The sequence below is a fragment of the Coregonus lavaretus genome (genome assembly GCF_964263955.1).
Source record: "Coregonus lavaretus genome assembly, chromosome: 1".
Lineage (NCBI taxonomy): Eukaryota > Metazoa > Chordata > Actinopteri > Salmoniformes > Salmonidae > Coregonus > Coregonus lavaretus.
In genome coordinates, this window is record NC_139988.1 from 77,880,445 (window position 1) to 78,024,298 (window position 143,854).

At 43.8% G+C, this 143,854-nt stretch overlaps 3 protein-coding genes and 1 long non-coding RNA gene across 9 annotated transcripts; 2 read left to right on the plus strand and 2 right to left on the minus strand.

Moving 5' to 3' along the window:
• Nucleotides 1–1,652: 1,652 nt before the first annotated feature.
• LOC311132132 lies at nucleotides 1,653–4,107 on the minus strand. 2 transcript variants are annotated; one of them, XR_014613490.1, is made up of 5 exons: nucleotides 4,057–4,107; nucleotides 3,852–3,933; nucleotides 3,044–3,139; nucleotides 1,959–1,994; nucleotides 1,653–1,855 (listed from the first exon to the last, which is right to left on the minus strand). It is a non-coding gene; the product is annotated as an uncharacterized lncRNA (long non-coding RNA). The 2 variants fall into 2 exon arrangements; XR_014613491.1 differs by having other exon boundaries at nucleotides 3,852–4,067.
• Nucleotides 4,108–5,583: 1,476 nt separating this feature from the next.
• On the plus strand, nucleotides 5,584–52,460 carry sema4gb (sema domain, immunoglobulin domain (Ig), transmembrane domain (TM) and short cytoplasmic domain, (semaphorin) 4Gb). 5 transcript variants are annotated; one of them, XM_084164096.1, is made up of 17 exons: nucleotides 5,586–5,816; nucleotides 15,384–15,530; nucleotides 16,868–17,144; nucleotides 34,189–34,337; nucleotides 34,844–34,906; nucleotides 35,173–35,271; nucleotides 35,430–35,523; nucleotides 35,664–35,777; nucleotides 37,139–37,293; nucleotides 39,209–39,384; nucleotides 41,436–41,574; nucleotides 41,851–42,073; nucleotides 42,219–42,334; nucleotides 42,445–42,599; nucleotides 43,167–43,228; nucleotides 43,704–45,848; nucleotides 49,996–52,460. In XM_084164096.1, exons 3-16 carry the CDS (start codon nucleotides 17,012–17,014, stop codon nucleotides 44,726–44,728), a joined length of 2,703 nt encoding a protein of 900 aa, XP_084020222.1. In that variant the 5' UTR covers nucleotides 5,586–5,816; nucleotides 15,384–15,530; nucleotides 16,868–17,011; the 3' UTR covers nucleotides 44,729–45,848; nucleotides 49,996–52,460. The 5 variants fall into 5 exon arrangements, with proteins under 5 accessions (XP_084020225.1, XP_084020222.1, XP_084020223.1 ...); XM_084164097.1 differs by having other exon boundaries at nucleotides 15,384–15,519; XM_084164099.1 differs by lacking the exon at nucleotides 15,384–15,530 and having other exon boundaries at nucleotides 5,584–5,816; nucleotides 43,707–45,848.
• Nucleotides 52,461–52,627: 167 nt separating this feature from the next.
• Nucleotides 52,628–54,062, minus strand: mrpl43 (mitochondrial ribosomal protein L43). The gene is made up of 3 exons (XM_084165114.1): nucleotides 53,822–54,062; nucleotides 53,516–53,622; nucleotides 52,628–53,149 (listed from the first exon to the last, which is right to left on the minus strand). The coding sequence occupies exons 1-3, from the start codon at nucleotides 53,950–53,952 to the stop codon at nucleotides 52,911–52,913; spliced, it is 477 nt and encodes a 158-aa protein (XP_084021240.1). The 5' UTR covers nucleotides 53,953–54,062; the 3' UTR covers nucleotides 52,628–52,910.
• A 206-nt stretch (nucleotides 54,063–54,268) lies between these two features.
• twnk (twinkle mtDNA helicase) lies at nucleotides 54,269–65,978 on the plus strand. The gene is made up of 5 exons (XM_084164675.1): nucleotides 54,269–54,338; nucleotides 58,571–59,961; nucleotides 60,199–60,439; nucleotides 60,533–60,782; nucleotides 64,382–65,978. Exons 2-5 carry the CDS (start codon nucleotides 58,596–58,598, stop codon nucleotides 64,754–64,756), a joined length of 2,232 nt encoding a protein of 743 aa, XP_084020801.1. The 5' UTR covers nucleotides 54,269–54,338; nucleotides 58,571–58,595; the 3' UTR covers nucleotides 64,757–65,978.
• The last annotated feature ends 77,876 nt before the right edge of the window (nucleotides 65,979–143,854 follow it).

The window sequence follows — 143,854 nt, forward strand, 5'->3', positions numbered from 1 at the left end:
ACTCATTTCTGGAGCATTGATGTGTGTAGTAGCTATGACCAGGGATGGTCAACATTTTCTAAATACAATTACAAAATACAAATACGAAATACCATAAAGATCAATGTTTCAAAATAAACGACAAAATACTTTTTCAAAATACTTTAAATTTGTAATGTATTTAATTAAAATAAATGTGGCAAGTAGCCGCCTGAACAGCAACAATATTCTCAGTAATGGTTACAGACACTTTTTACTTGCTATGGCTGTGATATGTTGTTAATCTACTTTAGTTGAGCAAGTTACTCTGGATAAGAGTGTCTGCTAAATGACCAAAATGTAAATGTTTTTGTGAAAGTTAACATACAAGAAATTATGCAAAATTGAACTGCGAAGCACACTGGGTATTATTATTGGCCTTGTTTGGGGGTGGAGATTATTAGAATAATACTCAGCATGTATTGTAATTGTTCATTTTTACATTTTTATTTACATTTTAGTCATTTAGCAGATGTTCTTATCCAGAGCGACTTATGCTAATGTACATTCATCTTAAGATAGCTAAGTGAGACAACAACATATCACAATCGTATCAAGTACATTTTCCCTCAACAAAGTATTTATCAACATTTTTACATATGCATTTATATTTCATTCATTTAGCAGACGCTCTTGTCACACCATAGTGGTATCAGACTTATGATACCAATGCAGGGTGAAAGGGGGGCCACAAAATGTGAACCGCTATAAAAAAGAAAATGGTATAGAAAAGTATTTTGAAAAAATAAATCACAGTATTTTGAAAATGCTAAATACTAAATACATTGGAGTGTAGTTCAGCCCAGTGTAATTCAAATTACAAAAATACTCAGAATTTCAAATACTGCCCATCTCTGGCTATGACAAGGGTTGTAGTGCCACCTAGAGTTGCTTGAAATTGTGTTTGTGTGTGTGTGTGTTTGTTTGCTTGTTATGTTTGCTTCATTCTTTCCTTTATGCAGACAGTGGTGGAAAACGTACCCAACTGTCATACTTGAGTAAAAGTAAAGATACCTTCATAGAAAATGACTCAAGTAAAAGTGAAAGTCACCTAGTAAAATACTGCTAGAGTAAAAGTCTAAAAGTATTTGGTTGTAAATATACTTAAGTATCAAAAGTAAATGTAATTTCTAAAATATAGTTAAGTATTAAAAGTAAAAGAAGAAGTATGAATCATTTCAAATTCTTTAAATTAAGCAAACCAGATGGCACAATTGTCTTGTTTTTTAAAATTTACGGATAGCCAGGGGCACACTCCAACACTCAGACATCATTTACAAACGAAGCATTTATGTTTAGTGAGTCCATCAGATGAGAGGCAGTAGGGATGACCAGGGATGTTATCCTGATAAGTGTGTGAATTGGACCACTTTCTGTCCAGCTAAGCATTCAAAATGTAACGAGTACTTTTGGGTGTCAGGGAAAATGTATTGAGTAAAATGTACATTATTTTTTTTAGGAATGTAGTGAAGTAAAAGTAAAAGTAGTCAAACATATAAATAGTAAAGTAAAGTACAGATACCACAAAAAAAATACTTAAGAAGTACATTAAAGTATTTTTACTTAAGTACTTTACACCACTGTATGCAGATTAAAATATATGTACAATAATGGGACAAGTGTACTGACAATAAGAATGAAGCAACTTCGTTATAACTCAGATGTATCTGCTAAGGGGGCCAGACAATCCATGGCATAGTGTTTATGAACTGATACGCAAAACGAAGCCGGTTTCAAAACTTAGAATTTTTCAATTTAAATTATTATATAAAATTCTTGCTACCAATATAATGTTATTTATATGGGGGTTACAATCTTCCCAGCTCTGCAGATTTGGCTGCGAAGAGACAGAATCATTAGATCATTTGTTTTGGTACTGTCCATTTGTAGCTTGTTTTTGGTCACAGGTCCAGGAATGGCTGAAGGATTGCAATATTTACCTGGAGCTAACCGTGCAGATAGCACTACTGGGTGATCTGAAAAGTCATAGTCAATGGATCAATAATATAATAATACTTTTAGCAAAAAATTTTATTGTCTATTTACAATCTGTAGAAACAATGAGAATAGAAGTGTTCTGAACTTTTGTGAAACATCACAGTACAGTTGAAAAAGATATGGCAAATAGAAATCCAATATGGATGGTGTTAAGAGATAGATGGGAGGTGTTGAATGGAGCTGAAAGATGGGACTAATAACAACAAACAACAACTAATAACAACAAGGTAACTAATGTAAAGCATACTGTTTTCATAATAAGTATATAGGTTATAGGTTGAAAGCTTTTGTGAAAGAGCACAGTTAGAAAGATATGGCATATAGAAGCAAACCGGATGGACATCATGAAAATGATCAGAGAGGTTGAGGGTAGAGGAAGTTCAGGAGTAAAAACAAACAACATAGAATTATTGTAAAATTGACTGTGTCCATAAAATGTATATAGTATGTATAAGCTGGAAGTAGAGACCTAAGCGTTGTTGTTCACTAGTTTACTCCAATTAGGGAAGGGGTGGTGGGGTTGGAAAGTAATAAAGGGAAATATATTTTTTAAAAGGATATGTATGTATGTGTATATGTATATATTTGCAAGAAAAAAAAACATATGGGGGATTGGAAGTGATGCAATTACATTGATGGAAGTTACAATCTATTTGCAATATTAAAGCTGATCTACCCCTGTTGCAATATCTTACCGATGTCAAATAAACATAATGTTTCTTTCCTTTTCTCTGTTGTCCTTGATAGGTGATGGGTTGCTGTTTGTAGCTGCCAGGCAAGAAGAACTGAGTCCATAGATGTCTATCTGAGCAACTACCATCTATGGAATTCAGTTCTCATGGCCAAACGCTCATTTGCAGCATCAGGTAGGCTTGTTGTTTTCCAAAATTACATTGTATTAGTAGACCAGAAAGTAGTACACCAGAAAGGCCAGAAGCAAATGTTTTCATAATGAATTGTTGTTTTATTTGGTAGACATCTTAATAAGAAATGACATAGCACTGACAACATTTAAAACCATACATACCTCTATCTTTGACAGCACATCTTGGTGCTTATGCCCTGTGAGAGTCCATTGAAAGTACAGCGCTAGGGCTGGTTCAAAACCCTCCAAAATCCCCAGCTGGAATGACAGTGAAATGTCCATTAACTGGAAAAAGAGTAGCCACGGTATTTCATGATAGATTTGCAGAGAAAACATTTTACATTTTAGTCATTTAGCAGACACTCTTATCCAGAGCGCCTTACAGTTAGTGAGTGCATACATTTTAAAAAAATATCCACAACCCTGGCGTTGCAAGCGCCATGCTCTACCAACTGAGCTACCCACATGAGAATGAATGAGTCAGGGTTATCTCTAGGCCACTCTCTGAGTCATGGCATACAGACATGTGTGATCAGACAGTCTGTGTGAGTCAGATGAGGCCCAGGGTGGGCACTTGAGTGTGTAGGCCCTACATGGAATAAGACACGTACAACACATACCGTAGGTAGGCTATAGCCTGTTGTGATATGCATGTTGTGGACCAGTGTAAAGTGAATAATTGATCTTTGTCTTTCATTGAGTCTGATTTAAGTCACAACTGTTTAATCTCTCTCTCTCTCTCTCTCTCTCTCTCTCTCTCTCTCTCTCTCTCTCTCTCTCTCTTTCTCTCTAGCAGTACAAGTATGGGGATAAACCACAATAAATGATCAAAACGATCCACTTTACTAAGGTTTTATTTCACTGAATAAAATTAGATAGAGATCAGTCACAAGCAACTGTTAGGGAGACTAGTACAACAATCTTGAACAGCATTGCCATAATAATACAATAGAGAGAATCACTAACTTACCCCTTTACATTTCTCACTGACATTGAAGTTACACTGGTCCCCGGTTGACATTGTCACTGTTACCATGTTGTACAACAGATCCCTGTTGAATGAAAAAGCCTACTTTCATCCAAAGAAAACTATGTTCTGTCTTCAGTTTGACTTCGATTATTGCAAGGCTTTCTGATACATACTAGCATTAGTGTAGGACGAGCTCTCTACATACCCTCTGTGCCATATCTGTCTCTGTGTCTGTCTTTCTACATGTTGAGCCAAGCAGTCACTTCCAATTATGAAGGGAAGGGGTGGGAGGGAGCCTCTGAATCAATACAAATATACAAAGCAGTTCTGAGAATAGAGAAACAGCTGACTGGCTGCCCGGCCCTTGGTTCCCATAAAAATACAAAGGGGATTGCTTGGAGGAGGAACTAGGAATTCCCCCAGTTGAGATTAAACTGTAACATAGTCCAGAGAGATGGGAACTAAAGATGGACTATGGACTGGAGGAAGAAAAACTTGGGATACAATGAGATGTTTTCAGATCATGTCACCCTGTAACCTTTGTGGGTTTTTAAAAAAAATAATTTATTTTTTTGTATGTTTTATTGGATTGGATAGAGATAAAGAGGTAGAGATGAAAGGAAGGGGGGAGAGCCATGCTTGCAGCTGTACACAGTACATGTGATTCTAGAGGCAGCAGCTTAGACCGCTAGATCACCCCAGGGCCCATGCCATTGTTTGGCTTTTTTTATTAGGAGTGTTTTATTGTATTGTTGTAGGCTATAAAATGCTACTGTATGTCTCAGTATGAGGTGAATCCCTGAAAAGGGAGCTATTTGGGCTTTTCTGTCTCTATCTGGGTCTTGTGTGACATTCATTTACTTCCTGAAAACCTATCTATTTTACTTGTATAGCCTCCAAAAACAGGTAATTGCCTCTGGGATCTTAAGTCTCACGCTTATCAGAGTAGGAGAGCTGATTTATTATTTTGCGGTTTGATCAGAATGAATAAGATTTCATGGATGGGGACCTGATCCTAGATCTACATTTTAGCAGATGCTCTTATCCAGAGCGACTTACAGTTAGTGAGTGCATACATTTTTCATACTGGCCCCCCGTGGGAAACGAACCCACAACCCTGGCGTTGCAAGCGCCATGCTCTACCAACTGAGCTACAGGGGACCTGATCTACACTCTTACTCTGAGAGCTTGATACATAGGAGAAACACTCTTTTCACACCACTTCGATTCAGCTACAACCGGAAGTGACTTTTTCGTAGACTTTTCTCTCCAAACTTGCTACGAAAATCTCTTCCAGTCATAGCTGCATCGAAGTGGCGTGAAAAGAGTGTCCCTGATACATACAGTCCCTCTCACTTCAACTCCCATGGTCCCCCAATAGGTGGCGCTCAGTCGATATGTGTGCATCTTTATCATGATAAAGAAATGAATGAAACATGTAAACTGTGAAAACATGACTAAGAGCACCTGATGCAATTTCCAGCATAACCTGTGTAAAATCTATTTAACCTGTCAGAAATCAATCACACACACACATGAATTTATATGAGGGATAATAACATTTATTATATGGATTTGAATATAGTTTAATCGAAGGAGGCTATTATAATTATATATGCTGTAGGCTTTCCAAATCAGGCACACACATTAAGTTTGACCAATTAGTTGCATGTTATCATGTCAGAAGTAGCAAGGATATGAGCATAGAGAGAATTGTTTACAATGGCAAAAGGGGTTTCAAATTCTGATTTGAAACCATTTGCGCATGTTTTGAGAGAGAGAGAGAGAGTGCGAGCGACACCGGTGTACGGTCTAGAATACACATGTGCATGCAGAATACGCTGGTTTTGACAGAGCAGAGGCTGGCATCTGCGCGCGGGACTACGCACCACTCTACCACGCGGGGACTCAACAAATAATTATTATTCAGAAGAGAATTCCCTAGTTTCGTAGAACATTTGCAAGGTAAGATTAACAACATTGTAACTACAGTAGGCTTACTGTACTGTACAATACTCTACCGTAGTCTACTGCTCTATATTGTATTTCGTTCAGTTTACCTATTCAGCCTTGAATGGGGTGTGAGAGGTATGAGACAAATTACAGGCAGGTGAAGGTGACTGAGAATGCGCTCTGCGAGGTGTTCTTTAAAATGCTGCAGTGTTCGTCAGACAGGTTACATTGTGGAAATGTGTATTGCATCGGTGGTGTACTCGGCTAGGATAATTTATTTTAGACGGAGCACATCGCACGGTTATTATTAATATCTGAAAATGTGTGATAACATGGGACAACACCTGCGCGCGTGGAAGAATCGTCAGAAGTTATGTTGGAATGTGTACATTGGGGCGCTGGAATGCACATTAAGCATATGGTTTTGTCTGATCTCGGTAATAATACAAAAAATGTAGCCTACAAAATTGCTATGATATTGAGAACCAGCCTGGTCTCATAGACTAGACCTAACATAGTCAATGTAAATCCGGGACACTCAAATTAGTATGATATGTTATGTTTGATATGGTTACATAAGACAGAAGGTTAATGCCCAAATCAAACAAAAAGCATATTTTTGATGCTCGTGAACGAGCATGTACACGCTGGAATTAGAATGCACGGTAGTGAATGAGCGAAAACAGATGGACTGCGAGCATCAACTTCAAATTAGAAAGCATGCAAACAACAAATGCTGAGCCTTTATATTCATGCATAATGGTCCAAATAATGAAAGATACTGTAGTTTTTAGTTCCACAAAGTGGGTGTGGAAGAGGTGAAAAAAGTGTTGCTATCTATAAATAAGGACAAAACACCTGGTACCGTCAACCTGGATGGTAAATTGCTGAGGTTGGTAACAGAATACATTGTGACTCCTGTTTGCCACATAATTTTCATGTACATTTTAGTCATTTAGCAGACTCTCTATCATCAATTGAAGCCTAGAAGAGGGTGTGTGCCCTCAGACATGGAGGGAGGCAAAGGTCATTCCGCTACCCAAGAATAGCAGGTCACCTTTTAATGGTTCAAACAGCCGACCAATCAGCTTGTTACAAGTGCTTAGCAAACTTATGGGAAAAATGGTGTTTGATCAAATACAAAGTTATTTTACAGAAAACTAATTAACAGACTTTCAGCATGCTTAGAGGGAAGGGAACTCAACATGCTCGGCACAGACACAAATGACTGATGATGGCTGAAAGAAATTGATAGTGAGAAGATTGTGGGAGCTGTTTTGTTAGACTTCAGTGCAGCTTTTGATGTACAGTGGGGGAAACAAATATTTAGTCAGCCACCAATTGTGCAAGTTCTCCCACTTAAAAAGATGAGAGAGGCCTGTAATTTTCATCATAGGTACACGTTAACTATGACAGACAAAATGAGAAAAAAAATCCAGAAAATCACATTGTAGGATTTTTAATGAATTTATTTGCAAATTATGGTGGAAAATAAGTATTTGGTCACATACAAACAAGCAAGATTTCTGGCTCTCACAGACCTGTAACTTCTTCTTTAAGAGGCTCCTCTGTCCTCCACTCGTTACCTGTATTAATGGTACCTGTTTGAACTTGTTATCAGTATAAAATACACCTGTCCAAAACCTCAAACAGTCACACTCCAAACTCCACTATGGCCAAGACCAAAGAGCTGTCAAAGGACACCAGAAACAAAATTGTAGACCTGCACCAGGCTGGGAAGACTGAATCTGCAATAGGTAAGCAGCTTGGTTTGAAGAAATCAACTGTGGGAGCAATTATTAGGAAATGGAAGACATACAAGACCACTGATAATCTCCCTCGATCTGGGGCTCCACGCAAGATCTCACCCTGTGGGGTCAAAATGATCACAAGAACGGTGAGCAAAAATCCCAGAACCACACAGGGGGACCTAGTGAATGACCTGCAGAGAGCTGGGACCAAAGTAACAAAGCCTACCATCAGTAACACACTACGCCGCCAGGGACTCAAATCCTGCAGTGCCAGACATGTCCCCCTTCTTAAGCCAGTACATGTCCAGGCCCGTCTGAAGTTTGCTAGAGTGCATTTGGATGATCCAGAAGAGGATTGGGAGAATGTCATATGGTCAGATGAAACCAAAATATAACTTTTTGGTAAAAACTAAACTCGTCGTGTTTGGATGACAAAGAATGCTGAGTTGCATCCAAAGAACACCATACCTAATGTGAAGCATGGGGGTGGAAACATCATGCTTTGGGGCTGTTTTTCTGCAAAGGGACCAGGACGACTGATCCATGTAAAGGAAAGAATGAATGGGGCCATGTATCGTGAGATTTTGAGTGAAAACCTCCTTCCATCAGCAAGGGCATTGAAGATGAAACGTGGCTGGGTCTTTCAGCATGACAATGATCCCAAACACACCGCCCGGGCAACGAAGGAGTGGCTTCGTAAGAAGCATTTCAAGGTCCTGGAGTGGCCTAGCCAGTCTCCAGATCTCAACCCCATAGAAAATCTATGGAGGGAGTTGAATGTTGCCCAGCGACAGCCCCAAAACATCACTGCTCTAGAGGAGATCTGCATGGAGGAATGGGCCAAAATACCAGCAACAGTGTGTGAAAACCTTGTGAAGACTTACAGAAAACGTTTGACCTGTGTCATTGCCAACAAAGGGTATATAACAAAGTATTGAGAAACTTTTGTTATTGACCAAATACTTATTTTCCACCATAATTTGCAAATAAATTCATAAAAAATCCTACAATGTGATTTTCTGGAATTTTTTTCTCATTTTGTCTGTCATAGTTGACGTGTACCTATGATGAAAATTACAGGCCTCTCTCATCTTTTTAAGTGGGAGAACTTGCACAATTGGTGGCTGACTAAATACTTTTTTCCCCCACTGTAATTGATTATAACCTATTACTGAAAAAAACGTAGGTGTTATGGATTTGCATTCTCTGCCTTATTATGGATTGAGAGTTACCTATCTAATAGAACAGAGGGTTTTCATTAATGGAAGCCTCTCGCATGCAAATTCAGTTGAGTGTGGTGTACCGCAGGGCAGCCGGCTAGGGCCATTATTGTTTTCACAAATGACCTTCCACTGACCTTAAATTAAGCCTGTGTGTCTATGCACGCTGACGACTCAACAGTATACACGTCGGCTGTAACAGTAAAATAAATAACTGAGACACTTAACATAGAGCTCCAGTCAGTTTTAGAATGGGTAACTAGCAATGGGCTGGTGCTAAATATAAAAAAAAAACGAAAAGCATACTTTTTGGGACAAATCACTCGCTCAATGCTAAACCTTATTTAGATCTATTATTGAATAATGTGGGTATTGAGCAAGTTCAGGAGACTAAATTACTGGTTGAAACCGTAGATAGCAAGCTGTCATGGTCAAAACATATAGACTTAATGGTTGCTAAAATGGGAAGAGGTCTGTACATGATAGGACCAGTTGACCAGTCAGTTGACTAGGTTTGTCGCACCTGGACTACTGCCCAGCTGTATGGTCATGTGCGGCAAAGAAGGACATAGGTAAATTGCAGTTGGTCCAGAACAAAGCAGCACGTACAGTATCACACTTTGATGTACACGGAGGGAAAGTGTCAGTAACATGCATGTCAGTCTCTCCTGGCTCAAAGTGGAGGAGAGATTGACTGCATCACTATTGGTCTTTGTGCGAGGGATTGATGTGTTGAAGGTACCGAACTGTCTGTTCAAGCAGTTGGCACACAGTTCGGACACTCATCGGTACAAAACAAGACATGCAACCAGAGGTCTCTTCCCCAGGTCCAGAACAGAGGCTGGGAAATGCACAGTATTAAATAGAGCCATGACTACATGGAACTCTCTGCCACCCCAGGTAACTCAAGCTAGCAATAAAACCAGCAAAGCACCCCCACAGCATGATGCTGCCACCCCCGTGCATCACGGTTGGGATAGTGTTCTTCGGCTTGCAAGCGCCCCCCTTTTTCCTCCTAACATAACAATGGTCATTATGGCCAAACAGTTCTATTTTTGTTTCATCAGACCAGAGGACATTTCTCCAAAAATACGATCTTTGTCCCCATGTGCAGTTGCAAACCGTAGTCTGGCTTTTTTATGGCGGTTTTGGAGCAGTGGCTTCTTCCTTGCTGAGAGGCCTTTCAGGTTATGTCAATATAGGACTCGTTTTACTGTGGATATAGATACTTTTGTACCTGTTTCCTCCAGCATCTTCACAAGGTCCTTTGCTGTTGTTCAGGGATTGATTTGCACTTTTCGCACCAAAGTACATTCATCTCTAGGAGACAGAACGCTTCTCCTTCCTGAGCGGTATGATGGCTGCGTGGTCCCATGGTGTTTATACTTGCGTACTATTGTTTGTACAGATGAACGTGGTACCTTCAGGCGTTTGGAAATTGCTCCCAAGGATGAACTAGACTTGTGGAGGTCTACAATGTATTTTCTGAGGTCTTGGCTGATTTCTTTTGATTTCCCCATGATGTCAAGCAAAGAGGCACTGAGTTTGAAGGCAGGCCTTGAAATACATCCACAGGTACACCTGCAATTGACTCAAATGATGTCAATTAGCCTATCAGAAGCTTCTAAAGCCATGACATCATTTTCTGGAATTTTCCAAGCTGTTTAAAGGCACAGTCAACTTAGTGTATGTAAACTTCTGACCCACTGGAATTGTGATACAGTTAATTATAAGTGAAATAATCTGTCTGTAAACAATTGCTGGAAAAATTACTTGTGTCATGCACAAAGTAGATGTCCTAACCGACTTGCCAAAACTATAGTTAGCTAAAAAGAAATTAGTGGAGTGTTTGAAAAACAAGTTTTAATGACTCCAACCTAAGTGTATGTAAACTTCCGACTTCAACTGTATATCTTGTATTGTAATTTGCACTGTACTATGTATTAGACCTAGATATTGTGTGGATGTACTGATACAGTGAGGGAAAAAAGTATTTGATCCCCTACTGATTTTGATGGTACATGGCCCCATCCATCGTCCCTTTGATGCGGTGAAGTTGTCCTGTCCCCTTAGCAGAAAAACACCCCCAAAGCATAATGTTTCCACCTCCATGTTTGACGGTGGGGATGGTGTTCTTGGGGTCATATGCAGCATTCCTCCTCCTCCAAACATGGCGAGTTGAGTTGATGCCAAAGAGCTCCATTTTGGTCTCATCTGACAACAACACTTTCACCCAGTTCTCCTCTGAATCATTCAGATGTTCATTGGCAAACTTCAGACGGCCCTGTATATGTGCTTTCTTGAGCAGGGGGACCTTGCGGGCACTCCAGGATTTCAGTCCTTCACGGCGTAGTGTGTTACCAATTATTTTCTTGGTGACTATGGTCCCAGCTGCCTTGAGATCATTGACAAGATCCTCCCGTGTAGTTCTGGGCTGATTCCTCACCGTTCTCATGATCATTGCAACTCCACGAGGTGAGATCTTGCATGGAGCCCCAGGCCGAGGGAGATTGACAGTTTGTGTTTCTTCCATTTGCGAATAATCGCAACTGTTGTCACCTTCTCACCAAGCTGCTTGGCGATGGTCTTGTAGCCCATTCCAGCCTTGTGTAGGTCTACAATCTTGTCCCTGACATCCTTGGAGAGCTCTTTGGTCTTGGCCATGGTGGAGAGTTTGGAATCTGATTGATTGCTTCTGTGGACAGGTGTCTTTTATACAGGTAATAAACTGAGATTAGGAGCACTCCCTTTAAGAGTGTGCTCCTAATCTCAGCTCATTACCTGTATAAAAGACACCTGGGAGCCAGAAATCTTTCTGATTGAGAGGGGGTCAAATACTTATTTCCCTCATTAAAATGCAAATCAATTTATAATATTTTTGAAATGCGTTTTTCTGGATTTTGTTGTTGTTATTCTGTCTCTCACTGTTCAAATAAACCTACCATTAAAATCATAGACTGATCATTTCTTTGTCAGTGGGCAAACTTACAAAATCAGCAGGGGATCAAATACTTTTTTCCCTCACTGTATGTAGGCTGTGTGACGTTTTAAATTGATGTGTTTCAGTCCTTGACTAATAATGTTCTGTACTATGTATTATGTTATGTTTCATGTGGACCCCAGGAAGAGTAGCTGATGCTTTTGCAGCGGCTAATGGCGATCCTAATAAATACCAATACCAAGTCTATTTTTCTTGCATCTACGCAAAGTAATGCTGGTAAAGTGAGCAGATAAATTGCCAGAAAATAGACTGTGCATTGTTACGTCTGGAATTGTGACATGTATAGTTAAAAAGTGTGAAACTCGAGGAACTCCGTTCAAGAGAGAATACTGTTATGTAGAAAGAACAAGAGTAGCTAAATTCTTCATAAACTGCTAGTGTGTATTAGCTACAACTCTCCTCACCTTCATGAGCTAACATTACAGGAGGCCGGTACGTTGGCTCCCGTAGGATATATAAGGGGAGTCAAAAGGAACGCACAACAATAATTCACAAGGGCTACATCGCGAACAGAACAAATACAACTGTTTATTATCGATTCTCATGACAATTAAGTTGGCATACGCTACGCAGTGTATGTGAGTTGACGCTCTCTACTCTTGCACTCAAATTTTGAAGTTGTTGACGGCGTGTGGTTTCAGCTTAAGGCAAAATCGAAAGGAGGGTGGTTGGTCGGGATGAATTGGTGGTCGTATAACGTGAACGTCTAGCAACCCAAAGGTTGCGTGTTCGAATCTCATCACGAACAACTTTAGTGTTTTAGATAATTAGCTACTTTTCAACTACTTACTTTTTAGTTACTTTGAAATTACTAAGCATGTTAGCTAACCCTTCCCCTAACCTTAACACTTTACCCTAACCCTAAACCCAACCCCTAGCCTAGCTAACATTAGCTACAAATTGGAACTCGTAATATATCATATGTTTAGCAAATGCGTAACATATTGTACATTTTAGCAAATTCGTAAAATATCATACGGATTGTAATTCAGAACATATCAGACGAAATGGATGATGGACATCCACAAATTAATGCACATCATACTTAAGTAACATACTAAGTATCATACTAAATGGAGTGTCTCGGATCTACATACAGATTTATATGAAATGCTCTGAGACCAGGTTGTGAGAACATATAGCATTCAAGTTTATAGGGAACATTTTCCTGGCCATAGGCTACATTGCTGGGGGGGTGGGGGGATGGTTTAAATAACATCAACATCATGGGTGTAAGGGTTGGTGTGAGGTGTGACCCTGGTGCGGTGCAGGATAGACAGTAGGCAAGGATGGTGAAACAAGGATCTTTACTTGTGGTCCAAAAACCAGGATACAAAACAACGGACTATACACGAAAACAAATGAGGAGCACATAGGTCTCCAAAAAACAGGCTGACAGCAAACAATACGAAATACTAACTCTGACTGGAAAAACACAATGACACAGGGAGAACACTTCTCGAGTACCTGTAACTCTGTCACTGTGATGAGGTGTGAATGAAGGAGTCAGGCGCAGGAGGTAAAACACCAAAGTCCAGAGTTTATTCCGTTTACATAAATAAAACGCACCAAGCGTCAAAACGAAACTATCACAAGGGAAATATTCCACCATGGCAATAACAAATGGAAGAGTAGCTCAACCGAGCTACTTGCTCTCACAAAGAAACAATCACTCACAAAGACAAGGGGAACAGAGGGAACACTTATACACATACTAATTAGGGGAATGAGCACCAGGTGTGTGTGATTGACAAGACAAGACATGACAGGTGGAGTGATGAGAATGGGATCGGCAGTAGCTAGTAAGCCGGTGACGACGAACACCGAAACCTGCACGAACAAGGAGGGGAGGCAGCCTCGGCGGAAGTCGTGACAGTCACGTGATCCGACATTGATACGTACTGCTTGACATCAAGGAACTAGCAGAGAAAACTGAGCAAGGGAACACAGGGAAGTGAGGGCATAAATACACAGGTGAATCAGATAGCCACAGGTGACACCAATATGCAGATAATTAGTCCCGACTGTGAGTGAGGAGGTGCCTAAGGTTGTCGGAGGATGACACCTAGTGGGTCGCTCCGGAACTGCGACCCACTCCTGTAACACATGGGCATCCAGTGCCATCCTCTTCATGTTTGTGTATCACCAACCAATTGTTCAGTACTTTGCCATCAGTGTTAAAATGAAAGAGCGTAGCTACTTTTCCATCGCTAAGAAGGAAATGAATGCCCTAACATGGATTGGCATTTTCTTTCTTTTTTTCCGTATCTCTATCTATGTGACAGCATTGTTAATATGCCTCTAATTACTATGTTGTGGTAATGTTGTGACAATGTTGTGCCAATGTAGTTTGTTATTGGGTGCAATGTGTCAGATAAGGCTAAATACATTGGCTCAACATTCTCACAACATAGTAATAGAGGCATATTAACAATGCTGTCACATGTTAAATTGTCATCCGGTTCAAAGGATATGCTTGATACCCAAATAAGATTGACATAGACATCTCAATAATTCTGTATACAGTTCTTTAGACTTATCCAGAATAGAATGACAGATTATTGGAAACACAATCCCATTTTCATGCTACTTTGCCTTGCTGTCTCCGAGTGGATATGGTCTCTGCTTAGAGCAGGGTGATTTCATTCATCCATCCTCATTCATTTGATTAATCTCTTCAATTATAGGTATTTATTTCATGCTTGCCAAACAAGTATCCGACAGCAGTAAAGGCAGAACTCTTTCCCCCCTGCTATGTGGGACAGAAAAAGTAGGTCTAAACCAATCACTTGAAAGACTTAAAGGTGCAATATGCAGAAATTGCTCCACCATTTCCTGGTAGCTAAAATTATATTATTGTGCCTAATTTCAGTTTATGTGAGAAAACAAGCAGTCATTGTGTAGAGATTCATAGTACCATCTAAACCGCTCTGAAATATATTGACCATAACCAAAAACATTGTATTTTCAACTGTTTGAAGCTGGTGTACAAAACCGAAAGTAAATTCAAAAACGAAACGTAAGAAGGGGAAGTATGGAAATAGCGCACATAGAACAGATCTACCGCTTCTTAGACTTGCTTTCAATTAGAATTTTGGTGAGATTTTCTTCTCATAGCTAAAGTAAAGCGAGGAAGAGAAGAGACAATTGGAGCGTATCACTTGGCCATCTGTAGAAATGTCAGACTGGATCAAATCTCGCATATTATTATGTCTTGCCTGACAGATGGTCATATCCAGAGAGACTATAACTCCATTTTATATCTTTGCACATTCTGTAGGCCATCAATCAATATAACTGGGCTTTCTGAACAGGGAGGCAACTGAGGTCAGTTTGTCAGAAACTGGTCAGAAACGCTCAGGGGAAGTAGCCTACAGCAGTAGTGCTGAAAAAGTAACACTCAACCCAGTACTTCTTCTGTCCCAGATAAAACCCTTAAAAATAGTTTCATTCCATGTCAACAATGAATACATGTAATATATTTGAGCTAAAAATAGACGTGAAAATATGTTTTGGCCAGATTTGAACTGTTTTCCAAAGCGTTTCAGGGGACATCCTGCTCGTGCTGTTTTGTTCGACCCTTTTGTTCGTGTGTGTTATGATCCAGGTGTGATACAGCTCAGGCAGATGTCTTTACCTTTCCATATGCAGTTTCCATGTTGTCGTCACGGTGACAACAGATAGGCAGTCATCGCCGGGCCACCTTCCACAAACAACACTATCAACACAATAGTGGCAGATGGGTGAGACCCTGGTGTGTTTACACTGTAGGCTGTGTGTGTGTGTGTGTGTGTGTGTGCGTGTGCAGTAGTGCTTCTCAACTCTGATCCTCAGATATCCCCAAGGTTGCTCATTTGTGTTCCAGCCTAGCACCAGGACACCTCATTCAACTCCTCAACTAATCATCAAGCCTGTTTGAATTAGGTATACCTTGGAGGTAGCCTACCTACAAAAGGACTGGAGTTGAGAAACACACAGACATACAACAGACTCAACCTTCCAGAAAGAGTTGCCTCCCTCTCTCTTTTCTCTCTCCGTGTGGGATCCTATAGAGAGGTTTGAGTGCCCTTTCAACTACTACAGAGTTCATTAGCCACATCATGTCTTCTACTGTGAAACATTATCAGAGATGCAGCCGGGGAGATCAAGGCTATGGGAATTATCCTGTGTCACTGTGCGGAGGAGAGGAGAACAGGATTCATGGCAGAGGCATTTAAAAATATATATTATTATTTTTACCCCTTTTTCTCCCCAATTGGTAGTTACAGTCTTGTCCCATCGCTGCAACTCCCGTACGGACACGGGAGAGGCGAAGGTCGAGAGCTGTGCGTCCTCCGAAACACAACCCAACCAAGCCGCACTGCTTCTTGACACAATGCCCGCTTAACCCGGAAGCCAGCCGTACACCTGGCGACCGTGTCAGCGTGCACTGTGCCCGGCCCGCCACAGGAGTCACTAGTGCACGATGGGACAAGAATATCCCTGCCAGCCAAACCCTCCCCTAACCTGGACGACGCTGGGCCAATTGTGTGCTGCCCCATGGGTCTCCCGGTCGCGGCGGGCTGCGACAGAGCCTGGACTTGAACCAGGATCTCTAGTGGCACAGCTAGCACTGCGATGCAGTGCCTTAGACCACTGCGCCACTCGGGAGGGCAGAGGCCTCTGATCAGTGACAGAGCGCGTGAGTGCGGGACACCAGGCGGAGACTGTGCTGATGGCATCGGGCCTAATCACTAGATTAGTCATCAGATAGCCTACCCCGCCTAGCCTAGCCCCCTGACGCACACTGCTAATTAGGAAGTGGAGAAGTGGAGAAGTGGAGCGATGTGCCAGAATATTAGAGAAAACAACAATACTTCTTCATCATCAACTTTTTTAATTGGTATTTTATGTAACACGTCTTGTACTAATTGTTCCTAAGCTAATGTGGGGTGACGCAGTGTGATTATGCACAAATTCAACCTGGCCCAGGAAATCAACACACACACACGTACACACACACTCATCTAAACAATGGCATCTATAGTTGCAAGTTGCACTACATCCTTATGGATCTCTATGAGGGATAACATCTGTTTTTCTTCTGTGTAGAGTGAGCCTTCCTACAGACCGAGGATGACCTAGAAGCCACCACTGCTGAGCCCAACAGAGCAGGATATCATTCTTGTGTGTGTAAGCAACAAGGTGTGTGACAGAAAACAGGGCTCCACCAGCACCCGGGTCAGCCTGTCAAACATGGAGGGCCACGTCACACTGCTGCCCCCCCTGCTGCTGCTGCTCCTCTGTAGCCTGTCAGGGGTGTGGGGGTTCTCCTTCGGCCCCGTCCTTGACATGGACGTCACCCCCAGGACCACAGTGTTCTCCCAAGGTAAGATCAGACCAAGGCTCCAGCTCTGATGTACACTCTTAGAAAAAGGGTTCTAAAAGGGTTCTTCGGCTGTCCCCATAGGAAAACCTTTTTTTGGCTCCAGGTTGAACCCCTTTTGGTTCCAGGTAAAACACTTTTGGGTTCAATGTAGAACCCTCTACAGAAAGGGTTCTATATGGAACCTAAAGGGGTTCTACCTGGAACCAAAATGGTTCTACCAGGAACAAAAGAGGGTTCTTCAAAGGGTTATCATATGGGGTCAGCCGAGGATCCCTTTTAGGTTCTTTATTTCTAAGAGTTTATACTAGTTTGACCCAGAAGGTTGTCCTGTCAACGAGACTGCACCTGACCTAGGGAAAACTCTGGGACCTAGCTATAGGCTGAGGCCTAGGAATTTTTCCTGGTCAGATCACATGGCCTGGAAAAACTCCTGGCTCTACTTATAGGACATCTACTGTATACTAGTATCACACTTGGTGTCCTGATTCAATACAACTGACTTTAAACAAGTGGCACAGTTTTGGAATTGGCCCTAAAGACAGCCAGCCCCTACTTCCAGGGAGTTATTAATCATCTCTCTCAAGTCAAGTCCTAGTTCACTTAGTTCACTGTGCAGCTCTAATGAAACACTAGAGAATAGACAGAAGATCCCATAGAATATGACCCCTCTATGGTGGAGCCCTGACCAGTGCCTGTGTAGAAAATGAAATAGTACTGAATAGGGGATTTTACAAAGAAGGGGTGAGGGTACATCATTTACACGCATCAGCATCTCTTTCCCTCCCATATCAGCTCAGCCTCTCTTTCTCTATCCACTGCAGCAGAATCTATCCACTGATCAACCAGCAGAATCTATCCACTGATCACCCAGCAAGCTACTGTAGCAAAGGGATTACCCAGCCCTGGCAGGCTCTTCAGGTGACTATTCTGTACCTGGCTGCTCTCTCCTCTCCACTCCTCTCTACTCCTGTCTCGAGAGGAGGAATATTATTAACAGAGGAGGGGAGTGAAGAGAGCCGGGTGTATCGACTGCCTGGACTGTGATGCAGTCACAAAACCAGGCTATTACAGTGGAAAGAGATGGTTAGAGATAAGATTGACAGGACTTTTAGGGGGGTTAAAGGGGACATAAAACCACCCAAAAGAATGGGTTGAATATTTCTTCCCTCTACCCATTCAGGGAAATGGATTCCAGATAATTTGATATGTAAGTCTTAGTAAGTTCCTATGGTCTTAGTAAGAATCATGTTATTTTGTTCAGAAAGCCTCTATTGCTAATTTGGTACACTATTTTATTATAGACGTGTGTGGTACAGAGTCGGTTTATCACATTTTTCTATTTTTCTCCTTGTCCTTGTAGAAGGAAACCCGTGACCTACATTCAGACTCCCATGGGCTGTGTGTGTGTGTGTGCGTGTGCGTGTGTGTGTGTGTGTGTGTGTGTGTGTGTGTGTGTGTGTGTGTGTGTGTGCGTGCTTGTGTGCATGCATGTATGATCTCAAATCTGCACATGCATGCACCCCCAGTCACTTTACCTTAGGCGAAACATGCCCCAGTGCAGAATGAAGTGTAGAGTGTAGAGAGTAGCACCTCATAGAGAAAAATGGCCGTAATGTGTATGAAAAGGGGGACTATTTTATGTGGGTGGTGCTGGTGGTGGTACTGTATGACCACCATTGGTAGTCTGAGAGCACAGCTATATTCATCTCTGTGGGTGGGGTGAGAGGGCGATCATTAATTTGCTTTGTTTTACAGTTGGTCTGTAGGAGTAGGTGTACATTGACTCGCAATAAAACGGAGCAAGGATTTATAAGCTCGCTAAGAAATGGCATATCTGACATACTGTAATTTAAAAAATGTGTATGCGTGCATGTTTGTGTGTGTGTGTGTGTGTGTGTGTGTGTGTGTGTGTGTGTGTGTGTGTGTGTGAGTGTGTCTCTCTGTGGTTAGATGAATGCTTGACTCTGGTCTGAACTCAAGGGAGGAACCTAAGGGATTGTCTCCCACTCTCTCTGCTGGTGCCAACCAGACCTGAAATAATGGAACCATGCATGCAATATTGATGCATGTGTAAGATCTGTCTACTGTTGCTATGAGGAGAGAGTGCAGCGGAGGTCTTGATAGTAGTGGATTTCTATGTATTATTTAGTCATTGGTTTAGAATATTGCAGTTTCTTCAGTTGAAAAGGGGAGATTTTATGTAGACTAGCATACCACTCCTGAGGCATGTAGCTATGTTCAGGGCTTGCGATTGTAAGGTTAATAATTGGCAATAATGACCTGTAATTCACATATATTTAGTCAAGTCAGTTGTTGTGTCTAGGTGAACAGAAAAAAGGACAGGTTACTCAGTAAATCACTAATGAGTTGACATGGGCTCAATCTGAAAACAAGTGTTTTGTCTCTCTAAGCCCCTAGAGTCTATCTCTCTGCCTTTCGTTCTTCTTGTTGGATGCAGCATCTCACAATTTGTTCTCACCAGTCAGTGTTTGCAGAAAATGGCTTCTTTTAATGTGACACTCCTCTGGTGACAATAGAGAGGAATTGGACATCTAAACCCTGGTGAGTTATCCAGTGATGCTCTGATCGATTTCTTTCTCTGGTGTTCCCTGGGCTTGGTGGTTGTGACAGGATCTTAGCAGAGACAGACTCTGCCTAGATACCTGAACTAGCACCAGGATAGGAGTTGTATACTGTATGCACTAACTGTAAGAGTCTTTGCTACCATCATAAGATAATATATCTGCTTTTTGTTATTGCTGTGCGAGCACTGCTTTCATTGTAATATCATCTTTCAAAACACTCATGGTAAAAAAAAATGTATTCGGAAAAACACAGTCAGGCTGATAAAGATAAATAGAAAGGGTTACATTGTGACAGACAACCACGAGAGCTGCATAAGGCCAAAACCACAGTACTGCCAAACATCACAAGTATGATGGTAAATATGACAGACCACTCGTGATAGAGAGAACACACTTGTTTATGTTGACAGTGTGTGGGCTGTTCTATCCTGATGATTCATTTAAGGAAATGAAGCCACTAGTGGTGAGGCAGCTATGCCGATCCTTGGTTGAAATAATCGATTTTTAGATATTTTTAGATAGAGAAAATAGGATACAGGAAATGTACTCTTGATCATTTAATTTTGTCAAACTTCATTTTAAAAGAAGTCAGTACTTTATAGTCTTGCTTCTCAAGATGTACATTTGGGTGAAATGTAGTCCAATCATGTTCTATTCAGAAATCTATGACTGTTATGACCAGAAGGCTAGCACTCCTACGGTTTGCCTTGTCTGATATTGGTAGACCATTGGCTTATATAATAACATTGATCAACTTAGCAACAGCTGACAGTTCTCACCAGTTTCAACAGTGGTTAAGTCATGTGTTGTCCCCCCAGCACATGTACCCATGTGTGTGTGTGTGTCATGTGCCTGTCTTAGTCAGCCAGAGAGGATCAGGCGTGCGCATTGAGTCACAAGGGCAATCACACACAGAACAGCTCTATCCTCCCTCAATCCACACAGACACACACTGGATTTACTGTGCTTTTGGACGGACCCCAAGGAGAGGAAAACAGACAGACACACACACACACAACACAACACAAACACAAACACATCCTTTGCTCTTCTATCCATGAAAGCACCTGTAGGGACATAAACTCTTCACATACATAAACATACATAAACACAAATGCACCCTCAGACCTCTTCTGATGCTGAGAAAGCTGTCCCTACTTTTGCTCTGTGAGCCAGGTGAAATAGTATAGGTGCAAAGTGTGTGTGTTCAGTGTACACACAAGGTGCATTCAACGTGCGGCACTAGGGACAGGGGTTAGAGGTCACAGCGACAGCCACCATCAGATCCTCCTATCATCGCTGCACGACAATGGTAAATAGAAGAAACCGCCCCATCGGCTCAGACTCAGCTGGCATGCTCCGTCGCTTTGTTGACTCTCCTCATCGATTTGTTAATGGAGCACAAGGTGCAGCTTGTACTGTGGGTTTAGAACAGGGACCGTAAGCCAGTATATGTCTCTCTCTTTCTCTTTTTCTCTTTCTATCTCTCTCTCTCTCTCTCTCTCTCTCTCTCTCTCTCTCTCTCTCTCTCTCTCTCTCTCTCTCTCTCTCTCTCTCTCTCTCTCTCTCTCTCTCTCTCTCTCTCTCTCTCTCTCTCTCTCTCTCTCTCTCTCTCTCTCTCTCTCTCTCTCTCTCTCTCTCTCTCTCTCTCTCCTTTCCTTCTCTCCGTCTTTCCCTCTCTCCCTGTCTCTCTCTCTTGGTCTCTGTCTATCCTGTACTCTCTGTCTGCCTAATAGATTCTTGTTTTTTCCGTAGTTGGGAGGAAGCTGGGCTGTCCTAATACTTATGTATATATAATCGTATTCTTCTGTATTGAGAAAAATGTACCTACTATGACTGTGATATATGTTTGTCTCACCTAGCTATCTTAAGATGAATGCACTTACCGTAAGTCGCTTTGGATAAAAGTGTCTGCTAAATGACTAAAATGTAAATGTATAACCGACAATTATGAGCAATAACTGAACAAAAAAAGAAAATCGTCATAATCGTTTTAATACATTCATTGTAAGATTCAACTTTATTTTCAAGTAGATTTACCCAATATAAGTTTTTCATTTTAACATGAAGAGGGTAATAATTTTACGATCAAAAAGGCACGGTCAGAAGGAGAAGCTTAAATTCCAAATGTTCCATGGAGTCAAAAACATTTGTTTTTGAGACAGGGGTGTCACCAAAGCTGTGTTGTATTCATTAGGTATGTCATAGCTCATTTTCATTATCATACATTACAAGCTCCCAAAATAAAAAATTACAATGAAAATGTGCATGACAATTCATTCTTACCCAAAATTCAATAATCGTCACATCCCTACTTATGTGCTTGTTTGGCCTTAGAACGTTGCCTTCGGAGCAGCTCATAGGTCAGGCTTCTGACAGACATCAAGGACACTTCGCCCCAACTGCCTTGGGCGGCGGCCATTTTGCGTCATCCAGATCATCGTCATCATGGTCGGCCTATTTTAAAAATGAAGAATCCAAGGCTATTCTTGTGCACACACTTGGATTAGTCATAGAAGAAATGAAAAATTTGATTTGTTTTTACATTGCCACGGGCTGTCATTGTGTTAGCATAACTGTGCAAAATAAAATAATCTTGGGCAAAACATAATGTTATTGTGGGGTTAAAGTTGGGTTTTGAGAAAGGGAGAGTGATAGAGAGTGTGAGTGTGTGTTTGTGTCTGTCTGTCTGTCTGTCTGCCTGTGTCTGTCTGTGTATCTTTGTGTGTGTGCGCACGTATGCTTGTCTGTGTGTGTTGTTCTGTTTGTATGTGCCCTGCTGTGTCGTGACTGCCCCACCCCCACCTTCCTGCATAACCTCCAGTATGTCCTGACCTTTGAGTTGGTCAGTGGATAAGAGATGCTCATGGCTCACTCATGGCTCAGCCTGTCTCTCTGCCTGCCTGTCTGACTATCTCTCTGCCTGCCTGGTGCCCTCCTGACTCAGTCTGGTTGTATGGAGGGTTACTGGAAGATAGTCATGGGTGCTACTTGTACTATCACTATTGTATCCCTGAGAGACTGTTTGTGTGGGGAGGAGGTTTTCAAACAGGTTTGACAGCATAATGAAGTGACTTTACCAGTGACAAGTGACAACATGTAGTATTTGTTGTAGTAACTGGCAATCCCAATTTGTTGTCATTTTAGCCATTGCGGTCTGCGAGGGTGGTTGAATTATGCGAATTGTGCACCTGTCCTCAGAAATGTATTGAAGGATATTCTCTACTTCTTTTGTCAGAAACTACAGTAATGCATTTGATAACATTATTAACCTTATTAGAAGAACCCAATAAATCTGACTGGCAGGATTGTGTGTATTATAAGGATTGTCACAGTGTGGTCTCACCTTAGTGTGTTTTATTGAAACAATTTTTCAATCCTTATAGAATATCAAAGAGTCAAAACATGATTTAAATGAACCACATGGGCTATAAAAATAAAGATAAGATAAATCAAATCAAATTTGATTGGTCACATATACATATTTTGCAGATGTTATCACAGTTGCAGCAAAATGCTTATGTTTCCAGCTCCAGCAGTGCAGTAATACCTAACAATACACACAAATCGAAATAAAGAAATATCAGAACGAGCAATGTCCAAGTTTGAAAAAAATAAAATTATATATATATATATATATATATATATACAGTGGGGGAAAAAAGTATTTAGTCAGCCACCAATTGTGCAAGTTCTCCCACTTAAAAAGATGAGAGAGGCCTGTAATTTTCATCATAGGTACACGTCAACTATGACAGACAAATTGAGAATTTTTTTCTCCAGAAAATCACATTGTAGGATTTTTAATGAATTTATTTGCAAATTATGGTGGAAAATAAGTATTTGGTCACCTACAAACAAGCAAGATTTCTGGCTCTCACAGACCTGTAACTTCTTCTTTAAGAGGCTCCTCTGTCCTCCACTCGTTACCTGTATTAATGGCACCTGTTTGAACCTGTTATCAGTATAAAAGACACCTGTCCACAACCTCAAACAGTCACACTCCAAACTCCACTATGGCCAAGACCAAAGAGCTGTCAAAGGACACCAGAAACAAAATTGTTGACCTGCACCAGGCTGGGAAGACTGAATCTGCAATAGGTAAGCAGCTTGGTTTGAAGAAATCAACTGTGGGAGCAATTATTAGGAAATGGAAGACATACCATTTGATAATCTCCCTCGATCTGGGGCTCCACGCAAGACCTCACCCCGTGGGGTCAAAATGATCACAAGAACAGTGAGCAAAAATCCCAGAACCACACAGGGGGACCTAGTGAATGACCTGCAGAGAGCTGGGACCAAAGTAACAAAGCCTACCATCAGAAACACACTACGCCGCCAGGGACTCAAATCCTGCAGTGCCAGACGTGTCCCCCTGCTTAAGCCAGTACATGTCCAGGCCCATCTGAAGTTTGCTAGAGTGCATTTGGATGATCCAGAAGAGGATTGGGAGAATGTCATATGGTCAGATGAAACCAAAATATAACTTTTTGGTAAAAACTCAACTCGTCGTGTTTGGATGAAAAAGAATGCTGAGTTGCATCCAAAGAACACCATACCTACTGTGAAGCATGGGGGTGGAAACATCATGCTTTGGGGGTGTTTTTCTGCAAAGGGACCAGGACGACTGATCCGTGTAAAGGAAAGAATGAATGGGGACATGTATCGTGAGATTTTGAGTGAAAACCTCCTTCCATCAGCAAGGGCATTGAAGATGAAACGTGGCTGGGTCTTTCAGCATGACAATGATCCCAAACACACCTCCCGGGCAACGAAGGAGTGGCTTCGTAAGAAGCATTTCAAGGTCCTGGAGTGGCCTAGCCAGTCTCCAGATCTCAACCCCATAGAAAATCTTTGGAGGGAGTTGAAAGTCCGTGTTGCCCAGCGACAGCCCCAAAAGATCACTGTTCTAGAGGAGATCTGCATGGAGGAATGGGCCAAAATACCAGCAACAGTGTGTGAAAACCTTGTGAAGACTTACATAAAACGTTTGACCTGTGTCATTGCCAACAAAGGGTATATAACAAAGTATTGAGAAACTTTTGTTATTGACCAAATACTTATTTTCCACCATAATTTGCAAATAAATTCATAAAAAATCCTACAATGTGATTTTCTGGATTTTTTTTCTCATTTTGTCTGTCATAGTTGACGTGTACCTATGATGAAAATTACAGGCCTCTCTCATCTTTTTAAGTGGGAGAACTTGCACAATTGGTGGCTGACTAAATACTTTTTTCCCCCACTGTATATATATATATATATATATATGTGTGTGTATATATATGTATATACAGTGCCTTGCAAAAGTATTCATCCCCCTTGGCGTTTTTCCTATTTTGTTGCATTACAAGCTGTAATTTAAATGGATTTTTATTTGGATTTCATGTAATGGACATACACAAAATTGTCCAAATTGGTGAAGTGAAATGAAAAAAATAACTGTTTTTTTTTATAATGGAAAAGTGATGCGTGCATATTTATTCACCCCCTTTGCTATGAAGCCCCTAAATAAGATCTGGTGCAACCAATTACCTTCAGAAGTCACATAATTAGTTAAATAAAGTCCACCTGTGTGCAATCTAAGTGTCACATGATCTGTCACATGATCTCAGTATATATACACCTGTTCTGAAAGGCCCCAGAGTCTGCAACACCACTAAGCAATGGGCACCACCAAGCAAGCGGCACCATGAAGACCAAGGAGCTCTCCAAACAGGTCAGGGACAAAGTTGTGGAGAAGTACAGATCAGGGTTGGGTTATAAACAAATATCCGAAACTTTGAACATCCCACGGAGCACCATTAAATCCATTATTTAAAAAATTGAAAGAATATGGCACCACAACAAACCTGCCAAGAGAGGGCCGCCCACCAAAACTCACGGACCAGGCAAGGAGGGCATTAATCAGAGAGGCAACAAAGAGACCAAAGATAACCCTGAAGGAGCTGTAAAGCTCCACAGCTGAGATTGGAGTATCTGTCCATAATACCACTTTAAGCCGTACACTCCACAGAGCTGGGCTTTACCGAAGAGTGGCCAGAAAAAAGTAAGCAAATATGTTTGTTGTTTACCAAAAGGCATGTTGGAGACTCCCCAAACATATGGAAGAAGGTACTCTGGTCAGATGATACTAAAATTTAGCTTTTTGGCCATCAAGGAAAACGCTATGTCTGGCACAAACCCAACACCTCTCATCACCCGAGACCACCATCCCCACAGTGAAGCATGTTGGTGGCAGCATCATGCTGTGGGAATGTTTTTAATCGTCAGGGACTGGGAAACTGGTCAGAATTGAAGGAATGATGGATGGCGCTAAATATAGGGAAATTCTCTAGGGAAACCTGTTTCAGTCTTCCAGAGATTTGAGACTGGGACGGAGGTTCACCTTCCAGCAGGACAATGACCCTAAGCATACTGCTAAAGCAACACTTGAGTGGTTTAAGGGGAAACATTTAAATGTATTGGAATGGCCTAGTCAAAGCCCAGACCTCAATCCAATGGAGAATCTGTGTTATGACTTAAAGATTGCTGTACACCAGCGGAACCCATCCAACTTATAATATAAATAATAATATGCCATTTAGCAGATGCTTTTATCCAAAGTGAATTACAGTCATGCATGCATATATTTTTACGTATGGGTGGTCCCAGGGATCGAACCCACTACCCTGGCGTTACAAGCGCCATGTTCTACCAATTGAGCTACAGAGGACCACACTTGAAGCACTTGAAGGAGCTGGAGCAGTTTTGCCTTGAAGAATGGGCAAAAATCCCAGTTGCTAGATGTGCCAAGCTTATAAAGACATACCCCAAGAGACTTGCAGCTGTAATTGCTGCAAAAGGTGGCTCTACAAAGTATTGACTTTGGGGGGGTGAATAGTTATGCACGCTCAAGTTTTCTGTTTTTTTGTCTTATTTCTTGTTTGTTTAACAATAAAAAATATTTTGCATCTTCAAAGTGGTAGGCATGTTGTGTAAATCAAATGATACAAAACATTTTAATTCCAGGTTGTAAGGCAACACAATAGGAAAAATGCCAAGGGGGTGAATACTTTTGCAAGCCACTATAATGGTATGTATAGACAGTATGTGAGCCTTGACTAGAATACAGTATATACAGTGCATTCAGAAAGTATTCAGACCCCTTGACTTTTTCCACATTTTGTTACGTTACAGCCTTATTCTGAATTTGATTAAATTGTTTTTTCCCCCCTCATCAATCTACACACAACACCCCATAATGACAAAGCAAAAACATGTTTATTTTTTGTGTGCAAATGTATAAAAAAAATGTAATACTGAAATATCACATTTACATAAGTATTCAGACTCTTTACTCAGTACTTTGTTGAAGCACCTTTGGCAGCGATTACAGCCTTGAGTCTTATTGGGTATGACGCTACAAGCTTGGCACACCTGTATTTGGGGAGTTTCTCCCATTCTTCTCTGCAGATCCTCTCAAGCTCTGTCAGGTTGGATGGGGAGCATCGCTGCACAGCTATTTTCAGGTCTCTCCAGAGATGTTCGATCGGGTTCAAGTCCAGGGTCTGGATGGGCCACTCAAGGACATTCAGAGACTTGTCCCGAAGCCACTCCTGCGTTGTCTTGGCTGTGTGCTTAGGGTCGTTCTCCTGTTGGAAGGTGAACCTTTGCCCCAGTCTGAGGTCCTGAGTACTCTGGAGCAGGTTTTCATCAAGGATCTCTATGTACTTTGCTCCGTTCATCTTTCCCTCAATCCTGACTAGTCTCCCAGTCCCTGCCGCTGAAAAACATCCCCACAGCATGATGCTGCCACCACCATGCTTCACCGTAGGGATGGTACCAGGTTTCCTCCAGACGTGATGCTTGGCATTCAGGCCAAAGAGTTCAATCTTGGTTTCATCAGACCAGAGAATCTTGTTTCTCATGGACTGAGAGTCCTTCAGGTGCCTTTTGGCAAACTCCAAGCTGGCTGTCATGTGCCTTTTACTGAGGAGTGGCTTCCATCTGGCCACTCTACCATAAAGGCCTGATTGGTGGAGTGCTGCAGAGATGGTTGTCCTTCTGGATAGTTCTCCCAGCTCCACAGAGGAACTCTGGAGCTCCGTCAGAGTGACCATTGGATTCTTGGTCACCTCCCTGACCAAGGCCCTTCTCCCCCGATTGCTCAGTTTGGCTGGGCGGCCAGCTCTAGGAAGAGTCTTGGTGGTTCCAAACTTCTTCCATTTAAGAATAATGGAGGCCACTGTGTTCTTGGGGACTTTCAATGCTGCAGGAATGTTTTGGTACCCTTCCCCAGATCTGTGCCATGACACAATCCTGTCTTGGAGCTCTACGGACAATTCCTTCGACCTCATGGCTTAGTTTTTGCTCTGACATGCACTGTCAACTGTGGGACCTTATATAGACAGGTGTGTGCCTTTCCAAATCATGTCCAATCAAGTTGTAGAAACATGTCAAGGATGATCAATGGAAACAGGATGCACCTGAGCTCAATTTCGAGTCTCATAGCAAAGGGTCTGAATACTTATGTAAATAAGGTTTTTATTTTGATTTTTGTTTTATACATTTGCAAAGATTTCAAAAAACCTGCTTTCTCTTTGTCATTATGGGATATTGTGTGTACAGTCGTGGTCAAAAGTTTTGAGAATGACACAAATATTAATTTTCACAAAGTCTGCTGCCTCAGTTTTTATGATGGCAATTTGCATATACTCCAGAATGTTATGAAGAATGATCAGATTAATTGCAATTAATTGCAAAGTCCCTCTTTGCCATGAAAATGAACTTAATCCCCCAAAAACATTTCCACTGCATTTCAGCCCTGCCACAAAAGGATCAGCTGACATCATGTCAGTGATTCTCTCGTTAACACAGGTGAGAGTGTTGGCGAGGACAAGGCTGGAGATCACTCTGTCATGCTGATTGAGTTAGAATAACAGACTGGAAGCTTTAAAAGGAGGGTGGTGCTTGAAATCATTGTTCTTACTCTGTTAACCATGGTTACCTGCAAGGAAACACGTGCCGTCATCATTGCTTTGCACAAAAAGGGCTTCACAGGCAAGGATATTGCTGCTAGTAAGATCAACCATTTATCGGATTATCAAGAATTTCAAGGAGAGAGGTTCAATTGTTGTGAAGAAGGCTTCAGGGCGCCCAAGAAAGTCCAGCATGCGCCCGGACCGTCTCCTAAAGTTGATTCAGCTGCGGGATCGGGGCACCACCAGTGCAGAGCTTGCTCAGGAATGGCAGCAGGCAGGTGTGAGTGCATCTGCACGCACAGTGAGGTGAAGACTTTTGGAGGATGGCCTGGTGTCAAGAAGGGCAGCGAGGAAGCCACTTCTCTCCAGGAAAAACATTAGGGACAGACTGATATTCTCCAAAAGGTACAGGGATTGGACTGCTGAGGACTGGGGTAAAGTCATTTTCTCTGATGAATCCCCTTTCCGATTGTTTGGGGCATCCGGAAAACACCTTGTCCGGAGAAGACAAGGTGAGCGCTACCATCAGTCCTGTGTCATGCCAACAGTAAAGCATCCTGAGACCATTCATGTGTGGGGTTGCTTCTCAGCCAAGGGAGTGGGCTCACTCACAATTTTGCCTAAGAACACAGCCATGAATAAAGAATGGTACCAACACATCCTCCGAGAGTAACTTCTCCCAACCATCCAAGGTTGGTGACGAACAATGCCTTTTCCAGCATGATGGAGCACCTTGTCATAAGGCAAAAGTGATAACTAAGTGGCTTGGGGAACAAAACATCAACATTTTGGGTCCATGGCCAGGAAACTCCCCAGACCTTAATCCCATTGAGAACTTGTGGTCAATCCTCAAGAGGCGGGTGGACAAACAAAAACCCACAAATTCTGACAAACTCCAAGCATTGATTATGCAAGAATGGGCTGCCATCAGTCAGGATGTGGCCCAGAAGTTAATTGACAGCATGCGTTGGGCTGACCGCGCCACCCTCTGGAGAGCCCTGCGGTTGCGGATGGTGCAATTGCCGTACCAGGCAGTGATACATCCCAACAGGATGCTCTCAATGATGCATCTGTAGAAGTTCATGAGGGTCTTCGGGACCAAGCTGAATTTCTTCAGCCTCCTGAGGTTGAGGAGGCGCTGTTGCGCCTTCTTCACCACACTGTATGAGCGAATGGACCATTTCAGGTTGTCAGTGATGAGCACACCGAGGAACTTGAAGCTTTTCACCCTCTCCACTGCGGCCCGATTGATGTGGATGGGGGCGTGCTCTCGCTGCTGTCTCCTGAAGTCTAAGATCAGCTCCTTCGATTTGTTGACGTTGAGGGAGAGGTTATTTACCTGGCACCACTCTGCCAGGGCCCTCACCTCCTCCCTGTAGGCTGTCTCGGGGTTGTTGGTAATCAGGCCTACCACTGTTGTGTCGTCAGCAAACTTGATGACAGGAGGGGGCTGAGCACGCACCCTTGTGAGGCCCCGTGTTGAGGATCAGCATGGCGGAGTTGTTGTTGCCTACCTTAGCCACCTGGGTCAGCCTGTCAGGAAGTCCAGGACCCAGTTGCACAGAGCGGGGTTCAGACCCAGGGCCCCGAGCTTAGTGATGGGGGGGGGGGGGGGGGGGGGGGGGGGATATATTGGGAGGTAATGCGGTCGGCATTTGATGGTGAGATATTCCAGATTGGGAGAACAAAAGGACTTGAGTTCCTGTACGTTACCACAATCACACAACGAGTAGTTCTTTCTTCCGTAAAACAGAGTATGTTACAGTGCCTGATGTCTCTCTGGAAAGAGATCCTCGCCCTGAGATCGGCTACTTTATTGTCCAGGGACTGAATGTTAACGAGTAATATACTTGGAAGCGGTGGATGTTATGCACGCCTCCTGAGTCTGACTAGGAGCCATGGCCGCGGGAAGATGTTTTGGGTTGTGGGTGCTGTCGCCAATTTTTTTGTATTTTTTATTTCGATTTATCAGGGGGTGCTGCAGCACTCCTAGCACCCTTACTACCTAGCCCACTTCCTCTTCTCCGGCGGCGTCTTGGAGCAGCCCCTGGGATGAATGGAACTGCCTCAGGGAGTTCAAACAAATGATCAAATTCAGGGAAATCGAATTTGTGGTCGAAATGCTGGTAAGTGATCGATGATCAAATATACCTGTTATTTTCGTTGGATAGGAGCTAGAAACAGGGCGACCATGTCTGTCGTCGCCATCATATATAAGCTCCCAGTAATTCATTGGGTAAACCACCAATATTTCGGAATCACAGTGCCTTCTTCAGGGTAATATCATGAATGCTTTTTTAACCACAAGGGAGCATCGATCGATGAGTCTTCCTTTTGCTGAACAATTTAATTTATAGCACCTGCTCAAAACCATTGCATGTTTCTAAGTTGTAAGTCTTAATATCGTGGGGTAGTAGAAGTGATGCTTGTGTTTGAGATGGGGTATTGGGGGAGGGCATTTTAAGGGCATTCAGCAGGAGATGTGCCCCAGTGCTGTCAAATCATATAAGCGTACAAATGCCACAATTAGGGCAGTGTGTGTGTGTGTTTGTGTGTGTGTGTGTGCATGTGCTATTGGGGGAGGGGGTGCACAAGAAGGGTTCATTAGGGTTATCTCAATCACTGCATATTGTACAGCGTCTGAGCTTCATATCCCTTGAACAAATACAGCAGACAAACAACACAAGGTTACACATTTCTTTCATTCCTTTGTGTTTTGACCTTAATTCATGGAAACGGGTCAAACTAAATATTTTATCAGTAGTCTGGAACCTCTGATATGGGGGCAAGCTGCTCTGTTTCTATGAAGTGGTGAAAAATAAGTCATTGTTTTCATCTAGGCTGCTGTATTTAAGATGTGATCTTATTTAGTGCTGTAAAAAAAAGTGAGGAATATGGGATAGACCTCCGAGTGGCGCAGTGGTCTAAGGCCACTAGAGATCCTGGTTCGAATCCAGGCTCTGTCGTAGCCGGCCACGACCGGGAGACCCATGGGGCAGCGCACAATTGGCCCAGCGTCGTCCAGGGTAGGGGAGGGAATGGCCGGCAGGGATGTAGCTCAGTTGGTAGAGCATGGCGTTTGCAACGGCAGGGTTGTGGGTTTGATTCCCACGGGGGGCCAGTATGAAAAAATAGAGATTAAGAATGAGATAGAGGCGGACAGAGATGGTGAGAATAAGTGGGAGGGGTGGACAGAAGGAGGGAGGAACAATGGAAAATGCACTGAGGAATATGAGTCAGCATGGCGTAGATGGGTATAATAATTTAGCACACATCCTCCTCTTTTCTCTCTTCCTCCTTCCTCTATCCTCCTCCCCCTCTTTTTCCTTTCCTCCTCCTTCTCCACCTCTGTTCCTCTTCTCCTCTCCTCTTCCTCCCCCCTTTACTTTGGTGAATTGATGGGAGTATGTCCCAGGCTGCTCGCAGTAATAAGATAACTCATATTCATGATGTCCCGCCTATTGATTTACTGGGGACGGATGCACGCTTGTCACAGTCAATCTGGTGCACTTCTCATTTACTTCTGATAGATACAGTGCATTCAGAAAGTATTCAGACCTGTTGACTTTTTCCAAATTTTGTTACGTTACAGCCTTATTCTAAAATTGATTAAATAAAACATTTTCCTCATCAATCTACACACAATACCCTATAATGACAAAGTGAAAACAGGTTTTTAGAAATCTTTGCAAATGTATTACAAATAAAAAACAGAAATACCTTATTTACATAATTATTTAGAACCTTTGCTATGAGACTCGAAATTGAGCTCAGGTGCATCCTGTTTCCATTGATCATCCTTGAGATGTTTCTACAACTTAATTGGACATGATTTGGAAAGGCACACACCTGTCTATATAAGGTTCCACTGTTGACAGTGCATGTCAAAGCAAAAACCAAGCCATGAGGTTGAAGGAATTGTCCGTAGAGCTCCGAGACAGGATTGTGTCCAGGCACAGATCTGGGGAAGGGTACCAAAACATTTCTGCAGCATTGAAGGTCCCCAAGAACGCAGTGTCCTCCATCATTCTTAAATGGAAAAAGTTTGGAACCACCAAGACTTTTCCTAGAGCTGGCCGCCCGGCCAAACTGAGTCATCGGGGGAGAAGGGAGGTGACCAAGAACCCGAAGGTCACTCTGACAGAGCTCCAGAGTTCCTCTGTAGAGATGGGAGAACCTTCCAGAAGGACAACCATCTCTGCAGCACTCCACCAATCTTTATGGTAGAATGGCCAGACGGAAGCTACTCCTTAGTAAAAGGCACATGACAGAACGATTGGAGTTTGCCAAAAGGCACCTGAAGGACTCTCAGACCATGAGAAACAAGATTCTCTGGTCTGATGAAACCAATATTGAACTCTTTGGCCTGAATGCCAAGCGTCACGTCTTGAGGAAACCTCGCACCATCCCTACGGTGAAGCATGGTGGTGGCAGTGTCATGCTGTGGGGATGTTTTTCAGCGACAGGGACTGGGAGACTAGTCAGGATCGAGGGAAAGATTAATAGAGCAGTACAGAAAGAAAGATCCTTGATGAAAACCTGCTCCAGAGCGCTCAGGACCTCAGACTGGGACGAAGGTTCACCTTCCAACAGGACAACGACCCTAAGCACACAGCCAAGACAACGCAGGAGTGGCTTCGGGACAAGTTTCTGAATGTCCTTGAGTGGCCCAGCCCGAGCCCGGACTTGAACTCAATCGAACATCTCTGGAGAGACCTGAAAATAGCTGTGCAGCGACGCTCCCCATCCAACCAGACAGAGCTTGAGAGGATCTGCAGTGAAGGTGTGCCAAGCTGGTAGCGTCCTACCCAAGAAGCTTTGAGGCTGTAATCGCTACCAAAGGTGCTTCAACAAAGTACTGAGTAAATGGTCTGAATACTTATGTAAATGTACTATTTCATTAATTTTTTTATTTTACTGTTTTTCTTTGTCATCATGGGGTATTGTGTGTAGATTGATGAGGGGGGGAAAAAAAACTATTTAATCAATTTCAGAATAAGGCTGTGTCGTAAACAAAATGTGGAAAAAGTCAAGAGGTCTGAATACTTTCCGAATGCACTGTAGTTAAGCTACCGGAAAAAATTATGAATCGGTCGAAAACACAACCTGCTATAGGGGCACCGAGACCATTGGAAAGAGGAAGTATGTGCATAGTTGAACATTCCAACTATATAACTTTAAGTACAACTTTAAGTACAGACAGTTTCATTCTATGAGGCAAGACTTACAGCATACCTAAGACTGGAATTCCACCAGACCCAACATAGTAATATTTGGGGGATGTTTTGTCATTGCGCTATATTTTCTTATTCTGAAAAGTGGAAGCATCAAATTGTGGGTTTAGTACTTGGCAGTAGTAATAGTAATTCTAGTTTTTTTCAGTACCAACACCATTCTGTGACTTTATTTGACCATGGGAAAACTGTAGAAATACCACAATGCAGGTTCAGTTAAATCGACCCCAAAGACTCAGTAAGTTTGTGTGTTTGTTTTCAGGCCTGTTGGGTTGCCAGCGTTTCAGCAGTCCATCTCAGAACTACAGCACACTTCTACTGGAGGAGGACAATGGGGTGCTGTACGTGGGGGCCAGGGGGGCTCTCTATGCCCTGGACACCACCAACATCTCCACGCCTGGCAACCTCACGGTGAGTGCAAGGATGCTATCTTGCTTAAGTTTAGATCGGCAATTAAATTGTATTGGATTTGTAACTGGTTAGCTGGTACAGCACATCATATCACATGACCGTTATGTTGCAATTTGCAAAACTAACCCTCTTTCACAAATCTTTTTCTCTTTCACAACTTTTAAAGAGGACAGGCTAATAATAGCCTTAAGGGGATTTAGTAAATCCTATTGTACGTTAATTTTTTTATGTGTGGGCATTGGATTAAATGCATGGGGCAAGTTTACTCACGGGCCAACAGAATAGATTAAAACACAATATAGTTGATGGGAGTAACTTAATTATTAAAATGGAGTATTCACTGGAGTATTAAAATTGAGAATTCACTGGAGTATTAAAATGGGAGTATTCACTGGAGTATTGAAATTGAGTATTCACTGGAGTATTTAAATGTTGGCATGTTACACTGCCCATCCTCCCACTACCTCTTTGGGTGACATGAGAGGTCATTCTACTCCCCCTTACAGATTGACTGGGAAGCTTCGGCCGAGCAGAAGAAGCAGTGTCTCAACAAAGGAAAAAACAATCAGGTGCAACCCATTGCGTGTAGCTCACACTGCTCAACACACACATATCTCTCTCTCTCTGTGTCTGTATCTCTGTATCTCTCTCTCTCTTTCTCTCTCTCTCCTTATTAGATTGCCCAATCTAGTATAACAATGATGTGATGTTGTTATTATAATGTAATAATGTAGTCCTTATCAAGCAGGAGTCAAGTGAATGTGTTAACCTATGTCTTCAGGACTAGGTTGATGCTATATCGATGTATAACCGTCCTGTTTTGTCTCTCCTACAGACAGAGTGTTACAATCACATCCGCTTCCTACAGAGGTACAATGAGACTCACCTGTACGTCTGTGGCACACACGCCTTCAGGCCCCTCTGTGCTTACATAGTAAGAGCTGTTCTGTTGCTGGGAACTTCCCGGTTTACATTCTGTCTTCCAACGCACTTCCCATTAGCATGCTGTGTTATCTGCTTTGTTATGGTGATGGTGTGATTTATATTCCCATAGTGTAGTTATTGACCCTCTCTCTTCTTCTCCTCTATCAGGATGTGGAGCGCTTCAGTTTCTCCTCTGGCTTCGAGGAGGGCAGGGACCGGTGTCCCTATGACCCAGCCAAGGGCTACACCGGCCTCCTTGTTGGTAAGAACCTTAATCTACCCCCTGGGGTGCACTATTTTTCCCTAACCAAGCAGTAAGAATGGATTGAGAGACACTCTTCTATTCCTTATTCTGTGTTCTCGCTCTCTGATCCCTCCATATCTCTCTCTGTGGTCTGTCAGATGGTGAGATGTTCTCAGCCTCCCAGTATGAGTTCCGCAGCTCTCCGGACGTTCGTCGGAACTTCCCCTTCCCCACTCTGAGGACAGAGGAGGCCCCGACCAGGTGGCTGCTGGGTAAGGACCGATTATGACCCATGCCTTATCTTATACACATTGGTCACATTTTGTGGCTTGATCCCTACGGCTATGCAATTTTGGAATACCAATACCAAAACTGTCATTTTGATTCATAATACTACAACTATACGGTACTAAGCAGACCTGAGGGTATTTTCAAATACACAGCCGAAAAACAACAACTTAAAATAGACATGGTTGTAAATAGATGCCAATTTCCAAATACATTCTGGCAATATTCAACTACTTGTGAAAATAATTCAAGAAACTTTGTCTAAATACACTATATATACAAAGGTATGTGGACACCCCTTCCAATTAGTGAATTCAGCTATTTCAGCCACACCCGTTGCTGACAGGTGTATAAAATAGAGCACACAGCCACGCAATCTCCATAGAAACATATTAGTAGAATGGCCTTACTAAAGAGCTCAGTGACTTTCAACGTGGAACCGTCATAGGATGCCACCTTTCCAACAAGTCAGTTTGTTAAATTTCTGCCCTCCTACAGCTGCCCTGGTCAACTGTAACTGCTGTTATTGTGAAGTGGAAACGTCTAGGAGCAACAATGGCTCAGCCGCGAAGTGGTAGGCCACACAAGCTCACAGAATGGAACCGGCGAGTGCTGAAGCGCGTAGCGCGTAAAAATCATCTGTCCTCGGTTGCAACACTCACTACAGTTTGGGGAAGGCCCTTTCCTGTTTCAGCATCACAATGCCCCCGTGCACAAAAAAAGGTCCATACAGAAATGGTTTGTCGAGATTGTGTGGAAGACCATGACTGGCCTGCACAGAGCCCTGACCTCAAACCCATCAAACACCTTTGGGATGAATTGGAACGCTGACTGCAAGCCAGGCCTAATCGCCCAACATCAGTGCCCGACCTCACTATTGCTCTTGTGGCTGAATGGAAGCAAGTCCCCGCAGCAATGTTCCAACATCTAGTGGAAAGCCTTCCCAGAAGAGTGGAGGCTGTTATATCAGCAAAGAGGGGGACCAACTACATATTAATGCCCATAATTATGAAATGAGATGTTCGACGAGCAGGTGTCCACATACTTTTGGTCATGTACTGTAATTGTTTCTAAATGTATTTTAAAAGTAATTCAAATACAGTAAATAGTATTCAAACCAGGTCAGGTACTAAGTACTGGTTGAAAACATAGGCAATTTAATATTCATTCCTTCATAATACAAGATCTGCCTTCACCTTAGCATTCTTGAATTTATATACTGTGGTCATCCTTGCTTTCAGCCTACATTATCTGACAATAACATTAATCTCTCCATAGTATGTGCTTTGTCAGGAGTTGTACAGAATATACACAGAATGATGATGTTTTGCTATTGTATGAGCAGAGGCGGACTTTGTGGGCTCAGTGCTGCTGAAGGAGAGTGTCAACAGCTTGGTGGGTGATGACGACAAGATCTATTTCTTCTTCACCGAGAGGAGCCAGGAGCAGATGGCCTACCCCAGCCAGACCAGGGTGGCACGGGTGGCCCGCGTCTGCAAGGTAGGCCTGGAGGGGGACATGTGTTATGTCATTAGGGGTTGCCCAAGTGCAGGGAGAAATCGGAGGACGAGCTCAATGTCTGGAATGGAATAAATGAAACGTATCAAACACAAGGAAACCAGCCATTACTATGAGCCCGTCCTCCGATTTCGCCCTCCACCAGCCTCCACTAGACTTTTCTTGTACACAGGCTTTCTCCCAGAAGAGCTTCCCTTCTCATCAAAACTCCAGGCCAAACCTGGAGGGTTGGCAACCTTATATTGGATTAATTTACTGTACTTCTTGTTTTCAGTTCTGTAGCGTGCTTTTTCTTGTAGTTGTCTGTGTTTTTCATTCACGTTGTGCTCTCACCCACTGAGTGAACTTCAGGTTGATTATTGTCCTCCTCGCGTCTTCTGAGGGGCTTCACAGTGGGCCACTGTTTCCAGGCAGGGTAGAAGCCCACCCAACCCCCACTGCAATGGTAGACACTGTCTTTCTCTCCCCACTTTCTCTCTCTCTCTCTCTCTCTCCCTCTCGCTCTCGCTCTCTCTCCTCTCGCTCCCTCCTCCCACTCTCTCCCTCCTACCTAATTTTACTGGAGATCAGCGTCTCTCTGTCAGACACTGTGCCCAGAAACCACTCCTGGAGATACAGAAAACAGTTGTTTCACTCCTCCACCTCCACCTCCTCTTCTCTCTTTGGCTGTGCCTGGTGTAACTGTAATCTCCATATTTCATGCTTGCAGTCCGGCTCTTTAAAAAATGCAGCTTTCTGGGAATGGGGTCAAGTCTGCTGCCTGTGCCCACTTTGTGGTAATGGTGGTGGTGGAGGGGTAGAATGTGATGGATCCAGTCATAACTGGGCCACAACAGCCCATGCAGATGTCAATCTGGGGGGCGGGGGGGCACAGACTCGCCCCAGTGGCACAGTGGCAGTCATCCATGATGATGACAGTTGCAGCGGCAACAGATCCGCAGACACAGCAGGCATATCCTTAGGGTGCTATGCTGGGCGGGGGTCCTTGTGTCTGTTAACAGATATTATGAAGTGACAACATGATTAGCCACAGAGCGTGTGCATTACAATTCACCTGACAGGCTGTCAGCAACATCACCACAACCAACATCATCACAACCCAAATATCTTTAGTCTTCTATACCGGCTGCTTGTACCTAATTTTGAATGGCGGCCATCTTGCCTCTCTGTCCAGAGCTGGTTGCCAGCTCTCACCAGGGGTCTAATTCACTAGGGAGAAGATTAACCTTCAGTGCTGGTGTATTTCTCTGCTTAATCTTCTCTTTTTGTATTGAGAACAAAGCTATTGTTCTCGATGAAACAGCCCTTTTTATGTATGAGTGCTGTTTTGTGTTTGTTTTGGTTACTTTGTTTACTGTGACTACAGTATTTTGCGGCAGATACAGTACTGAGGCTGGTTAGAGAGATGATAGAGGTCTATGAAAGACAGAAATGAAGAGCGATGAGTGTATTAAATCCCTGCCATACAAAGAGAGGAGAAGTCTCTGCTCTAAATGAGGTGTGCTAAATCACCCTATTCAGGCTTCTTCTCAGTGACATCACCTCCGAGCGCCTCCTCCTCTGCTGCTGCTGCCCGAAATGCAATTAGATTAAATGTGTTCAAGTAGGCATACTGTGAGCCTCAACTGAACATTCTCATTCAATGGTACTCAGAACTGCTTCTAGTGTGTGTGGAGGGGTTGTGAGTAAGTGCGTGTGTGTGCGTGCAGGGGGGTGCGTGTGGGTCTGTGTGTCTGTCTCCGTGTGTGTATACAGTATGTGTATGAGTTTGTAGTAAACCTGTGGGTGTGTGTGTGTGTGTATGTGTGTATGTGTGTGTGTGGTACTGTATGAGTGTGTATCTGTGTGTGTGACTGATGACCGGTCCATCTCTCCCTTTCTCCGCCCTCCCTTCCAGGGTGACTGGGGCGGCCAGAGGACCTTGCAGAGGAAGTGGACATCCTTCCTGAAGGCTAGACTGGTGTGCTCCGTTCCTGACTATGAGCTCCACCTGAACGTGCTGCGTAGCGTCTTCGTCCTGGAGGGCCCAGACGTACACAGCACCGTCTTCTACGGGATCTTTGGCCTGGAATGGTAAGAGAATGGAGCAATGGGAGTTGTTGTCTACCATACCACTACTGGCTAATTGTCAACTGGCTCTATATTGTTGTGTGGTCATGCACTCACCACTTTGTATGCAGAGATTTGTGGTCTGTTGACTAGTGTAAGTAAATAGTAGTTTGTTGTGGTTATTGGAGTGTAGATGGTAGGCTGATAGTTAATGATGGGGAATGAGAGAGGCTGACATTGGGGCTGCAGGCTGCAGTAGGAGCATATCAATGACCCTGTCAGGCAAAGATAGAGTAGCAGGCAGCAGTGGTGTGTGTGTGTGTGTGTGTGTGTGTGTGTGTGTGTGTGTGTGTGGTCGTGTTTAACTCTACTTGTGGGGACCAGAAGTCCAAGAAAAAGTTGACCAACTGGGGACATTTTGTTGGTCCCCACAAGGTCAAATGCTATTTCTAGGGGGTTTAGGGTTAAGGTTAGAATTAGTGTTAGGGTTAGAATTAGGTTTAGGGTTAGGGTTATGAGATAGGGTTAGTGTTAGGGTTAGGGTTAGGAGCTAGGGTTGGGTTTAGGGTTAGGGTTAAGATTAGGTTTCTGGGTTAAGGTTAGGGTTAGGGTACGGGTACGGATTAGGTTTGGGGTTAGGGGTTAGGGAAAATAGGATTTTGAATGGGACTGAATTGTATGTCCCCACAAGGTTAGCTGCGCAAGACTGTGTGTGTGTGTGTGTGTGTGTGTGTGTGTGTGTGTGTGTGTGTGTGTGTGTGTGTGTATGTGTGTGCTATGTGCTCATATGGAAAATCAAGCGGTCACCGCGGTTCTGAGAATCCGATGGAGGGTAAAAACAGAAAAATATAGAATTCTCTCTCTCTCTCTCTCTCTCTCTCTCTCTCTCTCTCTCTCTCTCTCTCTCTCTCTCTCTCTCTCTCTCTCTCTCTCTCTCTCTCTCTCTCTCTATCTCTATCTCTCTCTCACTTACTGTCTCTCTCTCACTTACTCTGTCTCTCTCTCCCTTACTCTGTCTCTCTGTCTCTCTCTCTCTCTCTCTCTCTCTCTCTCTCTCTCTCTCTCTCTCTCTCACTCTGTCTCTCTCTCTCTCTCTCTCACCCTCCCCCATTTATGTAAAGCTAAAGTGCACCTTTGTGAGTTACACCCATCACCATGTGTGTGACCTGAGTGAGTAAGCGTGAGTAAGCCCTTGGGCAACAATGTATTACTCTGGGCAGATACCAGAAGAAGTCCAATGTCATTTTCTTCACTGGGTTGGTTGTGCGGGCTAAGGAGGACACACAATAGGCTTTATAGTGACTCACACAGGTTAATCATACCTGCAGGCTAGGAGCATTTGACAGTTATTTCACCTGATTCCTATCCACTAGCACACTTTGTGGCCATACACAGGACAAAACTACTCTTTCTTTCCTAGGTACTCCCCAACAGAGCCATGTCATGTGGCTTAGCGAGTGTGTCCCAAATTACACCTTACCTTGACCAGACTATTTGTCTCTAGTGGAAATAGGGTACTATAGGAAATAGGGTATCATTTTAAATACAGTCATCCAGTCAGTCTTTCACCCAAGCGTGTAGTCACAGGTAGTAAGAATTATGCCAACACAGTTGCGAGTACATAACTCAACTGCACATTGATTACGAATAAAGCATAAGCTTACTCCTGCTATAAGACAAGAGCTTACCCCTGTCAGTGACTCCCCATATCCCTGTTGAAGACAAAGGAAGGATAGAACTGTTACCCAAAACCAAACCCCCACTCTCCTTCCCACCAGTGGTAGAAAAAGTACCAAATTGTCATACTTGAGTAAAAGTAAAGATCCTTTATTTTTACTTAAGTACTTTACACCACTGCTTCCCACCCACCACAGCTTTCAGTGAATTATCTACTAAAACCTAACCAAGTCTATTGACATTTTCCCTCTCGGTGAGCGGATCACTGATATGTCTGAAATTTGTTCTGGGTGGCCGGTGGCAGTTACTTTCAAGAACAAGCTTCAATGTTTTATATAACGTTGAATTATTAATCTCTGACTTTTCTTCTGTGTCTTGGGGCATTTTTTCTCTCCCAGGAAAAATATCAAGGTGTCTGCGGTGTGCCAGTACTCCTTCACAGATATTCAGAGGGCCTTCGAGGGGCCTTACATGGAGGTGCAGGATTCCAAATGGAGGGAATATAGAGGGAAGGTTCCAGTACCAAGACCTGGCTCGGTAAACCTCTAGGAATACCCCTCAATCACCTCTCCCTCCCCTTTCCCCTGTTTCTTACCACCTTGGATCAATCTCAATACTCTCTACACAGTGTCCTCCTTTCCTCGTCTTCTTTCCTTCATCTAAAGACTGAATAGGTGAAAGCAGTACTTAGACTTGGCCGTCACCTGACTAGTTCTTTAATATGCTGGTGTAGAAGAGGAAGCCCCTTAATGCTTCTGATCTGTATTGACTGCTCTCTCTTTCCCTCTCTCTCACTGCCCTCCCTCCCTCCAGTGTATCACAAACATACACCGGTCCCAGGGCATCAACTCGTCCCGTGACCTCCCAGACAAGGTTTTGACCTTTGCGAGGCGCCACCCCCTGATGTCCACACAGGTCCACCCCATAGGAGGGCGCCCCCTAATTTTCAAGAGAAGTGTCAATTACGTCAAGATGGCCGTGCACCGGGTGGCAGCCCTGGACGGACACGTCTACACCGTGCTCTTCTTGGGAACTGGTGAGTCTGGCTAGGTATATAATGCATAATACATATGTTTTCTTGGAAGAATTTCATATGAATGTTATATGAGAGTTATATCAATGTTATATGAACATTATATAAACGTTGGATGAACATTATATGTCTGTGTTTTTCCTTGCAGATGAGGGCTGGCTGCACAGGGCTGTGGAGGTCGGAGGTCAAATGCACATCATAGAGGAGCTGCAGCTGTTTGAGGAACCTCAGCCTGTAGACAGCGTGGTCATCTCCCAGGCACAGGTACTATAAATTGCTCATACATGCTAATAACACGTTTTAAAGCATTGTAACTGCCAGTTGTAGGTACATTGTTACCAAATAGTCATGAAACATGAGCTCTCCTCCAACAGGGAAGTGTCTATGTGGGCTCCAACTCTGCAGTGCTCCAGGTCCCCTTGTCCTCCTGCCAGCGCTACACGTCCTGTTTCGACTGTGTGTTTGCCCGGGACCCCTTCTGTGGCTGGGACGGGGTGCTGTGTGTGGAAATTTCCTCATGCACAAACAGGTGAGGGCAGGCACAAACACGCGCACACACACACACACACACACACGCACACACGCTAGTGGGATACTAGTGAGTGAGCCTGGGGACTGTTTTGTGTCTGGGCTGATCTACTCTGCATGAGTGAGCGTCAGACATTTTAATCTCCATTACTGCTGCAGACGCATCAGACTCTTCTGTGGTTTTCCTGTGGATTTGTTTATGTGCTTTGAGCACCGCATTAGTTTAAGAGAGAGTTTCATTACAATTCAAAGAAACCTTGCAGATCAACTGCTATCATATTTTAATAGGCTATGCTCTGAACATTCGATTTTGTTGTTTACATTCTTTTATTGACTTTAGCTGAACACACCATGAGGTACTTCTACTAAATGGGTGGATTGTTTGATTACATAAATACACAACCCAATGTCCTATTTTCTGTGTACTTCAATGAGTAATATGAAATTACTCTTGTTCAAATGTTATACCGTTTCTCTATGGCTAGTTTGTCTGTGTGTACAGTATGTGTGGGTGCCTACTGCCCTGAAAGCATAAATGAGAACTGACATTCTTCTGGCTCCTATTCAGCTCCAATCTCACCCAGGATATACAGAAAGGGAACAGAGGCTGTGACAACAGCACAGGAGCTGGTATGTACTGAACACACACACACACACACCACGTGTGTGCCCGTCGCTCTCAAACATAGGCACCGTACATTCACACGAACACGCACTCACACACACACAAGTTCTATTTTAAGGGATATCACGGCATTAATATATTCCGACATGTGGCTCTTTTGCCCACAAACCCAAACCATTTAAAGGCCATTAAGGGATTTCATTAGGTGTGCAGAGCTGTTACTACTCCCCCAGGCTGCTCCACTCACTTTAATCAGGTCCTCCTACATTAAATTAGAGGGCAGATAATCGAGCTGTCTGCATTGCAGGGTTCTGTCTGCTTACAGAAGCTTACTACGAATAAAGATGAGAAGTGATGCTGAAAGGTTAAGATGTCCTGTTACTCACCTCTGCGTTGATAATATGACCTGCCGTTTCTTTACATCTGTTTCTGTATTCATCTCTCTCTCTCTCTCTCTCTCTCTCTCTCTCTCTCTCTCAGTAGTCCACCGCAGGCGTACGGTGATGTCTGGGGACGACGTCCTCCTCCAGTGCGAGCTGCACTCCAACTTGGCCACGCCGCACTGGACACTGGATGGCCATGAGCTCCAGGGCTATGACCTCGACTCAGGCCACCGCGTGGGCACCGACGGTCTGCTCCTCATAGGCGCCCGGGCCGACCAGAGTGGAGACTACCGCTGCTACGCCGTGGAGAATGACATGTGGGTGCCAGTGAGGCTGTACACGGTGAGGGTGCACCCTGACTTGCCCTTCCCTGTGGGGCCAACAGTCATGACGAACACTTTATCAACCACCGCCACTACCGCCCCACCAAGCCCTTCTCTTCCCCCCAGCGGTCCCACCGAGCAGCCCCTGCCCTCCCCGCCTGCTCCCCTCCCCTCTGGACCCGAGTTCCAGACCTACAGGCACATGGAGGCCATGTATATCTCCCTGGTGGCTGTACTGGGTGGGCTGTGCCTGGTGTTGACCATAGTGCTGCTCTACGTCAGCTTCTGCACCCGAGGGCCCAACCAGGGCCGCAAGTACTCCCAGGAGGGGCTGCCCGAGTCGGGGGCCGCAGCCGAGAGAAAGAGGAGCTCCCACTCCCATCTGGAGCTCAAGACCATGTCCATCCACTGCAATGGCAGGCAGGACAGCAAGCGCGGACACCGCTCCCTGTCGGTATCCAACGTGGACGACATGGGCGACGGCTTCCTTCAGATTGTGCCCGGGGGAGGGTCTCCGGGGAAGTTGCTGCCCCCTCCTGCCCCGCCTCTCCCAATGCCGCCACCCCTGCCCTCCGCGGAGTACGCATCGTCAGAGTACGCCAACGGGATGTCAGCGACGTTACCCAGTGTCCTTCGCAAGATGAACGGCAACAGCTACGTGCTGCTGAGGCAGACGGCAGACCCCGAGGGGAGCACGTCTCCCCTCTACCACTCGTTCACCGAAGAGCTCAACCGCATCCTAGAGAAGAGGAAGCACACACAAATGGACCCCCAGCTGCCAGACGAGAGCTCCGTCTAGCCCCCCACCTCACTTTCCCATTGATCTGTTTATTGGTTTAACCCAACAACCCCAGTGCGCCCCCAAGAGGCAGGGAGGTCTAACTTTTGTAATATACTGCTGCTGTTTACCCAGTGTCAAAGCAACCTGTGAGAGTATCCATACCTAAAACCCAATGTGCAGCTTCCTGTGACTCGAGACAAGTGGCCCACGTAATTTCACTACTGAACATTGGAGTAAAGAGGACTTTCTGACTTTTACCAAACTGGAGCAGTCATTGATATAGTCATGGTAACCATTTTGGACACACATTGTACTATTACATGGACCCTTTGATGGACTTTCAAGGACTTAAGGTCACATACATGATACATACACAAGTTAGTTACAATCCTACCTCAGATCCTTACCCTTTTGGGGAAGTAGGGTCAGTGCTGGTCTGGTCAGCTGACACACAGCGAGCACTGTGGTGCATTGTGGGACACGGGACAATGAGAGCCCAGGTCATATGACTAATGACCATGAAGTGAGATGGTGATGGATGTAAGAGTGTGAGGAACTATCAAAGCCTGTATGAACATTATAGACCATCGTCAAAACTATTGAATTCAGAGAACAATGGATACTGTAGTTTAGTGCCATACACGTCTATGATGGCTCTTAAAGACCCAGGACTACAGAACCTCATAAGAGAGCAAATATGGTTGGACAAATAATACATTTCAGTCATAATTTAATACCACACACTTATCTTCGTTTTCTTTTGTTCTTATGTAAATAGCAATAATATCGCTGTGGCAGCCATCAGTAGCAACCTGTTGAAATAATGCCCGTTGAAATGGTTGCGGCGAAACCAAATTGAAATGGAACTTTTTAGCATCTTTGTGTTGTTAGCGTCGGACTGTGTCAAAGGGGTAAAAAAATCAGCATGGATAGACGGCAGGTTTAATCTAAGCTTGGCCAGGATGAAGACTATCATTAAAGAATGACGACATCATTACGAAGAATGAAGACATCAAGACACTAGTCATCATTAATGACTAATCTCTGGTCAGATTGATCAGAGAAACTGAGTGATGATGATGATGATAGATCTGATTGTCAAAGATGTGTGAGCCCAACAGGAGACCAGAAGGCAAAGGTAAGACTGAGAGAAAGCTGTGTCCTGCAGGTGTTGTTGAAATACTTCACAATTACTATGAACATGTACATTGTCACTATGTCATTTGAACCTTTTTTCAAAGTCAAAGTCCACCACCACCACCACCACCACCACCACCAAATAGCTTCTGTCAAATTTGGTGCAACAAAAAGAAAACATCAGCTTTAATTTTCCTCTCCATAAAAGATGAAGGGCAGAGAGGTAGACATATTGATGTACAAAGTTTAGCAGTTTAGCAGATGTTATAGCGGGTGCAGCGAAATACTTGTGTTACTAGCTCCTAACAGTGCAGTACAAATGTCAAAAAAGTACACATAATAATCGAAAACTAGAAACGAGAAATCACGAATGTCAGAACAAATCCAGATAACAACCGAAATAACAGTGTATCAGTAATCCAAATGCAATCTATTTGTATATACGGTGCCTTCAGAAACTATTCATACCCCTTGACTTATTCCACATTTTGTGTTACAGCCTGAATTCAAAATTGATTAAATCGATTTTTTTCTCACCAATATACACAATACCTCATAATGACAAAGTGAAAACATGTTTTTTGAAATTTTTGCAAATGTATTGAAAATGAAATACAGAAATATCTTATTTACATAAGTATTCACACCCCTGAGTCAATACATGTTATAATCACATTTGGCAGCGATTACAGCTGTGAGTCTTTCTGGGTAAGTCTCTAAGAACTTTGCACACCTGGATTGTACAATATTTGTCCATGATTCTTTTTACAATTCTTCAACCTCTGTCAAATTGGTTGTTGATCATTGCTAGACAGCCATAGATTAGACTTGCCATAGATTTTTCAAGATCATTTAAGTCAAAACTGTAACTAGGCCACTCAGGAACATTCAATCTCGTCTTGGTAAGCAACTCCTGTGTATATTTGGCCTTGTGTTTTAGGTTATTTTCCTGCTGAAAGGTGAATTTGTCTCCCAGTGTCTGTTGGAAAGCAGACTGAACCAGGTTATCCTCTAGGCTTTTGCCTGTGCTTAGCTCTATTCCGTTTATTTTTATCCTAAAAACTCCGTAGTCCTTGCCGATGATAAGCATATCCATAACATGATGCAGCCACCACCATGCTTGAAAATATGAAGAGTGGTACTTAGTGATGTGTTGTGTTGGATTTGCCCCAAACATAACGCTTTGTATTCAGGCTTCCTTCTTTTCACTCTGTCATTTAGGTTAGTATTGTGGAGTAACTACAATGTTGTTGATCCATCCTCAATTTTATCCTATCACTCTGTAACTGTTTTAAAGTAACCATTGGCTTCATGGTGAAATCCCTGAGTGGTTTCCTTCCTCTCCGGCAACTGAGTTAGGAAGGACGCCTGTATCTTTGTAGTGACTGGGTATATTGATAAACCATCCAAAGTCTAATGAATAACTTCACCATGCTCAAAGGGATATTCAATGTCTGCTTTATTTATCTACCAATAGGTCACTTCTTTGAGAGGCATTGGAGAACCTCTCTGGTCTTGGTGGTTGGATCTGTGTTTGAAATTCACTGCTCGACTGTGGGGTACAGAGATGAGGTAGTCATTAAAAAATGATGTTAAACACTATTATTGCACACAGAGTGAGTCTTGCCATAACAAAGGGGTTGAATACTTATTGACTCAAGACATTTCAGCTTTTCATTTTTAATGAATTTCTAAAAATTTCTAAAAACATAATTACACTTTGACATTATGGGTTATTGTGTGTAGGTCAGTGACACAAAATCTCAATATAATCCATTTTAAATTCAGGCTGTAACACATCAAAATGTGGAAAAATTCAAGGAGTGTGAATACTTTCTGAAGGCTCTGTACACCAGAAATATATACTAAGAATGATATATACAGTAGTAGATGTATTAAAATGAGTTATGTGAAGAATACAGTATATGGATACACAGTGTAAAAAACAGTATAAAAGAAACAGGTTGTTTGTGGTCCTCTGTAGCTCAACTGGTAGAGCACGGCGCTTGTAACGCCAAGGTAGTGGGTTCGATCCCCGGGACCACCCATACACAAAAAAAATAAAAAATTACGCACGCATGACTGTAAGTCGCTTTGGATAAAAGCGTCTGCTAAATGGCATATTATATTATATTATATAAACAGTCCAGTCCAGATTCCAGCCCAGGTTGTTGTTGGTGCTGTGTGTCCTTTGCTGTCACAAGCTGGTGGCTACATGCCAGACGAGCTATAGGACCTTCGCACAAAAAAAGACCTGCATTACTGTTACCTAACCCGCAACGCTCTCTCAATGTTTACGTGACATCAGTGTCAACGCAAAAACAACATATGACGCTAGAGACGACCGGGGACCTACTCCACTACTTCATTTCCTTGAGAGTCCACTCTGACCAAAGCAAGTAGTGGCTGTGTCTGAAATGGCATCCTTCTCTATATAGTGCACTACTTTTAGTGCACTATAGGGATATAAAAAGGCTCTGGCCAAAAGCAGTGCACTATATAGGGAATATGGTGCCGTACGGTGGAATATGCATCCAGCATAGGAACAAGATGACTGAAACGTATCTCACGGCAGCCAGTCAGTCGGTACTCTCTAAACCTGTCAAGGCTTGCCGTGTTAAATAGAGGCCTCTCCTCACCACAGTAAAGTGTTGAATCAGCTCTTGCCCGGCTGCTTCCCTGGTGGCTCGCAGCACAGCGCGCCGATTTGTGTATCTGTCACTGCGTTGCTGACAGTAACAGCGGCGCTTGGCATCGCTCATGGGCTGGACTCCATAGAGACACCAAGTGAAGGCTTGTTGTCCTTTTTTTGTGGAATCTATCGAACGCGGCCGAGCGGCACAGGGAAACATTTGACCTGTGTGTCCTGGTCAGTGATGAAGTGAGCTGATAGAGTAGGAGAGGGAGGGAGTGTGATATGTGTGTCTGTATTTGTGTGTGGGAAGGGGGCTGGCAGAAGCTGCTTTGCACCACCAGCAGGTTTCCTCCTTCTCCTCTTTACCCTCTCTCCCCATACCTTTATTCCCTCCCTCTCTTTCTCTCTATCGGTATATCCTCCCTTTTCCATTCCCTGTCCCCTCCACGCTACAGTATCATAATCCCGTCCTGCCCTCTTCTTCTCTCATTCCCCCTCTCCCCTAGGGCAGGGTTTCCCACACTTGGTCCTGGGTTCCCCACCTGGGTGCACATTTTGGTTTTTGACCTAGCATTACACAACTGATTCAAATAACCAACTCATCATCAAGCTCTGATAATTTGAATCAGCTGTGTAGTGCTAGGGCAAAAACCAAAACGTGCACCCAGGGGGGGCCCAGGACCGAGTTTGGGAAACCCTGCCCTAGAGGACCCTGCTGAGTTCACAAACCTCCATGATAGCACCCCAATCAATTAAGCCTGGCCTTTAAACAGTGTCCGTGACCTTGTCTTTGGAAAGGGGCTACTGCAGTGTTCCTCAATCCTGTTCCCTAGGCCTGAAAGGACCCACAGGGTGTGCATGTTTTTGTTCTCGCCCAGCACTAATGAAAACACCCTATTCAACTAATCAAGGGCTTGGCAATGATTTATGTTGAATCAGGTGTTTTAGTGCTGGGCTATAACAGAGATGTGCCATCTCCCCATTGGTCATTATAATAGCCGAGCAGAACCTGGTTGATTAGAATATTTATGCACTATGACGTGTTTCATTACACATGCAGTTTTCACAAGGTTTCTCGGTAGAAGTGTAAGAAACGCAATGTCACATGACCATTATATTAATGTTGTACTAAAGCTTGTCTACAGCAGGGGTTAAGCAAGCCTGATGAATGTGTTTTGCTTATCTTATTATCTTTTCATGTAAAATAAATAATTATGTATCGAAAGTACAATCATACAAATGAGGGTAGTTGAGCATGTTCATTCAGCCTATGAATAGAACATTTAAAGTTGAAAGAACAAACTGGACATTTATGACAAACTGGGCATTTAAACTGTAGGGCATGTCATTTCTCATTAGAGGTGATTCACTGATGCTGTCACGTTATGTTTAAAGTTTTAACAGAGAGAAGTTCATTTTAAACAAAAAAAAAACAGACATACTGTATATGTAGAGTGTATTACTGCCGTATTAAGTCTTTATGTCTGCTGTTTTATATTGAATCTGTCTTTAGATATGCAAGGAGCCAGATCACGTTGATCTCAGAAGAGATGGAGAAGCTGGATGGAAGAAGGAGTGTGTGAGGAACCCTGATGATCTGAGCCAGTGACTGCTCAGAAGGACAATCAGCATGTGCAATCTCCAAGGGCAGGGAACTAGGATACGGTTATGGATATTGTAGTGTACTTACTACTTATGGTCAAATGGCAAACATGCTGGCTGCTACACTCAAATACGCACCTCCAGTATATACTGTATGCCACCATAAACATTGTGGAACACTCATTTCAACAAACATACTCGCTCACGTCATACTGTACAGACATGACAACATCCAAATGGAGGTTTAGACATTAAAGGCCCTGTGCAGCCATTTTTATCTCAATATCAAATCATTTCTAGGTAACAATGAAGTACCTTACTGTGATTGTTTTCAGTCAAAATGGTCAAAAATAAACAAAATTGCTTCTTAGCAAAGGGCAATTTCTCAAGAAAGAATTTTGCTATGACTGTCTGGGAGTGGTCTAAGTTGGGAGGGGAAAATTGAAAACTAGCTGTTATTGGCAGAGAGGTTTGGAACTCTTTCTTATTGGTCTATTAACTATGATGTCACCAGGCAGGCCAAAACTCCATCCCACCAAAATAGGCTGAAATCTCAGGCGGGCTTTTCAAACAGCTCTTACACTAAAACGGAATTATCTTCAATTTCACAATATCACAGTATTATTCCAACCTCATAGTGTGGAAATACATTATTTATAAAACACAGGAAAATCACATTTTTGACTGCACTGGGCCTTTAACTCCACATCACCTACAGAATACATTTGAGTGAACAATTACTAAATGATTCATTTGCATTATACCTCTTGCGAGGACTTTTCTGGCTCTGTACATAAGGAGATTCAGTATACCCTTGTAAAGTGTTACATCAATGTGTTACATCCATGTTATGTGTTGTTTTCTGGTTCGATGTAGATATGACTACTACTTCACAATCTACTTAGTATTTTATCAGCCCTGTAGTCGGCCATGTCATGTGTAATTATTTGGGCATCAGAGCACTTGAGGAGAAATGATTATATTTATGACAAAAGTAATGTCACATATTTATTTTTCTCATATGTTATTGTCACTGTTTTGTGCAACTACCCGTAAAGGATAAAAAACACTATTTTGCATCAAAGTCAGATCGACTGGGAATAATCCTGTGTGTCAACGCCCAAGGGGGAAGTCAGTACAGTACAGCATTATGCAAAACATGTTGAAACTGAGTGCTTTTTTCCCTCCCTATTTCAGTATGTTTTATTTGGTTTTGGAACCTAATGAACACGACCCTGTATTCTCCACAGACTGCTCAAAATATCATAGTGAGTAACTCACACATATGATTATGACAGGGTACGGGGGTACAGCACAGGCTGAAAGACTGGTGGGGAAAAAAGGCAAGTCTGAGTGCCGCGACTTGGGCTGTAACTAAGCAACAGCAATCTTTATTTAGAGCTTTTACACCCGTAGTGTCGGTCAAGCCCTGACAGGTCTCATTGGGGAAACAAAATGTGATGTGAGAACTCTACTTTGGTCAGTCTCTGCTGCCTGTAATCGGTGTGATAAATAATTAGCTATGTTAATACTAGTGGCAACCCTACTCCAATCAATATAAAAACCAGCAGTCTGTTCAGTAGATGTTCTTAGAATAACAGACTATGTTGATTATATATCATTTTCCCCAACATAAATAACTTCGCTAGTATGAAGTTAAGTGGATTCTATTAAGGTTAACAGCATCTCCTGTTTTAAATCCACCCTACATTCTGACAGGTAACCGTAAAAAACGTAACAGAATGGCGGCACAATTTTACATTTGAGTTGTTGAAACTATGAATCTATAATGCTGACTACACAGCCGGAAAACATAATGCCATTCTCATTGGTCACCAAACAAATTGCTAACACATGACCACATGACCGTAGTACTAATCGCTCTGCAGTCACAGGTGCACTTCCTCTTCCCCTCCACACTCATGACTCACGCACCCTTCGCATTTTACACAATCAACCTTTGGATTATACTATTTCCTTTCCTGTGACGTGCCTGTAACCCATCCATCAAGTTCAACCAGAAATCCTATCTGACCACATCTTTTACAGCACCACCCACTCTGAAGCTATGTTGTTATCGGCAGACAGTCAACACTGAGTTCATACAAGACATGCTTACAGTAAAGTCGTTGGTGACATTCACTGCTCACTGTTCTCTTAATGATGGGCAGCTGATAGAGATGTTCAAGAGCCATATATGGTTCTGGGTCGTTCCACACTGTTCAGATGGTTTTGGTGATTGGCAGACATTTTGTTGTGAGAGTTGAGATTCTGTCTGAACTGTGGTGTAAGTAATGGCAACTTAAAACACTGCTGTTGATGTAAATGAGTACATTTGCTACATACCATAAAAAATAAACATATCTCTACAATGTGTCTGGATTGTCTGTCGCAGTCATTTGTAATTATTTTGCTTTATCTTACAGAGAATTCAGTCGACTGATTCAAACGCTTGAACAGTTCAAATGATCATCCACATAAATATCCAGCCTCACAGGTTCTTAAATTACCCCTTCCAAATGAGCACAAATTAGTCACTTGAGTCAAAAACATTGACCACTTTATTCTATTCGTAAAGCGCAGCTGCAGTGAGCAGTTTGAAATACTGGTTTGGACACACAAACTGTTCTGTATGCGCTCCACTAATACCAGTTGACAAGCCTCTGACACAACTGTGCAAAATTCATTCAAATGAGATGGGCAGATATGCTATAACAGATATCTGGTGATTCAGGTGTTTCAGAAACACAATAGCTTATCTGCCATGGAGTTGCTCTGGACAGTTCTGTGGAGAGTGGACAACAACAGACAAAAATACTGTCCATATTATGAGGTTTCACAAAGTCTTTCGTTGGCCTGCTGTTTCTGGGGTCCGATTGGTCCAATGGACGGGGGTCGGTTGGTGAAGGGATGCCATTGGCCCTGGATGCTGGGGCTGTCTGTGTGAATGGGCTTGCGGATACGGATGATATCTAGGCCAGACTGGTTGGTCAGTTTGGTTATTAGCTCTGCGATCTGTTGAGACGTCTTGCTTGTGATGGCTTCCTCCTTCACATTGCCGTTTACTGCAGGAAAACACAAGGGAATTTAACGATTCCTCGAGATGTTTTGATAAAACATGATCTGCATAACGTGAATATCCAAACTGCAATAATCACAAACAATGTAATGTCAAAATGAATACAAAATTATACACTACGGCATTGGTTTTCACTGCGCGATGATCCTGGATCATACTCACTGACAGAGAACATCATGAGCAACGGTTTGGCTCTAGCGTCACCTACCGTAAATTTTGTTTAATGCATCCACAAAAATGTGACGAGCTCATATTACTGTAGCAGTGAATTATGATATGGTGGAACAATATTTAATACATCGACTTGAACAACACATTTCTCCATTCAAAACATAATGCAATTCACACTTACAGTATTCTGCAACAATTTTAGGGATCCTGCAGGACTGAGGAGAAACGTAGACAACGGTTCCAGGGTTCTTTATGGCAAAATCCACCACTCCTTCTTCGATGAATTCCCTAAGAAAGGATTAGTTGATAATCATGTATTTTTTAGTCATTTAGCAGATGCTCTTATCCAGAGCGACTTACAGTTAATGCGTTCATCTTAAGATAGCTAGGTGGGACAACCACATATCACAGGCATAGAAAGCACACTGGATAATAAATGGTAGCTAACCACATTGGCCCATAGGCTAGATAGCTTTATGACACTAACCTGGCTCCCAGAGAGCTCTGTCCATTCTTGGAGAAGATGAGGGAAATGCGCTTCAGTTGACAGACATATCGACCCACCCCGTTTTGCAGAACACTTTGTAGGAACCGACTCGGGGTGCCTCTAGATGTCATTTTGCAATATAGATCATCTATAGAAATGTAAATGTTTTATGTTTAATTTCCATGGACTGGGTATCTAAAGGACAATTTGACGGGCATGAAGAACATGCAGTCCGTCAAGTGAAAAGTCCGGACGGAAACACAAACACAGGAATCAATACATGTTCAATTCATTTATACATGTTGTGATACATTTGAGTTGAATTTTCAATGAAAAAATAATCAAATATTAATATAAATTGATTTATCAATCACAAACGTACAATCAAAGTGTTCTCTTTGTATGATTTGTGTATGCGATACAGTACAGGATTGATGGCTATGTTTCACACGGACGTATTTTTATAACGCAACAAAAGCCCGCAAAAGTGTGCATGCGAGAAGAAATGTAAGAAAAGGTTGGTGTTTATCGTTAACATTTTAGTTTAGTTTGTAAGCATGAATGCGGGGATGCATATCACTATAAGGTTAACGCTACCGAAACCTCGTTTTTGTCCACTTCTGCGTCCCTTTTTTTGAACTCTTAAATCACGTGTCAAACTCGTTCCATGGAGAGCCGAGTGTCTGCGGTATGTCGCTACTCCCTTGTACTTGATTGATTAATTAAGGTAACTGATTAGTTACGAACTCCCCTCACCTGGTTGTCTTGAGTTTGACACCCCTGTAAACATTTAGTGAGCATGATTTTACCACAGCCACTAAGTCGTAAACCACGCCTATTTATACAATTTATCTTATTAACATGTGATTTTAACTTAACCACACTGCTAACCTTAAATGAAGACCAGAAAGCTACTCTTTTTTTTCATGAATGTTTTATGATATAGCCAGTGGAAACCGGTAGTTAGCTGGTTAACAACAACCAGCATCTAGTGCAGGGGTAGGCAACCTTGGTGTGCCACATGTTATTGTTTTAACCGACCTGGAAGACCAGGTGTGTTAAATTTAGGCAGTCATTGAACTGATAAATTGTCTCAGTTGGTCAGGTGTGGTGCCTAGTTGAAACAAAATCCTGCACGGAACTCCAGGAACAGAGTTGCCTATACCTGATCTAGTGGTTAATGTACAGCATGGTTCCCCAATTGGCGGCCCGCAAGTGATTTTATTTGGCCCCTCAAGTTTTCTGGGCAAAATAAATAACATTACATTTACATTTTAGTCATTTAGCAGACGCTCTTATCCAGAGCGACTTACAGTTAGTGAGTGCATACATCATTTTTTATTTTTCATACCCCCATGGGAATCGAACCCACAACCCTGGCGTTGCAAACGCCATGCTCTACCAACTGAGCTACATCCCTGCCGGCCATTCCCTCCCCTACCCTGTGCCAATTGTGCGCCGCCCCATGGGTCTCCCGGTCACGGCCGGCTACGACAGAGCCTGGATTCGAACCAGGATCTCTAGTGGCACAGCTAGCACTGCGATGCAGTGCCTTAGACCACTGCGCCACTCGGTCTAAGGCAACATAAAATACTAAAATCCCCAGGAAATCAGATCAAAAATATTTTCATTTAGGAAATCTGTTACCAAGTATTTCCAGCATAAATAGAGAGACATAGCTATGGAATCGAAAACCAATGTAATCAAGGTTTGAAATGATTGTATTTTTGTCAAATACTAGCTAACTATATTTGTTTGGGCTTCTTGTGGTCAATTTGCATGGTACACATTTTTTATAATTATTGTCTGGCCAGGGTTTCCATTAGGAAAATGTGGCGCCGGACAACGTGACCTGGACGATTTAGATTTACCAGCAATTTGAGATACACTAAATATACAAAAGTATGTGGACACACCTTCAAATTAGTGGATTTGGCTATTTCAGCCACACCCGTTGCTGACAGGTGTATGAAATCGAGCACACAGCCATGCAATCTCCATAGACAAACATTGTCAGTAGAATGGCCTTACTGAAGAGCTCAGTGACTTTCAACAAGGCACCGTCATAGGATGCCACCATTCCAACAAGTCAGTTTGTCAAATTTCTGTCCTGCTAGAGCTGCCCCAGTCAACTGTAAGTGCTGTTATAGTTAAGTGGAAATATCTAGGAGCAACAACGTCTCAACCGCAAAGTGGTAGGCCACACAAGCTCACAGAACGGGACTGCTGAAGTGGACAGGCTAACATGCTTTTCAAACAGTTGGAGACAAACAGAGGGGTGTGTTCATAACAATTCAATTTATTATTATTATTATTATTATTATTATTATTATTAATTCAACTGTTCAACTTTGTTAGCTAGCAAATAGATCCAAGTTGGCTAAACTTGAAATATAAAGATTAGCTGGCTAATCACTAGCACGTGGGCTTGAGAGATGGTTGATGAGACCCGTGTTAATTTTCTATAGCCTAATTAATGCCTGCTACAAGAAGTTAGTCATTATTAGTGAATGTGCATTATGCATGGTTCTAGTTAAATTTGTAACAAAAAATGGCATTTTCATAGACATACTTGAAAGCCAAATCAGTGATTATATATATATATATATATATATATATATATATATATATATATACAGTGGGGGAAAAAGTATTTAGTCAGCCACCAATTGTGCAAGTTCTCCCACTTAAAAAGATGAGAGAGGCCTGTAATTTTCATCATAGGTACATGTCAACTATGACAGACAAATTGAGATTTTTTTTTCCAGAAAATCACATTGTAGGATTTTTAATGAATTTATTTGCAAATTATGGTGGAAAATAAGTATTTGGTCACCTACTAACAAGCAAGATTTCTGGCTCTCACAGACCTGTAACTTCTTCTTTAAGAGGCTCCTCTGTCCTCCACTCGTTACCTGTATTAATGGCACCTGTTTGAACTTGTTATCAGTATAAAAGACACCTGTCCACAACCTCAAACAGTCACACTCCAAACTCCACTATGGCCAAGACCAAAGAGCTGTCAAAGGACACAAGAAACAAAATTGTAGACCTGCACCAGGCTGGGAAGACTGAATCTGCAATAGGTAAGCAGCTTGGTTTGAAGAAATCAACTGTGGGAGCAATTATTAGGAAATGGAAGACATACAAGACCACTGATAATCTCCCTTGATCTGGGGCTCCACGCAAGATCTCACCCCGTGGGGTCAAAATGATCACAAGAACGGTGAGCAAAAATCCCAGAACCACACGGGGGGACCTAGTGAATGACCTGCAGAGAGCTGGGACCAAAGTAACAAAGCCTACCATCAGTAACACACTACGCCGCCAGGGACTCAAATCCTGCAGTGACAGACGTGTCCCCCTGCTTAAGCCAGTACATGTCCAGGCCCGTCTGAAGTTTGCTAGAGTGCATTTGGATGATCCAGAAGAGGATTGGGAGAATGTCATATGGTCAGATGAAACCAAAATAGAACTTTTTGGTAAAAACTCAACTCGTCGTGTTTGGAGGACAAAGAATGCTGAGTTGCATCCAAAGAACACCATACCTACTGTGAAGCATGGGGGTGGAAACGGCATGCTTTGGGGCTGTTTTTCTGCAAAGGGACCAGGACGACTGATCCGTGTAAAGGAAAGAATGAATGGGGCCATGTATCGTGAGATTTTGAGTGAAAACCTCCTTCCATCAGCAAGGGCATTGAAGATTAAACGTGGCTGGGTCTTTCAGCATGACAATGATCCCAAACACACCGCCGGGCAACGAAGGATTGGCTTCGTAAGAAGCATTTCAAGGTCCTGGAGTGGCCTAGCCAGTCTCCAGATCTCAACCCCATAGAAAATCTTTGGAGAGAGTTGAAAGTCTGTGTTGCCAAGCGACAGCCCCAAAACATCACTGCTCTAGAGGAGATCTGCATGGAGGAATGGGCCAAAATACCAGCAACAGTGTGTGAAAACCTTGTGAAGACTTACAGAAAACGTTTGACCTGTGTCATTGCCAACAAAGGGTATATAACAAAGTATTGAGAAACTTTTGTTATTGACCAAATACTTATTTTCCACCATAATTAGCAAATAAATTCATTAAAAATCCTACAATGTGATTTTCTGGATTTTTTTTCCTCATTTTGTCTGTCATAGTTGACGTGTACCTATGATGAAAATTGCAGGCCTCTCTCATCTTTTTAAGTGGGAGAACTTGCACAATTGGTGGCTGACTAAATACTTTTTCCCCCCACTGTATATATATATATATATAAAAGCAGGTTCAACTATTTTGATAAAATAATTACATTTTTAGTGGTCTTATGGTTGTGAAAGGCGTGTGTGTGTGATGGATAAATGATGACTTATGAAAATACACACAGGCCAATTTAATTCCATTAAATAATGCAAATGAACCTATAGACCTTTAAGCATGAAGGTCAAATGTATTTACATCAACTGGTATTTCCATCAATGAATAAAAAGCATTATTTTGCCATGGGATTTTTTTCTCCCGGTCATTTTGGCCAGCAACAGTTTTAACTATCTTCTTTTTTTGGGGGGGGGGGGGGCAAAGCCCGGCAATTGCCGGCTAACGGAAACCCTAGTTCCGGCCCTGAATATACGCTCAAGAAAAAAATTGGCCCGCGGCTGAATGTAGTTGGGACCCTTGATGTAGAGTATGTAGCTAGTAGCTTGCTAGCTAACTGATTAGCGTAGCTATGTTTTTCCTTGCTGGTTGTGTAATCCTTCTTTTGTATGTTTCAGGTCCAATGTCTTGAACAGGTAACAAATGTGGATGAGCTGGTTCCTGAAAGGGACCACCTGTCTTTTGCAGGTGGCAGCCCGCAGCACCCCAAGGCTGCCTCCCCAAAGAGGCCTCTCTTCCTCCCTAGTCAGAATCCTAACCAAGCCACGCACTCCAAGATTTGCTATTCCTCCATACTATCCTCCGGGACAACTATGGGGGATGTCATTGCCAATCAGTTGTACCAGGAGCTACAAAAAGGATACCAAGTCTATCCTAGACTTTCCTGTCGACCCTATTACAGTGACCGATATCAAACAATATCTGCGCTCTAAAGACATCCCATTCCATGATGGCTACAGCTGCTTGCACGCCCCCAGCATTTTCCTGGACTCGGCTGTGTGTGTCCCTGCGGATACAGGGAAGGAGAGCTTTACAATGTTCATTGACAAAACCACAGGCCAATTTCTGTGCAAGGAGACCCTGGTGGAGGGGAGCTGGGAGGACCTGCAGGACTGCCTGGAGGTGATGCAGAAGGAGGGCCAGGCCTCCCTCAGCCCTCACGTGATGCTGGGCTACCCCGAGAGCCTGGAGGAGCGGGAGGAGAAGGAGCAGGAGCTCAGGGAGGTGCAGAGGATCTGGTCCAGTGCCGTGCCCTTCTCAGACCTCCCTGACGAGGAGGCGCAGCTAGTCAAAACCATGTTCCAGATCGGCAAGATCTCCAACGCCACGCTCAAAAAGTTTGCGGTGAGGTTATTCAAGCCCACCAAGAGCCTGGTGTTCCCCTGGTTCAGTGGAAGGGACTCCAGCCTGCGGGGCATCAAGCTGCTATCTGCCCAGAGCATGGAGAGCGGGACGGTAGCTTATACCGAGGCCATGGTGCCCAAGGCTGGCTCCTACCACAACCTGTTTGGGCTGCCTCTGGTGGGACGCATGGACTCCGAGGTGGTGCTGACAGGCCAGGAGGTAGACACCCTGGCAGTGAGCCAGGCCACAGGCCTGCCCAGCGTGGCTCTGCCCCGGGGTGTTAATACTCTGCCCCCAGCCCTCCTGCCCTACCTGGAGCAGTTCAAGCGGGTCACCCTGTGGCTGGGAGGGGACATGCGCTCCTGGGAGGCCTCCAAGATCTTCTCCAGGAAGCTGGGTCTTAAGCGCTGCTCCCTAGTGCGCCCGGGGGAGTTCCAGCCCTGTCCTGTGGAGGCCCTGTTCCAGGGCAGGAACCTGGCCCGTATCGTCAAAGCCTCCATACCCGCCGCCCACAAGTCCATTGTGTCCTTCAGGCAGCTCAGGGAGGATGTCTACGGGGAGCTGGCCAACACTGAACAGGTGGCTGGGGTGAAGTGGACCAGGTTTCCAGAGCTCAACAGGATCATGAAGGGTCATCGCAAAGGGGAACTGACAGTCTTCACAGGTATAGCGTATAGTAGGATGACATATATTGTCATTTGATCATGTTGTTCTACACGGAGGTATATAGCTAGCTATGGTAGAATATGCTTCAAATGGGGGTTGATTTTAACCTGAGACTAGACTGAGTGAGTATTGCTTGGCTGTGTAAGTCAAATCAAAAGCAAATGATCTAACTGGCTATGTTGATAGTGGCTCTAACTTTAACGTACCTCTCCTCCCTTTTTGTTCTCCCCTCCAGGACCCACGGGCAGCGGCAAGACCACCTTCATCAGTGAGTTTGCCCTGGACCTTTGCATGCAGGGCGTCAACACGCTGTGGGGCAGCTTTGAGATCAACAACGTGCGCCTAGCCAAGATCATGCTGACCCAGTTCGCCATGCAGAGGCTGGAGGAGAACCTGGACCAGTACGACTCGTGGGCCGACAGGTTCGAGGACCTGCCCCTCTATTTCATGACCTTCCATGGGCAGCAGAACATCAAGTGAGTCCTCTGAAAGTGTTGAGTGATATGTCAATCAATAGGTGTACTGTAAAGCTTGAATTGTAAATAACTCCCTCCTCTCTCCCTCTGCAGAGCTGTGCTGGACACCATGCAACACGCTGTCTACCTCTACGACATCAGTCACGTGATCATTGACAACCTGCAGTTCATGATGGGCCAGGAGAACCTCTCTGTAGACAAGTTTGCCGTCCAGGACCACATTATCGGAGCTTTCAGGAAGTTTGCCACCAACAGCAGCTGTCACGTCACTCTGATCATCCACCCCAGGAAAGAGGAGGATGACAGAGAACTACAGACAGCGTCCATCTTTGGAACGGCCAAGGTGAGTAGAGGGTTACATCTAATACTGAATCATGTCAATATAAATGTAGACAGATAAATATAACGCTGCTTCCTTGTTTGCCTCTTTAAAGCATTGAGTGCTTTTATTACACCTGTCTTGGTGTTGGGTGCATCTCTATGTTTGATTGATAGGGGGTGCTTGTGACAACATTATCAAAAACAGTTCCATGTACTGTATGTCTATAAGTTTCACAGACCCACATTTTATTTATTTTAAATTAGATTTACCAGCCAATTTCGATCTTGTTTCATCGTTGCAACTCCCCAACGGGCTCGGGAGGCGAAGGTCGAGTCATGCGTCCTCCAAAACATGACCCGCCAAACCGCGCTTCTTAACACCCGACCGCTTAACCCGGAAGTCAGCCGTACCAATGTGTCGGAGGAAACGCTGTTCAACTGACGACCGAGGTCAGCCTGCAGGCGCCCGGCCCGCCAAAAGGAGTTGCTAGAGCACCATGAGCCAAGTAAAGCCCCCCCCGGCCAAACCCTCCCCTAACCCGGACGACGCTGGGCCAATTGTGCGCCGCCCTATGGAACTCCCAATAACGGCTGGTTGTGATACAGCCTGGGATCGAACCCTGCGATGCACCACTTGGGAGGCCCCCCAAATTCTTTTTCAATCAGAGATTCACCATAACACACGTTGTCACTGATTTATTTTTAACCTACAGTGATTTTTTGGGGGGTTTGTATCATTTGATTTACACAACATGCCTACCACTTTGAAGATGCAAAATATTTTTTCGTGTGAAATAAACAAGAAATAAGACAAAAAAACAACTTGAGCGTGCATAACTATTCACCCCCGCCCCAAAGTCAATACTTTGTAGAGCCACCTTTTGCAGCAATTACAGCTGCAAGTCTCTTGGGGTATGTCTCTATTAGCTTGGCACATCTAGCCTTCAAGTTAGATGGGTTCCGCTGGTGTACAGCAATCTTTAAGTCATGCCACAGATTCTCAATTGGATTGAGGTCTGGGCTTTGACTAGGCCATTCCAAGACATTTAAATGTTTCCCTTTAAACCACTCGAGTGTTGCTTTAGCAGTATGCTGAGGGTCATTGTCCTGCTGGAAGGTGAACCTCCGTCCCAGTCTCAAATCTCTGGAAGACTGAAACAGGTTTCCCTCAAGAATTTCCCTGTATTTAGCGCCATCCATCATTCCTTCAATTCTGACCAGTTTCCCAGTCCCTGACGATTTAAAAACATGTGTTCTCGGGGTGATGAGAGGTGTTGAGTTTGCGCCAGACATAGCGTTTTCCTTGATGGCCAAAAAGCTAAATTTTCGTCTCATCGGACCAGAGTACCTTCTTCCATATGTTTGGGGAGCCTCCCACATGCCTTTTGGCGAACACCAAAGTGCTTATTTTCTTCTTTAAGCAATGTCTTTTTTCTGGCCACTCTTCCGTAAAGCCCAGCTCTATGGAGTGTACGGCTTAAAGTGGTCCTATGGACAGATACTTCAATCTCCGCTGTGGAGCTTTGCAGCTCCTTCAGGGTTATCTTTGGTCTCTTTGTTGCCTCTCTGATTAATGCCTTCCTTGCCTGGTCTGTGCGTTTTGGTGGGCGGCCCTCTCTTGGCAGGTTTGTTGTGGTGCCATATTCTTTCAATTTTTTAATAATGGATTTAATGGTGCTCCGTGGGATGTTAAAAGTTTCGAATATCTTTTTATAGCACAACCCTGATCTGTACTTCTCCACAACTTTGTCCATGACCTGTTTGGAGAGCTCCTTGGTCTTCATGGTGCCGCTTGCTTGGTGGTGCCCCTTGCTTAGTGGTGTTGCAGACTCTGGGGCTTTTCAGAACAGGTGTGTGTGTGTGTATGTATATGTGTATATGTGTGTATATATATATATATATATATATATATACAGTGGGGAGAACAAGTATTTGATACACTGCCGATTTTGCAGGTTTTCCTACTTACAAAGCATGTAGAGGTCTGTAATTTTTATCATAGGTACACTTCAACTGTGAGAGACGGAATCTATGTGCGCTGTGTAAGGACATCGGGGATAGAATTGTAGACCTGCACAAGGCTGGGATGGGCTACAGGACAATAGGCAAGCAGCTTGGTGAGAAGGCAACAACTGTTGGCGCAATTATTAGAAAATGGAAGAAGTTCAAGATGACGGTCAATCATCCTCGGTCTGGGGCTCCATGCAAGATCTCACCTCGTGGGGCATCAATGATCATGAGGAAGGTGAGGGATCAGCCCAGAACTACACGGCAGGACCTGGTCAATGACCTGAAGAGAGCTGGGACCACAGTCTCAAAGAAAACCATTAGTAACACACTACGCCGTCATGGATTAAAATCCTGCAGCGCACGCAAGGTCCCCCTGCTCAAGCCAGCGCATGTCCAGGCCCGTCTGAAGTTTGCCAATGACCATCTGGATGATCCAGAGGAAGAATGGGAGAAGGTCATGTTTTCTGATGAGACAAAAATTGAGCTTTTTGGTCTAAACTCCACTCGCCGTGTTTGGAGGAAGAAGAAGGATGAGTACAACCCTAAGAACACCATCCCAACCGGGAAGCATGGAGGTGTAAACAATTCTTTGGGGATGCTTTTCTGCAAAGGGGACAGGACGACTGCACCATATTGAGGGGAGGATGGATGGGGCCATGTATCGCGAGATCTTGGCCAACAACCTCATTCCCTCAGTAAGAGCATTGAAGATGGGACGTGGCTGGGTCTTCCAATATGACAACGACCCTAAACACACAGCCAGGGCAACTAAGGAGTGGCTCCGTAAGAAGCATCTCAAGGTCCTGGAGTGGCCTAGCCAGTCTCCAGACCTGAACCCAATAGAACATCTTTGGAGGGAGCTGAAAGTCAGTTTTTCCCAGCGACAGCCCCGAAACCTGAAGGATCTGGAGAAGGTCTGTATGGAGGAGTGGGCCAAAATCCCTGCTGCAGTGTATGCAAACCTGGTCAAGACCTACAGGAAACGTATGATCTCTGTAATTGCAAACAAAGGTTTCTGTACCAAATATTAAGTTCTGCTTTTCTGATGTATCAAATACTTATGTCATGCAATAAAATGCAAATTAATTACTTAAAAATCATACAATGTGATTTTGTGGATTTTTGTTATAGATTCTGTCTCTCACAGTTGAAGTGTACCTATGATAAAAAGTACAGACCTCTACATGCTTTGTAAGTAGGAAAACCTGCAAAATCGGCAGTGTATCAAATACTTGTTCTCCCCACTGTATATACTGGGGTCATGTGACACTGAGATTGCACACAGGTGAACTTTATTTAACTAATTATGTGACTTCTGAAGGTAATTGGTTGCACCATATCTTATTTAGGGGCTTCATAGCAAAGGGGGTGAATACATATGCACGCACCACTTTTCCGTTATTAATTTTTTTAAACAAGATATTTTATTCATTTCACTTCACCAATTTGGACAATTTTGTGTATGTCCATTACATGAAATCCAAATAAAAATCAATTTAAATTACAGGTTGTAATGCAACAAAATAGGAAAAATGCCAAGGGGGATTAATACTTTTGCAAGGCACTGTATTTGTGTTGGTACTAGTAACCTTTGAAATTCCTGTCTACCAGGCCAGCCAGGAGGCGGATAACGTGCTCATCCTGCAGGAGAAGAAGCTGGTGACATGCCCCGGCCGGAGGTCCCTCCAGGTGGCCAAGAACCGTTTCGACGGAGACGTGGGCATCTTCCCTCTGGAGTTCAACAAGGCCTCGCTCACTTTCTCTGCCCCGGTCAAGGGCAAGCTCAAGCTGAGAAAGGTCAAGGGGGAGGGGTCAGATAATGAGGAGACATTAGGAGAAACTCTAAAGAAGGAGGAGACAACGGTTAAGAAGGAGAAACTAGTGAAGTTGGAGAGGCCACCCAAAGCTACCAAAACGCCCAGAGCTGTTAAGAGTCCTGCAGCAGGGAAGGGCACACCAGAGGGAGAGGGAAAGAAACAGCCATAGAGAGAAGACTTCACTCATTGATCTAAGCAAAGAACATTGTCTCAGTGTATAATGTGACAGAAAAAGGTATTGGGTCTCAGTATCATAAAATGAAGGAAAATTTATTGTTTAATATTGATGATTTGTCACCTGATTGGAAAATGTGCTTACTTATGTCACAGAAAGCTGTTATCTAAAGGAGAAAAGAGCTATGTAAAATAACGTTAGTATAATATGGATGTTGGCAATGAATGACCATTGAAGAGTACAGTATTGGCACTTGAAGTAACTACCCAGTGTTTCCAAATTTATATGAAATGATTATTAATACTGTGAAATATGAGTGAAATAGTTTTCCTTCCAAATTTTTTCAATTAAGTATGTTTAAAAAAGCAGCTTTTTTGTGTTGGAATGGTGTGGGTGTAACCCAACAACAGAATGGTGTGGGTGTATAATGGTCCTAAAGTATTCATGCAAGTAGACCACTGATTGGCCAGCTCATCCTCCTCTAAACCGCTGATCGGCCAGCTCATCCGCCTCAGGGAGATGACATCATGTTCTATGAGGAAATGGCAAGCAAGTTTCTTTTCTTCAATTTATGCTTTGGCCACAAATATGAGTATCGGACAAGTCAACAACATTATTTGCATAGGAGTTAACAGAATATTAACTTTTAAAATAGATTTTCACTGGGCAGCTACTTTAAAATAATAGTTGAAAGATAGTTGACTCACCAAAATGTTTTCTGACAGTTTTTACATTTCTACTAGTACTGTTATGTCTGCTTTTCCCCATTCCAAGATGGTGAAATTCCGTTAAGCTAAATTCTGTTAATCTATATCCTTGACTGTCCATGTTATTATATGTATTGTTATATGGTAACAGTATACTGTCATAACAGGAGCTAGGACTTCTGAGGTACAGTATTCCACAAGGATAAGCACCATCACTGTACCTGCATTGTTGCAGAATGTGAATGTTACCACTTTACCCTCTACTGACATTTTACAGTGTTGATGAACACAGATATAGTGCTGCTGCTTGTTTGCCTCATTAAAACGTCAAGCGCTTTTGTCAAAACATCTGCATCTCCAATTCTGATCACTAGGTGGTGTTTGTGATTAATCAAAATAGTTTCTGCTGTGAGTTGCCATACATACTCATGAGTGATTTATGTTCAGTAGGCCTATGTAGCTAACCTACAGCTTAGTACGTTTATGTAATACTAGTGTCAGGATGAAAATCATCAGGTTTGTGGCCCCTACTGAAACATTGTCCGAACCCCTGATGTACTGTGTCCCAATGTCATAAAATCATTACATTTTTAAACCGACCTCTACACAGACCAATTGTTTCTACATTAGATACTCACTAAAGAACACTCAATTGATTGATAAGACTGTGGAGTCTGTCAGATCCATTATGGGTGTTCCCTACACAGAGCAGTCCTGGGAAGCTCCTGGCTGGCAAGACACACAGTTTAAACACATGGCCTGTAGTCCCCCTGGGCTCTCTGGGTTGCTGCTGGAACTAAAATATTGTTCTAAGCACAGCGAATCATCCCCCCAAAATGGTATTGTGTTCTTGTAGTCTAGCCAGGGAGTTGCATGCTGTACTTGGCTTGAGAAGGAGGGAAAACCAACAGGATATCATCCACTCAATGCAAAACACAAGCAATGGAGATGGGAGTGATTTTAGTGTGTGAAACACAGCTTTGCTGAGACAGCAGCAGGGGAGACAGTTTCTGGACAGATTTGGTGCTAGGTTTTTCATTCCATAATTTCCCCCCTCAGTTCTGAGGTTTTTCTGAATGTGCCGTGTTCATGTGAATGCTTTACTGCTGTCGACGTAGGCTACAGTAACAGAACATTCCATAATGATTCCAGGCTGTGTGGTTGTGGGTCTGTGTCTGGGTGTCTTGCTGACAGTGTGGGTGCGGGACATTGGCGTTAAAAGCGTGGTTGACAGAGGCCCTTTGTGCTCTCTGGGCGTTCCTGGATGGGGATGGCAGCTCCATCACTTGCCAGCATCGGCTCCGAGGGGTAGGAAACGTACACAAACACAACTGAATTCATATGATGTCACATACACATGCTTCTACGCACACATGGTCAAAAACACACACACTGAGTCATTGCCGTAGACAACATGACTCTGTACCGGTACCCCTTGTATATAGCCTCCCTACTGGTCTTTTATTTTACTGCTGCTCTTGAATTTTTATTTTTTACTTATCTATTTTTTACTTAACACTGCATTGTTGGTTAAGTGCTTGAAAGTAAGCATTTCACTGTAAGGTCTACACCTGTTGTATTCGGCACATGTGGCAAATAACATTTGATTTTATTTGATAATCACACATTCATGAAACCCTGAATGGTTCACATATTTTTTTTCTTCTTCATGTAACAGTTATATATTGCGTTTCAACAACAATGTTTATCAATTTCTGCAAGATCACATGTAATAGAAACCTGCTGTTGAATGGACTGAGTACATAGGAAACAATAAGCAGTGAATAAGAGGACCGTTTTGAAAGAGGAATTATGATCAGCTACTGACATCCCCAGTTCCTCAAAGTCCTGAAGCTTTGTTTGTTCTTTTGTATTATGCTTTGTTAAATCTGATCTGAGCTCTGTGCTCATTCAAAATTACTGACATCTGGAGAAGGAGAGTAGGATAGAACAATTTCAGACCAGCAACTTAATTATGGAGGAGGCAAAGAATGAGATCTTTGTAACCACAGGAATTTCACTTAATCAAACTCAAGTGTCTGACAGTTTCAGAATATAAGGGAAATTGGCAATAGCTCATAGTCTAATCACGCAGATTTAAAGGTTTATCTTCAGAGAGCTTATACGTTATGTAAATGTACTGTACACTTTATCTAACACAAGCATAGAGCCATACAGATATAGCAGGAATCTCAACAATCTCGTTTACCCCATGGAAGCCTCTACTGCTCTTTTCTAATACAAGGTTGGTGGGGATGGATATTCATAGTTCTTTGGTCCATTATCTTCCCTTCATTTTGAGATCAAGGCAACTATGTGGACAAAGCTGGAGGTACAGCGCCTTCAGAAAGTATTCCCACCCCTTGACTTTTTCCACATTTTGTTGTGTTACCGCCTGAATTTAAAATGGATGAAGTTTTGTGTCACTGGCCTACACACAATACCCCATAATATCAAAGTGGAATTATGTTTTTAGAAATTCTTACAAATTAATAAAAAATGAAAGGCTGAAATGTATTGAATCAATAAGTATTCAACCCCTTTGTTATTTTTTATTTTTATTTTATTTCACCTTTATTTAACCAGGTAAGCCAGTTGAGAACAAGTTCTCATTTACAACTGCGACCTGGCCAAGATAAAGCATAGTAGTGCGATAAAAACAACAACACAGAGTTACATATGGGGTAAAAAAACATAAAGTCAAAAAAAATACAACAGAAAATATATATACAGTGTGTGCAAATGTAGCAAGTTATGGAGGTAAGGCAATAAATAGGCTATAGTGCAAAATAATTACAATTAGTATTAAGGCAAGCCTAAATATATTCAGGAGTAGAAATGTGCTTAAAAAGTCACATAATAAGTTGTGTGCAATAATAGTGTTTAACATGATTTTTGAATGACTACCTCATTGCTGTACCCCATACATACAATTACAGTGGGGAAAAAAAGTATTTAGTCAGCCACCAATTGTGCAAGTTCTCCCACTTAAAAAGATGAGAGAGGCCTGTAATTTTCATCATAGGTACACATCAACTATGACAGACAAATTGAGAAAAAAATTCCAGAAAATCACATTGTAGGATTTTTAATGAATTTATTTGCAAATTATGGTGGAAAATAAGTATTTGGTCACCTACAAACAAGCAAGATTTCTGGCTCTCACAGACCTGTAACTTCTTCTTTAAGAGGCTCCTCTGTCCTCCACTCGTTACCTGTATTAATGGCACCTGTTTGAACTTATTATCAGTATAAAAGACACCTGTCCACAACCTCAAACAGTCACACTCCAAACTCCACTATGGCCAAGACCAAAGAGTTGTCAAAGGACACCAGAAACAACATTGTAGACCTGCACCAGGCTGGGAAGACTGAATCTGCAATAGGTAAGCAGCTTGGTTTGAAGAAATCAACTGTGGGAGCAATTATTAGGAAATGGAAGACATACAAGACCACTGATAATCTCCCTCGATCTGGGGCTCCACGCAAGATCTCACCCCGTGGGGTCAAAATGATCACAAGAACGGTGAGCAAAAATCCCAGAACCACACGGGGGGACCTAGTGAATGACCTGCAGAGAGCTGGGACCAAAGTAACAAAGCCTACCATCAGTAACACACTACGCCGCCAGGGACTCAAATCCTGCAGTGCCAGACGTGTCCCCCTGCTTAAGCCAGTACATGTCCAGGCCCGTCTGAAGTTTGCTAGAGTGCATTTGGATGATCCAGAAGAGGATTGGGAGAATGTCATATGGTCAGATGAAACCAAAATATAACTTTTTGGTAAAAACTCAACTCGTCGTGTTTGGAGGACAAAGAATGCTGAGTTGCATCCAAAGAACACCATACCTACTGTGAAGCATGGGGGTGGAAATATCATGCTTTGGGGCAGTTTTTCTGCAAAGGGACCAGGACGACTGATCCGTGTAAAGGAAAGAATGAATGGGGCCATGTATCGTGAGATTTTGAGTGAAAACCTCCTTCCATCAGCAAGGGCATTGAAGATGAAACGTGGCTGGGTCTTTCAGCATGACAATGATCCCAAACACACTGCCCGGGCAACGAAGGAGTGGCTTCGTAAGAAGCATTTCAAGGTCCTGGAGTGGCCTAGCCAGTCTCCAGATCTCAACCCCATAGAAAATCTTTGGAGGGAGTTGAAAGTCCGTGTTGCCCAGCGACAGCCCCAAAACATCACTGCTCTAGAGGAGATCTGCATGGAGGAATGGGCCAAAATACCAGCAACAGTGTGTGAAAACCTTGTGAAGACTTACAGAAAATGTTTGACCTGTGTCATTGCCAACAAAGGGTATATAACAAAGTATTAAGAAACTTTTGTTATTGACCAAATACTTATTTTCCACCATAATTTGCAAATAAATTCATTAAAAATCCTACAATGTGATTTTCTGGATTTTTTTTTTCTTCTCATTTTGTCTTTCATAGTTGACGTGTACCTATGATGAAAATTACAGGCCTCTCTCATCTTTTTAAGTGGGAGAACTTGCACAATTGGTGGCTGACTAAATACTTTTTTCCCCCACTGTATGTCCATTCAGAAAGTTTCCTAAAGTAGCCTGTCTGGACTCCATCTCTTTCGTAAGAATCAAACGCTCCTGTCATGATTTAAATCTTGTGAAAGGCCTATTTTCAGTAGCTTAGGCTACATTATTTCTCTCATTAAGGCGTCCTCTCTTTGAAAAACAAATGCCAATGCCACTGCCATTGAATGACCGCAGCAGCAGGGTTTGTGATGTAATGCGAATATTTCAGGAAAAGTGGGATGTGATTTTCTGGAATTTTTTTTGTCATTTTGTCTGTCATAGTTGACGTGTACCTATGATGAAAATTACAGGCCTCTCTCATCTTTTTAAGTGGGAGAACTTGCACAATTGGTGGCTGACTAAATACTTTTTTTCCCCACTGTATCTGTAAGGTCCCTCAGTCGAGCACTGAATTTCAAACACAGATTCAACCACAAAGACTAGGGAGGTTTTCCAATGCCTTGTGAAACAGTGCACCTATTGGTAGATTTTTTTTTTTTTAAACCTATCACTACAAAGATACAGGCGTCCTTCCTAACTCAGTTGCCGGAGAGGAAGGAAACCGCTCAGGGATTTCACCATGATGCCAATGGTTACTTTAAAACAGTTACAGAGTTTAATGGCTCTGATAGGAGAAAACTGAAGATGGATCAACAACATTGTAGGTACTCCATAATATTAACCTAAATGACAGAGTGAAAAGAAGGAAGCCTGTACAGAATAAATATATTCCAAAACATGCGTCCTGTTTGCAATAAGGCAGTAAAGTAAAACTGCAAAATAATGTGGCAAAGAAATTAACTTCATGTCCTGAATACAAAGTGGGCGGCAGGTAGCTTAGTGGGTAAGAGCGTTGTGCCAGTAACCGAAAGGTCGCTGGTTCTAACAGACCCAAAAAAAATCTGTCGATGTGCCCTTAAGCAAGGCACTTAACCCTAATTGCTCCTGTAAGTCGCTCTGGATAAGAGCGTCTGCTAAATGACTAAAATGTAAATGTAAATGTAAAGTGTTATGTTTGGGGCAAATCCAACACAACACATAACTGAGTACCACTCTTCATATTTTCAAGCATGATAGTGGCTGCATCATGTTATGGGTATGCTTGTCATCGGCAAGGACTACAGAGTTTTTCGGGGGGATAAAAATAAATGAAATAGATCTAAGCCAAGGCAAAATCCTAGAGATAAACCTAGTTCAGTCTGCTATCCAACAGACACTGGGAGACAAATTCACCTTTCAGCAGGACAAGAACCTAAAACACAAGGCCAAATATACTGGAGTTGCTTACCAAAATGACATTGAATGTTCCTGAGAGCCTAGTTACAGTTTTGACTTGAATATCTATGGCAAGACTTGAAAATGGTTGTCTAGCAATGATCAACAACCAACTTGACAGCACTTGAAGAATTTAAAAAATAATCCAGGTGTGCAAAGCTCTTAGAGACTTACCCAGAAAGACTAACAGCTGTAATCGCTGCCAAAATGTGATTCTAACATGTATTGACTCAGGGGTGTGAATACTTATGTAAATGAGACATTTCTGTATTTCATTTTGCAATATTTTATTGGAGGAAAACTCTCGAAAGTCAAACGAGGATTTCTTCTGAAGCAGACACTGAAGCTGTTCTTGCTCTTTATAGTGGAGGAGCCTGTTCCTTACCCCACTCTCTCTCTCTCTCTCCCCTTCTTCATCATGCCATTAATATTTCAATAAAAAAAAAACTGGTTTCACACTTCAGTAAATGTTGTTTTTGTTTCATACTTTGTGCTTCCTTCTATATAATATATATAATCGAAACAAATTTTTTTGCATAGTTACATTAGTCTATTTCTCTGTGTACTTCATGCTTAGGAGGGGCGATCTGTAGTGACGCCTCAAGCACTGCAGTGCCTTAGACCGCTGCGCCACTCGGGAGGCCCATTGCTTGCTTTTCTAAAGTCTAACAACCTTGCCAGAAGGCATGCCAGCTAAGATAGTGAGACAAGCTAGCTACTCTAACTTGACTGATAGCCTGAAATAGTGTCTTGGTAGCTAATTATGAAGTTGGGAGATTGGGAACCTATCTGGGCTAGCTAAAGCCAACTTCATGAAATTGGCTAGTAGTATTAAAAAAACACAAAAAAAAAACAACAACAACTATTATAATAATAATTTTAAACAGGACAAATCTGTGCCCGTGCCCTCTATGGGCATGACGTCTCTGATGCTTCGTGTAGCATGCAGGACACATCTATGATTAAACTCCCTCATAGCCACACTACAGGCCACTACTGGCTCAGATTAGATGGTGATGAAGAAGCTCTCTCCTCTCCTTTGGTTGCGAAGACATCAGGGGGATATCGCTCCGTCTGAGTAACTCACGTGTGCTCAGCACGTTTGACCCACATTATCCTCCATCCTAAAAGTGCTTTAGAGGAGGATATGTCTGCTTTATGTATTAATAACCATATGCAGATCCTCCCCTCTGTACTCCCTGTCAGTCCCCAACCACAGGAAGGCTCATGTTTCTGCTCATTATGTCAACTTGACATTCCTACATGTTTGCTGGCCGTGTGTGTGACTGTGAGATGTACAGATGTAGGATCTTAATTTGAGGCAGTTTGCTACAGCATGAAAATAATCCTGCAGCAACAGGAAATGTGAATTATTATGTGGATTATAATGAATTGACTTTTTTGTAGGGGTTGACACATTTTTCGTAAGGGAAAATCAAGTCTGACATTTCAGTGGAAATTACAAACTTCAGAAGCCTTTTTACATTTCCTGCAACAGGGTATTCAAATCCTACATCTGTAGATTAAATTGTAAATTGAATGTTGCAGAAGAATTATACTGTGAGAGATTCACCAAAACATTTCTGCAGCATTGAAGGTCCCCAAGAACACAGTGGCCTCCATCATTCTTAAATGGAATACGTTTTGAACCACCAAGCTCTTCCTAGAGCTGGCCACCCGGACAAACTGAGCAATCAGGGGAGAAGGGCCTTGGTCAGGGAGGTGACCAAGAATCCGTTGGTCACTCTGACGGAGCTCCAGAGTTCCTCTGTGGAGCTGGGAGAACTATCCAGAAGGACAACCATCTCTGTAGCACTCCACCAATCAGGCCTTTATGGTAGAGTGGCCAGACGGAAGCCACTCCTCAGTAAAAGGCACATGACAGCCCGCTTGGAGTTTTCCAAAATGCACCTAAAGGACTCTCAGACCATGAGAAAAAAGATTATCTGGTCTGATGAAACCAAGATTGAACTCTTCACTCCATACGGTGAAGCATGGTGGTGGCAGCATCATGCTGTGGGGATGTTTTTCAGCGGCAGGGACTGGGAGACTAGTCAGGATCAAGGGAAAGATGAACAGAGAAAAGTACAGAGAGATCCTTGATGAAAACCTGCTCAAGAGCGCTCAGGACCTCAGACTGGGGCGAAGGTTCACCTTCCAACAGGACAATGACCCTAAGCACACAGCCAAGACAACGCAGGAGTGGCTTCGGGACAAGTCTCTGAACGTCCTTGAGTGGCCCAGCCAGAGCCCGGACTTGAACCCAATCTACCATCTCTAGAGAGACCTGAAAATAGCTGTGCAGCGATGCTCCCCATCCAACCTGACAGAGCTTGAGAGGATCTGCAGAGAAGAATGGGAGAAACTCCCCAAATACAGGTGTGACAAGCTTGTAGCATCATACCCAAGAAGACTTGAGGCTGTAATCGCTGCCAAAGGTGCTTCAACAAAGTACTGAGTAAAGGGTCTGAATACTTTCGTAAATGTGATATTTCCATGTTTTATTTTTAATACATTTGCAAAAAAATCTAAAAACCTGTTTTTGCTTTGTCATTATGGGGTATTTTGTGTAGATTGATGAGGGGGAAAAAACAACAATTTAATACATTTTAGAATAAGGAAACGTAACAAAATGTGGAAAAAGTCAAGGGGTCTGAATACTTTCCGAATGCACTGTATATAATACTGTATATAATACTCTACATACTAAACAAAAATATAAACGCAACATGTAAAGCGCTGATCCCATGTTTCATGAGCTGAAATAAAATGTTCCATATGCACAAAGAAGCTTATTTTTCTCACATTTTGTGCACAAATTAGTTTACATCCCTGTACTGAGCATTACTCCTTTGCTAAAATAATCTACCACCTGACAGGTGGGGCATATCAAGAAGCTGATTAAACAGCATCTTCATTACACAGGTGCACCTTGTACTGGGGACAATAAAAGTCATTTAAGCGCATCCCTAGCCGCGTCCTCAGAGCATGCCAGATATGCTGGCTAGAGTGTTTACGGACATATTCAATCTCTCCCTATCCCAGTCTGCTGTCCCCACTTGCTTCAAGATGTCATCCATTGTTCCTGTACCCAAGAAAGCAAAGGTAACTGAACTAAATGACTATCGCCCCGTAGCACTCACATGAAGTGCTTTGAGAGGCTAGTTAAGGATCATATCACCTCCACCTTACCTGACACCCTAGACCCACTTCAATTTGCTTACCGCCCCAATAGATCCACAGACGATGCAATTGCCATCGCACTGCACACTGCCCTATCCCATCTGGACAAGAGGAATACCTACGTCAGAATGCTGTTCATTGACTATAGCGCAGCCTTCAACACCTCCACTTCGCTGATCCTCAACACAGGGGCCCCACAAGGGTGCGTGCTCAGCCCCCTCCTGTACTCCCTGTTCACCCATGACTGCGTGGCCACGCACACCTCCAACACAATCATCAAGTTTGCAGATGACACGACAGTAGTAGGCCTGATTACCAACAATGACGAGACAGCCTACAGGGAGGAGGTGAGGGCCCTGGCGGGGTGGTGCCAGGAAAATAACCTCTCCATCAATGTCAACAAAATGAAGGAGCTGATCGTGGACTTCAGGAAACAGCAGAGGGAGCACGCCCCTATCCACATCGACGGGGCCGTAGTAGAGAAGGTGAAAAGCTTTAAGTTCCTCGGCATACACATCACTGACATCTGAAATGGTCCACCCACACAGAGAGTGTGGTGAATAAGGTGCAACAGCGCCTCTTCAACCTCAGGAATCTGAAGAAATTCGGCTTGGCCCCTAAGACCCTCAGAAACTTTTACAGATGCACAATTTAGAGCATCCTGTCGGGCTGTATCACCACCTGGTATGGCAACTACACCACCCGCAACCGCAGGGCTCTCCAGAGGGTGGTACGGTCTGCCCAACGAATCACCGGGGGCACACTGCCTGCCCTCCAGGATACCTACAGCACCCAATGTCATAGGAAGGCCAAAAAGATCATCAAGGACTTCAATCACCCGAGCCACGGCCTGTTCACCCCGCTATCATCCAGAAGGCGAGTTCAGTACAGGTGCATCAAAGCTGGGAACGAGATACTGAAAAACAGCTTCTATCTCAAGGCCATCAGACTGTTAAATAGCCATCACTAGTCGGCTACCACCCGGCTACCACCCGGCTACTCAACCCTGCACCTTAGAGGCTGCTGCCCTATATACATAGACATGGAATCACTGGCCACTTTAATAGTGGAACACTAGTCACTTTAATAATGTTTACATACTGCTTTACTCATCTCATATGTATATACTGTATTCTATTCTACTGTATTTTTGTCAATGCCACTCCGACATTGCTTGTCATAATATTTATATAATTCTTAATTCCATTCTTTTACTTTTAGATTTGTGTATTGTTGTGAATTGTTAGATACTACTGCACTGTTGGAGCTAGGAACACAAGCATTTCGCTACACCCACAATAATATCAGCTAAATATGTGTATGTGACCAATACAATTTGATTTGATTTGAAGTGGAAACGCGTTCTCTGGAGTGCTGAATCCTGCTTCACAATCTGACAGTCCGACGGACGAAAATGGTTTTGTCGGATGCCAGGAGAACGCTACCTGCCCCAATGCATAGTGCCAACTGTAAAGGGGAATAATGGTCTGGGGCTGTTTTTCCATGGTTTCGGCTAGGCCCCTTAGTTCCAGTGAAGGGAAATCTTAACGCTACAGCATACAGTGACATTCTAGACGATTTTGTGCTTCCAACTTTGTGGCAACAATTTGGGGAAGGCCATTTCATGTATCAGCATGACAATGCCCCAGTGCACAAAGCGAAGTCCATAAAGAAATGGTTTGTCGAGATCAGTGTGGAAGAACTTGACTGGCCTGCACAGAGCCCTGACCTCAACCCCATCGAACACCTTTGGGATGAATTGGAATGCTGACTGCGAGCCAGACCTAATCGCCCAACATCAGTACCTGACCTCACTAATGCTCTTGTGGCTGAATGGAAGCAAGTCCCTGCAGCAATGTTCCAACATCTAGTGGAAAGCCTTCCCAGTAGAGTGGAGGCTGTTATAATAACAAAGGGGGGACCAACTCCATATTAATGCCCATGATTTTGTAATGAGATGTTCGATGAGCAGGTGTCCACATACTTTTGGTCATGTAGTGTATCTGTGACCAACATATGGATATCTGTATTTCCAGTCGTGAAATCCATAGATTAGACCTAATGAATTTACTTCAATTGACTGATTTCATTATATGAACTATAACTCAGTAAAATCTTTTAAATTGTTGCATGTTGTGTTTATATTTTTGTTAATTATATAATATATACTGTATACACTACCGTTGAAAAGTTTGGGGTCACTTAGAAATGTCCTTGTTTTCGAAAGAAAAGCAATTTTTTTGTTGATTAAAATAACATCAAATTGATCAGAAATACAGTGTAGACATTATTAATGTTGTAAATGGCTATTGTAGCTAGAAACGGCTGATTTTTTTAATGGAATATCTACATAGGCGTACAGAGGCCCATTATCAGCAACCATCAGTCCTGTGTTCCAATGGCACGTTGGGTTTGCTAATCCAAGTTTATCATTTTAAAAGGCTAATTGATCATTAGATAACCCTTTTGCAATTATGTTAGCACAGCTGAAAACTGTTGTGCTGATTAATTAAGCAATAAAACTGGCCTTCTTGAGACTAGTTGAGTATCTGGAGCATCAGCAATTGTGGGTTCGATTACAGGCTCAAAATGGCCAGAAACAAATAACTTTCTTCTGAAACTCGTCAGTCTATTCTTGTTCTGAGAAATGAAGGCTATTCCATGCGAGAAATTGCCAAGAAACTGAAGATCTCGTACAGCGCTGTGTACTACTCCCTTCACAGAACAGCTGGCTCTAACCAGAATAGAAAGAGGAGTGGGAGGCCCCAGTGCACAACTGAGCAAGAGGACAAATACATTAGAGTGTCTAGTTTGAGAAACAGACGCCTCACAGGTCCTCAACTGGCAGCTTCATTAAATAGTACCCGCAAAACACCAGTCTCAAAGTCAACAGTGAAGAGGTGACTCCGGGATGCTGACCTTCTAGGCAGAGTTGCAAAGAAAAAGCCATATCTCAGACTGGCCAATAAAAGATTAAGATGGGCAAAAGAACACAGACACTGGACTTTTTCTATGCAACTCTGCCTAGAAGATCAGCATCACGGAGTCGCCTCTTCACTGTTGAGACTGGTGTTTTGTGGGTACTATTTAATGAAGCTGCCAGTTGAGGACCTGTGAGGCGCCTGTCTCTTTGCAATCATTACCAATTTCAGGTAGAAATGACCCCAGTTGCCGCTTTTAGGGTTAAATAAAGTAAGCTCTGAGGTCTGAGCTGTAAAGACCTTGATGTGTCACACAGGACTGGACTTGAGTGAAAGCAGCTTGATATGAGCTGGATCCCTCTGTGGATGCCTGTCCTGGTGTGTTCTCTCTGTCTGTCTGTCTCTAGCTGTTACTGGAGACAAAAAGGTCATCTGACGCATGACGCTTACTTCTGCCTGCCCTACACATTTCCTTTGGTCACGTTCAATTGCAGTTAAACATCACATCCTGGTCACAAAAGCCTCCCTTCCTAACTCTAATTGCCTGTGTAGATCCCAGACCTTGACCTACAGTTACATCAACTCTGTGAAGTGTACACACAGTTTGCTGAAGCCTCACATGATTTTCTGTCATATGTTATCAGTGCTTCATGTTCGCCTGGCCATGGACTCCCACTGACAGCGCTGTACTGTACACTCTTGCTGTCTCACATACAAACTGTGGTTGACCACCTGCATTTTGCCTTTGACCTCAATGGGAGGCCTTTTGTAGAGAGAAATCCAAGCAGGGTTAGGACCAGTCTTACGTAATGTGTTTCGAGACCCAGAGAGACCGGGAGGCTTAATGTGTGCACCATCAGGGTGGATGTGGATGCAATACAATCCCGAGCCCTGTGGAAGAGGGAGTGTGAGTGGCCCCCACAACCTATCACAACCGCTTTTCAATGGAGGTTGAAAAGGGAGTGTTTAGGAGATTTCAGGGTAAAGGGGCTGGCAGTGGGCTAATACTAGGTGGGTAATTAAATGCAGCGGTCAGACCATTGGAGGCCTAGGAGTTGGGGTATGGCGAGAGGGACGGAGGGTAAAAGAATCAGAGAGGGGATAATGAGTCTGGAAGCTGTGGAGTGGGGCTTTAACAAGGAGTAGAAGGGGCCACCTAACTCTGTGAGGACACATTAAAAAACTCTCGGCTGGAGTGGGGGCCTCGTACTACTAATGAGGGGGCGTTCAAAATGAGCATCCTACTGAACGTTGAATAAGTGAGGCCCATGCCAGGCCTCTGTTACCTCACACCAGACTTCATAGACTGAGGGGGGAGAGAGAGAGAAAGAGAGCTGTACTCAGCTAAGCAAGAGTAGATAATACTCCAGGGCCCCCAACCCCCCCTCCAAAAAAAGCTAATTGAATTCACGCTCAAATTAGGCATCTGCACAGGCACCTTCAAAGTGGGCCCTAGTAAACCTAATCCACTATTACTAAACACATGCAATGTCTGTCTGCATCACCATGAAAGCCAGTGTGCAGCATATGTACAGAGCCAATGATCTCTCGGCCCAGCAGTTAATTGCAACATTATCAGCATAAGCCATGTCCCATAAGCCGATTACCTAACTGTACAGTGTCCAACCCCAATGGTCCCCATAAATATACCCACAAAATATGCCAACCTGTCTATTATGCATGAGTGAGGGTAATTTTGCAATCTTTCAGTCCATTATGTCTCATAAAGTGATGACTGTGTAGAATGACTTGTTAAGGTAGAGAGCTGTACTGTAGATAGTGGTATGCATGGAGTATTACTGTGCATCAAAAGTGGTGTTTTTTCTTTTAGTTTTGAAATAATGTGTAATTCTGTATTGGATAAATGACCCACATCCTCAGGTCATTTTATCTGAAATACAGTACAAAAATGAAACATTACATTAGAAAAATCCATATGATGTTGTAGTTCAGTTACCAAAAGACTAATTAACCTGTTATCAAAGTAAGTGCGCCATTCACTAGATGACAAAGCAATTCCTCTGGCCCTCTGATTGGCTACGCAGGATAGTTGGCTCGGTTGGATCACCTTTGTCTCCAAGCCGTTCAAGTTTCCAGCTCCAAGCAGTAATCACAAGACTGATGCCTGTAGAATCACAACAGATAGCAACCAGGGAGACGGATTGGAACCAGACCAAAAATGTTAATTATCATATCGAATGGCACATTCTGACCGTGCAATGACTTTGAAAATAACCCCTTGCTATCCCCATTTCCCAGTTGTTGTCCCAATTGTTCATTTACAAGCACATCAGCGAATACCAAATAAAACACAGTTATTCAATGCTTTATTGATTAAAATGCAGGATTATGGATGATGACACAACTGAGCTTGCTTTAACTCCATGGAAAACAGATGGAAATTTCATTTATAATCAACTTGTTCTGATTAGCGACATGATCCATGCCATATGCCCTACATACCTCTAAAATGAATTATACGATATAACCACCATAATAACAACAATTTCGCAAAAATGTTGCCATGTTTATTCACAGTGTAGGGAACTGCTTTCCTTCTAATTTCTCTGTTCATAACGTGATGGCAAAAATAAACAGGCATGCCAATTTCTGTAACGTCACAGTCACATGCTGATTAACATTTGTATTATTTTGGTACAGGGCATTTACAAATTCATATGTAGGACAAACTATGAATACATTTGAATACCATTTCATTAAAGCTCCCTGGAAGTGTTGACAAAGCAACTTGGAGTAGTTATTTCCCTTGTGGCTCAGTGTTATATAGACTAGCCTCTCATGTGAGACATTGCATTGAACCAGAATAATGGCAACATCAGTTAAATCCGCCCTTAGAGTGGTTATTTTCATATGAGTTCATTGACGTCTTTTAAATGAATGAATAGGGAAGTACATTGAGTGTACAAAACATTAAGGACACCTGGTATTTCCATGACATAAACTGACCAGGTGAATCCAGGTGAAAGCTATGATACCTTAGTGATGTCACTTGATAAATCCGCCTCACTCAGTGTAGATGAAGGGGAGGGGACAGGCTAAAGAAGGATTTTTAAGCCCTATAGATTGTCTATGTGTGCCATTAAAAGGGTGAAATCAAAGTTTATTGGTCGCATACACATATTTAGCAGATGTTATTGCGGGTGTAGCGAAATGCTTGTGTTCCTAGCTCCAACACTGCAGTAATATCTAATTCACAACAACACACACAAATCTAAAAAGGACAAGCAATGTCAGAGTCTGGAGTACAGTACCAGTCAAAAGTTTGGACACACCTACTCATTCAAGGGTTTTTCTTTATTTTTACTATTTTCTACATTGTAGAATAACAGTGAAGACATCAAAACTATGTAAAACACATATGGAATCATGTAGTAACAAAAAAGTGTTAAACAAATCAAAATATATTTTATATTCTTCAAAGTAGCCACCCTTTGCCTTGATGACAGCTTTGCATTCTCTCAACCAGCTTCATGAGGTAGTCACCTGGAATTATTTTCCAACAGTCTTGAAGGAGTTCCCACATATGCTGAGCACTTGTTGGCTGCTTTTCCTTCACTTTGTGGTCCAACTCTTCCCAAACCATCTCAATTGGGTTGAGGTCAGGTGATTGTGGAGGCCAGGTCATCTGATGCAGCACTCCATCACTCTCATTATTGGTCAAATAGCCCTTACACAGCCTGGAGGTGTGTTTTGGGTCATTGTCCTGTTGAAAAACAAATGATAGTCCCACTAAGCGCAAACCAGATGGGATGGTGTATCGCTGCAGAATGCTGTGGTAGCCATGCTGGTTAAGTGTGCCTTGAATTCTAAATAAATCACTGACAGTGTCAACAGCAAAGCACCCCCACACCATCACACCTCCTCCTCCATGTTTCACGGTGGGAACCACACATGCGGAGATCATCCGTTCACCTACTCTGCGTCTCATAAAGACATGCTGGTTGGAACCAAAAATCTCAAATTTGGACTCATCAGACCAAAGGACAGATTTCCACCAGTCTAATGTCCATTGCTCGTGTTTCTTGGCCCAAGCAAGTCTCTTCTTCTTATTGGTGTCCTTTAGTAGTAGTTTCTTTGCAGCAATTCGACCATGAAGGCCTGATTCACGCAGTCTCCTCTGAACAGTTGATGTTGAGATGTGTCTGTTACTTACTTAACAGCATTAGGCTGTTAACTCTAATGAACTTATCCTCTGCAGCAGAGGTAACTCTGGGTCTTCCTTTACTGTGGCGGTCCTCATGAGAGCCAGTTTCATCATAGCACTTGATGTTTTTTTGCGACTGTACTTGAAGAAACTTTAAAAGTTCTTGACATTTTCCGTATTGACTGACCTTCATGTCTTAAAGTAATGATGGACTGTTGTTTCTCTTTGCTAATTTGAGCTGTTCTTGCCATAATAGGGCTATCTTCTGTAGGGCTATCTTCTGTATACCACCCCTACCTTGTCTCAACACAACTGATTGGCTCAAACACATTCAGAAGGAAAGAAATTCCACAAATTAACTTTTAACAAGGCACACCTGTTAATTGAAATGCATTCCAGGTGACTACCTCATGAAGCTGGTTGAGAGAATGCCAAGAGTGTGCAAAGCTGTCATCAAGGCAAAGGGTGGCTATTTTGAAGAATCTCAAATATAAAACATATTTTGATTTGAACACTTTTTTGGTTACTACATGATTCCATATGTGTGATTTCATAGTTTTGATGTCTTCACTATTATTATACCATGTAGAAAATAGTAAAAATAAAGAAAAACCCTTGAATGAGGTGTGTCCAAACTTTTGACTGGTACTGTATATATGATGGGATGTATAGACATTATGGACAGTATGTGGATAGAATATTTAGTATATCTGTAGGATAGAATATTATATATACAGCAATACTTGAGTAGGATGGCATTGACTAGAATACAGTATATTGAAATGAGTAAAACAATATGTAAACATTATTAAAGTGACCGGAGTTCCATTATTAAAGTGACCAGTGATTCCATGTCTATGTACATTGGGCAGCGGCCTCTAAGGTGCAGGGTTGAGTAACCGGGGGGTAGCCGGCTAGTGACAGTGACTAAGTTCAGGGCAGGGTACTGGGTGGAGGCCGGCTAGTGATGGCTATTTAACAGTCTGATGGCCTTGAGATAGAAGCTGTTTTTCAGTCTCTCGGTCCCAGCTTTGATGCACCTGTACTGACCTCGCCATCTGGATGATAACGAGGTGAACAGGCCGTGGCTCGGGTGGTTGATGTCCTTGATGATCTTGTTGGCCTTCCTGTGACATTGGGTGCTGTAGGTGTCCTGGAGGGCAGGCAGTGTGCCCCCGGTGATGCGTTGGGCAGAACGCACCACCCTCTGGAGAGCCCTGAGGTTTTGGGCGGTGCAGTTGTCGTACCAGGCGTTGATATAGCCCGACAGGATGCTTTCAATAGTGCATCTATAAAAGTTTGTAAGGGTCTTAGGGGCCAAGCCGAATTTCTTCAGCCTCCTGTCTGTGTGGGTGGCCATTACAGATAGTCAGTGATGTGTACGCCTAGGACCTTGAAGCTTTTCACCTTCTCCGCTGGATGGGGGTGGGGGCATGCTCCCTTTGCTGTCTCCTAAAGTCCACGATCAGCTCCTTCATTTTGTTGACGTTGAGGGAGAGGTTATTTTCCTGGCACCACTCCGCCAGGGCCCTCACCTCCTCCCAGTAGGCTGTCTCGTCATTGTTGGTAATCAGGCCTACTACTGTTGTGTTGTCTGCAAATTTGATGATTGAGTTGGAGGCGAGCGTTGCCACACAGTCATGGGTGAACAGGGAGTACAGGAGGGGGCTGAGCACGTACTCTTGTGGGGCCCCTGTGTTGAGGATCAGCGTAGTGGAGGTGTTGTTTCCTACCTTCACCACCTGGGGGCGGCCCGTCAGGGTTCCAACCCAGGGCCCCGAGCTTAATGATGAGCTTGGAGAGAACTATGGTGTTGAAGGCTGAGCTGTAGTCAATGAACAGCATTCTTACATAGGTATTCCTCTTGTCCAGATGGGATAGGGCAGTGTGCAGTGCGACGGCGATTGCATCGTCTGTGGATCTATTGGGGCGGTATACAAATTGAAGTGGGTCTAGGGTGTCAGGTAAGGTGGAGGTGATATGATCCTTAACTAGCCTTTCAAAGCACCTCATGATGACAGAAGTGAGCGCTACGGGGCGATAGTCATTTAGTTCAGTTACCTTTGCTTTCCTGGGTACAGGAACAATGGTGGACATCTTGAAGCAATTGGGGACAGCAGACACTCCAGACAGCTGGTATGCGCATGCTCTGAGGACGCGGCTAGGAATGCCGTCTGGGCCGGCAGCATTGCGAGGGTTAACACGCTTAAATGTCTTACACACGTCGGCCACGGAGAACGAGAGCCCACAGTCCTCGGGAGCAGCCTGCATCGTTGACACTGTGTTTTCCTCAAAGCAGGCGAAGAAGGTGTTTAGGTTGTCCGGGAGCAAGACGTCGGTGTCTGTGACGTGGCTGGTTTTCCCTTTGTAATCCATGATTGTCTGGAGTCCCTGCCACATATGGGCAAGACAAAAGATGTAATTGCCTTTGAAGGCGGTATGGTAGTAGGTGCAAGGCGCACTGGTTTGTGTCAAGAACTGCAAAGCTGCTGGGTTTTTCCACGCTCAACAGTTTCCCGTGTGTATCAAGAATGGTCCACCACCCAAAGGACATCCAGCCAACTTGACATAACTGTGGGAAGCATTGAAGTAAACAAGGCCCAGCATCCCTGTGGAACTCTTTCGACACCTTTTAGAGTCAATGCCCCGACGGATTGAAGCTGTTCTGAGGGCAAAAGCGGGGTTACAACTCAATATTAGGAAGGTGTCCTTAACCCATAAGAGTCGAAGCCCTGTCTAAGCCCTGTTTGGGCCTTGCTGCTATTAGCCCATACAAATGCATTGAATAACAGTTTCACTACATGGAACAACAGATAGTCCCCCAAAAAATAAAAAGGAAGCTTGTTCTGAAGTGTCTGTCCTATATCTGAGAGACACAAGAAAGATCAGGAAACATTTGTTATTTTTTAAAATTGTATCTAACCCCTTATTTTTGGAACTAAACAGTCTCCATATATACTTCCATAAATGTTTTCAACTGGTACTGGGGGACCTTCAGACGAGTCTTGTGATTAATGTTTTGTATACTCAGTGTATGTAAGGGCTAAAGAAACCCCACTGTCATAACATTCTAATGGTTTGAGATGGGTTTATGTAATCTTGTTGCTCTGTTTACTTTGAATAGAGTAGTACATAAGGGAAGAATTAAGGAGCGCTAGAGAAACCCCACTGTCATAACATTCCAATGGTTCGAGATGGGTTTATGTAATGTTGTTTGCTCTGTTTATTTTGAATAAACAGAACAATAGCTTGAGCTTCATTCCTGGTTTGGTTATAAAGTTTGGACTTTCTATTTTTGAGGTGATGAATCGAGAATTCATCACCTGAATTCACCATGCCTGCTTGTAAATACCTTTAGGTTACTACATATTTGCCACCTGAGCTGAAAATACTAAAAATATGATCTCCAACGTAGTAAGATTTTCCCTATCCATTTCAGAGATCAGGCTGGTAAGTAAAGCCACGTAAAAAACAATTTGCATGCTGTTGGAAACAGTCTCTCTAATCATATAATGCATGATAATAATAATAAGCTAATAATAAACATCCAAAACCACTTACAGTTAGCACATTCATAATAGTATCTGGTCCATGTGGGAATGGAACCCACAACACATGCTCCAATTAACTACATGAGCATTACATGAGCATTACACACTAGCATGTATCACTAGGGCTGTGACTTGCAGGGCCAGACAAAAAAGGCTGTTAAGCTGGTAGGAGAGTAGATCACATGATAGGTGATTTTATGCTGTCCTGAGTTCCTAGCATTGTGTCAGACTGGCTGAGCAAGGTAGAAAGGGTAGGCAGGCTTTGGGTTCAAGTTACAGGGGGTCAGCAGAGAAACAGGGTTGAATGCATTGAGGGGAAAGGTCACTGATGTAACCTGGTCCCAGATCTGTTTGTGCTGTATAGCTAACTGCTATGGTTGTTGTCATGGCATGTTTGACAATAACCATAGGAGTTGTCAAGACGGCACAAACAGATCTGGGACCAGGTTGGGTGAACCGAGTGGCCATCCTAAGTGTTCTACACATGTCATGTCATGTGATAAACAAGAGCAGGAAGAGGGTGTATGGTCAAAGCCTGTATCAACATTATAGAACATCTCTGGTATGGTGTGTTTACCCTATTCAACTGATCATATCCATGTGTAAAAATTGGCAATCTGTGTGAGTTATTAATGCAGAAACCACAGAGCGACCATTTTGAGTTAAATGAGTTATGTTCATTGGCCAATTACTTTTGGATGATTATTTCCATTCAGCTATTTTTGAGACGAAAAAACCCACTGGACACAGTGGAAACCATTATCACTCAAATTACAGCTAAGCAGGCTGTCTTGCAATGATAAACATCTTGAGCATGCAGCCTTGTCTAAAGTAAAGAGAGCAGTGGAAAGACAAAAACACAAAAAGTCTCATTGCTCATACTGCAAGCCAGAGAGAGAACATCCAGCGGATTGCAGGGCCTCATTGTTAATAGATACACTTGCATACAATCTACACAATTATCAATTACTATAACAAAAAGGCTCCTCAAATTGTCCTGTGGTCAAATAAGTAGGCCTATGGTTGAATGACCCTCATTCTTTGTATGGCAGATGTTGTTTTTAACAATGATCTGTAGGGGAGAGTGGGGTAAGCTGAGACATTTTTTACATTCAGCATCACTCCATCAAATGAAATTCAGTATTCTTTCTAAGAAATATATCTACATATATTTCAAGATGTTGTGTATCCCTGGAAATGATCTGAATTCGTGGAAATATTACAGTTCTGAAAAAATAGCGTGTCCAAAAAAAAGTGCTTTTGGCACAATTTACCCCGGGTTTGGGGTAAGTTGAGCCACGGGACAGTGTAAGTTCAGCTGCCGCCTACAATTTTCAGTACTGAATGAAATATTACCACTACCTTTTTAAAACCATGTCTATCTTTATTTCCCAAACACAATTCAACACGATCACAATTGCCTAAAAAAATAATTGTAAGCATATTTTAACAGAGGCTTAACACCTAACAAACACTTTGTACTTTTTTTAACACTTTTATCATAGGCCAGGCTCTGTTGTTACCTCGTATCCCAGTAATAATGCCTTGCATTACGCCTGGGAAGAAAACACTTCAATTTGCTTATCTTGCCATTGGCTCAATTTACCCCATGGCCATTGGCTCAACTTACCCCAAGTCAAAAATGTTGACTATATTAGCCCACACAGCTACAAGGATGCACTTTCATGCTAAGTTTAGGACCTCACATTGAAGCTTATAGAGGCCCCAACTGTATAGAACAATCTTTAAATTATATACTTTGGTTTAGATACACACATCATGAAACCTCTAACACAATAAATTAATTTGAAGTTTTTTGGACCTCATTTGCTTACCACTTTTTCCATGTAGTTTCTTCTGTAGCCGGTGATTTTTGAGGGTAAATCACAGAATATATGGTTTATTCAGGAACACAGCGGTACGTAACAATGCGTAAAACACTCCAGTGCGGTAAATACGGCGCACTGGAGAAAAACAAGGCACACGGGTGAATATCCCGGCGATACAAAATACAAAGTAGCTCCACCGAGCTAGAGTCACCTCCACAATAACTAATCACACACAAAGACAGGGGGGCAGAGGGAATACTTATACAGGTACTAATTAGGGGATATGAACCAGGTGTGTGTAATAAACAAGACAAAACAAATGGAATGATGAGATGAGGAGCGGCAGTGTCTAGAAGGCCGGTGACGACAAACGCCGAAGCCTGCCCGAACAAGGAGAGGAGGCAGCTTCGGAGGAAGCCGTGACGCGGAAATCCCGCAACAGGGAGGGATCGAGGACATCCCTCACCAGGACCCAGCACAGCTCCTCAGGACCGTACCCCTCCCACTTCACGAGGTACTGAAGGCCCCCCACCCAACACCTCGAATCCAGGATGGAACGGATGGAGGGGGCAGAGGGACCTCCCGCACCTCAGACTCCTGGAGCGGACCAGCCACCACCGGCCTGAGGAGAGACACATGAAACGAGGGGTTAATATGGTAATCAGGAGGGAGTAGTAACCTATATGTGACATCGTTTATTCTCCTCAGGACTTTGAACGGCCCCACAAATCGCGGGCTCAGCTTCCAGCAGGGCAGGCGGAGGGGCAGGTTCCGGGTCGAGAGCCAGACCCGATCACCCGGTACAAAGACCGGGGCCTCACTGCGGTGGCGGTCAGCGTTGGCCTTCTGGCGATGCACGGCGCGCTGGAGGTGGACGTGTGCAGCGTTCCACGTCTCCTCCGCGTGCCGAAACCAGTCATCCACCGCTGGAGCTTCGGTCTGGCTCTGATGCCACGGTGCCAGGAACGGCTGATAACCTAAAACACATTGAAAGGGAGGTAGGTTAGTGGAGGAGTGGCGGAGAGAGTTCTGGGCATATTCGGCCCATGGCAAGAACACCGACCACTCCCCCGGCCGGTCCTGGCAGTAGGACTGCAGGAACCTACCCACATCCTGATTCACCTGTTCCACCTGCCCATTAGACTCGAGGTGGAACCCAGAGGTCAGGCTGACCGAGACCCCCAGACATTCCATGAAAGCCTTCTAGACCCTGGACGTCAACTGGGGACCCCGATCAGACACTATGTCCTCTGGCACCCCGTAGTGCTGGAAGACTTGAGTAAACATGGCTTCCGCAGTTTGCAGGGCCGTGGGGAGACCGGGCAGAGGAAGGAGGCGGCAGGCTTTAGAAAAGCGGTTCACAACAACCAGGATGGTAGTGTTACCCTGAGAGAGGGGAAGATCCGTGAGGAAGTCAATTGACAAGTGGGACCATGGCCGTTGTGGAACTGGCAAGGGATGTAGTGTCTGGACTTTCCACTGTGGTTGCACCAACGGAAACAGCTAGACACCTACCCTGACACTCTCGCGACCACCCTATGAGAACCCTCTGCGGCCATGAAAAGGTGGGGTCGTGTAGTGCGAGCCAGGGAAGACCCAACACAACAGGGAAGTCAGGGGACTCAATAATATAGAAGGTGACTTGCTCCCTATGGGTATCCTGCATGATCATCGTGACTGGTGCTGTAACTTCCCTAACAAAACTTGACCCAAATGGTCGACTGTCAAGTGCTTTGATGGGCAATGGAATGGGGAACCAATGTAATACAGAGACTATTAGCTAAAGCTCTGTCCATAAAGTTCCCAGCTGTGCCTGAATCGACCAGCGCCTTACACTGGGGAACTACCGGGTAATCAGGGAAGTTGATGTGTATGCTGCAGTGCGCAGCAGAGGGCTCTGAACGAGTGTGGGTTTGCGCTACCTGGGGTGAAGCGAGAGTGCCCTGCCTGCCGCCTCCAGACCCGGAAGAACCCTGACGACAGCGTGCAGCAGAATGTCCTCTCCTGCCACAAGAGTGACACTGGAGCTGTCGTCCTCCATTCTCCCGGATCGCTACACCACCCAGCTCCATCGGAACGGAATCCGGGTTGAAGGGGGGTGAAACGGGCAGGCCCCTTCTAGGACGTCCTCTTGAAGCTAGCAGGTTGTCCAATCGGATGGCCATGTCCACCAACTGGTCGAAAGTCAACGTGGTATCCCGGCAGGCTAGCTCCCTTCGGACGTCCTCTCGCAGGCTGTACCGGAAGTGGTCGATTAGGGCCCGCTCGTCCACCCGGACCCAGCCGCTAGAGTTCTAAACTCCAGGGCAAAGACCTGCACGGTCCTCGTCCCCTGCCTCAGGTGGATCAGCCGCTTGCCCGCCTCTCTTCCTTCGGGGGGGGGGGGTGATCGAAGACTCCCCGGAAGAGGCGAGCGAATGACCCGTAGTTGTCCAACGCGTCTCCTCCTTCACCACAGATCGCGTTGGCCCACTCCAGGGCTTTCCCCAAGAGGCAGGAGACGAGGGGGCGGACACCTTCTCCCGCTCTGATGGAGCCGGGCTGATGGTTGAAAAATAGAGGTCCAGCTGCAGGAGGAATCCCTGGCAACGGGCCGCTGTCCCGTCGTACTCCCTCGGTCATGATAGGTGAATCCCTCTGAGCCCTGGGGTGTGGGTGGCTGGATCCGGTCTCTCAGCTGGTCCCGAAGGGTCGGGTCCTCTCCTCTCCAGGCGTTGGACGACCTGGAGAACCCGATCCATCGCTTCTCCCAAGCTGGCTAGCATGTTGGAGTGCTCCCGGACCCGCTCCACAACTCCAGGCATGTTCTTCGTTCATGCTGACTCCATGATATTGGTGTGTGATTCTGTAGTGGGTGATTTTGGACGGAGTCAGGTCCTCCCGAGTGGCGCAGTGGTCTAAGGCACTGCATCGCAGTGCTAGCTGTGCCACTAGAGATCCTGGTTCGCATCCAGGCTCTGCTGTAGCCGGCCGCAACCGGGAGACCAATGGGGCGGCGCACAATTGGCCCAGCGTCGTCAAGGGTAGGGGAGGGAATGGCCGGCAGGGAGGTAGCTCAGTTGGTAGAGCATGGCGTTTGCAACGCCAGGGTTGTGGGTTCGATTCCCACGGGGGCCAGTATGAATATAAAAAAGAATAATGTATGCACTAACTGTAAGTCGCTCTGGATAAGAGCGTCTGCTAAATGGCGTAAATGTAAAATGTAAATGTGCAGGAGGGTAAATCACAGAATATATGGTTTATTCAGGAACACAGCGGTACGCAGTATTGCGTAAAACACTCCAGTGCGGTAAATACAGTGCACTGGAGAAAAACAAGGCACACGGGTGAATATCTCGGCGATACAAAATACAAAGTAGCTCCACCGAGCTAGAGTTACCTCCACAATAACTAATCACACACAAAGACAGGGGGGCAGAGGGAATACTTATACAGGTACTAATGAGGGAATATGAACCAGGTGTGTGTAATAAACAAGACAAAACAAATGGAATGGAATAATGAGATGAGGAGCGGCAGTGTCTAGAAGGCCGGTGACGATGAACGCCGAAGCTGCCCGAACAAGGAGAGGAGGCAGCTTCGGAGGAAGTCGTGACATCTTCACAGAACCATACACAAAGTGATTAGGCAAGGGTGGCTCAACTTACCCCTTTGGCTCAACTTACATGCTGTCTGGAAGACAATGGAGCCTATTGGTAAATCCAATTGCTGTGAGAATGGTATTCGACTCTGTTCAAATAAAAGCAAGCTTGATAAATCTGGCATGCTCATAAACAGTGTGTGAACAGTTTTACAATTGTGTGTGTGTGTGTGTGTGTGTGTATACATGGGGTGTGGTAGGATACTGTAATTTGGACCCAGTAAGGGGTCATGCCAAGTTCAACAATAAAAACTTCCATCTGTTGAAGAAAAATAACATTGCTTGCATTGAATTCAACTACTACAGTATATTGTGGCCTTGTTCCATTTGAGTGAATAATGGATTGTCCTTGAGGATGGGGGTGTCAGGTACGACCAGAGTGGTATACTACAAAGCAGCACTAAGGAGTTACCCAACAAACTAGCTTAAATATTCTGATATATATATCTATATATTTTTGGGGGGATAAACTTGATATATATATACACTACCGTTCAAAAGTTTGGCGTCACTTAGACATTTCCTTGTTTTCCATGAAAACATACATGAAATGAGTTTGAATAGGAAATACAGCAAAATGCATAGGAAATGTAGTCATTGACAAGGTTAGAAATAATGATTTTTAATATAAATAATAATTGTGTCCTTCAAACTTTGCTTTCGTTAAAGAATCCTCCATTTGCAGCAATTACAGCCTTGTAGACCTTTGGCATTCTAGTTGTCAATTTGTCTAGTTGTTCTTCTTTGTGATCCGAACACCTCAAACTTCGAATCGTCTGTCCATAACACTTTTTTCCAATCTTCCCCTGTCCAGTGTTCTTTTGCCCATCTTAATCTTTTCTTTTTATTGGCCAGTCTGAGATATGGCTTTTTCTTTGCAACTCTGCCTAGAAGGTCAGCATCCCGGAGTCGCCTCTTCACTGTTGACATTGAGACTGGTGTTTTGCGGGTACTATTTAATGAAGCTGCCAGTTGAGGACCTGTGAGGCGTCTGTTTCTCAAACTAGACACTCTAATATATTTGTCCTCTTGCTCAGTTGTGCACCGGGGCCTCCCACTCCTCTTTCTATTCTGGTTAGAGCAAATTTGAGCTGTTCTGTGAAGGGAGTAGTACACAGCGTTGTACGAGATCTTCAGTTTCTTGGCAATTTCTCGCATGGAATAGCCTTCATTTCTCAGAACAAGAATAGACTGACGAGTTTCAGAAGAAAGTTATTTGTTTCTGGACATTTTGATTCTGTAATCGAACCCATAATTGCTGATGCTCCAGATACTCAACTAGTCTCAAGAAGGCCCGTTTTATTGCTTCTTTAATAAGCACAACAGTTTTCAGCTGTGCTAACATAATTGCAAAAGGGTTTTCTAATGATCAATTAGCCTTTTAAAATGATAAACTTGGATTAGCAAACCCAACTAGCCATTGGAACACAGGACTGATGGTTGCTGATAATGGGCCTCTGTATGCCTAAAATGTCTAAGTGACCCCAAACTTTTGACGGTAGTGTATATATTTTTTAGGATAAACTTGAAATGGGCATGTCTAATTGATTCAGCAAACGAAAACACATACCTGTATCTGAGTTTCGTTTTTTTTTTACTATTTCTGGTTGCTTATCAAAGTTAGCTGGCTAGGGTTAGTTTACCCCTCTGGTTTTACATATTTGTGCTAATGATGTCACCTGTTAACTTGTGATTTATAGTAGCCTATGAAAGTTAGAGTGATGTGCTAGATGTGTAATATCTTACCTTGAAGGTCACTGTCGATGGTTCTGAGAGGCTGTTGTTATTGTCAGGAAATCATATTATTTCCACTTTCCATTCTTGGTGGTGAAGCTATGGTTGGCAGCCTATTGGGGGCTGGGCTCAGAGTCAGACGGAGACGGAACGGGAATTTTTCTACAAGCATCTGACCTGAACAGTGTGCACGAGCGCTCACATCAAAAACACGCGCCATCGATAACACAAGGAGGAAGAGACAGAAATTGTACGCTGGAAAAAAACGTTTTCAGCTACAAATGATAGATTAAAAGAAGAACACCCACGTCAAACAGTTTATAAAGAATTTACCGAACTGTCCTTTCAACCTCTTCCTGAGCTGTGCAGCGAGGCTTTTCATGGTAAGTTTTTTTTAAATGACTGGTACAATGCTGCAGCCACTGTTGCTCTTCTTTCTCGAGCTTGTGAAAATAACGAGCTACAGTGACTTTGTTATAACACACCAAATATGTTGTGTAATAATGTACGTTTATCGTAGTTTTTGTTCACAAAAGACAGAGTCCCATATGGGAATAGTAGAAACGTTGAAAGAAAGCAGCGTAGGCTCAGTCCAATTCCTTTCTATTTTATTTGACGCAGGTGTAGGCTGTCAATTTCTTTAAAAAAATAACTTCGCTTCTCTGATAAACTTACGTTTATACTTTCATGCATGTTATTGTCATCATGGCAGGTTTGACTGACCTATTGTCTTTATCAATCAAATGTATTTAGAAAGCCCTTTTTACATCAGCAGTTGTCACTAAGTGCTTACACAGAAACCGGGCCTAAAAAATGTAGATAGATGTAGAAGCACGGTGGCTAGGAAAACTGCCTAGAAAGGCAGGAACCTAGGAAGAAACAGAGGAACCAGGCTCTGTGTTGTGGCCAGTCATCTTCTGGCTGTGCCGGGTGGAGATTATATGAGTACATGGTCATTAAGGCCAGATTGTTATTCGATGTTCAAACGTTCATAGATGGCCAGCAGGGTCAAATAATATTCTTGTGCAGATAGGTCAATAATGCAAAGTAAATTGTCAAAGTTCACAGTCAATAACTGGCTCGGGACAGGAATGCATAATGTTGTGTCAGTCAAGTTTGGAATGCCTTGTGTGGCACAGTGTGGGTTGACAGGTAGGTTAGAATCTGCAGTAGACATACCTTAAAGGTAGATTAATAGCCTATTTATTTTGGTCCTTTTGTTTTTCACTATTCAAGAGTTTATTTTTATCATTGTGTTTATCAGACTTTACTGGTTGGGTGAGTTTTAGACAAAGCAACATCCTGATCCCATGTTGCCTGTGTAGGCATATCTTGTGAAAAAAGGGCTAGATTTTTTATCCAAGGCATCACCTATTTCCTTACTGTACCCGGAGAAACCGCAATGATATGGCGTTTAACCATCTTTATCTTATCTTGGATCTGAACTGAATATAGTTCCTTTGTAATTCATCTATACAGGGGTTTTGGGTACTCTATTGTTGTAGTGTGTCAGACTTTGTTCTCCGTTAAACAAAACAACTGTTCTATTTAGGATTCCCATTAGCCGACGCCAATGGCGACAGTTAGTTTTCTGACACATAACGAAAAGACATTACAGACAAAAGACTACAATTTACATACATTTTAAACATGAACATGTAGTGTGTGTGTGCGAATGCATGCATATATCAGTTACACATACATGTCAGTACATACACACAACAAGTAGGTCACATAGGGGAGAGGCGTTGTGCCGTGAGGTGTTGCTTCATTTGTTTTTTGAAACCAGGTTTGCTGTTCACTTGCGCTATATAAGATGGAAGGGAGTTCCATGCACTCATGGCTTTGTATAATACTGTACATTTCCTTGAATTTGTTCTGGACCTGGGGACTGTGAAAAGACCCTGGTGGCATGTCTGGTGGGGTAAGTGTGTGTGTCAGTGCTGTGTGTGTGTCAGTGCTGTGTGTAAGTTGACTATGCAAACAATTTAAAATTTCCAACACATTCATCTTGTAATAAAAACAAGAAGTGACGCAGTCAGTCTTTCCTCAAATCTTAGCCAAGAGAGACTGGCATGCATAGTGTTAATATTAGCCCTCTGATTACAAGACATGCCGCTCTGTTCTGGGCCAGCTGCAGCTTAACTAGGTCTTTCTTTGCAGCACTTGACCATATGACTGGACAATAATCAAGATAAGATAAAACTAGAGCCTGCAGGACTTGCTTTGCGGAGTATGGTGTCAAAAAAAGTAGAGCATCTCTTTATTATATACTAGGCGGTGTCAGAGGAAGGCCCAAAAAATTGTCAAAGACTCCAGTCACCCAAGTCATAGACTGTTCTCCTTGCTACCGCACAGCAAGCGGTACCGGAGCACCAAGTCTAGATCCAAAAGGCTCCTTAACAGCTTCTACCCCCAAGCCATAAGACTGCTGAACAAGTAATCAAACGGCCACCCTGACTATTTACATTGACCCCCCCCCCCCCCCCCCCCCTCCCCCTCCACCTTTTGTTTTTACACTGCTGCTACTCGCTGTTTATTATCTATGCATAGTCACTTTACCCCTACCTACATGTACAAATTACCTCGACTAACCTGTACCCCTGCACATTGATTCGGTACCGGTACCCTCTGTATATAGCCTCGTTATTGTTATTTTATTGTGTTACTTTTTTATTTATTTTTACTTTAGTTTATTTTGTAAATATTTTCTTAACTCTATTTCTTGAACTGCATTGTTGGTTAAGGGCTCGTAAGTAAGCATTTCACGGTAAGGTCTACACCTGTTGTATTCGGTAAATAAGATTTGATTTGATTATGGACAGACCTCTCCCCATTTTTACAACCATTGAATCTATATGTTTTGACCATGACAGTTTACAATCTAAGGTAACACCAAGTAATTTAGTCTCCTCAACAGCCACACCATTCATTACCAGATTCAGCTGAGGTCTAGAACTTAGGGAATGATTTGTACCAAATACAATGCTCTTAGTTTTAGAGACAGACTGCAACTCTTTGTTAAGGGTTTCAGTGACTTCATTAGCTGTGGTTGCTGATGCATATATGGTTGAATCATCAGCATACATGGACACACATGCTTTGTATAATGCCAGTGGCAGGTCATTGGTAAAATTAGAAAAGAGTAGAGGGCCTAGAGAGCTGCCCTGCGGTACACCACAATTGACATGTTTAACATTAGAGAAGCTTCCATTAAAGAAAATCCTCTGAGTTCTACTAGATAACTCTGAATCCACGATATGGCAGAGGTTGAAAAGCCATAACACATACGTTTTCTCAACAACAGGTTATGGTCAATCATATCAAAGGCTGCACTGAAATCTAATAGTACAGCTCCCACAATCTTCTTATTATCCATTTCTTACAACCAATCATCAGCGTGTGTATGTGTGTTATGTGGATAAGACTCTGCTCAATCTGAGTGTGTGTGTGTGTGTGTGTCAGTGGAGGCTCTTCAGAGGAGGAAGGGGAGACCATCCTCAGTGTATTTCAGACAAATTTAAATAGTGAAACAATAAAAGAAAGTTATCCTTTTTAGATAAAACTATACTAAATATATTCACGTCATCAAATAATTGATTTAAACCTACTACTGTTCTACAGTAGCCTCAACAGCACTCTCTGGGTTAGCACCATGGTATAGCCGGAGGACAGTTAGGTTTCATCCTCCTCTGAGTACATTGACTTCAATACAAAACCTAGGAGGCTCATGGTTCTCACCCCCTTCCATAGACTTACACAGTAATTATGACTACTTCCAGAGGATGTCATCCAACCTATCAGAGCTCTTGCAGTGTGAACTGACATGTTGTGGACCCAATCTAAGAATCAGATAATTAATCTATTACTGAAAGCATAAGCTACAGCTACCTTGCACTGCATTGGATAAAATCTGGTGAGGAGATATATATTTTACTTTTTTTTTTACTTACCTAGCTAGCGAATGCAGCTAGCTAGTTTAGCCTACCCAAACACCCGGCGCAAACAGAGAGGAATGCTATGTTAGCTAGCTGGCTATGGCTATCCAAGACTGGAACTCTACCAAGTCAAGGTAAGCTTTTGGGTTTTATTAATGTATTGCCACTGGGGCCTGCTGGTGTAACTGCTAAACTGCTTGCTGTACACTGTACTGCATGATTGTAGTGGGTTCATTAACGCGATAGTTCTAGTAGCTAGCTATGTTGACTATGACGTTAGGTGACAATGATGTAGGCATTGTGTAGCGGTTAGCAGTTATAGTATGAAGGTTTGGCTTGGAAAGGTTTTTTCGCCTGGTCACAGATAGCTGTTGTATTGTGCACTGAAGTCCACAATCAAGGGAAAAGTTGAGAGAAGGAGAGCGTGTAGATACGAGAAGGAATTATACAACGAGCAAATGATCATGCAGTTTGTATATGGCTGCTATGAAAGTGAACTGTGTTTGTGCTGATCGTGGTGTATTCATTCCGCTGATTCTGTTGGAAAATGTTTCTTAAAAATGGAAACGGAAGCAAACGCAACGAAACTGGGATAAACATACCTGAATTTGGCCAATGGAAACTCTCGTTTGCAACTGTTTGGACTAATGATTACACCCTAGATCAGCTAGATGCAGGCAAGAGTGTGCAAGGTGGTATTGAATTTGTGACTGTCTGGATTACTCACATTTTTCTCTCTACCTGTTCTACGCATTCTCATGATGGGTATAGGGAAAATGTGAGTATCATGTAGTAGCCTAAACCTATCCATGTTACATTGAGTTGGGTGAATGGAAATGAATGACAGTCAACCAATATGCTGTAATAGAAATAAGGCCATGATCATAAAAAAAATTGTCCTCCCTCATCTTAAACTGCACTGTGTATGTGGATACCACAACCCCCATTACGAAAAGGATTTCTATATTTTTTGCTATATTATTCAAACCAGTTGTGATTCAGAGTGTTTGACGGCAGACGGCTCTATCGTTCCTTAGCAGTGTGGTTTGACATCTGACCCACTTCCCCAGCTCTGGTTTGGAATGATGTTGCGATATTGACTGAATACCACACTCACAAGATTGCCAGCTTGGCTACATCTCCATAATGTCTAGTCATATGTCACCCCCCAATCTATTTCAAACTAAAGTTTTATGTTGGTACACTCTAAAGTGTGCTTGTCAAGTCAAACCACCACTTTTTGGAATTTACTTTAAAAAAAGATTGATAGAGCAACAGGAGGACAGTATTATTTTTTTTAGGCCTGAGTGCTTGTATGTGTAAATAAAATAAAACATAAAAAAAACATATCCTGTTTGGGAGGTAGTCAGCAACTCAAGCCCACTTTCTGTTTCCACCCCTACTGATGCTGTACCTGTCTGTGTGTGTGTGTGTGTCTGTGTGGCTGCTGCCTGTCCTCCCAAATGAATCCTCTGTAAACAAAGACAGAGCACTTAGCTAACTAGGGAAATATGTTAACATTTGAATTCCAGTGTTTGAACAGTGAAGTCAAGTGCATACTTTAGCAAACAGAATGGGGCTTCAGACAATTGGAGAGCCATGGGTTATTTTTATAGAAGATTTATCTCGAGATGTTGTAAGCAGATACAGTGCCTCCTCCAGGTCTTTACCAACTGCAGTCTCAGGTTTGGGACACTAGGTGTTGACAAGTTCATAATTCTTATCAGCATGTTCAGTAGATATGTACAACCTCTGGGAAATACAATAATTGATCTGAAATCTTTCCCTTTTTCCCATTCTCCTCGCTACAGTGAGAGGAACAGTGTTTCAATACTTTGAAAAAGTGTCCTTCCAGTACCTCCCCTCTCCTCTCCTGTGTTTATTTCTCAGCGCAATCATTGATTTGTTTTGGTGCGTTTTTTAAATGGATGTGCAGTATCTGTTCTGCTTTGTTATGTACGAGACACCAGGGAGCAGGCTTTAGATGTGCTTCACTGAGCTAATCATCATGCAAAAGAGGCTGCATGTCTTGTAATTAATGATGCAAAAATATATAATAACTAATTCGGGCTCAAGGACCAAAGGGAATTTAAGACCGGATCTGAGAGAACTACTGTAATTTTTTGTTCAATGATCAAGTTGATTTGGGTAACCTGTAATAATGTGCTGTATGTAGAATCTGTTTGAACATTTGACTTGCTTAGAATAGGGACCAGAACAAAGGGTGAGGTAGAGGGCATTGTCAATAATACAAAGCAGTGTTTGTCTGTGAGCATTTTGCTGTGTCATGGAGGAATTCCCCTTGTGGGCCTGGAAGATGCTTGGGAAATATGAGGAAGAGGGTTTGTGTTGTTTATTTTAACCAGGGCCTTGTCCAGTTCCGTGTTCAGTGGATGAACTGCTTGTGTAAGGGATACTTTGGTTTTGCCCTTGAAAGACATTGAAACTGAAGGTCATGTCCCTCTAGACTTGCCAGTATTGTCTGTTTGTATAACAGGGAAGGAGAATACAGTGCCATTGTATTTCTAGGTTTACTGTAGTTAATTTCAAAGGAGAATCTTGTAAAGTGCTTACACAGGTCATTTTCTCTGTCTTCAGGATCTGTGGGTTGCCTTGTTTATGTTTCTGTCCCGCTGCCGAATCCACCTCCTGTTTCTCATTGTAATTAGTGACGTTGCTTAGTTTCCTTCCCCCTCACTTCACCACAGTATGTTAAACAGTTTGTAACAACAACAATGCCATGGAGGAAACGTCTTGTTCTTCGTATATATTTGGGTAGGGAGAAGTCTATGAAATTCCTCAATCGTTTACGAGTGAAGGGAGGTCTGAGCTGAGCTTTGAGGACTTTATCAGACTGAAGAGACCAGCATTTCAGGGAGGCTCGGCCCCTAACCTAAAGGCTAATAAAAGGTTCTGTGTGTGTAGGCGATGCTTGCATACGTGTGTGCCTACCGCCTATCTACTTTTATCTGTCTGTGTCTGTAAAAGATCTGTCAACAGTACTACTTCCTCCTTTACAATGGATCCTTTTCACTGCCTGATGACACAGACAGATCTGGGCCACTGTCTTACCCCAAGGCTTTAGTGATGTTCTCAGCATTAAGCTCAGTGAACAGCTGGGCCACACAGCTGTCTGAAGGGCACTGGGACAGGGGACAGTCAAGGGGTCCGGTTAATGACGGTTCTCACTCCCTGGGAAAGGTTAATGACGGTATTCTGAGACAAAATGTTGGTATAAGATCCAGATAAGATGGAGATTATTTTCATTGAAGGCTCAATACTGTCTGTCATGTATCATCTTCAGAGACAGGAGTTTTTCCTGGTCAGGTCACAATGGGGTTAGGATTAACTAAGGGGCTTGAAAAAAAAGTCCATCTGAAATGTTAGATCCATCACTGCCTGTGGTATTGCAACTGCTCAGCCTCCGACCGCAAGGCACTACAGAGGGTAGTGTGTACGGCCCAGTACATCACTGGGGCCAAGCTTCCTGCCATCCAGGACCTCTATACCAGGCCGTGTCAGAGGAAGGCCCTAAAAATTGTCAAAGACTCCAGCCACCCTAGTCATAGACTGTTCTCTCTGCTACCGCACGGCAAGCGGTACCAGAGCGCCAAGTCTAGGCTTCTTAACAGCTTCTACCCCCAAGCCATAAGACTCCAGAACAGCTAATCATGGCTACCCAGACTATTTGCTTTGTCCCCCCACCCCCTCTTTTACGCTGCTGCTACTCTCTGTTTATTATCTATGCATAGTCACTTTAACTCTACCCACATGTACATATTACCTCAATTACCTTGACTAACCTGTGCCCTGCACATTGACTCTGTACCGGTACCCCCTGTATATAGCCTCCCTACTGTTATTTTATTTTACTGCTGCTCTTTAATTATTTGTTATTTTTTACTTATCTTTTCTTAAAACTGCATTGTTGGTTAAGGGCTCGTAAGTAAGGTCTAAACCTGTTGTATTCGGCGCATGTGACAAATAACATTTGATTTGATTTGATGTCTGGGTTGTATAGTGTATCCCAATGAAGTGGTCCTTTGAGCCGGATCATAAACAGTGCCTCTCTGCCTCATGTTGTAAGGAGCTCTCTCACCCTCAACCTTTGGGTCTAAGTCATCTCCCTGGGTGTCATAGACAGACAGATAGCCGGAATACAAACCCCAATATCTCCTGACTGTACACAATCTGTGCTCCACCACCACTGTAACTGCATTACCCTCTTTATCTTCCTCCAATGCTTTCTCTCCCCATTCTCTTTTCAGACTCGACTTTAACCCTGCATTCATGTAAGCACTTTGACAAGTGGCCCAGTAACTGCTGCGCTGGACCTGGAAATTAGATAAGACGTCAGACTAGGCAACTACTGGAATTTGCTACCTTATTGCATTTGTCACCAGTCTTATAATCTGTAGTGATTGAATTAGTTGATTCAATGACAGTAAAATACAATTTAGTGATGGTCAGTGCAGTACAGTTTTGCTGTTATTGCTGTATTTTTACAGAATTAACTAGAAGTCTAGGACTCAAGGGCTGTTTGTAGGGGACAGTTTTTTTCTTCTTCTTTGGACTAGCGCCCTGTCTTTGCCTTTTTTTCATATATTTCCAAAATCAAAGGAATGAGGTCTGCAGATTTCAGTCAATGAGTTTTTACACTACTTAATACTTAATATCCTGGTCTGAGGAATTTTCACGTATGTTCTGTTTACTGTCAATTCAGATAAATGCTCTGGATACAAACTGTTGAGTTTAAAAAACGAAATTGTTTACATGTCTTTTTGTGATCAAATGTTTTTTAATTAGTAAAAAGAGTGAGGAGGCGACTCCGGGATGCTGACCTTCTAGGCAGAGTTGCAAAGAAAAAGCCATATCTCAGACTGGCCAATAAAAAGAAAAGATTAAGATGGGCAGTCTGAGATATGGCTTTTTCTTTGCAACTCTGCCTAGAAGGTCAGCATTCTGGAGTCACCTCTTCACTGTTGACGTTGAGACTGGTGTTTTGCGGGTACTATTTAATGAAGCTGCCAGTAAAATAAAAAAAAATAAAGAAAAACCCTTGAATGAGTAGGTGTGTCCAAACTTTTGAACGGTAGTGTATATACACACACACACACACACACTCATGCCCATACACACACACACACACACACACACACACACACAAAATCCCTAAATCTAACCCCTAAGCCTAAAATAGCATTTTTCCTCGTGGGGACTGGCAAAATGTCCCCACTTGTCCGAATTTCCCTTGTTTTACTATCCTTGTGAGGACTTCTGTTACGCACAAGGATAGTTAAACAAAAAAACACATGCGTGCGCGCGCACACACACAGTGAAAAACAGACACTGGTCAGGTGTAAGTGACCGTTTGATAAGCAGAACATAATAGCAGTTGTCCTATAGGAAGAAGCTGTTTAAGTGATTAGGTTTGATGGATGAATTGAAGCAAGTCATGTTGTAAGTGGGAGGCAGAGGGTGATGCACAGGGCCTGTCGGAGCGGAGGGCTACGTGGGGCGCAGACGTGTCATACCTAGGGGAACTGGGTCTGAAGTAATTAGTTTGGAGAGGCAGTCTGCCTATACTGCTGCCACACACACACACACACACACACACACACACACACACACACACACATTTTCAGTAGCCCACTGTGCCAGGTTGGGGGGGAAACAGAAAGTCGGCTTAAGTTGCTGACTACCTCCCTGCATTCTTCTAATCTCTGTGTTCTTTTCAAATCACCAAGGAAGGGAATCCTACGCTTCACATGATCCTTGATGCATAATGTGCAGTGGTCTCATATTCCATTTATGGCTAATGTAGTAGACATCCTAGTTATTCAAGTACATTAAAATGAGCATGTGTTATGTCTATGGGAGTATCTATGCAATTCGAAACACAGTCCTTGTGTCTAATGATATTCCCTCCCCGCCAGCCACTTTACTGTACATTGGAATTTATTGGAATTTTCCTCTTTCCTCTGTGTGTTTTCAGGACAGGGGAAATTACTGAGGTTTTGGCTGTAATGATCCTCAATGAGAAAGGATCACAGAGAGAGAAAAATAAACCAAGATTGGGACATCTTGGTGCAGAATGTGTTTCTTCTCATTTAGACATCCCTCTTTTCGTTCATATAGGATAAGCATGCCAGTGTTCTCCTGGGCAGATTCCCAAATAATCTGTGTGCCATTCCTTCCATAAACAAATGCTCTCTATTGGACAGAATGACAAATGTACAGATGTAGGATCTTATTTTGAGCAAAATATTCCTGCAGCAACAGGATTTGAACATTTAGTCCATAATGTTGCTTGATCTGTGGTTAGGCTATTATCTGGTCAAAATGAGGCTACGTGAAAATTGGAATACTGTTAATATAACCGTGTGTTAGTGTGGGTTTTCAGGGAATTTATGTAAATCACAAAATTATCCTAATGGTTAAGGTTAGAATTTTGGGTGAATTAAACTGATCCTAGATTGGTGTGTTTACATTACAATCATGTACCAACTGTTGTTTCATCACTTCCTTATTCCCCCTCTGTGGCCTGTGGTCAGGGTGTGGTCCCATCACTGCTTGTCTGAAGCCATTAGCCAGATCCCAGATCTGTTTGTGCTGTATAGCCAACCAACTCCTTGGCACACGGCTGTACAATAACAAACCGTGGAGTGTGACGGCAGTGTTTAGACTCAGAGGAAGTGGTGGGCCACCGCATCTTATCCTGTTGTAGAATGTAGACCTCCACTCTGTGGAGAACCCTGGCAAAGAAAACCCCCACACCCTAATTACTTATCTTCATGTGCTACATCAAACTTTCAATCAAACTTAATTGAAAGAAAAATGGATTTAGACATCTGAAGATGCTTAGACACAATTACCTATAAATACAGTGAGGGAAAAAAGTATTTGATCCCCTGCTGATGTTGTACGTTTGCCCACTGACAAAGAAATGATCAGTCTATAATTTTAATGGTAGGTTTATTTGAACAGTGAGAGACAGAATAACACAAAAAAAATCCAGAAAAATGCATGTCAAAAATGTTATAAATTGATTTGCATTTTAATGAGGGAAATAAGTATTTGACCCCTCTGCAAAATATGACTTAGTACTTGGTGGCAAAACCCTTGTTGGCAATCACAGAGGTCAGACGTTTCTTGTAGTTGGCCACCAGGTTTGCACACATCTCAGGAGGGATTTTGTCCCACTGTCACACCCTGACCTAGAGAACTCTTGTTGGTTGGGTCAGGGTGTGAGTGTCGTTTGAGATCTATGTGATTATAGTCTGTTTGAGATCTAGTATTTGTATGTCTATGTTTGGCCGGGTGTGATTTCCAATCAGAGGCAGCTGTCGCTCGTTGTCTCTGATTGGGGATCATACTTAGGTAGCCTGGTTGCCTACCTTTATTGTGGGATCGTGTTCCTGTTAGGCTTGTGGTGTTACAGCCCTTAGGACTTCACAGTTACGTTGCTTTTGTTGTTTTGTCAAGTGTTTATTAGTTCTAATAAATATGTACGCATACCACGCTGCACCTTGGTCTGACCCGTCTCTCAACGACCGTGACAGAAGATCCCACCGCAAAAGGACCAAGCAGCGTGCCCAGAAGGAGCAAACGCCTGGGACTCAACGGGAGGTAACCTTGGTAGATGTCCTTCTCGGTTGGGGGAGAATTACTGAGGAGGAGGCCGTCCGTTACCGGGAGGCAATGAAGGAGAGTGTAGCCGATAATGGACCCTGGGCGAAGGAAGAGGCCCGGGTAGGAGAGGATCAACGGCTACATCAACGGTGCTGGCCGAAGAGGAAGCCCGAGAGGCAGCCCCAATACATTTTTTGGGTGGGGCTAAAGGAGTGCTCGGGGATCGAGCGAGAAGAGCCCCGACCATTGCACCCGTGGGGGTTCCAGGTGGAGTCCCTACAACCATGGGAGCAGGAATGGGAGCAGTTTTACACAGAGGAGTCGGAGGAAGACGACCAAGCCAGTGGTGCGTGTTCCCAGTCCAGCACGGCCCGTGCCTGCTCCTCGCACCAAGCCAGTGGTGTGTGTTCCCAGTCCGGCACGGCCCATGCCTACTCCTCGCACCAGCCCTGTGGTGCGTGTCTCCAGCCCGGTACGGCCCGTTCCAGGACAGAAACACGCACCTAAAATGGAGTCAGCAGGTACAGTCGGTCCGTCCGGATCTTTGGAGGAACGTATCCAACGGTAGGCGAGCAGGATCCAGGCTCTCGGCAGCGCAATGGAGCGCGTGATGAGTACATTGGAGCGATGGGAGAGAGGTGGAGTTTCTACACCTCCTCCAACCACACAACTCACCCGACCTCCAGCGACGGTCCCCTGCAGGGAGCATCTTAGCGTGTCGGTGCCCAGTCTGGGACCGGCAACCAGCCCAACTACAGGGTTGGAAACCACCTCTGCGTCGGTGCCCAGGTTGGGCACGACGTACAGCCCCGTTTTGGAGCAGGAGCTCCTAAACGTGTCGGTGCCCAGTCTGGGGCGGGCAACCAGTCCTACTACAGGGCTGGAATTTTCCTCTGTGTCAGTGCCCAGGTTGGGCACGCCGTTCAGTCCTGCTCCAGAGATGGGGATGGATACGGGTCCGGAAGTTTGCTCCATTCCGGAGTCAGAGCAGTCTACTCTACCGGTGCCTAGTCCAGCTCCGGTCAGCGGCTCCACTCCGGATCCGGAGCAGTCCGCTCCACCGGTGCCCAGTCCAGCTCCGGTCAGCAGCTCCACTCCGGAGCCAGAGCAGTCCGCTCCACCGGTGCCAAGTCCAGCTCCGGTCAGCGGCTCCACTCCGGCGCTAGAGTAGTCCGCTCCACCGGTGCCCAGTCCAGCTCCGGTCAGCTGCTCCACTCCAGTGCCAGAGCAGTCCGCTCCACCGGTGCCTAGTCCAGCTCCGGTCAGCTGCTCCAGTCCAGAGCCAGAGCAGTCCGCTTCACCGGGGTCCAGTTCAGCTCCGGTCAGTGGCTCTACTCCAGTGCCAGAGCAGTCCGCTCCACCGGTGCTTAGTCTAGCCCGGTCGGCTGCTCCAGTCCAGAGCCAGAGCGGTCCGCTCCACCGGGATCCAGTTCAGCTCTGGTCAGCGGCTCCACTCCAGAACCAAACGTAAACCTCTCTCCAGGGTCGGGGCCTCCCACACCAGGGTCCAGACAGGGCTTGGTGCATCGCAGGGGGATTGCCGGTCCAATCCCAGACGTCAGCCCCTCTCCAGGGTCGGGGCCTCCCACACCAGGGTCCAGACAGGGCTTGGTGCATCGCGGGAGGATTGCCGGTCCAGACCCAGACGTCAGCCCCTTTCCAGAGTCGGGGCCTCCCACACCAGGGTCCAGACAGGGCTTGGTGCATCGTGGGAGGACTGAGAGGGGAAGCATCGCGCCGAGGTCTAGACCAGACCAGGGGTGCAACGGGGAGGCAGCGAGGGAGAGGTCGTCACGCCCGGAGCCGGAGCTGCCTCCGAGGCTAATGCCCACCCGGACCCTCCCTTGTTATGTTAGGTTTTGCGGCCGGAGTCCGCACCTTTGGGGGGGGGGGGGGGTACTGTCACGCCCTGACCTAGAGAACTCTTGTTGGTTGGGTCAGGGTGTGAGTGTCGTTTGAGATCTATGTGATTATAGTCTTATGTTTGAGATCTAGTATTTGTATGTCTATGTTTGGCCGGGTGTGATTCCCAATCAGAGGCAGCTGTCGCTCGTTGTCTCTGATTGGGGATCATACTTAGGTAGCCTGGTTGCCTACCTTTATTGCGGGATCTTGTTCCTGTTAGGCTTGTGGTGTTATAGCCCTTAGGACTTCACGGTTACGTTGCTTTTGTTGTTTTGTCGAGTGTTTATTCGTTCTAATAAACATGTACGCATACCACGCTACACCTTGGTCTGACCCGTCTCTCAATGACTGTGACACCCACTCCTCTTTGCAGATCTTCTCCAAGTCATTAAGGTTTTGAGGCTGACGTTTGGCAACTCGAACCTTCAGCTCCCTCCACAGATTTTCTATGGGATTAAGGCCTGGAGACTGGCTAGGCCACTCCAGGACCTTAATGTGCTTCTTCTTGAGCCACTCCTTTGTTGCCTTGGCCGTGTGTTTTGGGTCATTGTCATGCTGGAATAGCCATCCACGACCCATTTTCAATGCCCTGGCTGAGGGAAGGAGGTTCTCACCCAAGATTTGACGGTACATGGCCCCGTCCATCGTCCCTTTGATGCGGTGAAGTTGTCCTGTCCCCTTAGCAGAAAAACATCCCCAAAGCATAATGTTTCCACCTCCATGTTTGACGGTGGGGGATGGTGTTCTTGGGGTCATAGGCAGCGTTCCTCCTCCTCCAAACACGGTGAGTTGAGTTGATGCCAAAGAGCTCCATTTTGGTCTCATCTGACCACAACACTTTCACCCATTTCTCCTCTGAATCATTCAGATGTTCATTGGCAAACTTCAGACGGGCATGTATATGTGCTTTCTCACCAAGCTGCTTGGCGATGGTCTTGTAGCCCATTCCAGCCTTGTGTAGGTCTACAATCTTGTCCCTGACATCCTTGGAGAGCTCTTTGGTCTTGGCCATGGTGGAGAGTTTGGAATCTGATTTGATTGATTGCTTCTGTGGACAGGTGTCTTTTATACAGGTAACAAACTGAGATTAGGAGCACTCCCTTTAAGAGTGTGCTCCTAAGCTCGTTACCTGTATAAAAGACACCTGGGAGCCAGAAATCTTTCTGATTGAGAGGGGGTCAAATACTTATTTCCCTCATTAAAATGCAAATCAATTTTATAACATTTTGGACATTTTTGTTGTTGTTATTATGTCTCTCCCTGTTCAAATAAACCTACCATTAAAATTATAGACTGATCATTTCTTTGTCAGTGGGCAAACGTACAAAATCAGCAGGGGATCAAATACTTTTTTCCCTCACTGTATATATAAAAATAAAAAAAACTATTCAACAGGACATTCATAGCCCACTTTGTCTCTCTAGACTTAATTTTTTATATCCCTTTTTCTCCCCAATTGGTAGTTACAGTCTTGTCCCATCGCTGCAACTCCCCTACGGATTCGGGAGAGGCGAAGGTCGAGAGCCATGCGTCCTCCGAAACACGACCCTGCTTCTTGACACACTGCTCGCTTAACCCCGTAAGCCAGCCGCACTAATGTGTCAGAGGAAACACCGTCCAGCTGGCGACCGAAGTCAGCTTGCAGGTGCCCGGCCTGCCACAAGGAGTCGCTAGAGCGCGATGGGACAAGGAAATCCCGGCCGGCCAAACCCTCCCCTAACCTGGACGACGATGGGCCAATTGTGCGCCACCTCATGGGTCTCCCGGTCACGGCTGGCTGTGACACAGCCTGGCAGTGCCTTAAACTGCTGCGCCACTCAGGAGACCCGTCTCTCTAGACTTTTAAGGGTGTTTAGAACGATGACCTTGATCTAAAAAGGATTTGTAGCTTATGTATAGTGTGGAACACAGTACATGGGGAACTGAGATACAAGGTATAATCTGACTCTGAAGGCTCAGTTTCTGGTCAAATTTGGATGATAGATTGCTGGCTGTCCTGTCTGCAGATTATAGGGCTTAATCTGTCCTCACTTTTTCTCTCCGTTCCTCTCAACCCCAAGCTGTCAATCAACGCAGTCTGTTTTTAGAAGATCTTGACATCTGTTTTTTGGAGGGCTCTTTATCTTGTCACGCATACCCAAACAGCACACACACACATACACACATTTACACACACACACACACACACACAATCTTGGTAATTTATGGTTTTCAAAAAATATGTTCATCCAATATTTTATTAACTGAGCAGCGTAAACTTTTGACCTAGAATGGAATGATTACATACACTACATGACCAAAAGTATGTGGACACCTGCTCGTCGAACATCTCATTCCAAAATCATGGGCATTAATTATGGAGTTGGTCCCCCCTTTGCTGCTATAACAGCCTCCACTCTTCTGGGAAGGATTTCCACAAGATGTTGGAACATTGCTGCGGGGACTTGTTTCCATTCAGCCACGAGCATTAGTGAGGTCTGGCACTGATGTTGGCCGATTAGGCCTGGCTCGCAGTCGGCGTTCCAATTCATCCCAAAGGTGTTCGATGGGCTTGAGGTCAGGACTCTTCTTCCACACTGATCTCGACAAACAATTTATGTATGGACCTCACTTTGTGCACGGGGACATTGTCATTCTGAAACAGGAAAGGGCCTTCCCCAAACTGTTGCCACAAACTTGGAAGCACAGAATCGTCTAGAATGTCATTGTATGCTGTAGCGTTAAGATGTCCCTTCACTGGAACTAAGGGGCCTAGCCCAAACCATGAAAAACAGCCACAGACCATTATTCCTGCTCCACCAAACTTTACAGTTGGCACTATGCCTTCGGGCAGGTAGCGTTCTCCTGGCATCCGCCAAACCCAGATTTGTACGTCGGACTGCCAGATGGTGAAGCGTGATTCATCACTCCAGAGAACGCGTTTCCACTGCTCCAGAGTCCATTGGCGGCGAACTTTACACCACTCCAGCCAACGCTTGGCATTGCGCATGGTGATCTTAGGCTTGACGCGCCCGACGAACAGTTCTTGTGCTGACGTTGCTTCCAGAGGCAATTGAGTGTTGCACCGAGGACAGACTATTTCTACGCGCATCAGCACTCAGCGGTCTCGTTCTGTGAGCTTGTGGGGCCTACCACTTCGCGGCTGAGCCGTTCTTGCTCCTAGACATTTCCATTTCACAATAACAGCACTTACAGTTGACCGGGGCAGCTCTAGCAGGGCAGAGATTTTAAGAAACGGACTTGTTGGAAAGGTGGCATCCTATGACGGTGCCACGTTGAAAGTCACTGAGCTCTTCAGTAAGGCCATTCTACTGCCGATGTCTGTCTATGGAGATTGCAAGGCTGTGGGCTCGATTATATACACCTGTCAGCAATGGGTGTAGGAGCGGCAGGTAGCTTAGTGGTTAAGAGCGTTGTGCCAGTAACCGAAAGGTCGCTGGTTCTAATCCCCGAGCCGACTAGGTGAAAAATCTGTCTGTGCCCTTGAGCAAGGCACTTAACCCTAATTGCTCCTGTAAGTTGCTCTGGATAAGAGCGTCTGCTAAATGACTAAAATGTCAAACGTAAGGTGTGGCTGAAATAGCCAAATCCACTAATTTGAAGGAATGTCCACATACTTTTGTATATATAGTTTAATACATATTTAGATGTGTCCTTTCCCTGTCCTCTGGCCATCCAAATACAAGCCCCAGCTTTGAACAGCAGGCTTAGACTCCACATCCCAGGCACAGTGTGGTAGCTTCACTCAGGGTTTCATCTTCCTCTTGGACTGTCCATTCAACCTCCCCCTAATGACTATGCAACAGCCTGCCATGGGGGTCTGACCTGACCTGGGTCCGGCAGGATGGAACACCATGGCTGTGTCCCACATTCTGGCATTTTAGGCATACTAAAATAATCGGATAGGCCTAGATTTCACATATAAACATTCTACTCTCACTAGGTCTGTGACGGTCTTGAATTTGAGTATGCGGTAATTGGCCAGGCCAATGTACACGGTCACCAACATAACCGTTCAGGGGGAGGTCAAAAAAGGGGAGGTCACAATTCTGTTTGTACACTTGTTTACATAGATATGCTTTTTAATATAACCTATTTGAAACAAGTCATTACACTTTTTCATTATTATTATTCAGGCTATTACTTATAAATATTAATTAACAAATTAAGAAATGCCAGGTTGGAGAGGATCTGTCACATTTTTGTATTGACACAACATTAACAGAGTCAAAATAAAGATATGCCTACCTTGTCCTTGTCTGTTGGCTTTTCTTCACATATTATTTTTTTATTCCGATTCTATTTCGACGCACAAAAACATTCAAACGAAGTCCGATGGGTTTTCTCCCACTTTTCCTGAAATATTCGCATTACATCACAAACCCTGCTGCTGCGGTCATTCAATGGCAGTGGCATTGGCATTTGTTTTTCAAAGAGAGGACGCCTTAATGAGAGAAATAATGTAGCCTAAGCTACTGAAAATAGGCCTTTTACAAGATTTAAATCATGACAGGAGCGTTTGATTCTTACGAAAGAGATGGAGTCCAGACAAGCTACTTTAGGAAACTTTCTGAATGGACATACAGTGGGGGAAAAAAAGTATTTAGTCAGCCACCAATTGTGCAAGTTCTCCCACTTAAAAAGATGAGAGAGGCCTGTAATTTTCATCATAGGTACACGTCAACTATGACAGACAAAATGAGGAAAAAAAATCCAGAAAATCACATTGTAGGATTTTTAATGAATTTATTTGCAAATTATGGTGGAAAATAAGTATTTGGTCAATAACAAAAGTTTCTCAATACTTTGTTATATACCCTTTGTTGGCAATGACACAGGTCAAACGTTTTCTGTAAGTCTTCACAAGGTTTTCACACACTGTTGCTGGTATTTTGGACCATTCCTCCATGCAGATCTCCTCTAGAGCAGTGATGTTTTGGGGCTGTCGCTGGGCAACAAGGACTTTCAACTCCCTCCAAAGATTTTCTATGGGGTTGAGATCTGGAGACTGGCTAGGCCACTCCAGGACCTTGAAATGCTTCTTACGAAGCCACTCCTTCGTTGCCCGGGCGGTGTGTTTGGGATCATTGTCATGCTGAAAGACCCAGCCACGTTTCATCTTCAATGCCCTTGCTGATGGAAGGAGGTTTTCACTCAAAATCTCACGATACATGGCCCCATTCATTCTTTCCTTTACACGGATCAGTCGTCCTGGTCCCTTTGCAGAAAAACAGCCCCAAAGCATGATGTTTCCACCCCCATGCTTCACAGTAGGTATGGTGTTCTTTGGATGCAACTCAGCATTCTTTGTCCTCCAAACACGACGAGTTGAGTTTTTACCAAAAAGTCTCTCAATTTGTCTGTCATAGTTGACGTGTACCTATGATGAAAATTACAGGCCTCTCTCATCTTTTTAAGTGGGAGAACTTGCACAATTGGTGGCTGACTAAATACTTTTTTCCCCCACTGTATAGGCCTATAGAGAGAATCAGCGAACTCACACACGCACACCCCCGTAAAAGCACCCGCGTATGTCAGACACCAGCAAATATTTATCCTTTCCTTAAAAAAATAAAAATAAACTAGGCCTACTTTAGCCTTTCCGAAAGAAGGCTATAAGTTAATGAATTGGCAAGGAAAGTATGAAGGGGACAGCTATGCTATAGTATGAAGATGAAATTGACTAGCATTAAAATAGTAACAAATACAAGCAACATGATGCTGATTATCGTGGGGGAGAGTGTTGGAAAGATTGTTCAAATACTGTCAGGAACTATTATAATTTGAATGAATGTTAAAAAAAACACGGACTTCGTTTACTTATTACTGTGTGAGGTGAAGAAAAAATGACTAAGAAGCCCAGCTGGGCACTTTCTTACATTTGGCAGAAGCAGGCCAGATACTTCTATGCGTGCATGCTCCGTCAACATTAACAGGACAGAGAAACCAGACACATGCTCGTTGCTCACACGGAGCACGTAAATGATGGAATAAAATACATCAAAACTTGTTTCTCACAAGTGTAGCAGGTTGTGAACTCTGCAAACAACGTTTTCACTCCGATAATGAGAACGGTAATTTACTGTAATTAATACATGCATTAACAGCTATTTATATAACCAAATGACAGGGATTAACAGTAAATTGCCTGTTTTACAAACAGTAGGCTACAACATGGGCATTCATAAAAGTGCATTGCGGGCCGACACTGTATAGCCTACTATTCTACTTGGTGGGGATAAGAGGGCGTACATTTTTTTTGTCTCGCCTAGGGCGGCATATCAGTCAGGACTGGGCCTGATCAGCGTTGATTAGTCTATAAATTAAGAAAAGATTCCGCATCAAATTATACCATGCCAGGTTGGAGAGGATTGGCGCATTGTCCATTTAATAATAATATGCCATTTAGCAAACGCTTTTATCCAAAGCGACTTAGTCATGCGTGCATACATTTTTGTGTATGGATGGTCCCGGGGATCGAACCCACTACCCTGGCGTTACAAGCGCCGTGCTCTCCCAGCTGAGCTACAGAGGACCACACAACATTAGCGCATTATAGGCCTCAGAGCCAGAACATCCTTGTCGACTGCCGTTGAATAAGTAATGAATAGTCCGACACATCCAACCTTTTTTAAAAGACAGATTTATTTATTTACTAGCAAGCAATGAAAACGTGCATTGTATAAAAGAAAGTCCACTCGTCAAACAATGTTTTTACTGAAGTGCCATAGCCTATTCCACTACACATCTATCGGATTAGCTGCTAGAGCATCAAAGGTCAGTTGGAAAGAGGAGGAGATGTAGCAAGTTTAATAGACATTTTGACATTTACATTTAAGTCATTTAGCAGACGCTCTTATCCAGAGCAACTTACAAATTGGTGCATTAAACTTAGGATAGCCAGTGGGACAACCACCCTTTAAATTTATGTATTTATTTATATATATATATATATATATATATATATATATATATATATATATATATATATATATATATATATACACACAGTGGGGAGAACAAGTATTTGATACACTGCCGATTTTGCAGGTTTTTCTACTTACAAAGCATGTAGAGGTCTGTAATTTTTATCATAGGTACACTTCAGCTGTGAGAGACGGAATCTAAAACAAAAATCCAGAAAATCACATTGTATGATTTTTAAGTAATGAATTTGCATTTTATTGCATGACATAAGTATTTGATACATCAGAAAAGCAGAACTTAATATTTGGTACAGAAACCTTTGTTTGCAATTACAGAGATCATACGTTTCCTGTAGGTCTTGACCAGGATTGCACACACTGCAGCAGGGATTTTGGCCCACTCCTCCATACAGACCTTCTCCAGATCCTTTAGGTTTCGGGGCTGTCGCTGGGCAATACGGACTTTCAGCTCCCTCTAAAGATTTTCTATTGGGGACTGGCTTGGCCACTCCAGGACCTTGAGATGCTTCTTACGGAGCCACTCCTTAGTTGCCCTGGCTGTGTGTTTCGGGTCGTTGTCATGCTGGAAGACCCAGCCACGACCCATATTCAATGCTCTTACTGAGGGAAGGAGGTTGTTGGCCAAGATCTCACGATACATGGCCCCATCCATCTTCCCCTCAATACGGTGCAGTCGTCCTGTCCCCTTTGCAGAAAAGCATCCCCAAAGAATGATGTTTCCACCTCCATGCTTCACGGTTGGGATGGTGTTCTTGGGGTTGTACTCATCCTTCTTCTTCCTAAAACACAGCGAGTGGAGTTTAGACCAAAAAGCTCTATTTTTGTCTCATCAGACCACATGACTTTCTCCCATTCCTCCTCTGGATCATCCAGATGGTCATTGGCAAACTTCAGACGGGCCTGGACATGCGCTGGCTTGAGCAGGGGGACCTTGCGTGCGCTGCAGGATTTTAATCCATGACGGCGTAGTGTGTTACTAATGGTTTTCTTTGAGACTGTGGTCCCATCTCTCTTAAGGTCATTGACCTGGTCCTGCCATGAAGTTCTGGGCTGATCCCTCACCTTCCTCATGATCATTGATGCCCCACGAGGTGAGATCTTGCATGGAGCCCCAGACCGAGGGTGATTGACCGTCATTTTGAACTTCTTCCATTTTCTAATAATTGCGCCAACAGTTGTTGCCTTCTCACCAAGCTGCTTTCCTATTGTCTTGTAGCCCATCCCAGCCTTGTGCAGGTCTACAATTTTATCCCTGATGTCCTTACACATCTCTCTGGTCTTGGACATTGTGGAGAGGTTGGAGTCTGTTTGATTGAGTGTGTGGACAGGTGTCTTTTATACAGGTAACGAGTTCAAACAGGTGCTGTTAATACAGGTAATGAGTGGAGAACAGGAGGGCTTCTTAAAGAAAAAGGTATTTGAGAGCCGGAATTCTTACTGGTTGGTAGGTGATCAAATACTTATGTCATGCAATAAAATGCAAATTAATTACTTATAAATCATACAATGTGATTTTCTGGATCTTTGTTTTAGATTTCATCTCTCACAGTTGAAGTGTACCTATGATAAAAATTACAGACCTCTACATGCTTTGTAAGTAGGAAAACCTGCAAAATCGGCAGTGTATCAAATACTTTTTTCCCTCACTGTATATATATATATATATATATATATATATATATATATATATATATATATATATATATATATATATATATATATATATATATATATATATATATATATATATATATATATATATATATATATACAGTGAGGGAAAAAAGTATTTGATCCCCTGCTGATTTTGTACATTTGCCCACTGACAAATAAATGATCTGTCTATAATTGTAATGGCAGGTTTATTTGAACAGTGAGAGACAGAATAACAACAAAGGAATCCAGAAAAACGCATTTCAAAAATGTTATAAATTGATTTGCATTTTAATGAGGGAAATAAGTATTTGACCCCCTCTCAATCAGAAAGATTTCTGGCCTCCAGGTGTCTTTTATACAGGTAACGAGCTGAGATTAGGAGCACACTCTTAAAGGGAGTGCTCCTAATCTCAGTTTGTTACCTTTATAAAAGACACCTGTCCACAGAAGCAATCAATCAGATTCCAAACTCTCCACCATGGCCAAGACCAAAGAGCTCTCCAAGGATGTCAGGGACAAGATTGTAGACCTACACAAGGCTGGAATGGGCTACAAGACCATCGCCAAGCAGCTTGGTGAGAAGGTGACAACAGTTGGTGCGATTATTCGCAAATGGAAGAAACACAAAATAACTGTCAATCTCCCTCGGCCTGGGGCTCCATGCAAGATCTCACCTCGTGGAGTTGCAATGATCATTAGAACGGTGAGGAATCAGCCCAGAACTACACGGGAGGATCTTGTCAATGATCTCAAGGCAGCTGGGACCATAGTCACCAAGAAAACAATTGGTAACACACTATGCCGTGAAGGACTGAAACCCTGCAGCGCCCGCAAGGTCCCCCTGCTCAAGAAAGCACATATACAGGGCCGTCTGAAGTTTGCCAATGAACATCTGAATGATTCAGAGGAGAACTGGGTGAAAGTGTTGTGGTCAGATGAGACCAAAATCGAGCTCTTTGGCATCAACTCAACTCGCCGTGTTTGGAGGAGGAGGAATGCTGCCTATGACCCCAAGAACACCATCCCCACCGTCAAACAGGGAGGTGGAAACATTATGCTTTGGGGGTGTTTTTCTGCTAAGGGGACAGGACAACTTTACCGCATCAAAGGGACGATGGACGGGGCCATGTACCGTCAAATCTTGGGTGAGAACCTCCTTCCCTCAGCCAGGGCATTGAAAATGGGTCGTGGATGGGTATTCCAGCATGACAATGACCCAAAACACATGGCCAAGGCAACAAAGGAGTGGCTCAAGAAGAAGCACATTAAGGTCCTGGAGTGGCATAGCCAGCCTCCAGACCTTAATCCCATAGAAAATCTGTGGAGGGAGCTGAAGGTTCGAGTTGCCAAACGTCAGCCTCGAAACCTTAATGACTTGGAGAAGATCTGCAAAGAGGAGTTGTAGTATCGAGTAAATGCTGGCAATTATTGCTGATAAACAAAGGAGTCCGCTCATACTGAACCTTTGATCATAAGTTTATTCATATCACAAGATTCCAGCATAAGTGACGGATGTCATGACCACCCGGAGAGCGACTTCCCAGATTGCAATGGCCGCTCTAACCTCTTCGTCGTTTTTACCCAGTATATATAATCTTCCCAAGATAGGGGTGGCTCCCTCTACTGTCCAATCCCCTGTCTACAACACACAGACTTCTCTGTCCTATCCGGGGTGTCACATTAAAACCATTCCCTCTGACACTAAAATAAACATCCTCTCCGGTTCCACTTAAAAACATTAACAACGTCATAATCTTAATACACTACAGAGTGGAACAAAATCCCTCCTGAGATGTGTGCAAACCTGGTGGCCAACTACAAGAAACGTCTGACCTCTGTGATTGCCAACAAGGGTTTTGCCACCAAGTACTAAGTTATATTTTGCAGAGGGGTCAAATACTTATTTCTCTCATTAAAATGCAAATCAATTTATAACATTTTTGACATGCGTTTTTCAGGATTTTTTTTTTGTTATTCTGTCTCTCACTGTTCAAATAAACCTACCATTAAAATTATAGACTGATCATGTCTTTGTCAGTGGGCAAACATACAAAATCAGCAGGGGATCAAATACTTTTTTCCCTCACTGTATTTAAAAAAAAAATAATGACAAACTAAGTTATTTTATTTTATGAGGATCTTCATCCATAACTGTCAGTTACACGGTTATTCAATTACCGTCACAGCCCTAACTCTCACGTACACAAAAGGTCTATTCAATAGGTTGTAGTAATGTAATAGAATCAGGACATCATGGACCTGCTTTTTGTGGCAAGACCATCTGAACCACCTGCCTGATAAGAACTAGTAATTTTAAGGTAGTAAAGTTGTACACTTCTCTTTTTTCCCTTTGCTGTACATCACATCCTCAATATCTTATCAGTTACTGGTCGTAAATACTATATAACCCAGTGTTTCAGGGTTCATTCAATATGTACATGTTTATGGCTCAGCCAAGGGTCTGTGATACTCAGCCAAGGGTCATGTTTTATGCATGCTTTGTACAAAGGCAGCCGACTGGAGGGGGGTGGGGGGGAAGAGAGATTATTTGTTGAAACAAAGCTACTTATTCACACATAAGGCGCAATTGGGTACCATATTATTCACAGCCAATGACTTTGCAAAACAGAGCATTAACCAAATACTTCCCCTTTTAGTTTAGGTTTATAAGGCCTTGCAAACACCCTTAGTGTATCACAAATCAATCAATACAGGTTAGGTATCCAAGTGCACCCTTGGATATGAACCTGTAAACCTCTCCCTTCAATAAGAGATTTTAACAGATTAGAGATAGTGAGAGCGATCTCCAGCTATCCTCCATCCTACACTCCTGTCAGATCTGGGATTCGAACAGGTAACCCTTTGTTTACTAGCCTGACTCTTTAACCTCAAAGCTACCTGCCACCCCAAGGTAGCCTGCTATAAAGCCCTGTCGATGGTAACGTCTCACTGAACAGGTCATTGAGAGGTTAGTGTTATCGATGGCTGTCCTTGAGGGTGCCTGTTCAGCAGACGAATAATGTAATGAAATGGTAATCGGAGGGTTTGCAGTCTCTTTTCGCTCTCTCTATCTCTCTCCCCCCCCCCCCCTCTCTCTCTCTCTCTCTCTCCCTGCATGGAGTTTAATCCCCCTCTATCTGGCAGCGGGTGGGGCAATAAAGTGGATTACTGCTGCCAATCGATTCAGAGTAGGAGGTGAGAGAGGGCTGGCACAGCTAAGCACCTGTTAAAGGTCCGTGTGGGCCAACTATCAACCTCCAGGAGTTACTATTATGTTGTCATATCATCTGATATGTCTTGTAGCACCTCTCTCCCACACACTGTATAGCCAATGTGGTGTTATCCAACACTGGCATTATATTGCCACAGTGTGATATTTATGAAGCCAGTTTATTGTCATGTGGCTTGAGCTGCATTACTTGTGGGAAGCCACAGTCCTCTTAACACTTCCATCTGTTACCAACATATTTACTCTGTATGGCTTAAGGAAAAAGTCAATAAATAGGCCGAAGAACAAATTGCAATATTCCTCTGCTTGTAATAGAAGAATCGAGGGCTTAGCGAACATCTCTGATCTGGCAAATATCCAGGATATACACTGTACACTGAGTGTACAGAACATTAAGAACACCTGACAGACTGACCAGGTGAATCCAGGTGACAGCTATGATCTGTTATTGATGTCACTTGTTAAATCAACTTCAATCAGTGTAGATGACGGGAAGGAGACAGGTTAAAGAATGATTTTTAAGCCTTGAGACAATTGAGACATGGATTGTGTATGTGTGCCATTCAAAGGGTGAATGGGCAAGACAAAATATTTAAGTGCCTTTGAATGGGGTATGGTAGTAGGTGCCAGGCGCACCAGTTTGTGTGAAGAACTGCAACACTGCTGAGTCCACCACCTGAAGGACATCCAGCCAACTTGGGGGGGGGGGGGGGGGGGGTCGGCAGCTCAATATTAGGAAGGTGTTCTTAATGTTTTTATACACTCTGTGTATATTAACCAGTTAGCTACTGTTATGTAATTGCAGCTTCAGTTTCACCACACATTTACTATGTTCCCCTGAAATTAAGTACAAAGATCATTTGAGGAACTTCCGTTTTTATATAGTCTATTTAGGCACTAACTGACCCTATGGGATTAACAATGTCTAAGGTGTTTGTGTGAATATGAGCTATTTGGTCAGTGGAAATATGTCACCAGACTGACTCGAGTGCACTGGAGGCAGTTGAAGGGAGCATGGATAGATTGTAAACAGAAAAATAAGGGAGGGAGTTGAGTCAGCGTGGAGAATGGGGTGGCATTGGTCCTGGCCTGGGTCACGTTGAGGAGAGTGCAAGGTACTGTATGTCGCAGATAGAAATGCCATGAATGGCGCTGACATGATGTCAGATAGGCATGTTGATATCCTAACATTCCTCAACGTTATGCCCTATAATGAACTAGGGATGGATACTGTAAATTGATTAATAGAATATCCGAACGGATGTTAGTATTCGATTACTTGAGTGAGTGTTCATTTTTGGAGATAGCTTTTTTATTGTTAAAATAGGCTTAAAAAATGTTATGTCTAAATGACATTTAAATTATCCTTGTGACATTGTTATGTTAGGTTCTGAACAGAGTAAAAACTCCAACGGACAACTAGAAAAAGCTTAAACCCAGTTTATTCACCCCACTGGCATTTATACACTACCGGTCAAAAGTTTTAGAACACCTACTCATTCAAGGGTTTTCTTAATTTTTACTATTTTCTACATTGTAGAATAATAGTGAAGACATCAACACTATGAAATAACACATATGGAATCATGTAGTAACCAGAAAAGTGTTAAACAAATCAACATATATTTTATATTTATGATTCTTCAAATAGCCACCCTTTGCCTTGATGACAGCTGGGCATTTAGCCCTCCAGTCTGCCCTGACATCGGTATGCTGTTTTCCCCTCTTAAAATAGCAATTACTGGCACGCACATAACAGAGTTTCCACAATACCTGACACAGTTCAATCCAAAACACTCACCAGAAAACCTTTTTGTATCAGAATCCGTTATATCTTGGCGAAATTCTCTTTACATTTACATCATTTAGCAGACACTCTTATCCAGAGCGACTTACAAATTGGTGCATTCAACTTATGATAGCAAGTGGGACAACCACTTTTTTTCTTCTTTTTTCTTATGGGGGGGTGGGGGAGGGGGGTTAGAAGGATTGCTTTATACTATTCCAGGTATTCCTTAAAGAGGTAGGGTTTCAAGTGTCTCTGGAAGGTGGTCAGTGACTCCGCTGTCCTGGCGTCGTGGGGGAGCTTGTTCCACCATTGGGGTGCCAGAGCAGCAAATAGCTTTGACTGGGCTGAGCGGGAACTGTGCTTCTGTAGAGGTAGGGGAGCTAGCAGGCCAGAGGTGGATGAACGTAGTGCCCTCGTTTGAGTGTAGGGTCTGATCAGAGCCTGAAGGTAAGGAGGTGCCGTTCCCCTCAGAGCTCCGTAGGCAAGCACCATGGTCTTGTAGTAGATGCAAGCCTCAACTGGAAGCCAGTGGAGTGTGCGGAGGAGTGGGTTGACATGAGAGAACTTGGGAAGGTCGAACACCAGACGGGCTGCGACGTTCTGGATAAGTTGTAGGGGTTTAATGGCACAGGCAGGGAGCCCAGCCAACAGCGAGTTGCAGTAATCCAGACGGGAGATGACAAATGCCTGGATTAGGACCTGTGCTGCTTTCTGTGTAAGGTAGGGTCGTACTCTGCGAATTTGTAGAGCATGAACCTGCAGGATCTGGTCACCGCTTTGATGTTAGCAGAGAACGACAGGGTGTTGTCCAGGGTCACGCCAAGGCTCTTTGCACTCTGGGAGGAGGACACAATGGAGTTGTCAACCGTGATGGCGAGATCATAGAGCGGGCAGTCCTTCCCAGGGAGGAAGAGCAGCTCCGTCTTGCCGAGGTTCAGCTTGAGGTGGTGATCCGACATCCACACTGATATGTCTGCCAGACATGCAGAGATGCGATTCGCCACCTGGTTATCAGAAGGGGTGTCGTCTGCGTAGCAATGATAGGAGAGACCATGTGAGGATATGACAGAGCCAAGTGACTTGGTGTATAGAGAGAATAGGAGAGGGCCTAGAACTGAGCCCTGGGGGACACCAGTGGTGAGAGCAGGTGGTGCGGAGATAGATTCTCGCCACGCCACCTGGTAGGAGCGACCTGTCAGGTAGGACACAATCCAAGAGTGAGCAGCGCCGGAGATGCCCAACTCGGAGAGGGTGGAGAGGAGGATCTGATGGTTCACAGTATCAAAGGCAGCGGATAGGTCTAGAAGGATAAGAGCAGAGGAGAGAGAGTTAGCTTTAGCAGTGCGGAGAGCCTCCGTGACACAGAGAAGAGCAGTCTCAGTTGAATGACCAGTCTTGAAATCTGACTGGTTTGGATCAAGAAGGTCATTTTGAGAGAGATAGCAGGAGAGTTGGCTAGAGACGGCACGCTCAAGAGTTTTGGAGAGAAAAGAAAGAAGGGATACTGGTCTGTAGTTGTTGACATCGGAGGGATCGAGTGTAGGTTTTTTGAGGAGGGGTGCAACTCTCGCTCTCTTGAAGACGGAAGGGACATGGCCAGCGGTCAAGGATGAGTTGATGAGCGAGGTGAGGTAAGGGAGAAGGTCTCCGGAAATGGTCTGGAGAAGAGAGGAGGGGATAGGGTCAAGCGGGCAGGTTGTTGGGCGGCCGGCCGTCACAAGTTGCAAGATTTCATCTGGAGAGAGAGGGGAGAAAGAAGTCAAAGCATAGGGTAGGGCATTATGAGCAGGACCAGTGGTGTCATTTGACTTAATAAATGAGGATCGGATGTCGTCAACCTTCTTTTCAAAATGGTTGACGAAGTCATCCACAGAGAGGGAGGAGGGAGGGGGAGGAGGAGGAGGATTCAGCAGGGAGGAGAAGGTGGCAAAGAGCTTCCTAGGGTTAGAGGCAGAGGCTTGAAATTTAGAGTGGTAGAAAGTGGCTTTAGCAGCGGAAACAGAGGAAGAGAATGTAGAGAGGAGGGAGTGAAAAGATGACAGGTCCGCATGGAGTCTAGTTTTCCTCCATTTCCGCTCGGCTGCCCGGAGCCCTCTTCTGTGAGCTCGCAATGAGTCGTCAAGCCACGGAGCAGGAGGGGAGGACCGAGCCGGCCGGAAGGATAGGGGACATAGAGAGTCAAAAGATGCAGAAGGGGAGGAGAGGAGGGTTGAGGAGGCAGAATCAGGAGATCGGAGGGAGAAGGATTTAGCAGAGGGAAGAGATGATAGGATGGAAGAGGAGAGAGTAGCGGGAGAGAGAGAGCGAAGGTTGCGACGGCACATTACCATCTGAGTAGGGGCAGAGTGAGTAGTGTTGGAGGAGAGCGAGAGAGAAAAGGATACAAAGTAGTGGTCGGAGACTTGGAGGGGAGTTGCAGTGAGATTAGTAGAAGAACAGCATCTAGTAAAGATGAGGTCAAGCGTATTGCCTGCCTTGTGAGTAGTGGGGGACGGTGAGAGGGTGAGGTCAAAAGAGGAAAGGAGTGGAAAGAAGGAGGCAGAGAGAAATGAGTCAAAGGCAGACGTATGGAGGTTAAAGTCACCCAGAACTGTGAGGGGTGAGCCATCCTCAGGAAAGGAACTTATCAAGGCGTCAAGCTCATTGATGAACTCTCCAAGGGAACCTGGAGGGCGATAAATGACAAGGATGTTAAGCTTGAATGGGCTAGTGACTGTGACAGCATGGAATTCAAATGAGGACAGAGACAGATGGGTCAGGGGAAAAAGAGAGAATGTCCACTTTGGAGAGATGAGGATTCCTGTGCCACTGCCGCGCTGACCAGATGCTCTCAGGGTATGCGAGAACACATGGTTAGACGAGGAAAGAGCAGTAGGAGTAGCAGTGTTTTCTGTGGTAATCCATGTTTCCGTCAGCGCCAAGAAGTCGAGGGACTGGAGGGTAGCATAGGCTGAGATGAACTCTGCCTTGTTGGCCGCAGAACGGCAGTTCCAGACGCTGCCAGAGACCTGGAACTCCACGTGGGTCGTGCGCGCAGGGACCACCAGATTAGAGTGGTAACAGCCACGTGGTGTGAAGCGTTTGTATGGCCTGTGCAGAGAGGAGAGAACTCTTAGAGAACAATGTAGCTGTAAGCCAAAACTACTGGAGAAAAAAAGTATGTCTGCTGTTTACCTCTGCCATTTGCATTTGCGTCATTTTGATTGGTCAAGAGCATTTTTTACAATATTCTTTGGGGTATATCCGAAAAAAGTTTATGATATTATTCTAATAGTAAAATAATTTAAAATGCCCTCCCTATAATGAACCCGGCTCTGGTTAGCACAGACAGTTAGCCAGAGCAGTGTGGTCGCACATGGCTGCTTTCACATATGAATGCTTTGTCCAGCATAAGTTTGCACCATACATTTGTCCCATGTTGCCGCATAAAGAAATGAAGGAATAAAGGATGCATTATTAAAGTATTGGAACGGGGCCCCAGTCCAAGAGGCTGCTGGAAGGAATCTGCTTCATGAGCAGGCTGCCATGGCAACCAGAGGGCTTTATTTCCCCTTGGGAGCTCTCTGTTTGCCGGACTGTCTTGAGTTTCACCCATACTAGAATGGCGCCGGAGGAGATGGCTGCCGTTTTACGGCCCCTTAACCAATTGTGCTATTATGTTTGTTTTTTCGCGTTATTTGTAATTTATTCTGTACATAATGTTTCTGCCTCTTCTCTTATGACCAAAAAGAGCTTCTGGATATCAGGACAGTGATTACTCACCTCGTATTGGACAAAGATTTTTTCTTCAACGAGTCAGACGCAAAGGATATTTTACAGACACCTGACAAGGCCCAAATCCCCGTCATTCGCATGAGAAAGAGACAGAGATATCGTGGACGTAGGTCGGGGTGCCTTGTAAGGATCCGACGGCGAGCAAGTAATCTGCCTCTTGCATCAGTCCTATTAGCCAACGTACAATCATTGGAAAACAAATGGACGACCTAAGATCAAGGATATCCTACCAACGGGACATTAAAAACTGCAATATCTTATGTTTCACCGAGTCGTGGCTGAACGACGACATGGATAACATACAGCTGGCGGGATATACGCTACATCGGCAGGATAGAACGGCTGGCTTCGGTAAGACAAGGGGTGGCGGTCTGTGTATATTTGTAAACAACAGCTGGTGCACGAAATCTAATACTAAGGAAGTCTCAAGGTTTTGCTCGCCTGAGGTAGAGTATCTCATGATAAGCTGTAGACCACACTATTTACCAAGCGAGTTTTCTTCTATATTTTTCGTAGCTGTCTATTTACCACCACAAACTGATGCTGGCACTAAGATTACACTCAATGAGCTGTATAAGGCCATAGGCAAACAGGAAAATGCTCATCCAGAGGCGGCACTCCTAGTGGCCGGGGACTTTAATGCAGGGAAACTTAAATCCGTTCTACATAATTTCTACCAGCGTGTTAAATGTGCAATCAGAGGGAAAAAAACACTAGACCACCTTTAGTCCACACACAGAGACGCATACAAAGCTCTCCCTCGCCCTCCATTAGGCAAATCTGACCATGATTCTATCCTCCTGATTCCTGCTTATGAGCAAAAACTAAAGCAGGAAGCACCAGTGACTCGGTTAATAAGGAAGTGGTCAGATGACGCAGATTCTAAGCTACAGGACTGTTTTGCTAGCACAGACTGGAATATGTTCCGGGATTCTTCCGATGGCATTGAGGAGTACACCACATCAGTCACTGGCTTCATCAATAAGTGCATCGATGACGTCTTCCCCACAGTGACCGTACGTACATACCCCAACCAGAAGCCATGGATTACAGGCAACATCCGCACTGAGCTAAAGGGTAGAGCTGCCGCTTTCAAGGACCGGGACTCTAACCCGGACGCTTATAAGAAATCCCGCTATGCCCTCCGACGAACCATCAAACAGGCAAAGAGTCAATACAGGACTAAGATTGAATCCTACTACACCGGCTCCGACTCTCGTCGGATGTGGAAGGGCTTGCAAACTATTACAGACTACAAAGGGAAGCACAGCCGCGAGCTGCCCAGTGACACTAGCCTACCAGACGAGCTAAATCACTTCTATGCTCGCTTCGAGGCAAGCAACTCTGAAGCATGCATGAGAGCATCAGCTGTTCCGGATGACTATGTGATCACGCGCTCCGTAGCCAATGTTAGTAAGACTTTTAAGCAGGTCAACATTCACAAGGCCGCAGGGCCAGACGGATTACCAGGACGTGTACTCCGAGCATGCGCTGACCAACTGGCAAGTGTCTTCACTGACATTTTCAACATGTCCCTGACTGAGTCTGTAATACCATTTACATTTACATTTTAGTCATTTAGCAGACGCTCTTATCCAGAGCGACTTACAGGAGCAATTAGGGTTAAGTGCCTTGCTTAAGGGCACATCGACAGATTTTTCACCTAGTCGGCTCGGGGATTAGAACCAGCGACCTTTCGGTTACTGGCACAACGCTCTTACCCACTAAGCTACCTGCCGCCCAACATGTTTCAAGCAGACCACCATAGTCCCTGTGCCGAAGAACACTAAGATAACATTCCTAAATGACTACTGACCCGTAGCACTCACGTCTGTAGCCATGAAGTGCTTTGAAAGGCTGGTCATGGCTCACATCAACACCATTATCCCAGAAATCCTAGACTCACTCCAATTTGCATACCGCCCCAACAGATCCACAGATTATGCAATCTCTATTGCACTCCACACTGCCGTTTCCCACCTGGACAAGAGGAACACCTACGTGAGAATGCTATTCATTGACTACAGCTCTGCGTTCAACACCATAGTGCCCTCAAAGCTCATCACTAAGCTAAGGACCCTGGGACTAACACCTCCCTCTGCAACTGGATCCTGGACTTCCTGACGGGCCGCCCCCAGGTGGTAAGGGTAGGTAACAACACATCTGCCACGCTGATCCTCAACACGGGGGCCCCTCAGGGGTGCGTGCTCATTCCCCTCCTGTACTCCCTGTTCACCCATGACTGCATGGCCAGGCACGACTCCAACACCATCATTAAGTTTGCCGACGTCACAACAGTGGTAGGCCTGATCACCGACAACGATGAGACAGCCTATAGGGAGGAGGTCAGAGTCCTGGCCGTGTGGTGCCAGGATAACAACCTCTCCCTCAACGTGATCAAGACAAAGGAGATGATTGTGGACTACAGGAAAAGAAAGAGGACTGAACACGCCCCCATTCTCATTGACAGGGCTGTAGTGGAACAGGTTGAGAGCTTCAAGTTCCTTGGTGTCCACATCACCAACAAACTATCATGGTCCAAACACACCATGACATTCGTGAAGAGGGCACGACAAAGCCTATTCCCCCTCAGGAGACTGAAAATATTTGGCATGGGTCCTCAGATCCACAAAATGTTCTACAGCTGCAACATCGAGAGCATCCTGACTGGTTGCATCACCGCCTGGTATGGCAACTGCTCGGCCTCCGACCGCAAGGCACTACAGAGGGTAGTGCGTACGGCCCAGTACATCAATGGGGCCAAGCTTCCTGCCATCCAGGACCTCTATACCAGGCGGTGTCAGAGAAAGGCCCTCAAAATTGTCAAAGACTCCTGCCACACTAGTCATAGACTGTTCTCTCTGCTACCGCACGGCAAGCGGTACAGGAGCGCCAAGTCTAGGTCCAAAAGGCTTCTTAACAGCTTCTACCCCAAGCCATAAGACTCCTGAACAGCTAATCATGGCTACCCAGACTATTTGCGTTGTCCCCCCCCACCCCACCCCCTATTTTACGCTGCCTCTACTATGTTTATTATCTATGCATAGTCACTTTAACTCTACCCACATGTACATATTACCTCAATTACCTCGACTAACCGGTGCCCCCGCACATTGACTCTGTACAGGTACCCCCTGTATATAGCCTCCCTACTGTTATTTTATTTTATTTTATTTTCATTATTTGTTCTTTATTATTTTTTACTTAACACTTATTTTTCTTAACTGCATTGTTGGTTAAGGGCTCGTAAGCATTTCACTGTAAGGTGAACCTGTTGTATTTGGCGCAAATAAAATGTGATTTGATTTACTCTGGCACTCAGAGGAGACAAAAGAGGAGGGGACAAAGGTGCTTTAGAGATGACTAATGAACATAGTGGAGAGGTCAAAGGTGAAGTATTCATTCAGCGTCGTTGTAAATGAGGGCAAACATAAGAAGTGTTCTCTTAAGTTTGCATGGAATTCCCCTCTGCGTTCCTCCTTTATGGGAAGGGGAAAGGGGATATTTAGTCAGTTGCACAACTGAATGCATTCAACCGAAATGTGTCTTCCGCATTTAACCCAACCCCTCTGAATCAGGGTAGGTAGCAAAACGTAACCACATGTTACATATGGATTTGCATTACTATACACGTCAAAAGTCCCAATGCAAAGTTACACCTCACTTTTCTATCTTTCAAGTTAATACATAAGACCGATCAGAATGCCGAAGTCATGTCGGAAAAGGTTTTTCAGGGCGGTGATGTAATATGGAGGCCAGCCCTATTCCCTATAATGTAAACTCTAACAGAATTAACTTCAAATGTATAACTTCAAATTAAACCAAATCGTTTGCACTCATGACTACAGGTTTCAATAACATTTTCAGCCAACTTACAAGCAAATACTTTATTGTTACAAATCAACTTGCAAGGTGTTTGCATCACACTTCCTGTGATTGGTGGATTGTAGCTCACCAACACTTGGTGGTCTGGAATTTAATTATATTCTAGCATGGCTAGTGGCTAACGTTAGCCAGCTTGAGCTAGCTACCGAGCTAGCAACTCGAAACACAGAGTAGATGCTTAATATGACATTGAGATATAGTGCATTGTGGATAGTTTAGAAGATATCCGGGAATGAGTTAATAAATATGTAGTAACCCAAAAACATAACTATGTTTGTACTTATAGGTAACCAGATTGTGACAACAACTCAGTTACTAAGTCTTTGACCACACTGGTTACATTGGTGAGTAAAAACTCATGCTTCCTACCCTTTAAGTATTGGCATGATCACTCAGATTTTCCTTACAAAGGCTACTTCCACCTTACATGCTAGTGTAGTATACACACTCATTTGTGACCCTTTAGGTCTTCCAGCTCTGTGTTGCTACTGTAGTAGTTGTAGTTAAGGTCCTTTGTTACTGTTTTTTGCTAACTTCATTTTTCTTTCTGGTTGTTTCTGTAGTTCAGGAGCAGAGAGGGAGTAGAGCCCAACAGCGGCAGTGAGTCCCTGGGATGCACAGCCGACCCGTTCCCCCTAATTCTCTCAGGCCTCCAGAAGCTGAAGACAGGGTGCCATTGAGAGGTGAGTGAGCTGGAGAACCCAATCTGCTTCTGATTATACTGTCAACGTACCATTCCATCACTCAGCTGGTTCTCCTAGAAAGCGATGGCTTTCTGGCTTTCACATATCTTCATTTTGTCCTCTACCTTGAAGGTAGACTCTGTGGAAACATTCTCAAATTACTACTGAGATTGACTCTCTATGGCAATGTTACTTAAGAGCTCACAGCTGCTTTGAATTGTCTTTATGCTTTCATAACAGAAACAGTTTGGAACCATTCTGTTTCTAAGGGTGCTCTCGGATAGAAGTCTTATAGAAGATACAGCAGCGTTGGGGCAATTGCGGACCTATGTGAACCATACTAAGACAATTTAAGGGTGTTATACACTACCGGTCAAAGGTTTTAGAACACCTACTCATTCAAGGGTTTTACTTTATTTTTACTCTTTTCTACATTGTAGAATAATAGTGAAGACATACAAACTAAGAAATAACACATATGCAATCATGTAGTAACCAAACAAGTGTTAAAAAAATCTAAATATATTTTATATTTGAGATTCTTCAAAAAGCCACCCTTTGCCTTGATGACAGCTTTGCACACTCTTGGCATTCTCTCAACCAGCTTCATGAGGTAGTCACCTGGAATGCATTTTAATTAACAAGTGTGCCTTCTTAAAAGTTAATTTGTGGAATTTCTTTCCTTCTTAATGCGTTTGAGCCAATCAGTTGTGTTGTGACAAGATAAGGGGGGTATACAGAAGATAGCCCTATTTGGTAAAAGACCTAGTCCATATTATGGCAAGAACAGCTCAAATAAGCAAAGAGAAACGACAGTTCATCATTACTTTAAGACATGAAGGTCAGTCAATATGGAACATTTCAAGAACTTTGAAGTTTCTTCAAGTGCAGTCGCAAAAACCATCAAGCGCTATGATGAAACTGGCTCTCATGACGACCGCCACAGGAATGGAAGACCCAGAGTTACCTCTGCTGCAGAGGATAAGTTCGTTAGAGTTACCAGCCTCAGAAATTGCAGCCCAAATAAATGTTTCAAATAACAGACACATCTCAACATCAACTGTTCAGAGGAGACTGTGTGAATCAGGCCTTCATGGTCGAATTGTTGCAAAGAAACCACTACTAAAGGACACCAATAAGAAGAAGAGACTTGCTTGGGCCAAGAAACACGAGCAATGGACATTAGACCGGTGGAAATGTGTCCTTTGGTCTGGAGTCCAAAGCTGTCATCAAGGCAAAGGCTGGCTATTTGAAGAATCTCAAATATAAAATATATTTTGATTTGTTTAACACTTTTTTGGTTACTACATGATTCCATATGTGTTATTTCATAGTTTTGATGTCTTCACTATTATTCTACAATATAGAACATAGTAAAAATAAAGAAAAACCCTTGAATGAGTAGGTGTTCTAAAACTTATGACCGGTAGTGTATGTTCTTATGATATTTTTGTAGAATGCATTATGCCTGTGGGCTTAGAGTAAAGTGTTACCAAGTCCATTTTGAAGTCGAGCAATTTTATCCTCATACTTGACCTAATTCCAGCTGTGTGTGAAGTAAGCATTAAGTCACTTAACCACCCTGTAACTGCTGTAACTCTTAAGATTGAGGCGTAACCCCTAATCTCTTTGGCACACAATACTGTAAGTCAGAGTGTGTGTGAGTAACTAAGGTGTCTGCCAAGTGAATACTGTACAGATGTATTAGAGCTCTTACAATAGTAATTTGCTGATTTTATATCCACAAAGGCAACTCCGGTTAATGCCAATAGCTTTTTCTCATCAACTTTAGTGTAAAGCGATTAAAAGGAAGTGCAAAGCGGTAAACATCTGGCTGGGTTTATTTGTTGGAGCATTTGGACTGATTGGTACAAGCCTTAGAATTAGAATGATATTTCTATGGTACTAGCCTTGGAATCCAAACTGAATCATGTTGTTTACTTTTACTAGTTTGGATTTCGAGCCTAAGTGATTGGTGCCATAGAGAGGGATTTTTGGGAGAGGGTTGGTTGAGAGGTTGTATGAGGAAGTTTTGAGGCAAGTTTAGCTCTGGTTCCCCCTGGGAGTGATGTCCCCATGCAGCGATAGCAGACCAGTCACTGATGGATGACCTAGCTTTCTGTTGGCCACAGACAGGAGCCCTTGTTATGAAAATATAATAGAGGAACAGCCATACGAGTACACTGAGATGGCAGGTCGCATTTGTGACTCGTTTCAGGAAACTAGGTGTCGCGCGTCACTACTTCACAGGAGAGCCATTTGAACTTAAACTTTTTTATATTTTTTATCATAATGCGTTTTTTGGCAGAAATGCCTTCTGGAATATGTGAACTTTCATGTGCCTTAATAACAAACCTGTATGCCATCTGTAAATACGAATAAAATTGTTAAATTACGTGCCTAATTGGTTTAGCCACCGAAAAAGAAAGGAACCTTCCCGCTAGCCATGATTGGCTGGACATGCCGAGAGATGAGTTTGGATTGGTCTGCCATGTAGCACACTTATGTCTATAACATGAGCTGGTCAGTATGTGTAGGTAATCCTTTCTAACTCTGCTTTTTTTAAAGATATCACATAGTAGAACTGCAAAAGTGTTGCTCTCCACTTTCTGGAGGACCGAGTTTTGAAATCAGTGGAATGCCCAGTGGAATTAGAGTATGATAGCTAAGGAGATGGAGAAAATTCTGCCGTTTGATTGCAAATATGCAGACAGAGTCGAAAAGAGAACACACAGAAGGCTGTTGTATGAAAAACCTGTCTCCGGATTACATCTTCAAACTAAGGTCAACCATGGCATCTTTGACAGAGAGGAGGAAGCGACATTTTCAGATATTACACCTTTCAAATTTTCTCAAAGTTGTTTTCATTTCAAGTTAAAGCATACAGTTAGCTAGCCAGCTAACGTTAGCTGGCTGGCTCGCTAGCTAACGTTACGTGTATGATCTGTGTAGTAATATTATTCGTATCTCAGAGCCATTTGCATTGATAGTTATAGCCTAATGTTAGCTAGCTAGCTAACACTAAACCTGGTTGGTTAGTTACCTGCAGATTCATGCAGGGTAGTAACGTTGGGATTATGGTTAATTGTTTAGCTAGCTAGCTGCATGTCTAAACAAAAGACTCCACTATGCAAGTAACCATTTCAATAGAATTTTCATGATGTCACTGCGACAACTGTCGATAGACGTAGCTGGTAAATTCGCTCTGGCTATCTACTCCAATTTCAGAGTACTCTCGTCTGTGTGCCAGAGCGCAGAATAAATGACAAATTTACGAACGCTCAACACCCGTTGAATATGGCCGGTGTCAGTAAACGTTGGCAAAAAAGCGTAATGAAATTGTTGCCAGCCTCACAGTTACAGTCACCAACACTCTGGATAACATAAAAACAGCCTAACCAGCTCTGCTAGGGCGAGTAAAATGGTCAGTGAGCTGTTCTCTCATTTGTTTCTGGAAGTAGCTAGCAAGCTAGCCAACGTTTGCCAGTTAGCTTGGGTGCTTGACTGCTGTTGTTAGGTCAGAACGCTCGGATCAACCCTACTCCTCAGCCAGAGCGTCCAGTGTGCGCTCTGAACGCTCCGAGAGCGAAACGCTCTGAATTTACGAACGGACAATCTGACAACGCTCTGAGTTTACGAACGCCCAGAGCGCACTCTGGCACTCCAGATTTAATTTATAAACCAGCCTTTAGTCTTGAAATCTTTGGTTGTTTAGTACATGGCCTCACATGTGAATCCTTAAAGAGATGGGTGGGGCTAAGGCTTAAGAGGGTGTGAACGATGCTGAATGGGTGTAGACAAAGAAGGGGTCTCCAGTAGGTTTACCAAAACATTCAAGGGACATTTTCTCAAAAGTGAGGTTACAAGTTTCTACTTTTATCCAATGTAAAAAAACACAATTTCAAATGTTATAACATAAGACCAAATCGAGCCGGTTGGTCACATTTGGGGATAAGACTAAATGTTTTGGTTTGTCCTGGGTAATACCCTAATGTCCCAAGTACACACCGGGGAGGGGGTAGATCAGATTTAATATTGCAGATTGTGGCTTCTATCAATGTAATTGTCTGCATCATTTCATTACCCTCAACCCCTCCCATCTAGCTGCCATATGTTTTTCCGCTGTGATGTTTCACAAAAGTTCTGAACCTTTCTATTCTCTTAGTTTCTACAGATTGTAAATTAAAGATAAAATTTTTTGCTAGGAGTATTATTATACTATTGATCGATTGACTATGACTTTTCAAATCACCCAGCAGTGCTATTTGCAGAGTTAGCTCCAAGTATTGCTACAGCTGGCCATGCTTTCCATCTGGCTACCACTAACCCGGCCACCAACTCTGCACCCTCTGCTGCAACTTGCCCATGCCCCCCCCCCGCTTCTCCTTCACACAAATTCAGACAGCTGATGTTTTGAAAGCGCTGCAAAATCTGGACCCCTACAAATCAGCTGGGCTAGACAATCTGGACCCTTTCTTTCTAAAACTAGCCGCCGAAATTGTCGCAACCCCTATTACTAGTCTGTTCAACCTCTCTTTCATAACGTCTGAGATCCCCAGAGATTGGAAAGCTGCCGCGGTCATCCCCCTCTTCAAAGGGGGTGACACTCTAGATCCAAACTGCTACAGACCTATATCCATCCTGCCCTGCCTTTCGAAAGTATTCGAAAGCCAAGTTAACAAACAGATCATCGACCATTTCGAATACCACCGTACCTTCTCCGCTATGCAATCCGGTTTCCGAGCTGGTCACGGGTGCACTTCAGCCACGCTCAAGGTCCTAAACGATATTATAACCGCGATTGATAATAGACAGTACTGTGCAGCCGTCTTCATCGACCTGGCCAAGGCTTTCGACTCTGTCATATTGGCAGACTAAATAGCCTTGGTTTCTCAAATGACTGCCTCGCCTGGTTCACCAACTACTTCTCAGATAGAGTTCAGTGTGTCAAATCGGAGGGCCTGTTGTCTGGACCTATGGCAGTCTCTATGGGGGTGCCACAGGGTTCAATTCTTGGGCCGACACTTTTCTCCGTGTATATCAATGATGTCGCTCTTGCTGCTGGTGACTCTCAGATCCACCTCTACGCAGACGACACCATTTTGTATACATCTGGCCCTTCATTGGACACTGTGTTAACAAACCTCCAAACGAGCTTCAATGCCATACAACAATCCTTCAGTAGCCTCCAACTGCTCTTAAACACTAGTAAAACTAAATGCATGCTTTTCAATCGAACGCTGCTGGCACCCGCCCACCCGACTAGAATCACCACTCTCGACGGGTCTGACCTAGAGTATGTGGACAACTACAAATACCTAGGTGTCTGGTTAGACTGTAAACTCAACTTCCAGACTCACATAAAGAATCTCCAATCCAAAGTTAAATCTAGAATCGGCTTCCTATTTCGCAACAAAGCCTCCTTCACTCATGCTGCCAAACATGCCCTCGTAAAACTGACTATCCTACCGATCCTTGACTTCGGCGATGTCATTTACAAAATAGCCTCCAACACTCTACTCAGCAAATTGGATGTAGTCTATCACAGTGCCATCCGTTTTGTCTCCAAAGCCCCATACACTACCCACCACTGTGACCTGTACGCTCTTGTTGGCTGGTCCTCACTACATGTTCGTCGTCAAACCCACTGGCTCCAGGCCATCTATAAATCACTGCTAGGCAAATCCCCGCCTTATCTTAGCTCATTGGTCACCATAGCAGCACCCACCCGTAGTCTGCGCTCCAGCAGGTATATCTCACTGGTCATTCCCAAAGCCAACACCTCCTTTGGCCGCCATTCCTTCCAGTTCTCTGCTGCCAATGACTGGAACGAATTGCAAAAATCTCTGAAGCTGGAGACTCTTATCTCCCTCAATAACTTTAAGCATCAGTTGTCAGAGCACCTTACCGATCACTGCACCTGTACACAGCCCATCTGAAATTAGCCCACCCAACTACCTCATCCCTATATTGTTATTTATTTTGCTCTTTTGCACCCCAGTATCTCTATTTGCACATAATCTCTTGCACATCTAGCATTCCAGTGTTAATACTATTGTAATTATTCTGCACTATAGCCTATTTATTGCCTTACCTCCATAACTTGCTACATTTGCACACACTGTATATATATTTTCTGTTGTATTTCTGACTTTATGTTTTTTACCCCATATGTAACTCTGTGTTGTTTTTATTGCACTACTTTGCTTTATCTTGGCCAGGTCGCAGTTGTAAATGAGAACCTGTTCTCAACTGGCTTACCTGGTTAAATAAAGGTGAAATAAAAAAATAAAAATAAAAAAGTAAATGTTGAAAGTTTTCAGCCATTCCTGAACCTGTGACCAAAAACAAGCTACATATGGGCAGTACCAAAACAAGTGATCTTATGATTCTCTCTTCACAGCAAAATCTGCAGAGGTGGGATGGTTTATCCCCCATATACATATATATAACATTCTATTGGTTGCAACAATTTTGTATAATAATTTGAAGTTTTGAATCCGGCGTCGTTTTGTGTATCAGTTCATAAACCATGTGCCATGGAATCTGTACATTGAAAATCTCCTCCCAACTAAGTCATGATGGAGTTGTTTGTTTAACCTGTTGGATGAAATTATGCTGACACCATCTAAAGTATAATTTCCACCTCTAGAAATGAGCCAAATAACAATGGTAAAATGATTTGTTATAATTATTGTATCCCAACTTATTATTGTATCAGGTATGCTATTAGCAATAAGCATTCTCACCTGTATCCCAACTGACGTAGTTGGGGAAGGACTGCCCGTTCCATGATCTCGCCATCACGGTTGACAACTCCGTTGTGTCCTCCTCCCAGAGTGCGAAGAGCCTTGGCTTGACCCTGGACAACACCCTGTCGTTCTCCGCTAACATCAAGGCGGTGACCCGCTCCTGCAGGTTCATGCTCTACAACATTCGGAGAGTACGACCCTGCCTTACACAGGAAGCGGCACAGGTCCTAATCCAGGCACTTGTCATCTCCCGTCTGGATTACTGCAACTCGCTGTTGGCTGGCCTCCCTGCCTGTGCCATTAAACCCCTACAACTCATCCAGAACGCCGCAGCCCGTCTGGTGTTCAACCTTCCCAAGTTCTCTCACGTCACCCCCCTCCTCCGCACACTCCACTGGCTTCCAGTTGAAGCTCGCATCCGTTACAAGACCATGGTGCTTGCCTATGGAGCAGTGAGGGGAACGGCACCTCTGTACCTTCGGGCTCTGATCAGTCCCTACACCCAAACGAGGGCATTGCGTTCATCCACCTCTGGCCTGCTGGCTCCCCTTCCTCTGCTGAAGCATAGTTCCCGCTCAGCCCAGTCAAAACTGTTCGCTGCTCTGGCACCCCAATGGTGGAACAAGCTCCCTCACGACGCCAGGACAGCGGAGTCACTCACCACCTTCCGGAGACATTTGAAACCCCACCTCTTTAAGGAATACCTGGGATAGGATAAAGTAATCCTTCTACCCCCCCCCCCCCCCCCCCCAAAAAAAAATTTGTAAAGTGGTTATCCCACTGGCTATAGGGTGAATGCACCAATTTGTGAGTCGCTCTGGATAAGAGCGTCTGCTAAATGACGTAAATGTGCCCTTGAGCAAGGCACTTAACCCTAATTGCTCCTGTAAGTCGCTCTGGATAAGAGCGTCTGCTAAATGACTAAAATGTAAATGTATAGTGGCTATACATAAATAGGCTGACATATGGGGTTGCCAATCTGCATTTACTCTATTGGGCTAATCATTAGTTGAGTCCTGCAACAGGTTGGATACCCACAGTTTCAACATTTAATTATGTGCGCAGCGAGGCAGACATAAGGCTACCAGCCACGCACAGATTGAGAGTGTGTGGAGACGGGAACTGGGCCCGGTTGCATAAAACACCTTATGTTTAATTTTCCCCTTATCTTTTCCCTTAAAGTTTCCTTAACTTTAAGTCAGTTGCACAAAACATTTTAAGGTGAATTAAGTGTAAAAGTTAAGGGTGCCCATGAGGTCCCTTAACTGCTTCATTCAGTATGGATATCAATGTTAAACAGCATTTGTGGAGGTGAATGTTGCTTTCATCTGCTCTTGTTACAAAAGGAAAACATCAACCAGCTAGCTACTTAGCTAAACAATGGGAGGTGCACAATCCATGGCTACAAAGCTAGCTGGCTAGTTAGCTATACTATATTCTGGGAATTCCCTCCCTATGGCACTCGTAATATTTTTCTCGCATAGAACACACAACAACAAGCTGACTAGGTAAATAGATAAAATATTCTACTATGGGGTTGTCTGATTTTTCCAATAGGGTCTGGCTCCAGCAGATACCTTCTCACACACAGACGCCGTGAGACACGATGAGACAGGATGTTGAGTGTTGCCAGAGAGGTTGGTGCGTTATCGCCACCAACAGCACGGGTGGTGAAATTACATTTAGAATTAGAAGCTACTAGCTAGCGGTTAGCTAGTAGCACTAGCTAGTAGAACAGACAAAAGGGGTTAGTTATCAGTATCTTTGATAGTAGTACTAGCTAGCTATCAGGTGACAGCTAAAGCACAAGCAACAGTGGTTGTTTGGTAGTAGTAATTTTTGCCATTAACATTGTATAAAAAAAATATAAAAACTAAATTCTAGCTAACTCTCCCAACTTCGAACACTACGATACTAACACACTAACATAACGCCCTGGACCAGAGCTAGTGTGTCGACTGGTATGTGCACAGCACACTGATGCCAACATACCAACTGAGACGCCAAAATACCATTTGAGACGCATGCGCTTTGCTATTCGCAGACCATGCGGTGTCAGGGCGCATAATCTGCAGCTGAATGCAACACGATTTACCCGTTTTGTTTGCAGAGGAAAAGTAATTGTGGACTGTTCCAGCATCTACAAAGTGCGCCTCAGTAGAAATATTTTTTCATGTTCCATATTTTTTTGGCGTGGTGGCAATTAGTGCCACAGCTAAATGCTGCCTCTGTAAATCAGCAGTGACCCTTCAAAGGGCTGAGTCATGTTAGGTTGTCCCCCCTTCCCTCCTCCCCACTGGCCCATAAAGAGGCTGCTGTGTTAATGGTGGCAGCGGTGGGATCTGGAATGATTTGCTGCTATAGGCTCTTTCTCTGACTGCTGGTGGCCTTGTATGGGTGAGCGACTGGGCCCATGATTAATTGTTTGCCACCCGGTCTGGTCACTCACAGGGGGTGGGGGGAGTCTTGTTGTCCAGTCTCCTGCAGACAACTTTAGAGCTCTTTTATATTACTGGATTGGACCAATACCAGGGGTCACCTTGCTTTACACCCCTCTCTCAGCCTCACTTTGGTTTCCCTCAAGGTGAGTGGAGAGCTCTACCTATTCAACACCTCGCTGTATGAAGGACACAAGCGGAACACTGGGCAGTGTGTGACCCACTTGTAGGACCTTCGAGAGAGAGATGTATGTGCTGTAGCCTACTTCTCTAGCTACCCTACTTTAGTCTACTCTGTCAGACAGCTTAAAACTGATTGAAGCAGTTTTTCATTGATTGTGGCCAGATGGAGGATTTGCAGGTCAGGGCTGAGGCTGAATGGTGTGTCTGTCTGGAGTATAGTATAACTCCTCTGGAAACAGACAGGCTGAAAACAGGGACTGTCAGTAGGTATTTGGACTCATATCTAGGATCTCACTGTCTGTCGAGGCTTCATTAGGAAACTGTAACACACTCAGTGACTGATTGAAGTGGGACCTCCCTATGAACTGTAAAGGGTTCTGTTGCTTGTCTGTGGCACGTGATGATACCCTTTATCTACTTCCCCAGAGTCAGATGAACTCGTGGATAACATTTTTATGTCTCTGTGTCCAGTATGAAGGAAGTTAGAGGTAGTTTCATGAGCCAATGCTAACTAGCGTTAGCACAATGACTGGAAGTCTATGGGTATCTGCTAGAGTGCTAGCAGATACATTTACATTTACGTCATTTAGCAGACGCTCTTATCCAGAGCGACTTACAAATTGGTCCATTCACCTTATAGCCAGTGGGATAACCACTTTACAATATTATTATTATTATTATTTTTATTTTTTGGGGGTGGGTTGGGGTAAGGGGGGGTAGAAGGATTACTTTATCCTATCCCAGGTATTCCTTAAAGAGGTGGGGTTTCAAGTGTCTCCGGAAGGTGGTGAGTGACTCCGCTGTCCTGGCGTCGTGAGGGAGCTTGTTCCACCATTGGGGTGCCAGAGCAGCGAACAGTTTTGACTGGGCTGAGCGGGAACTGTGCTTCCGCAGAGGTAGGGGGGCTAGCAGGCCAGAGGTGGATGAACGCAATGCCCTCGTTTGGGTGTAGGGACTGATCAGAGCCTGAAGGTACGGAGGTGCCATTCCCCTCACAGCTCCGTAGGCCAGCACCATGGTCTTGTAGCAGATACCATAGACTTCCAGTCATTATGCGAACGTTAGTTAGCAATTGCACTAGCGCTAGTTAGCAACTTCCTTCAAACTGCACGCAGTCATAAAAATGGTATCAACCAGTTCATCTGACTCTGGGGAAGTAGATAAAGGGCCTCATTGCCAAAATCCCGAATAATCCCTTTAATAAAAAGGAAACGTATTTATCTTATGAGTTGAACAGACCTTATATATTTTACACATGCATGCATGGGTGCACACACTGTAGATACAGATGTACTATCTTAAAGGAGAACTGCACTTCCTGATTTGGCCTCGTTTTTCATCAATGCTCATTAAGAAATGCTAGCGGCCATGACTGGAGGCAAACGAGAGTTGTCTTCTGGGAGTGGTTTCATATGGGTGTTTTTTTGTCTTTGCCATTCAACCACAACAAACAAGGCCTAATACAGTTCTATGTGTGAGCTAGAGTAGAGAGGAAGAGGTTAATAGAATGTAAAGCCAGCGCTGACCTTGTGTTTAGCCAAGCTGACAGTAGCTAGTTGGCATAGCTTGGGGGATAGCTAGCGGCAGCTGGCTAGCCTATCTAATGTTAGCTAGCTGATTTTTCTCTGTCAAATCACAGTTATGTCAAGATAGCAAGAACCAGTGTCTGGAATGTGTTTCATGAGACACAACACCTTGCTACTCGCTAGCATTATCAAATAATGTAGCTAGCTAGTGTAACCAACTCACCGTCAGCAACAACACCAGGCACAGTCTCACGTTTGACAGTTGGCAGCCCGCTGAACTTGTAGCTAGCATTGGATGTAATCTATATCCTGGCCATCTGATTCTTGAAAAACTTTACAGAAGCCCATTTTCACTAGACTTAGCTATTTCCCGATCAATATGTGCATTGCATATCAAGCTACTGCCAAAGATACACCGTGTTGTCTGGGGAATTCGTTTTGCATGGCCAGGTGCGCCGGGTAGGCGGGGTTTGCTCATTTTCAGCCATTCCATTGGTCCTCCTAAGGAGAGGTCTCCGCCCGCCTGAGGCACCGGGCCATGCAAAGCGAACTCACCCAGTCTTTTCTCAGAAAACACGATGCGACCATGTGTTTTTAGGCAAAAGGGGGCATGAATTGTTGACATAATTGTAATCCAAACCAAACCCTGAAGTTAGTCATGACTCAGTCACTTACCAAACTCCGCTTTGGACGAGATTGACTTTATGACCAACATTATCCTATTTACACGTTGTAGTACATTTTGACACTAGAATAAATGTTTCTGACTGATATCGATGACACATAGGCCGTTTTCAAAAGAAGAAGTTGGTTTTCAAGAGCAGTTGAACTTTAATTTAACCAGTTTCTTACAGCAGGAAAATAATCCTGCAGCAACAGGATGTGAATTATTATGCGGATTATAATTAATGGAGATTTTTGTAGGGGTTGATACATTTCTTGGTAGGGGGAATCAAGTCTGACATTTTTAAGTGGAAATCACAAACTTTTAAAAGCTTTTTTAAAACATTACAAAAAAATACATTACAAGTTTGCTTTTCCTGCGTATTATCTGCAAGAACAGAGTGATCAAATTAAGATAGCACATCTGTACAGCCAGTTATCTGATTAGTTAGGAAAGCATGTCTGCAGCAACATCAGTGGAGCCATAAAACTTGGAAAATGATCCAATATCAGCATGCTGGTCCAATTTCTTTCTTTCTTTCCATCCCTATTTACAGACTGGAGGAGGGCAGAATTCCCCTTTGACTGGCCTCTCTCTCTCTCTTTTTCTTTTCATTTCCCCCATTTTTACTACTTGACAAAGGCAGCAAGGCACACTATGCCCGGTGGAGCCTGTTTGGTCAAAGCCGCACAGGAGAGAGGTGGAGAGAGAGCAAGCCAGAGCCAGGGAGAGAGTGGAGAGAGGGGAGGTGGTGTGGGGGAGTGTGTGAGAGAGGGAGAAGGAGGGGTAGAGGAGAAAAGGAAGAGGCATTTGGTGGCATTTGGCCTGAGCAATGAGCCGCGTTTGGACTCGGAGAGAAGTTTCCCTCAGGAGAAGAGAGTAGAGAGACCGACACAGAGCTGCGGGAGGATTGGAACACATTGAAAGTGGATGCAAGTTATCTGGGAGTTGAAAGACTTTGAAGTGAATGAGAGGAGGCCCAGTGCAGAGGCAGTTATGCAGGGGTCAGCTTGGGGTACGTGTGAGTAGTAACTTTGTGACGGGGAAAGTTGGAGGCTTTGTGAATAGAGCACTGGGAAAAAGGTAGTTTGATGTAAAGTAGAAACAGGAGAGATGGGGTTTCCAAAACGAACTGTAGACGTAGAACATTTGTTGATAAAGTGTGAGCCATGAGGGTTAGCTGTTAGCCTTGACACCTGGTGGTGTAATAAACCTCTCCTAGAGTTGAATGTTTTTAAAAAGTCTCTTTCTTAGATTTTTGTTTAGTCTCACCTACATTAGTTGAATGCATTTATTTTAAGTCAGTTGGGATAAGAGTCTGCTAAATTACTAAAATGTAATGTGATGTAAGTGATCATTCCAATGACCAGAGTCATCTAAAATGGGATAGTAGCAAGTTACCGTAAAGCAACATCGTATCTATACTATAGATGACTATTAGCGTGAGAGAGCTCTTTCTGCTCACTGAAACAAAGACAGTGACAGGCAGAGAAAAGTGTGTTGTGTGTGCGCTTGCATGGGAGAAGAGGCCTCTTTTCTCACTGGTCTCAATTTGTTAGCCCTCAAAGGGAGAGAATGGCATTAAGTATACGTGTAAGACTCACCTCATTATCCATAGAAGCAGTATCATGATGATGGCCTCACAATGTGGGATTTAGCATACAAACCGGGGCTGAGATAAACGGGTCCATTTTCTTGGATAGGTAGGTTGTCTGTTGGACCAAAATAGCAATGTCACACTTTTCCTCCGTGGTCTACTTTCAATGTTGGACACTCTGAATCAAGAGGGAAGGGGGGGAGAGGGAGAGAGAGAGTGTGGATTAGATTGGGAGGGAGATGTAGAGTGGAGGATGGGATTTCCAGACTGTTTGTTCCCAACTGCTCATGCACACGCTCTCTTTATTTTTCTCACTTTCTATTATTTTCTATTGTACTCTCTCACTCTCTCATATATCCCAAGTCAGAGGTGCTGCTCCTGGTGCCTCTGGCTCCAAACCAGCCAGTAAAACAGAGCAGCCCTTTTTACTGGTCCTGACACCCCCTCGTGTGCACTGTAGTTTTGGACCCAGATCCCTCTGGCTGTGTTGGTGTTTGTGTGTGTGTACAACTGACTCTCAAAGAGAGATTTACTGAAACCTCTTGGTTTGTATCAAAGCATGTTTGTGTGATGATGCATACAAGCCAAGCAGGGTCTGCTAGGCCTATATGTTTGTGTCCATGCGTTTCTGTGTGTAACACCCATAAATGAGATGCTTTCATGTTTGGTCTTCTCTGTGCCTGTCCCTGCGCACAGTGTAGGCCATGCATGTTTATTTCATGGCATTTTTGGCATTCAAAGAGACGACTTACGAAAGTATCGAATAAGCTAAATGCTGCTGTTCTGGGGCGTGGCCTGCACCTATCAGTCCAGCATTCTATAACCCGCTGCATCTGGAGAAGATAGATATTTTTCACTTTTTACCAAATCTGCCAATGGCATGTTCATTTGATTACTTAGTATGCTGTCTAAAAATACCTAAGGGGTAAGCTGCCATTTACTTTATTGCCCATTACTGAGCGCCCCTATAGCCATGTCATGTGACTGTGAGCGTTGCCATGCAGTGGTTATTAAATCATGGTGGACTGGAGCTCTTCTACCTACCAGTGATACTGAACTGAACCCAGGGAAACAAGTTGTTATAGTGATCTGTCTATCTGGTCTCCTTCAGAGGCTTTGAGATGCTAAGGGTGTGTTTGTAAATTCAATCTGGAGTGTCAGAGTGCGCTCTGGGCCATTCGTAAATTCAGAGCGCTGTCAGATTGTCCGTTCGTAAATTCAGAGCGCTTAGCTCTTGGAGTGTTCAGAGCGCCACACTGGACCTCTGGCCGAGAAGTAGGGTTTCTTCCTTGCCTAATAAATCAGACTTTGATACCAATTCTTGGTATACAGTCTGAAACAAAGCACTGCAAAATCATGGACATTTTCCTTACAAGCCAGAATGTTTAATGAAATTATACTAAACAAAAATATAAACGCAACATGCAACAATTTCAAAGATGTTACTGAGTTACAGTTCATATAAGGAAATCAGTCAATTGAAATAAATTCATTAGGCCCTAATCTATGGATTTCACATGACTGGGAATACAGATATGCATCTGTTGGATGCCTTTAAAAAAAGGTAGGGGCGTGGATCAGAAAACCAGTCAGTATCTGGTGTTACCACCATTTGTCTCATGCAGCGCGACCCATCTCCTTCGCATAGAGTTGATCAGGCTGTTGATTGTGGCCTGTGGAATGTCCCACCTCTTCAATGGCTGTGCGAAGTTGCTGGATATTGGTGGGAAATGGAACACGCTGTCGTACACATCGATCCAGAGCATCCCAAACATGCTCAATGGGTGACATGTCTGGTGAGTATGCAGGCCATGGAAGAACTGGGACATTTTCAGCTTCCAGGAATTGTGTACAGATCCTTGCGACATGGGGTCGTGCATTATCATGCTGAAACATGACGTGATGGCGGCGGATGAATTGCTCAACAATGGGCCTTAGGATATCGTCATGGTATCTCTGTGCAATTTGTTGACCATACTTTTTAGAGTGCCGGTACTGAAGTAAAAATGTCTATCACCTGGCACATGTGCGAAACCATTTAAACACCTATTAGTATGCATGCATCGCGTGCATGTACTTCTGTCTTGTGCATGTGCCATCATGAGCAAACACATCTTGATTACCACACATATAGACCAATGTTTTGAAGCTAGTTTAAAAGTACTTTCCTGTGGATATTTTGTCTCAAATTTTGACCAGGTGAAGGACCAACACCACGGACAATCGGCAGAGTAAGTTCAAATATAATTGTAATCAACATTTGTGACAGACAATTGAAGGCATCGCCACGTTTCGTGACTAGGTTGATCCGAGCATTCTGACCTCACAACGGCAGTCAAGCACCCAAGCTAACTGGCTAATGTGGCCTGTCATAACAACTGTGTGCTAGGTCGTTTGAAAATGCATTAATTATTCTGCGCTCTGGCACTCTCAAACCAGAGTGCTCTGATATCGGAGTAGATTGCCAGAGTGAATTTACAAATGCACCCTAAGGAGTCCGCCCTCTGAACCACTCTGAACCCCCGCCCCTCCCCCTGCAAATGGTATAGCCGTAGGCCCCAATCCCTATTGCAACCGGCGGAAAGAAAAACAGGACATGTATGGGGGCTATCAAAGCTGTATAGGAGACTACTTGATTATTTTAATACGGTTTCCTAGGAATGCGTTGAGAAACACTGATCTAGTCTAGTCTGGACAGTCTCAGCCATAGGAAACTGAGCCCCAAGCTGCTATGGGTAGAATGCATGGGAAAGAGCATAGCAGTCAACCTGCAGACATATATCCTAACAAATAGTGTGTTGAAGGTTTAGTGCACTACTGCAAGCACAAATATGTGTGAGAGAGTGAATGGGTTTTTTAACAATGTACATACAGAAAGTATTCAGACCCCTTGACTTTTTCCACATTTTGTTACGCTACAACCTTATTCTAAAATTGATTAAATAAATG

Excerpts from the sequence above, each read along its gene's own strand:
- sema4gb (XM_084164096.1), top strand. The coding sequence starts at position 17,012 with ATGGAGGGCCACGTCACACTGCTGCCCCCCCTGCTGCTGCTGCTCCTC. Across the intron at positions 35,272-35,429 it reads GGCCCCTCTGTGCTTACATA|GATGTGGAGCGCTTCAGTTT; the intron begins GTAAGAGCTGTT and ends CTCCTCTATCAG. Across the intron at positions 35,778-37,138 it reads CCCGACCAGGTGGCTGCTGG|AGGCGGACTTTGTGGGCTCA; the intron begins GTAAGGACCGAT and ends TTGTATGAGCAG.
- mrpl43 (XM_084165114.1), bottom strand. The coding sequence starts at position 53,952 with ATGACATCTAGAGGCACCCCGAGTCGGTTCCTACAAAGTGTTCTGCAA. Across the intron at positions 53,623-53,821 it reads CAGAGCTCTCTGGGAGCCAG|GGAATTCATCGAAGAAGGAG; the intron begins GTTAGTGTCATA and ends ATCCTTTCTTAG. Across the intron at positions 53,150-53,515 it reads TAAAATTGTTGCAGAATACT|TAAACGGCAATGTGAAGGAG; the intron begins GTAAGTGTGAAT and ends GTTTTCCTGCAG.
- twnk (XM_084164675.1), top strand. The coding sequence starts at position 58,596 with ATGTGGATGAGCTGGTTCCTGAAAGGGACCACCTGTCTTTTGCAGGTG. Across the intron at positions 59,962-60,198 it reads GGAACTGACAGTCTTCACAG|GACCCACGGGCAGCGGCAAG; the intron begins GTATAGCGTATA and ends TCTCCCCTCCAG. Across the intron at positions 60,440-60,532 it reads CATGGGCAGCAGAACATCAA|AGCTGTGCTGGACACCATGC; the intron begins GTGAGTCCTCTG and ends CTCCCTCTGCAG.